The sequence below is a fragment of the Haliotis rubra genome, unplaced genomic scaffold (assembly GCF_003918875.1).
Source record: "Haliotis rubra isolate DU_JTF1 unplaced genomic scaffold, ASM391887v1 Scf721, whole genome shotgun sequence".
Lineage (NCBI taxonomy): Eukaryota > Metazoa > Mollusca > Gastropoda > Lepetellida > Haliotidae > Haliotis > Haliotis rubra.
Genome location: NW_025767437.1, coordinates 204,228 through 333,865, shown reverse-complemented (window position 1 = coordinate 333,865; position 129,638 = coordinate 204,228). Strand labels below are relative to the sequence as shown.

The window sequence follows — 129,638 nt, the reverse complement described above, 5'->3', positions numbered from 1 at the left end:
AAAATGTTCATCATATTAGCAGATTAATGATGAAACCTGTGTCATGTCGACAATATCTTATTCTCATCTATTTTTGAAATCTTTTGCTACGTTTCTACGTTCAAATTTCGGGCTAGTGAATTATTTTGTGGGCTAGTAACTTTCAGGCATAGCTAGCTCGACTGGCTATCAAAATGTGGAAACTATTTCGCACACTGGTGACAGGCATGCGTCACGTAAAACTAGCCACCTAGCTGCACTCGATTTATTATGATCGATTATATTATTAAGGTGACAAGAATTTACTTGTAAAGTTATGTGTGGAGAAAATTTCAAAATCAGAGTGTGTTGAAAACTGCAAGAAGACATCCTGTACGTATTGTGAGCAAAGGTGTTTCACAAAGGGAAAGGACGTGTTCAACCCGGATGTTCTTTCAACAGACCATATGTATTTCTTTTCTTCTTCTCTTTTTGTTGCTGAAATTTAAAGTCCCAAATTCACCCTCCATTGAGAATTGTTATTTTCTAGTTTCTTTAATTTTTGTGAGAAGCGTGCTCAAATGTATGTGTTACTGAATATGGTTCTACGCCGTTTTTATCAATATCTCAGCAAAATAAAGGTAAGGTGAGGTGAAATTGTGTTTAACGTCGTGCTTGAGAATATTTCGCTCATATGACGACGTGCATGCGTGTGTATGTGTATGTGCGGCTGCTTGTACTAGCCCAGACGTAAGCTGGTTTTATAGTGCTAGCTCACTGAGATACCATGCCGCAGTGAAGCATGAATGCCCCACTCAGACACATTATACTGACTCCGAGCCGACCAGTCCTTGTTGTATCCATTAATGCCGAGCGCCAGGCAGGGACCAACAAGTACCATATTTTAACGTCTTTTGGTATGACGCGGTCGGGGATCGAACCCGCGACCTTCCGCTCTCCGGACGGACGCTCTAACCACTACACCACGGAGGCGGTCCAGCAAAATAAAGACGGGGTCACCAAGTATACCGTCACACATTGTACCCACGTCAAACGAAGGACGAACTACTGGCAGTACATTTGTCCACAACTGCACTTGCTCAAATGAGGGTGGGGTTCGTTTCCAGAGGGCGGGTGGGGTAGTGGTTAAAGCGTTCGCTCGTCACGCAGAAGACCCGCGTTCGATTCCCCACATGGGTACAATGTGTGAAGCCCATTCTGGGGTCCCCCGCCGTGATATTGCTGGAATATTGCTTAAAGCAAGCGGCGTAAAACTAATCTAACTCACTCACTCGTTTCCAGAGCATGGCCCTTTAAACATCTGCATACAACTGTATACACGCCTCAGACAAGTAATGGCCCAGTGCCATCGTTTAATGTTCTGACTTTTTGTCCTTAGGATTTCCATGGCAAAAGAGAAGTTTTATTTCTGATTTCAAACATAACGTAATTTATTAGCGAACCTTTGCAATTGATTAGGCTATTTATATAGGACTAGTAGCCCTTGTTTCCACGGAAATTAAATATTATTTTTTTAATAATAATAATGTGGGTATTTATATAGCGCTACATCCAGGTACTAGTACCCGCTCATGGCGCTACAATACTATAGGAGAAAAGAAAATAGTTAAAACTATTTACAGAGAGACAATTGAACATAGAAAGTCTAGTAATAGGCAAGACGAAAAAAGTAGGTTTTTAGAGACGATTTAAATGTGTCCAAAGATTCAGCATTCTTGATGTGAGTGGGCAAGTTGTTCCAGAGACTGGCGGCTGCATGTTGGAATGATTTTTTCCCATAGGATGAGATTCGATCTTTAGGAATGACAAGTAGCTGGTGATTCTGGGATCGTAATGGTCGGGTTGGGATGTACTGACACAGAAGACTGGAGAGGTATTCAGGTATTTGTCCATGTAGAGCTTTGAAAGTGATACATAGAATTTTGAAGTCAATCCGGAATTTGACAGGCAACCAGTGTAGAGACATCAGTGAAGGTGTGATATGATCTTTCTTGGACTTGAGGCAGACGATGCGAGCTGCTGAGTTCTATAATTTGTGAAGTTTCTGAAGTTGAGTTGAACTGATGCCAAAGTGCAGACTGTTGCAATAGTCGAGTCGAGAGAGTATAATGGATCGAACCAAAGAATGAGCACATTCTGTTGTGATGAGATTTCCAATGGAGCTGATGGTTCGCAGATCATAGTGACAGTTCTTATAAACATGGTTGACTTTGCGGTTCCAAAGACAAACTTGCATCAAGATATACTCCAAGATCCTTAGTGACAGGGGAAGGTTGAATGTGAGATGTTGAAATCTTCACATTGCAGATGGAGGTTTTCTGCAGCTGTTTGGAATTTCCAAGGACGAGCAACTCCGTTTTGTCATCATTCAGTTGGTGTTTCCTTGTGTTCATCCAGGTCTGTATATCGGAAACGCAACTGTCTATGATCTGTAGATCAGTGCCTGGAGTCAAATTAAGAGCTATAAAACGCCCCAGCCAATTTGGTCAAAATGCCCCAGATTTTGGTCAAATCGCCCCAGGTTTTAGTCAAATTGCCCCAGGGGGGTAGTCAAAATGCCCCAATGTATTTAAATTGGTTAACTATATGCCACAAATGCATAGTTTTGTCAACTTCCATATTATATTCTATATATAATATTATATAGTGATATTTCTGATAAATTTTCTATTAGTAAACTGATAAGACAACATATTTATTTCCAAAGAAAGGAACCGGATTGGTAAACAAGCATAAGCTTATATGAATACCGCTCTGGGATACAATGGAAGGAAGAATAAACTCGTCATGATGAATGTACAATGTGAATGATATATAAATGTTGCAAAAACGAGAAATAACGCCAATCATTGTTTATATTGGTATATGTCATATAAACAAAATATTTTGGATCAAATCTGCCTGTTAAATTTATAAAAGAGTGCACTGAAATTAAAAGTTCTTTGTTTACTATTGAAGAGCAGCGTTGGTTTCCAAACAAAATTGATTTTAGGTCAAATCCTTTAGTATAAAAATACATAATTTGATGTATATCGTTGTAAAGAGTACATGAAAAGAAATAGTGAGCAGAGTCTTCATAGTTGTGGCCACAAGAGCAAGATGATGTCGGAGATATAAATCTTTCATGTTTGTGCGCATTAAGGTCACTACATTCAAGTTGGAGACGATAATGATTTAGACAAAATCTGCTACCGAAATTTCAGTCAAAATGACTGTAGATATTAGAATCGTTCAAAATTACATTTTTGAATCTCGATAGGTGATGGTCAATTATTGAATATATTTTTATAGCCTGAAATGCTCATACATTCGAGCCTCAACACAGCACTGAATGTCAATTAGTGAACATGTTTTCATAGCCTGTTTTTATCCACACTTTTTGACAAGATTATTTAACAAAAGCTCTAGATTGTTTTGATAAGCATTATACCATACTTGTTGAGAAAACCTATGCATTTATGGCCTCACCTTTTGACAAGATTAATTAACAAAAGCTCTAGATTGTTTTGATAAGTATTATACCATACTTGCTGACAAAAACTATGCATTTATGGCCAATAAACATTTTATACAACCATTTCATAATATTCTTGTAATTCTTTACAAAAGCATTAATAACATGGAAATAATTGGTATTATAGTGTTGTTTATACATGAATATTACTTTTGCTCTTATCAGTTTACTAATAGAAAATCTATCAGAAATATTACTATATAATACTGTACGAAGTATATAATATGGAAGTTGACAAAACTATGCATTTATGGCATATATTTAATCATTTTAAATACACTGGGGCATTTTGACTACCCCTGGGGCGATTTGACCAAAATCTGACCAAACCGTTTTTGGGGGGCGATTTGACCAAAAATCTGGGGCATTTCCTGACCAAATTAGGCTCATGGGATAACTTTGTAGCTGGGGCGTCAGATGACTTTGAACTTTCACAACCTGTGTTCGCTGGTCCAAATATGAGGAGAACTAGCTGAGTGCTAGTCCTTTGACACCAACTTCATATTCCAATGTGTGTAACAGGCACTTGTGGTCAACCGTGTCAAAGGCGGCACTTAGGTCGAGTAGTAGGACTAATGCCGCCATATTGCCACTGTCCAGGATCATTCTGAGATCATTCACTAAACGAAGGAGAATGGTCTCAGTAGAGTGGAATGGACTGTATGCAGACTGGAATGGGTCAAGGATATTGTTGGATGAAATGTGATCCATTAAGTTCTTAGACACTGCTCGCTCTATGACTTTAGACAAGAAACTAAGATTTGAGACCGGCCTATAGCTCTTTAAGAGTGAACTATCCATGGTTTTGTTTTTCACAGATGTAGTAGTAATAGAGTGGAGGTTTTGCATCAGATGCGGCTTAGAGGCTTATTTTTATGAAATAAATTCCCCAGCCCCACTTAAAAAATATCGAGAGGCATCCTTCGATGTGCCGTCAGCTTAGACCCAAAGTTCCGTGCATTGAAGTATCAGCCGGCTCGCCAGTGTGATGGTTAGAGCGTTGGACTCGTAATCCAGGGTTCACGCAAGGTATCCGTAATATTGAGCGACAACTTTGTGGATGGGGTCTACCATAAACTCGTCCAAGTAAGCTACGGAGTAGGTGGAATACGGGCGGTGCGTTCCCTGGTTGTCAGGCTATAATCGACTAACGTATCCATGAGACGCGTTGTAACCGTTCGGTGCCAACGAGACCTAAACTATCGTACAGGCTGGTAAATTTCCCTCGACTTATGACTCGACGCAGGGCGGCGTAAATATCGAGGCCACTGACGTCCACCCCAACCCGTCTGAACAACCGTTTCTCGATCAATCTCCACATGTTGCAATGAGATACACAAGACGAATCTTTAATAAGAAGGGGGCAATACCGTGTTGTGAGGGACGATCATCAATTCCTCTAGGACGAATTCCCTACCCCTTCCGTCTTGCAAGAAATACAAATTCGGTTCGTCGTCTTTGATGTCCACTCGGCCGATTCGGTACGTTTTCATGGACCATACGGGGTCTGTGGCACAATGTTTATCCCCTCCTTCGAGTTCACCGGGCTGGTACAGATACCTCACAACGACCCGGTCTGGTAGTTTTTTCTCTTGGCCGTGACGCGATGGCGCAGCCAATTCGGTCGTCATGGATTTCATTCGAATGGCTTCGACGGGTCTTTTAACGAGGAGTCGAGTGACTTCATTGTTGATCGCCGACACCACTCGCGGTAAGCCGTACCACTTATTTTATCGATCGTTTTTTTCATGGATTGACCATCTCTTGGGCATACTGATGTCCGAACAAACGCTCGGCTAAAGTCCTGTTGAATCTTTCGAAGAAGGTTTGGCTTCGGTGAGCTCCGGCCACACCTCGTCCCACCTGGACTTTATGCTTCGATAACAGCTGCGACACGGCTCCCATGAATTCGCGTCCGGGATCGACTTGCAATACGGCAGGCCAGGTCAAGCGACTGTGTTTGTAGATGCGTTCTAAGGCCTTAGCGACTTGACTTGAATCTTTGGTCGTTAACGGCTCCGCTTCTCGGGATGCATCGGGGAGCCGGCAGGTACACTTGCCAGATGGCTTGTTTTTTAAGCCAAGCTTTGGCGGTATCCTCGGAGACGCGAGCGGCTTTGGCTAGCTTCGGGATGGTGCTCACACCTTTCCAGTAACCCCGAGGGCTGTAGTAAACCTTCTCCATGATGTATACACCCTATCGTTCATTCAATTGTCTCGACGCATCGAGTGGAGTTTCCTTTATTGGGGGTCTCGGAAACTCCCAACGCGTCGAGACCTACTGTTGGTACCCATAGCTATAAGTGTGGATGCCATCGTTCGCAATCCATCGTTTGGTATCCAGGGGCGACAGTGACGTTTTGCTGAGAGTGATGCCGTAGATGTTGTGTTTGTTGCTTCTCAACGCGTTCATGGGTTGTTTGAACGAGCGTTTATCGACAGAGCCTGTTTGAACAGGGTGTGTTTGATGTGTCGTTTCACCGCATATTTCTTCACCCCTTTGGCTTTTTTTATTTTGTCGTGATCGGCTTTCTTAATAGAATACATCTGAGGTTTCAAGCCAATGTACTCGGCGATCAGTGTGCTGACGCATTCGTCCTTCATTTTGCCGAGGACTTTTTTGTTGGCTTGGCTGTGGATTGGATGGTCTTTCGGATAGTTGCTGGTGTCGTACAAATGGATGTGTTTCGGCATGTCCTCGTACACGTCCTCGGTGCGTATAATCAACAACAAGGATCGGTGTCCATGTACAGCAGCTCGCACCGATCGCCGTACTGTGACTTGAGTTATAAAAGTAATAAAAGGCGTACATGAAATGTTTGGATTAGTTGAGAATGCTGATCCCCACGTAAACGGGTCGGTTGAGTTTGATATGGCTTTTGTTCATGTGGAGAGCCGCCAAGTCATTATCGAACAGTTTACTTTGATTGAACGCCGGGCTGGCTATCAATTTCTTCCTAGTTTTTCTTCCTCGTGAGATCGCACGAGTTTGACCGTCACTTGTCTTCTTAAATTTTCCATGGTTTTGCCAAACACCGAATTGTTCATGAGTTTGTCGCTCGTGGCTTGTTTCCGCAGCTCGGTGTTCAACCGAATGTAAGGTTCCATCCAGGAACTTTGATTAAATTTGAGCACCCGATCTATTTTTTTCAGCTTCATGCCAAGCGATAAGTACAGTTAAAGATTCAGATAGTGCACGACATACTTTTTCTTGTTCGTTAAGTTAGGGATGAGTTTTTCCACGTTGGCCAGCTTATTTTTCCCGAGCAACATTAGTTGATAGTCCAACATCAAGTCTCGGTTCACCGTCAACCGTTCGGGAGCCAAAGGATAGCTGTTGTGAGCAGCGTGGAGTTCCGTGGGATAGTCCAAGACCACTTCGAGGAAGTAGCCTTTGTTCGAATCGCGCCGATGCTCATGATATCGATCTCATCGTCCAACCACGCGAACCCGCCCGTAGGTAGAGACTGGCTCATGGCCCAGCCATACAGGTTGTTGGCGTCATGATAGAGGAGATGATTGGCGGGCTTGCTCGAGTCGTAGCCTTTGACGTATTTGTTGTTGACTTTCGCGTAGCGTTTGGACACAATGGAAATCACACCGCGCATGCCTTTCTCGACAAACAGGTGCATGTCGTAATCCATGAGCAATTCCAGTTTGACGCCCGTTTTCTTCAAGAGCGCATCCCATGAGAGACCGGGGCTGGTGTAGTACCAGGCAGGGTCGAGTTGATACTGTTTCAAACACGTCGTTCTGAAGGTCTCGAACACGTCGGCCAGCAGCAGCATGTTTTCAAGTAGAGGTCGTTGTAATCACCTAAATGCAGACAGCCTAGTTTCTCCCACACGTTCTGGGCATGATCGTAATCGTCCTGCGATATAGGGGACTCAGTCAAATGGCTGTAAAAGCGGTCGATGGGGGGTAGGTGGGTCTCGCCGAACTTGGACCAATCGTCCATGTACTAGTACGGTTACACGCCCTTCCGTAACAACAAAGACCGACTTGCCGCGTTGGTGTATCGATCGGTGATGGGGAAGGTATCGTTGGCTTTGACCAAACTGTCGAGTGACGACAGGAGGAACTGAGCACTATCGATAAATCTCAGACTGTTGAAAGAGAAGGAGATGTATTTCTCCATGTTGTTGGGGATGCACTTGATATCGCCATCGATGTTCGAGATGGCCTGCATGATCAAGTGAGCATCGTACCCTCTCAAATTGTGAAACACCACGGGGATGGGTAGGGTTTGGGGATCGATTCTAAGCTGGAGGTTGCACGTGTTGTGGGCGGCACCTCGGTATCGACCGGTGATGTGGCAATGATCTCTCAACGACATCCCCGTTCAGGGGTTGGTCGCACACATGACAATGCTGAGCCTTTTCGTGTGCTGGTTTATCCTCCAGCGTCATATCCATGGGGGGCAGGGTCCGACAAAGCTTCCCTGATGTTTGTTTCTTCGCGTTGTAAGAATGTTAGAAACGTTTCAGCCGCGTCTGGACCTCGGTAGATCACGGGAGTCTCCGTTTCACCGTCGCATTGAATGACCACAAACCCGACCCCGCAGGCTCGGTGTTCTTGCGTTTTGTACGTGAAACTGTGTCGTGTCGTGGAGCGTAAAGTGGTCGACCCATTTGATGAACACTTCGAAGTCAGCGTAAATGACGTAAGGCACATGCATTTGATGTTTGCGATTGATGAACGTTAAGATGTTTTGATTTTCTCGAGGCATGTCGATTGGGACGGCCGTCTCTCCCACGCCTTGGCAATCCGCCCGGTGTGCTTCCAGCAGGTTGGCATGCATGAAGCCGTGCAGACATTGTTCGCAGAAGTGTTTCTTTTCTCTATGTGTTGATTGATCGGACAACAGTCTGCTCAGACTTTCAATATGTGTATAATGATACTTACCCCCTTTTTCGGTCATAAATAAATTGATCCTGCTCACATCATCGGGCATGGAGCTGATTCGGTGTACGTTGGTTGTATTGCCTTTGTGACCGAAGACGGCTAAATGGTTTAGTTTTTCAAATTGGGTCCAGATAGGAACTAAGCCATCCCAGTTAAGCCCGTAGGTCTATTCTTATTAATAGCTACTGGAAATAAGCCAGCTCTCACCAAATATACTGCACAATCATCGTCTTTATTTTTAATGTCATTAATTGCTTTTTTATTTCTGTAGTAAGGTGGCAAGTCTAGGAACGTTCCGCCTCTGAACGGTCATAGTTCGCTATATCCAAATAGATGGTGTTGATACTTCCCACCACCAACCCGGAGCCCCTGTGCGTCCATCGTTCCAATGATTCTTGTATTTTTTGTAGCGAGGTATTGAGGGTCGAAAGGATCGAGTCGGATTGAAGTACGACTTCCTGCTTGCCTCTGAAGTAAGGCTTGATGGACTCGGTACTGCCATCCGTCTGCTGTTTGTTGAGCGACATGTGGATGGTCAACTGGTATTTGATACTCTTTAAATCATCCAACTCTTCTTCGACTTTGTCGGCGATCAGAGGTTTTGATGCTGTTGACGTTGATGTTAGACTGCACGGTCATTTTCCAGCCTCTCAGATACTTATCCTCGGTAGGTCTGTTGGCACGAATCTCAACTCGACCGGCTTGGTGTCTTCCAGCAAGGTGGCAAGTTGGGCTTTCCTCATGCGAGAATAACCCTTCAACCCCATTCTTTAGCTCGGAGTTTGACGTCTCGCACGGTAGGGGGCTTGACATACTTCATGTCGAGCAAGGTGAGCAATAACCAACCAATCCACGTTTTTTGGCCATCGCTTTGAGTTCTCCGACGGTCGTCATGATTGCTATATCAATGTGCGAAAACTTTAAAAAAAAAAAAAATAATTATATTCAAGTGCGAAGTCAAATATCTAATAAGTTGTTCAATGAAGCGCACGTAAAATCTTTTTTAATGTTTATTTTGAGGAGTCGGTTACGTTCGTTGAGATAATCTCTTTTCGTCAAGTAGATGAGATGACCTCGGACCACGTCCGCTCCATGGGCTTTGCAATGACGATAATGACATTTCACGCCAATCCTGCACATTTCGCAAGTGTAGTTGACGAAACCCTTTCTGACGGACATCATGTGGATGCCGCAATAGTTGGTGGTGCATTTCCTGCCGCAGGTTTCGGGTTTTCCGAGAAGCACGTACTGACACTGAAACCTTGCGCATCGTCCCATCTTTATACACATGTAAATATATTTTTATACACATAAATAAATATTTTAGTCTAATTGTTTGGCGATCCATACGGTGGCCACATAAGGCCACCAAAATCAGCTCGATTGAGCAAAATCGAAAATTGAGAGAACCCTTGGCAGTGAAAGCCCTGTGTCAATCCGTGACGATTACCAACAATCTGAGCACGATCGTCGAATAACAAAGGCTGTTGGTGCGCTTTCCCAACCTTGCCGACAACGACATCATCGTTCCGGGAACGGCTCGCCTGTCCTTCCAGATCAGTCCGATGATGATAAGCGAGAAGTCGTGGGGAACCTGGGTCGTGCCATCGTGAAGAAAACGACCATCAAAATCAGCGGAAACGAAATTTTGAGCATCAACGACAGCGACGTGTTCTTCAGCTGCACGTACTTCTGGAGAACCGCGAGCGAACGGGAAAACATGAAGTACCAGGGGATTTGTCCGACCGAGTGTCCGTCGACTCGGTTGCGTGTGGGGTACGGTTTCGACCAAGCCGAACTCACCGCTGATGTCGAAAAAACATGTGGCCATCGCCGAGGCGTTCGGGAACCGATTTTGCATCTTGCTCGACTTCAAGTTGCTGGAGGGTCACATGCCGTTTTACCAAGCTGCGATGGGCGACAAGCTAGAGTACGAATTCACATTTAATGATTACACTCACGTGATCGTGATGGAGAGAGGCGAGGAGGGTCGCTACAACATCGACAATATTTTGCTGGTGTTCGACAAGGTGACGAATCCGGACTTGGCTCGACAGATTCACTGCCAGTATTCGGGCACATTAGCCATCCTGTATGATCGCGTGCTGCGTCACCGGAAGATCGTCGCGAACAAGAGCAACACGCTGTGGAATATCAACCTGAACCTGCCAGCACGATCGATGAAGGGCATGTTGATCCTGCCGGTGGAAGAATTTACGTCGTTTCGAAGGGTCAACGAAAAGTATTGGAACCCCGAGATCACGAAAGTGGAGGTGACCGTCGAGGGCGTGCCCAACCAGCTGTTCAGCCAAGGCATGCACGCTTACCATCAGTGGGACGAGATCCAAAAGTTACCGGCGATCAAGCGACCGCCGGAAATCAACGGGATCGTCAAGGACCTCGGTCTCGCCTACGTGTCGGTAGGAGAGTACCTGACGACCAAGAACTCGCTGTGGCTGGACATGCGATCCACGGAGGGATCCACAGAGGACGATCGACTGCACGGCAGCGGGCGTCGCATCGAGAACGGCAGCGGGGATCACCATCCAAGAAGGCTCAAACCGCCGGTAAATTAAATTTATATTTGTACGTGATCATGGATGCGCAGCTTAATATACAAGATGGAAGATTCGTGCAAGCCATCTCCTTACCGGAATCACCCCCGACATCGCTTGCCCACGTGACCTGACTCGACTGAGACTCACAAAAGTGTTTTCGCTGTTACCCCAACTCGAACTCCAAAAGCTGGATAAGTCCAACGCTCTAACGATCACACTGGCGAGCCAGCTGACAGCTCAGTGCTCGGAACTTTGGGTCTAGGCTGGGGTGGCTATTTTAGAGCGAGTCTTGTCGGTGCGATTCACTAAAGTTTTTATAAGCCTGTTTAAATAGTCAGGGCAGCACACAGCTATACATAACTCTATTGTTATACGCTCCAGGTAACCGGCTGTATAGGTGATAGTGCATTCAAGCTGTATATAGCTGAGCAGGTCACTCTGACTGTGAGAGAAAGAGTAGTAGTAAGATTAGGATGCGGGCCACTGGCACAGGAAATATGGTTCTCGCTATTTTTTTAAGGGGGTCTGGGAGGCTTAATTCCCACAAATAAGCCCCTAAGCCGCATCTGATGCAAAAACCCCAATCTATTACTACTGGGCGGTGGGGTAGCCTAATGGTTAAAGCGTTGGCTCGTCACGCCGAAGACCCGGGTTCGAATCCCCACATGGGTACAATGTGTGAAGCCCATTTCTGGTGTCCCCTCCGTGATGTTGCTGGAATATTTCCAAAAGCGGCGTAAAACCAAACTCAGTCAGTCAGTCTATTACTACTGCTGTAAGTATTTAAATCCGCGAAGATCCGGCTTAGAACTTGTCTTTAGCTACCTATACTTGTAAGAGACGACAAACGAGATCGGGTGGCCAGTCTTGCAGATTTGTTTGATGCATGTCATTGTTTCCAAATTATACGCGTTAAACATTCAAGCTGGGCTCGGAGTTACAAAGAATGTAAGTACATAAGGATTTCGGAAGATATAGATGAAATAATCTATATTTCAAATGGTCATAGTCCATACAGTAAGGGCTGTGGTTGTATATATGGAACTGAGAATAAAAATCTAGGGCACATTGATCCATTGACCCGTGTAATAAGCAAACGCTTTAATTCAGCTTTAGAGTTGGGCGATTGTAAATATGTACATTATTAGGATTAACCCATTGTTGAACACCATGAGGCCTCGAATAGAGATCTTGGGTCATGTCCTGGGCTTTGATCGAAGCTGACTTCTTCTATTCAAAAATGATATAATTTGGTTCCGAAATCAACATACATGAAAAGTTCAAACCGTCCGGCATTCGATGCCTTCTCTCACTATTAAACACCTGAGAATCTTTAACGATGGATATTTTATATCAAAATGAATGCAGAATGAAATCAAATTCCACGAATACTTATGTACAAAGTGGGTATCTTTAAACATGGTGATTTCAAACGCAAATAGCTTATTGTTTTGTACATATTGTGAATTATCATCCAAAACTGTGTTCCACTGGAGATATTCCTTGTGTGAGATCAAACTATATCTCCTAGGAGATATCATTTTGACAGTAGTTTGAAAAGCCTACGTTATTAAGCACAGACAGTGGCACTTAGTGTTCACAAAGCAGGAGTGATTATTTTTAGTTTTGTACTTTTAGTTATGATGTCATAAACTTGATGACGTCACAATGCTATGACATTGCTGCGCTGCAAGTGTAATGGATCGAAGCACCGTGTTCAGAGATGTACATTTTTCATTGAAGAGAAGTGAAGAGTGATTTTTCATAATAAATAAAATCTCATCCTCGTGTCTACTCATATAAATTATATCAACACTCGTTGCTGGAAGTAAAAATATCCTCGTCAAGCCTCGGATATTTGTAACTATGAAATCGTGTTGATATGATTGATATCATTAGACACTTGAGCGAGATTCTCAATTTCGCAAACTGGAGAACACTTCAGAGATTCAACAGGCCTGAGCACAAATACTGGTACAACTGCTCTGTCAAGGGAATTATACCAACCAGCCATGTTATCCAACAAGCTGGCTTTCCTGAATTCAATGTTCTGTGTAAATAGATCGATCGGATTACGTGTAGTGTATGCTGTCACAGAAAAGTACAATAATGGCATGTCTTGAAGCAGCGATCAACACCTGTTTATCTCCGGTACCACCACTGCCCCGAGACTAATATAGGTCTATATCCAGATGAATCACACAAAATGAAAGTTTTAACAAGACAGTCTCATATGCTGCATTCATGCCATGAGGGTGAAGTGGGATAGCCTAGCCACGCCAAAGGCCCGGGTTCGTTTCCCCTACATGGCTACAATGTGTGGAGACCTTTTCTAACTCCAGGATCATGAAAGTGATCTTAGCTCAAATTTCGCCTTAAGTGAGGTGAGGTGAGGTGAGGTGAGGTGAGGTGAGGTGAGGTGAGGTGAAATTGGGTTTAACGTCGTGCTTGAGAATATTTCGCTCACATGACGACGTGCATGCGTGTGTGTGTGTGTGTATGTGCGGCTGCTTGTACTAGCCCAGACGTAAGCTGGTTTTATAGTGCTAGCCCACTAAGATACCATTCCGCAGTGAAGCATGAATACCCCACTCAGACACATTATACTGACTCCGAGCCGACCAGTCCTTGTTGTACCCATTTATGCCGAGCGCCAGGCAGGGACCAACAAGTACCAAATTGTAAGGTCTTTTGGTATGACGCGGTCGGGGATCGAACCCGCGGCCTTCCGCTCTCCGGGCTGACGCTCTAACCACTACACCACGGAGGCAGTCTTCGCCTGCTGAGGGGCAGCTTTAAGAGTGAAGTGAGTGAGATTTGAGTTTTACGCTGCTTTTAGCAATGTTCCAGCAATATCACGGCAGGGGACACCAGAAACGATCTTCACACATTGTTCACATGTGGGGAATCGAACCGGGCCGGGTCTCCGGCGTGACGAGCAAACGCTTTAACCACTTGGCTATCCCACCACCCCTTTAAGAGTTAAGACTAAATATGAGTTAAGTGAATTACCGGTGAATCCCTTCCCCCCCGCCCCCGTTCCCCCGGCCTGACATTGCAAGAATGGTTGCTGAAAGCGGCGTAAACCAGAACGAACCCAGTCTGTAGTGTACTTACTCACATATATAGCATGTAAATTACGCCAATTTTTTGTTTTGATATTTATCTTCAATCAATTATCTTAGCATTTTAATCTCACAATCAAAACACACACACACTAAAACCATCACCACCCAAAAAACCCAAACAAACAAAAAAAAAAAAAACAAAATACAACCCCCAAAACAACAACCAAGAATCGAAACAACATAAAACAAAAACTAAAACTAAATACAAGAAAACAAGAAAAAGAAAGAACTTAAATAGAAAAAAAAAGAAAAGAAAAGAAAGAAAGAAAAAAAGAAACATTACATCTGCACATTCTTTGTCATATTTGTCTTAACTCAAACTTCATTTTCGGTGCTCGCATGTCGTTAAAATACTTGATTGGAGGCAGAAACTTAACTCTTCTAACCAAAGCACTTTTATCGACACCGCAAATATTCGTTGGTTTTGATTCTATAACAACATGGAATTAATCAATACATGGGATCAAACTATCAGCCAGCTTAAGGTCGATTTGACAGTTATTTCGTACTTGTGGGCACCCTTGTTTACACGTTGCTATAACTACAGACACGCACTGACCCGCGCCAACGGGTCAATGGATTTTTAACCAATCAGAACTGACGTATGCTGTCAGCCCGTAAGTGTGTCAATACTTTTCACAACAGATCAATGTGGGGAAAGTGCATAGAGAAGAGAAGATGAGCAACGTTAAGCAAACACACTTTGATCCTATAGGAGTTACTTACGATGAGGATGGAAATCCAAGAGTTAACTACAGGTCTGAGGCTGGAACCTCCTCACACCTTCCTTCCTTTGACGACGAAGAAGACATAACAAATATCTTCGACATCGCCGGCGAGGGTTATGACGTCACGCTGTCCCTGGCACAAGGAAGAATCAGCTGGCGTTCGATGAACCCAAATGGTGGGTAAACATGATTTATATAATATTAGATAACTGACATTTGGTCATATTATATTTTTTTGGAAAGAGTTCCTTCCGTTCCCCGAACCCTAAACCTAACTCTAAAACCTAACACTAAACTTACCACTAAACCTAACTTAAATTTTGGACTTTTAGTCATTTTGTGAGTTTTCTAGTTATTGTTGTGTTAAGTTTTGTTAATAATTTTAGTATATTTATAAATATTATTTGGGATGGGGGCGGGAGGAACTCGAATCTTACCATTTTTTTATTAATGGATTTGTGTGTTGGCCTTCAGTTTGCAGGGCTCGATTTAGTGCTTTGTTACTTGCACTGATGCTAGCCAATATTACAAAGTGCAACGTAGTTATTAGTCTAACTTGCACCAGGTGCAGGTCAATTTTTGAGTGGGAAAACTTCTGAATTAAACATCTCAATAATTCAATAGCATATTCCATTCATTACATATTACCATAAAAGCAGTGCAACTGGAATTTGGCTGGTGCAACTAGGTTTTTATCTCAGGTTGCACCTGTTGCAAGTAGGTTAACATCTATTAAATCGAGCCCTGGTTTGGTATTGTCCAGATCTATGGTAGATCTTGGAATTAATCCATTATTAATAGAAACAGACTTTTGGAACTTAATTCTTACATTGTTTTTATAAAAGATGAACTTTAACAGATGGACATGTATGCATTTGTACTATATATAGATGTAAAATGCACGATGTTATTTTGCTTTTCCTTCCTCGATAAGAATGATAGAATTAGGATTTCATTGTGTTGTGGTTTACAAGTGAACTGGATGAGTGAGTTCGGCTTTAGCGGCTAGTATTCCAGTTATATCATGGCATGGCAGCTTGTATTGTAGAAGACTCTGAAGCAGGGGTTCAATTTTTTTTTAAAAAGCCACTTGCCACAGGGCAAGTGACTTTAAGAAAGTAACTTGTCCTGACTAATTTTCCACTTGCCCTGATTTTAATGACATAATTATGATGATGTAATTATGAAAGAAGAAATCAACATGGTATTTGATGTTAATGTTTACTGGACTATTTATTGAAAAGTGATAAATAGCAAAGAAAGATAACTCTACTTTATTATCATTGCGAAATGTAATAGTTTCTTTGCGGTTTGAAACCATCTAGTAGCCCACGGACAAGTAAGATACCATTATTTGATTGCCCGAAATGAAAACTGACTTGTCCCGGGCATCAGGCGATGGGATTTTTGAACCCCTGTGAAGTGATGCAGGTCTCAGATGTTTACCACTCTTGTGACATCTGGACATGGTGTTGACGAACCTCAATCATAGGTTCCTGGAGAATGCCAGCTGTTTCCACACAGTGTACATTTAAACACCTGCTAATTACCTACATGTTTGCCCTTTGGCGCTCGGTTTCATAACTGTCATATCCTGATCTCAAAATTATTACAATATATACATTTAAATCAATTAAGAAATAATAATAAGTTTGTTGGAGAATGCCAGCTGGAAAGACTTTCGCCCGTATCCCCCTTAAATTTCGTTCTAGTAAAAAATCTCAAAAGTATTACAATATATAAATTTAATTCAATAATAATAAGGTTGATTCTTTCTAGACCTGCCATTAGCTAAATATGAATTAAGCCGTTCCATTATCTGTTAAAAGTTGAATTTTCTGTCTGCTAAATGTCCATCTAACGTTTGGTAATGTTTGTAAAGCAGTGAATTATTAATTTGGTATTGATATTCATACATCTGTGTCAACATTAACATTTATTGATATCACAATATACAAAGGCATCCATCATTATCTCGCATGTTGTATATGTGTTTCATTGATTCTATTTTGATTACCTCATTCAGTCTGAGGGAGACCGCCTCTGTGGTGTAGTGGTTAGAGCGTCCGCCCGGAGAGCGGAAGGTCGCGGGTTCGATCCCCGACCGCTTCATACCAAAAGACGTTAAAATATGGTACTTGTTGGTCCCTGCCTGGCACTCGGCATTAATGGGTACAACAAGGACTCCGGCTCGGAGTCAGTATAATGTATCTGAGTGGGGTATTCATGCTTCACTGCGGCATGGTATCTCAGTGGGCTAGCACTATAAAACCAGCTTAAGTCTGGGCTAGTACAAGCAGCCGCATATACACATACACACGCATGCACGTCGTCATATGAGTGAAATATTCTCAAGTACGACGTAAAACCCAATTTCACCTCACCTCAGTCTGAGGGTAAATGTGTAAATGATATGAAGTAATGATTGTCATCAGTCCGACACCTGTGATGAGATCTTACCTTACCTAGCGGGGTTGAAGCTAAGGGGTTGAAGCTAAGCGGTTCAAATGTTTCCTTGTCATTGCAAAGTTCTGAGTTTGATTCTTGACATGGGTTCATTTGTGTGAAGATTTTTTTGTGTGTCTTCGAGTATGAATGTTTTGAAAAGAGGCCTTATGCCATACTCTCTTATTCATGAACACCATGACCAGTTGAATGAACCACACCCTACCTCACCCCACCACACAGACAGACAGAAAGACAGACACAAAGACCACCAGCATATGGAAACTATCCAATTCTTCTCATTTACAACTGTGAGGTTTGATTTTTTTTTAGATGTAGAAATCAGACATATGGAGGCGCGGTGAGGTAGCCAAGTGGTTAAAACGTTCGCTCTTCACGCCGAAGATCTGGGTTTGATTCCCCACATGGGTACAATGTTTGAAGCCCATTTCTGGTGTCCCCCGCCTTGATATTGCTGGAATATTGATATTGAGTGAGTGAGTTTAGTTTTACGCCTCACTCAGCTATATTCCAGCTATATGGCGGCGGTCTGTAAATAATTGAGTCTGGACCAGACAATCCAGTGATCAACAGCATGAGCATCGATCTGTGCAATTGGGAACCGATGACATGTGTCCACCAAGTCAGGGAGCCTGATCCCGTTAGTCCCGTTAATCGCCTCTTACGACTAGCATGGGTTACTGAAGATCAATTCTAACCCGGATCTTCACGGGGTGAAAAACGAGATTGTTTGTTAGTATGAAACATGTGTTTCCTCACAAGATAGGTAGTGCGGGCAGCGCACGTGCAGGACACAGAGGTAGCATGGGCAGACCAGCATGTGCATTGCACGTGCAAGGCCAAGGTATCGGCTGCATCACATCCCAGTTGTTTTCAACAGTAAATACCAAATATTAAAATTATATGTAAAGTATATCTTCGGTCGGTTCATAAGTTGGATCAAAACTGACTCTGAAGTTTTGTTCTTTCACATCAGCACAGGTCTTCATTATTTCTTGTTGTTGGAGTTCTTTTTTTATCCATTTAAATGTGTTTTATATGTTCAGGAGGCAAGAAGAAATCGAAGGGCCTTTCATCACTGTTCAAAAGCAACAAAACCTCTGCGAAGGACACAGATGGCCTTGACCTTGAAGATGCATATGGTGTGAAAATACGGCGTCGCCGACGGGCGGAGCAGAGTGAAGGAGAGGGTTACTGTCTTGGGTTCGGACTCTTTACTTATGAGATGAAGGAATCAGCTAATGTGTTGAAAGACAAGATTTTGTTCTTCGAACACCCGAGTGAAGATATTTGTATTAGATGGGTGAAACAGATATCTTCCTATCTGTCTGGTAAGTACATTATTTGCATTTTAACATTTACTGATCCTAGGTCCTTGACAAAATGTTACTACAACAGGCACTATGTTTATAACAAGCATGCTTAGGGATCGTTCATAATTTATGGCTGGGAGGGGGTGATGATGATTTTTATGGAGAAGCATGTACAATGTGAATGACCCCCTCCCCTAAAATTTATGTACAAAATAAGTGAACCCCCTGCATGTCATGTACAAAATCAATGACACCCCCCCTCCCCATCCCATAATTTCTAAAGCATAACTTTAAGCATAATTTTATGTACAAAACTGCTGACCCACCTAGTACGTGTGTACAAAATTGATTACCCCCTAGCTCCCATTAAAATCATCATCATCATCATCCCCATCCCCCATCATCACCCCCACCCACACCACACCACACCACACACACACACATACACACACCACACACACACACACACACACACACACACACACACCACACCACACACACCACACCACACCACACCACACACACACCACACCACACCAATACCACACCACACCACACACACAGCCATAAATTATGAACGGTCCCTTATAGTAGAAGTGCCTGTAATAAACTATGGGTATAACCAAAAATAATTATAAACTATTGAGTTTGTTATGTCTGTAGTTTATTGTATAATTGCCATACGTCTATGTTAAGGTAGGATAGTGATCGTATGAATGTTTTAGCACTAAGAGTGAGTGAGTTTAGTTTTCATGGCACTGAGTGAGTGAGTTCTGTAAATTCGAGTCTGGACTCAGCAATATTCCAGCTATAAGGCGGCGGTCTGACCACCCAATCTCATTAGTCGCCTCTTACGACAAGCATGGGTTACCGAAGACCATATTCTAACCCGGACCTTCACGGGTATAGCACTAAGAAGGGTGGTGGGTTAGCCTAATGGTTAAAGTGTCTGCTCATCACGCTGAAGACCCAGGTTCAATTTCCCACATGGGTACAATGTGTGAAGCCCATTTCCGGTGTTCCCTATCGTGATATTGCTGGAATATTGATAAAAGCAGCATAAAACCATACTCACTCACTTTAGTGCTAATATTTCTTTGTGGAAACTGACTAGTGTAAAAAATGGTGGTTGTCAGTTGATTGAAACAGAGTAAGATCAGCAAATTTCTAACTATACACTTTGTCTAGATGTGAAAAATTACCATAGTAGGTGTAACAGGTGTCCAGATTAGTGTTTTAATTGATAGATGGTGACACTTAGTGCAGCCATTATAGTGCAGGTTCATTGTCTTGTCAGAGATTGAGCAAGAGAGAATAAATTTCATTCAAACATTGATGAAACTCGAAATGTTTTTAATGATGGGTACTTGGGCCCCCAAAAAATATATGTCCGTTTCCTATTACATGCTTTGTAAAAATAGGGTAGGTGGGTTGGTTTTATCTTTTTTTTATACTTTTTTATTATTTCTTATTGGCACCAGGTGGGCACCTGAGGTCTTCAAGAGTACCATATCATGTAGTGACAATGCCTTGTGATGAAACATTGAAAGATTTCTATATGAAATCATTATTTATGTTATTTATTTGCAGATTTGGTCAGTGAGGACCCATTATGCCAATTCAATGCAATCCTTTTTAGCCCTACGTACACTGATAACATGAAAATATCATACTCGATTTGGATGAAAATGATGAGTTGAAATGCACTCCAGTCATGATATTGACTTGGTTAAAAAAAGATTTAGGGTCGTGGGGGTTAGGATAGGGTCGGTCGGGTTACCGGAAACGGACATATTTATTTTTTGGCCTGGGCAATTATACGTTCCTTCTGCTTCCAATATCCTCAGAGATGCATAACTCAGTGCTGCTTAGGACAAATTATGCGCAAAGCGCAGACATTATTACCCTGGTTTGTAGTCATATGACTATCTTATGCCACCCATTCACAGTTTTGAACAAACTGACTTGCCTAAGGTGAGAACCACCACTGTGCCATGTGTGCTTCATCAGACAGAAGTCCAGAAACTCTCAGGAGTCAAGCTGCCAAACATGTTCACTCGTCCAAGGGCATTCCATGACCAATGTTGCTTAACTTCAAAACACACCACCATGTATATGGTAGTTAAAATGCGTATAACATGCCGTGCTTATAAGAAACTTAAGTAACTGGTCCCTTTGAGTTCATTATGATCTTATAGTTTACTGTGTATTGAAGCTAAATAGGTCATAAACTGGTTTTCGAGGTTTGCCAGGTTCCCTTAACAAGACAAATATGAAAGAAATGGAAGAAAAATAAGCATACTGTAAGTCTGAGAAGATCATGAATTCCGGTAATACGAAATATGACCATTGGAATTCTTTCCAAAATATTAGAATGACGAAGGCACAAAATTCCATTTCAAACATTTGACGAATCAGCATTTTCTCATTAAGTGTTGGGTTGATCAGCTGCAGATCTAGATATGAAACTTTTATCTATACACATATACATAAAAACAAATTTAATTATCAGTTGATATGTCGATAAAGTGATGCTTTTGAGTCAGTGGATTGAAATTTCCAGTCAGAGATGCGTCAGGCAAAAGTCAGGATAAATCTGTTGTAATGCTTAAAAAACACATCAATTTTGATTAACTCTGGCTTCAGTGATCCTGGTGGTCCTCAGAGGATGGAGATATGCCGTTATGTTTCATTAGAGGTATTGATTGTACCTGCATGTGAGCTTGTCCTTGGAGACCATCCCCATCAACAATGGATGGCCATGTCAATAATTAACGTACGAATGGCAAGACGTTATTGATGTACTGTACAATGTCAGGCGCCGTTGGTCACGTCCAACTAGTCTGCAGCTCTTCATGGACCTGTTAGGTAATCTAACAAGATTTTGGGAGAAAACTGCTCTTTTACCTTGATTGTAACTAGTGGTGTTCCGATTAATTGAAATAATCGAAGATTGGTCGCAGTGACCAAACGACCAAGCAATCGGTCACACTTTCTCAAAATCGAACACAAACGAATTTGGAACTATAGGTTTAGTCTTTGAAACACTTGACGACGGAGCATATCTTTGAAGTTGTCAGGGCCTGAAAATGTGTTTAATTGTTAGAATACTCACTTGACTAACTGAAAAGTCATGACTGAATATTGCTTGAAGACTCCAGGAAGTTTGTCTTCATGGTATATTAGTTATCACATTAAAGTAGCAAGATGGATCATGTTATACTTATCTGCAATAACAACCTGAATAGAAAAATGTGAAAAATAATGCTAACCAATTTTTTTTCTATGATTGATTGGTTGTAATGAAACAATCATCAATTATGAGATTTTAACCAATTCCCAACACTAATTGTAACTTAAATCTGTGACTTATGCACTTAGTGAGTTTAGTTGTTCTTAGTTTTTAGCAATATTAAAGCGATATCATGGCGGGGAACACCAGAAATGGGCTTCACACATTGTACCCATGTGGAAAATCGAACCTGGGTCTTCGGCGTGACGACCAAACGCTTTAACCATTAGGCTACTCTACTGCCCCTAATGGATTAGTGACTGTCCATCTCAGCTGTGTGTTTCCTTACTCATGCATGTGATTTTACAGACAGATTCTCTCACTAAACACAGGCTTTTTCCTCGACTCACAAACACAGGGGTCCCCAATTATTAGTTTTAAGGGTCCTTTCGGGCAAAATGAGGGTCCCGTGAGGTAACAGTGTAGAGAACTGTACGTTTTGGCATAGAATCCAATATGTACCCCAAAATTTCAAATGAAAGATTTGGCCCCCATAATTGTTTTTGATGTTCACCAGTTTCAATGCCAGTTACTCTCAAAAGAAGAACTAATATGTGGAATGAAATTAATCCTTGCTCAACACTGAATACATCATTTGAAATGAAAATAAATATTATTATACAGAGATGTAACATTTAAAACTATCTGAACCTGCTTTTGTAAGTATTTGGCCACGTCAGTCAGAAAGTAACCTTTACTAATATTATTTTGTTGAGTATATTAAGACAGTCTGATAAAAAGCACATATGTAGTATTACATAATTTATGTGTATATGTGTAGACTAACGCTTAGTCCCGGAATATATATTATTTTGATAGTAACAAATAAACCCATTCAAATTGAAAAGGAGCCCCAGTGAGATGGGAGATTCCCGAACCTGGGGAAATCTAGACTTGCTTCATTTAGAGCTTTAACAATGCAGGGAGGGCTGGGCAGTAGGGAAAATAATGTGGTTCAGGGACTGTGAGACAGATTAAATGTATCTGATACTATTACTGTATTAATGCTTATCATGTGTAGTAGGGCCACACCAAACAGCTTGCATGTCATTGCCGTGTGCATGTCACATTAAGAAACTAAAAGGAATGATCTCCTTCACAGTTATTGCCAATAATGTGTGTGTCCAGTTTCTTATGTTGTTTAGACAACCTGGTCAAGAGCACATATGTAGTAATACATATTTTTTATGATGAGTGAGTGAGTGAGTGAGTGTCTTTAGCTCCTCCAAACTTGGAGATTTACAATTGAACAGTAGAGAAGAGTTAGTTAAGTGTTACGACAAATGAGTCTGCTGGAGAGAAAGAATAGTCCCACAGGGGGTAGCAGTTTAAGATCCTCAATATCGAAGGAGTGTCCCCCAAGCAGAGTTCTTGTTTGTTCATCCAGTTCCATGGAGTCCAACATGACATACACGTCTACGCCAAACGTGTCCAAGATGGAGAGCCACAGAGTCTCTCGGTTGTCGCAAACACGCTGGTCAGGGCATTCATGCAACAGATGATGAGGCAGGCACTTATAGTCTGCCGAGCATAGCTGGCAGTTACCTGGTCTAACTGGTGTAGCAATCATATTCACAACACCTTTGAGTGCACGCTGTAGATGAGGGATCTGTCGTCCCAGAGTCCAGAGCTTGGAAGGTTTGTAAGATTGATGCAGATAATGGAACAGGGAGAGTTCTACATCGCTTGAGGTCTTCTGCTCAAGCAGTGTTGTTTCAAGCTCAGTAACTTTGCTTTTCACAGTTGTTTTCCAATTCTGGTTGACGGAAATGTAGTTAAGCTGACGTTATTGATATATTCAATGCAATCATAAAACACCAGAAGCTTGAAGACTTCAGGAATGTAACCAAAGGAAAGGTTTATGGCTATAGAGGAAGAATCTGTGTAGTCTGAAGAGGAGGGACGGATCTTGCTGTGCAGTTTACTGTACAGTTGATTATTCTTCCTAGCAAACTCATCTTTCTGATGGCGATCAAGGAGGAGATGGGTAGGATTCCAATCATGGACAAAACAACATCAGTCCTTGAACGCACTGGCAAGCCTTGAATCAGCTTCAGACAAAATCTGTGTGCTCGCTCCAGCTGGAGGGTGTGTTGCCGGGAGAGATTGTAGAGAGTCTCAGATCCGTAGAGGGCCCGCTGCTGGAGAACAACAGATTTATACACAATAGCAGAGGTTAAAGGATGCATTTCACCATCAAAGGCTCCAATGTTTGTTGTGCTAAAATCGTTGCTTTAAGTTTTCTGCAGATAGCGTTGATTTGCTGTGAGGTGTGTCGGATGTCTTGTTGACCTTGATTCCCAAATGCGTGCTAGCTGCTGTCTTCCTTGACATCCTGAGCACCAAGAGACCGTAATGCTCTGAGTGTTAGAGTATGGCGTCATGTTCTCAATGAAAACAGCGACAGTACTCTTCTTGGCGCCTAAACTTGAATCTCCACTTGCAGCTGTATGCGTAGCAGATATCCATGAGAGCCTGTAAACCATTCCTGGTTACTGATAGTAGTGTAATGTCGTCAGCCTGTGTTGGAGCACAACAGGGTATACCATGTAGTGATAGGCCATATCGAATCTTTGAGCTGGGTGAGCAGATCGTTGATGTAGACTGTGTAGAGCCATGGAGATAAATGCAGCCTCCTTGTCCGCGTGCCTTGTCTGATGAAGAACCAATTGCTGAGGTAGCCTTGATATGAAACACAGCTCTCCATTCCACTATACATTGATGAGATCGTCTGTAGATAAAGAGTCATTTGATGCGAGTTTCTGTAATTTGTAGGAATAGACCTGAATGCCAGACACAATCAAAGGCTTTCTCTGCATCAAGGAAGCAAGCAAACAGTTTACTGTTCTCTTCCTTGCTGTAACAGATACACTCTTTGAAAGGACAGCCGTCATGGTTGAGTCTACACCTTTCTGGAAACCATGTTGTTGTAGGGGTGAGTGAGTGAATGTCTCCACGCGAGTCTACCAAGTATTACTCGTTCAAAGAGTTTGTAGATCGATGAGAGAAAGAGTAATTGCTCTGTAGCTGTTTGGATCAGACCGTTTCTTATTATCTCCCTTGAACAGAGTTATAACTAACCCTCGTTTGAGAAGTCTGGGTACATGTTTCAGTTCGATGAAAAGCGTTGAAGAGTCTGACTAAACGGAAACTAATGTATACAGCCACCATAGAGGATGTGTTCATTGCAGACATGGTCAATGCCAGGGGCCTTTCCTGTTTGAGAGTTGTCATTGCCGTTGATATTTCTCTGTCTCGAGAAATACTTGGGATGTGGATTGGTGTACCGTGGCTTGTAACCAGCGTAGACTCAACATGATTATAGTTGTTTGTGTCAAACCTATTATCCCGGAGAGTGGAGAATAGAGATTTGCAAAGTAATTTCCCCATCCTAGAGCTATGTCCTTTGCATTCTCAGGGTTTTTGTCCATCACCAAAGTCCAATTCTGACATTGTTCCAACCCCGAACATAATTTTTCTTGAATTAATCAGACTCCAGAAGGAGGTTTGATCAGTTTCTGCGGCAGTATCAATCTCCTGTGACATTTTCCTGTGATGTTCCTCAATAAGTTGTCTCTGGGAACATCTGAACAGTCTCTTGAGGTCCTTGTAGTGAACATAGCTGCTGTGTTCCTCTCCTCGGGGTTTGCCATCAGTTACCCACAGCGCACGAGCACGTCTCATCTGGTCGTGTAGTAGCTTCAGTTCTTTGCTCCATTACGGCTTCAGATGTTTTTTGAAGGAATGCGTTGGAATGTGGAGGTTGATAGAAGAGGTCTTGTAAGGAAGTCTCTGAGGTCACGTGATAGCTGTCTTGTGTAACGTTCTCTTATGGCCACCGCATCCAGTTTTTTCCAGTTTAGTCCCATTCTGGAGAAGTCCTTTGGTATGGATTCAGTAGTGATATTAACATTTAATTCAAACACAACAGGACGATGTCTACTCACATTAAGAGGGTGGTCCTCCAATATTTCGCAATGAAACACCGAGCTGTGCAGGGAAGAACCGATTAACACATGATCAATGAGCGAGCCACATGTATCATCATATGAGACATAGGAGTAGTTAGCACCAGTGGTTTTGCTCGAACGAAGTTAACACAAGAAGGTCGTTTTCGTGAGCAAGTTCAAGTGCTTCTTTTCACGCTTCTGCTACGAGAGAATGTCAAACTGGCAATTGAAATCCCCATGAAGATAACAGTTCCTTGTTCATTGTACTGAAGAACTAGATTCCAGAAATTCTCAATATACTCAATGAAACTGTCACACTGTAGTTTCTGCAAGGAAGGTAGACCTGGAACATGTACATGTGATTTCCACGCACAGATATATGTATACCAACAATTCTGTCATCTTGGACATCAATAACACTGACAAATTCGTCCAGAGCGTGGTGCCACCAGAAAGGCTACTCCACCTTTGCCCACCTTCCTGAACAGTGGAAGTTTCAGATCTTTATCGCGCCAGACACCATGAGCAGTATAGTGTTTGCTTACATCATGTAGGGAAACAGATCCTTTTCAAAGAGCCAATGCTCACTTAATCCACATATATGAATATTTCTGTCATGCAAAAGGTTTCTGAGGTATGGTATACTTGGGACTATTCCTGTTGCATTCCAGGTCATCATGTTTAAGGATGTCAGATTCATTGAGCTTCTGTAGATTGGGTCTTAGTATGCAGCGACATAAACACATTCCTGCTGAGCCATGGTCGACACATCACACCATGGGGCCAGAAGTGCTGTACTTCTAGCTTCTTAACATCATCCAGGAATACATTAAGACGAGCTGACACAGTACCCTTCCTTCTGCTGGAGAACAGTCTGATAACTGATACTCGAACACCTCTATCCAACAGATATTCGCGGATCCGCTCTGTCTTCACTGAGTCAGTGATGAAAGTTTTATCTATACACATACATAAAGTCTGATAACTGATACTCGAACACCTCTATCCAACAGATATTCGCGGATCCGCTCTGTCTTCACTGAGTCAGTGATGAAAGTTTTATCTATACACATACATAAAGTCTGATAACTGATACTGGAACACCTCTATCCAACAGATATTCGCGGATCCGCTCTGTCTTCACTGAGTCAGTGATGAAAGTTTTATCTATACACATACATAAAAACAAATTTAATTATCAGTTGATATGTCGATAAATTGATGCTTTTGAGTCAGTGGATTGAAATTTCCAGTCAGAGATGCGTCAGGCGAAAGTCAGGATAAATCTGTTTTAATGCTTAAAAAACACATTAAGTTTTGATTAACTCTGACTTCAGTGATCCTGGTGGTTCTCAGAGGATGGAGATATGCTGTTATGTTTCATTGGAGGTATTGATTGTACCTGCATGTGAGCTTGTCCTTGGAGACCATCCCCATCAACAATGGATGGCCATGTCAATAATTAACGTACGAATGGCAAGACGTCATTGATGTACTGTACAGTGGCAGGCGCCGTTGGTCACGTCCAACTAGTCTGCAGCTCATCATGGACCTGTTTTGTAATCTAACAAGATTTTGGGAGAAAACTGCTCTTTTTACCTTGATTGTAACTTAAATCTGTGACTTATGGACTAAATGAGTTTAGTTGTTCTTAGTTTTTAGCAATATTAAAGCGATATCATGGCGGGGAACACCAGAAAGTGGCTTCACACATTGTACCCATGTGGAAAATCGAACCTGGGTCTTCGGCGTGACGACCAAACGCTTTAACCATTAGGCTACTCTACTGCCCCTAATGGATTAGTGACTGTCTATCTCAGCTGTGTTTCCTTACTCATGCATGTGATTTTACAGACAGATTCTCTCACTAAACACAGGCTTTTTCCTCGACTCACAAACACTGGGGTCCCCAATTATTAGTTTTAAGGGTCCTTTAGGGCAAAATGAGGGTCCTGTGAGGTAACAGTGTAGAGAACTGTACATTTTGGCATAGAATCCAATATGTACATGAAATGAAAGATTTGGCCGGCATAATTGTTTTTGATGTTCACCAGTTTCAATGCCAGTTACTCTCAAAAGAAGAACTAATATGTGGAATGAAATTAATCCTTGCTCAACACTTAATACATCATTTGAAATGAAAATAAATATTATTATACAGAGATGTAACATTTAAAACTATCTGAACCTGCTTTTCTACGTATTTGGTCACGTCTGTCAGAAAGTAACCTTTACTAATATTATTTTGTTGAGTATATTAAGACAGTCTGATCAAAAGCACCAATGTAGTAATACATAATTTATGTGTATATGTGTAGACAAATGCTTAGTCACGGAATATATATGATTTTGATAGTAACAAATAAACCCATTCAAATTAAAAAGGAGCCAGAGTGAGCTGGGAGATTCCTGAACCTGGGGAAATCTAGACTTCATTGCTTCATTTAGGGCTTTACCTTTGCAGGGATGGCGAGGCAGGAGGGAAAATAATGTGGTTCAGGGACTGTGAGACAGACTAAATGTATCTGATACTATTACTGTATTAATGCTTATCATGTGTTAGTAGGACCATACTCAGACAGCTTGCATGTCATTGCCGTGTGGGGTAGCCTAGTGGGTAAAGCGTTGGCTCGTCACGCCGAAGACTCGGGTTCTATTCCCCACATGGGTACAATGTGTGAAGCCCATTTCTGGTGTCCCCCGCCGTGATGTTGCTGGAATATTGCTTAAAGCGGCGTAAAACCAAACTCGCTCGCTCATTGCCGTGTGCATGTCACATTAAGAAACTAAAAGGAATTATCTCCTTCACAGTTACTGTAAACGTACTTATTTTCGCGTGGTGCAATTTTCGCGGAATTGACAGTTTAGACTACATCGCGCGGTCAATTATTCGCGCAATCAGTAATTGCCGGAACTGCCAGCTGTCTCTTTAGCCGCCACTAATAGCAGTGAAAACAAACACAGTGGCTTAACCTGTCAGGCGGCGTTAATTGCTTACTCACAGGAAATCCCTATCTGTGCGATATACTAGTACACAGTAATCCGTTTACTCACGGAAGAGATGAAAACACATCAGTCTTATATTCCGAATTCTGACGATCTGACGGATTAACTTCTACTGTATATAAAGCTCTTTGTGATTTCAAACAAGCCGGGTTGTTGTGAATGAGATGATTGAGTGTTAAGTGACTATTCACTTCATGATGTACTGGTAAAAAAAATCTTAATGAATAAATAAAATACTGCTGTATTATTTCTTTCCGAGTCGTTTCATGGCAATCTGTTTTGTATCAAACCATCTGTCATGTGACCAATTTCCATGGCGGCCACAACACACATCGCTGTTTTCGCTAATTCGGCGATGGGATTTGGCTCATTATTTAATTATGTTTTGGGAAATCCATTACAGCGACAGTTAAGTAAGATTCTTTATGCTACTATCAGTCGTCATTTTAAGATTCCCGTAGATTTCTGTCTTCAAACTTGATGTGTTATGGTAACAACTCAGGGCCGAACGTGGCTGGACTGAATGAATGACAGGTTTATTCGCGGTGTATAAATTTTCGCGCTAAAACCTGCGCGAAATATAATACGTTTACAGTATTGCCAATAATGTGTGTGTCCAGTTTCTTATTTTGTTGAGTATATTGAGACAACCTAGTCAAGAACACATATGTAGTCATACACATTTTTTATGATGGTATTTAGTGCTTATCATGTGTGTATACATTGTTAGTAGCAGCTTGTTTGTGAATGAGATTTCTCTGTTACAGCTATCAAAGGAAGGCCAAAAACAATCAAACTGTTTCTTCAAGAGCATGCTGGACACAAGAATGGACGCTCATTCTATCGACACACAATTTTACCAATGTTCAAAAATGCTGATGTCAGTGTGGATATGACAGGTGGGTTCAGAGTGAGTGAGTGAGTCACTTTGGCTATTATTTCTGCTTCAGTGATCTTCCAATTCCTCTCTCTTGCTTCTGCTTAATAGCGATGTTTTCTACAACAAAACGTGGAGTCTTGAATGAGTGAGTGAGGTAGTGAGTGAGGGTAGTGAATGAGGGTAGTGAGTAAGGGTAGTGAGTGAGGTAGTGAGTGAGTGAGTGAGTGAATGAGTATGGTTCCAGCAATATCATGGTGCCAGACATCAGAATTCTGAAATGGGCCTCACACATTGTACCTGTGTGAGAAATATTCAAACATACTTTCAAATTGTCAATCTTTATGACCATTGCTTAGTCTCCCAAACCCATGGATAATCGCTAAGACAAGCAGGATCGATCTATTGACTGATTACTCGATCATTCACTCCAGCACTTGTTATCCCCTGCAACACGTTTTGCAGGCGGTATTAAAATGGACTCCATCTGTCTGTGCGTCTGTGCATATTTGTCTTTTCAGGTCCAGTTGGGCCCGTGTCCACATTAGGATTAGTTTCGATCAGAAGCGCTAAGATGATCGTAACTCCCATACTTTAACATAGACTTACGACAGTCGTAGCGCTACGATCGCTTTGAGGAACGGGTCCCAGAACTTTAAAACCTTTCAATTCTCTCCTTCCACTTTGCTATATACATTTGACATTAACATAGCTCGTAGACATAATTCCTGAAGAGTATTTTGCCATTGTGGGTGATATTGATGACATTGTCTTCTTGTATCTAAATTCTTTTTGCCAGGGTTCTGATAAAACAGTTCCCTATCGTCCATTTTGTACCCAATGTTTGCCATGCACACACGGGAACCAGATAGGTTTGCCTGCTACCCAGGTAGTAGATTTGGACCCATCGAAGCCAGATGTCAAACCATAATCCTTTTGTGAAATCTTTTAATATTTATGGGATCCTTAGATTTAAACCTATAACCCTGAACCTGACGGACCATGAAACCCTTTCATTTCTTAGCATTGTAGTCAACTGTTCATTAATTCATTATACAGTCCTAAAGTACCCAACAAAAATGGATATTGAATATCTACTCACAAGCTTGATGTGACTTATTCAGTGTGAGTAATTACTGTTCATGGCTGAATAAAATTTTATTGATTGAAAAACTCACTGATAGGTTTTGGCACACTTAAATATGTTGATGGTGGTTGATTCAAAATGTAGAATTCATAACGCATGGGAATTCTCGGTTAATAGTCTGATGGGGAGCTGTTTATAGGATTTTTCTGTTCATTAGTGGTTGCTGTTTAACACATTTTGCCATTATTGTATTGGAAAGTCAATCAATCAGTATTACTATGCTGTGATTTGTTTGTTTTGGGGTAGGCTACAGGTTACACAAAACCAAATGTTTTCCATAGATTTCCATAGTGACATTCTGTTGTCTTAAAAAATAACCAGACTGTCAAATGCCAGTAAATATATATATATATCCACAGTATGGCCTTAAAGCCACGGTAAAAGCACAAAGTTTGGCTTGGTTAACCAATTCCTTTTCCGAGTACAGGACATTGAACACACCAGCCCCAGTTCCGCACCAAATGTCAGCTACCTGAAAATATCTCTGCACATATTTAGCATAAGTCATCATTTAAAAATTGACAGAACTAAATATTGAAAAATATGATATGTTTTAATTACTAGATGGATGTACATTAAAAAAACATCAGCTGATTTACTTGACAAATGCCTAATTTTATGCTGCCCACAGTTTTAAGAATTAAATGAAACAAAATAATTTGTGTTTTTTTGGAAGAAAACATACTTACTGACTATTCTCCTTTATTCAGTGCCCTGCTCCTTTACACGTCACCTGATCAACTTATAGAACAATCAGTAATAATATCTATTTAAGGGTCTTGTGTATATTTCTTGTATATAACTGAAGATATTTTTCTCTTGTTGTTTCAACAAAATTTGTTCACTCTGAAAAACAGATTTAACTCATACAGATATGATAAGCACTAGTGGTGGTCCGATTAATCAAATAATCGAAGGTTGGTCGCAGTGACTAAACGACCAAGCAATCGATTATGTTTTCTCATAATCGAACACAAATAATTCTAGAATCCTTGTTTTCATTAACAGCATTTTTCACTAGGTTGGTTTTGTCTGTTACATTTCATTAGGACTACAAGCTCGTTCCAAGTCATGATTGAATTTATCTTAAAGACTCTAAGTAATTTATCTTCCTCGATACTAGTCATCCTTTAAAGATGTGAAATTTTGCCAAAAAACCCCCAAAGCATGAACACATTTCATAAATGCCGCTAACCAATTATTTTCGATGATTGATCGGTTGTAATGAAGCAATCATCAATTATTAGATTTTAACCAATTCCCAACACTAATAAGCACTGTCAAATCAAATCCCAACCCATACGGGATGATGGGGTAGCCTAGTGGTTAAAGCATCTGACCATCATGCTGAAGATCTGAGTTCGATTCCCCACATGGGTACAATGTGTGAAGCCCATTTCTGGTGTCCCCTGCCGTGATATTGCTGGAATATTGCTAAAAGCGGCATCATAAAAACTCAACTCACTCCCAATCCATACCATTTTTGTCAATTTTGAAAGTACTTAGGGTTAATTGCTTACCTGTTATTTTTGTGTCATTTTGATGTTGAGGAAGAAATGTTGAACAAGAGCTGGGATCTGTCTTAGCTTACATTTCTATTAATATTGTCAAGAGTTTGCTGTGCTGGTGTTTAAGGTGATGGGTAATATCTTTAAATATTTTTCAGAGGTTCAGCATAATGAACTCATCAAGCAAGAAATGATCCATATGAACTTGGAGGACTTTGACTGGTAGGTGGACAGAAGTAATATGCCATTGTGTATAATTCAGCCCCCCCCCCATTTTTAAAAAAAAATATGTCCGTTTCCGGTAACCCGACCGACCCTATCCTAACCCCCCGACCCTAAATCTTTTTTTAACCAAGTCAATATCATGACTGGAGTTTCATTTTTCATTTTCATCCAAATCAAGTATAATATTTTTATGGTTTTCAGTGTACATAGGGCTAAAATGGATTGCATTGAATTGGCATAATGGGTTCTTACTGACAAAACCTGCAAATAAATAACATAAACAATGATTTCATATAGAAATCTTTCAATGTTTCATGACAAGGCATTGTCACTACATGATATGGTACTCTTGAAAACCTTCTCAGGTGCCCACCTGGTGCTACTAAAACAAAAAAATGTAAAAAAATTAGAAAAACCGACCCACCTACCCTATTTTTGAAAAGTATGTAATAGGAAACGGACATATATTTTTGGGGGGCCAACATCAATGTTATGTGGAGGAAGTGGACTGGGTGATTGCATAAGCGCCCGGTCCTAAATTACAGTCAGAGGTATCAACTCAACAGGACTCATTTATTACACACTGACATTAAGTAGGTGGAATATTGCTTAGTGGCCTGTTAACAACCAAAAAGACAATGTAAGAAATAAATAAATAAACTGATAACAACACGGGTTTAGCCTAGCCTTACCATTACCCTCTGCATTTGAGAAGCGGCAACTAATTTGGTGATTGTGTGGCCACAATGGCTACTGAGTTCATATGGACCTTGGTTACTAGATAGACAGCATGAGAAGTCAACTGTGAGCTGTCATCTTGGCATGCTCACACTATCAACCTCTGGTTCTCCTGCTCCATGTCTGAGTCCATTTTGCAGGTCATGTGATCATGATTATGCAGGTGACCAACATTTTACATCCAATCGTTCTCCGTCTTTTTGCACCAACCCAGCATCATAATTTATTTACTTTATTTTTCAGCATTGTTGCATGTGGTGGTGATGGGACAGCGAACAAGGTGGCAGATGCACTTCTCAACCGATGGCAGAAAGACAATGATATTGATGTGAAGCCAGGTTTCTCACCTGCCAGGTGCAACATGCCATTAGGCATTATTCCAATAGGTAAGCAAATTATATAAGGCATATTCATACCAGTGTAGGAAACTTAACAGAAAATTCTACCAGACATCAGGCCTGGTATCCCTGAAAACTTACCAGCCCTTCCCAAAAGTTGCCAGACCAACTTTTGTTTCACATTTCAGCTCAACGATAATCAAAACAAACTATTAAGTATCTTTGCTTTCACATCTATTGAAATGCCCAACAACAGAAACAGTTTCATCACAGTGCTTTGAAACAGGGCGCCGCCATTTTACATTACAGTGCACTCTGTCAAACTGGGACTCTGTCTTTCTCGGATTGCTGTATAAACAGGACTGAACTCACGGTCCCGACATAATCCTTCTTTGTTGTCATAATAAAAAAGTTCTGTATCTCGGACTCTCATTATTTCGGATTTCGGACCAAAGTGTCGGCCCGATAAGGTAGTTACATGTAAAAGCATTGCTATATAATTCGGACTGAGCAGGAAGTCCGCTTGGCCAATAAACCTTGAATAAACATTCCGTTGATTGGTTTGTGAATTTTGTCTTACTTACTTAGCAGGAAGTCCGCTTGGCCAAGACCGCGTGGTCTAGCGGTGAACGCTTATTTACCTTTGATGCGACTAACACCAATTGTAAACTATAATTGAGCCGATCATGTCAACTCAGTGTCAATGTCACTATGCATTAAAGATGCCATCAGACACAGTGTGATATCAAACAGTTGTAAGAAGCGATTTTATTGGATAAAGATTGGTTTCTAATGACGCTTTTTCGCCACAGTCTGCTTTAAGGGTCGTGACTGGTCAAAATCAGACACATGACCTAAGGCAGCCAATCATATTACGGCAATGGATACCGTCCTCGTAAACGAAAACTTTTAGATTTAGACAAAAGTTTTGGGTAAAATAATGCTATTCTGAACATATAAAGTAAGAAATCGCTACCTATACGTAAATTATGGAACTTATTCGACTTATCGTGCTAGGCTATGACCTGTGACAAAAATGCTTCATGTATATATTTTCGCATTAAACATCGTGTCCGAGCGTGAAGATTGAGGCGGCGAGAGCCAAGATGTCACTTGTCAACGAGTTGACTTACATTACATGATCGCACAAAAAGATGGAAATAGTAATTTTATATGTACGTTTGACAACTTTTATGAATGTCGTTCATTTTATTCATTAGTTTATTCAATTTATTTAATGAATTCCTCGAAACATCGTTACTTTGCTCTTTGACAATGTTATTGTGGACCCGCTGCCGAAGCAGGTGTCTGAGAATCGTTGTTTCCAATAACATTGCGAAAAATAGTTTATAAATTTAATTCTGCTGATAATATATGATAAATTAAAATTTAATAAGTGTTTTCAGACATTGTGAAATGTGATAGAATCTGTGTACTTCGGACTACTGTATAATTCGGACTTTTTAGTCGGTCCCAAGCTGGTCCGAATTAGACAGAGTGCACTGTACTCCGCTGTTGATATAATGCCTGTAGGTGAACAGTTGACATGAACCAAAATAGCCGTATGTGAACAGTTGATATGAGCCATAATACCTGTATGTGAACAGTTGATATGAGCCATAATACCCGTATGTGAACAGTTGATATGAGACGTAATACCTGTAGGTGAATAGTTGATATGAGCCATAATACCTGTAGCTGAACAGTTGATACAAATGTCCTTGACCTTAGATGAAATGTGGATGCCAAAAAGTTGATCACTTCGAAATTTTGGAGTATGAGTATAAACAGAGTGATAAAATTGTTGCCTTAATTTCGTCTTTGTGTCAATAAAAATTCAGGAAAGTAGAATGTTTCTGTCATTCATTTGTTGCAAAAATGAAACAAAAACCTAAAATTCGATCATTTTATCATAAACTAAGCCATCACGAGTTATCTCCCGTTATAAACAGGAAAAATCATGGTGAAACATTTTGCATCTCGTTCTGCTGAAAAAATTACAGAAAAACTGTGTACCTGATAATACACAAAAGATCTTAAGGGTACAAAAAATTACACAGTGTTTTGAAAGGGTGTACGGGACTGTAAGAGTGACCCTTGTAAATTCCATATTTCGGCTTCGCCTCAGGAAATACGAAATTTACAAGGGTCTTAGAGTCCCGTACACCCTTTCCAAACATGGTGTAAGTAATACCTGTAGGTGAACAGCTGATATAAGGCATGATATGTTTGAAATTTGAAGTCTTTGAATAACATTCCGATGGTGATGTAATGATGATGATGATTATTGTGTTGACTTTGTATGTTTAATAAAGATGCTGTTTTGTTATATTCCCAGGTCTGACCAATCACATCGCAGGGTCTGTTGTTGGCACCGTGGAACCTATCTCAGCAATACTACACATCATATATGGTCAGTATGTCCAGACTACAGGGCAGTTACCATTCTCTTCCCACAGAGGTTACTCAAGTCATATCTGGGGCGGTGGGGTAGCCTAGTGGTTAAAGCGTTCGCTCGAAGACCCGGCTTCGATTCCCCACATGGGTACAATGTGTGAAGCCCATTTCTGGTGTCCCCCGCAGTGATATTGCTGGAATATTGCTAAAAGTGGCGTAAAACTAAACTCAGTCAGTGAGTCAGTCAAGTCATATCTTCCCGCGTACCTCTGTTATAATGCAGTCATATTTCCTGGTTCTCGTAAAATCCCTTAGTGGCAAAAATCGCTATGTGGATTATCTCTCTTCATTCTATCCAGTCAGAACACATGTTACATCAACTTAGATCCAATCTGGCAATCCTGATCCATGTTTCTTGTGGATATTCCTTCCCAACACTTGCTCGTCTTGATTAATACAAGCAAATGTGGGGCCACAAGTATCCTTGTGGACTTGTGTTGATGTGACACACAAGACATTTAATGGCTGGCTTGTCTGTTTTCAATGAGGGCGATGGAGACGCCATTGATCCGCCATAACATGACTGAGTTCTGTCTAGAAGAAACATTTGCACATTGCTCAGGGGGAGAGGTTCTAATTTTCCTGAAGCATATGGAAATTACTAAGGCTTTGCGAATGGTCACTTTTCGAAAATGTCACTGATTGCACAGTTAAATCTGATTGCAACCAATCACGAATCCTGAGCACTTGCACCAATCAATGAAAGGGCCGTATTAGAACAGAGGTACGTGGGAAGATATGACAAGTAACCTCTGTGGGAAGAGAATGGGCAGTTACAGGCACACAAGGTTTTTGGCGAGTCAGCAAAACTCAGGGCTGGGGGTATATTATGTATATATTTATATGTTAGATATTGTTAATTTATGTTTGGGGCTGTGTGTTGTAATTGAGTTTGAATATGTTTATAATAGAAGGTAATAATTATGATAGTGAGGTTCCCTAATAAGTGTGGAGGAGAAATCGTACTATTGTGTTTTTCGAGTTTTAATAAATCTTTCATCAGCATTTCCATCACATCTGTTGTGTTGATATTAGTCATGTTGGTGGCCAAGCTGAAGTAGTGCGGCATTGTTGTATACGTGCGCAGTGAAGCTCCATGAAATCAGATGCATTTTCAATCCAAATTAATACCGTCTGATTTTATGGATTGACCAATCAAATTCGAGCATTTCACGTAGCCATGGTAGAATTACAGTTTTATGTTATCATGTTTAAAAGTTGTTATTAAAGCTTAATCAAGCATAGTGATTTTGTTGTGTTTTTGCTCTATAAATCAAGCATTAACTCTACTATAGGTAATTTTTTGTTTTAAAATACTTCATGCAATATATTGCAATACATATCGCAATATATGCTTTCGCATCACAATATATCACAATATGAAAATTCTCTGCAATACCCACCCCTAATAATGTTCCGAATGGGCTATGCATAATTATAAACATACCCTACATGCCTGTAACATAAGCCATCATTATCTCAATCTCACTGTCTTTTAATACAATATATTTTGCACTCTTGGCTGAGGGTAAGATATTGTAATTTGAAACCTGATTCTGGGTTAGAACTGGCCTTCAGAAACCCATTCCTGTCTTAAAAAGCGATTATCAGTCAAACTCCTTTCACAAGCATCGATTTCACCAATATGGTAAACATATGTGACCATTGGCTCTTCAATCTTGTGTCTCACATGATGCTGAAATATTGTTCACATGAAACTAAAACAATTGTTCACATGAAACTGAAATATTATCACATGAAATTAGATACTGTTCATATGAAACTGAAATATTGTTCACACAAACTAAAATATTGTTCGACACTGAAACAATTGTTCACATGAAATTGAAATATTGTTACATGAAATTAGACATTGTTCACATGAAACTAAACAATTGTTCACATGAAACTAAACAATTGTTCACATGAAACGGAAATATTGTTACATGAAATTAGACATTGTTCACATGAAACTAAACAATTGTTCACATGAAACTAAACAATTGTTCACATGAAACGGAAATATTGTTCACACGAATTGAAATATTGTCTGCTTGAAACTAAAAAAAGTGTAAAAAAAACCAAATGTGTTTCTGCAATGTTTTGTAATCTGTATATTGCATCATGTTTTCCCAGGTCATAAACAGCATGTAGATGTGTGTTCCGTGTACTCTGAAGACAAGTTTCTCCGATGGGCATTCAACTCACAGTATGGCTTTGCTGGCAATGTGCTGTCTTTCCGCAGCAGATACAGCTCATTAGGTGCTAAGAAGCTAGACGTTGCATTTATCAAAGCTTTAACTAAAGCAAAACTCAGGTAAGATATTCCAGGATTGATTACTTAGTTCTGAGACTTATATTGTGGTTTGTTGTTCAACACTGCACTATGCAATATTCCAGTTCTCTGGCAGCAGTCTGTAAATAATCAAGTCTGGACCAGACAATCCAGCGATCAACAGCATGAGCATCGTTCTGTGCAATTGGGATACAATGACATGTGTCAACCAAGTCAGCAAGTCTGACAACCTGATCCTGTTAGTCGTCTCATAGTTTACTGAAGACCAATTCTAACCTGGATCTTCATGGGTCTCTGACTGACTGAGTTTGGTTTTACGCCGCTTTTAGCAATATTCCAGCAATATCACGGCGGGGGACACCAGAAATGGGCTTCACTCATTGTACCCATGTGGGGGATTCGAACCCGGGTCTTCGGCGTGACGAGCCAACGCTTTAACCATTAGACTACCCCACCGCCCCTCATGGGTCTCTGAGCTTTACAGAGAAGGATTCAATACCATGAAATATGTTGTTGTGGACATTACATGATAGAACGTGAATCAGTTGATCAAATTGTTTTGCTGTGACGAGTCAGGAAATAAGAAGGTCTGTTACCTTTTAATAGTGGGCAGACTTGAGTGATCATGCCAGTATAAGGGGTATTTCATAATAATGTCTTGTTGAAATGATTTTGAACATTATAGAACAGATAATATGTAATATAAGCAAGTTATTAGAAAGGGTAGCAACATTCAAGCAATATCACCAGGCAAGGGGACACCAGAAATGGGGTTCACACATTGTACCCATGTAGGGAATAGAACCCAGGTCACCATTTAACATCATGTAATGTCCACGACAGTGTTGGTATATGAAAAATTGAATTCTGATGTGTGTTAAGTTCCAGGAGCATGACTCAATTTATCAAAATAATTCTTCATTGTCAGAACTCAATTTTGGTCCAAGGGAGATAATGTAATAGTCAAAATGTCTAATGATATATTATTTGTACAGTATTGGACAATTTCTTCAACTGGTATTTTGAAGCTTCTTTTTAAATTTCAAATTGCTAATTTAACTTTTATTATGTTAAGTACTCAGGACCAGCATCAGAAGCCCCGACCCAATTTCCCAAGGCCAAGGGCTTACTTTTTCAAACAAAACCGAGGAGGACTCTGGTTTTGATCCAACTTATGAACCGCCCGAAGATATACTTTATATATTATTTTAATATCTGATATTTACTGTTGAAATCAGCTGGGATGCGACTGGCAGCTGGTACCTTGCCTTGCACGAGCAATGCACATGCTCTGCATGTGTTACCCGTGTCCTGCACGTGCGCTGCCCTCACAGTACCCGTCTTGTGAGGAACACATGGTTCATACTCAGTGTTCGCGAATAGCGTCTGACCCTCTGACAAATCCGGCAGATTCGCCAACGGTCCAATAGAAGTCTACAACCCACCGGCCCCAGTGTCCGACTGTATATTTCACAATGACGTTGACTGAAGTTGTTATATTTTTCCTTATCCTGACTCATGCTCTTTTGCTTGTCTTCTTCTTCTTGCGAACATAGTGGAACACTTGTATTTCCTTATTTGAAGCTCCCTTCAAAATAAAATCACTAATTGGTACTCACCACGAGTTGCTCCCCTTTGTTTCCCCTGGCGGGAAAGGTGTCGCCACCCTCTGGCCATGTGCTTCACTCTCTCCTTCTTCGCCCAGTGAGCAGGATGTGAGAGCGCCTCGTGTCTCCTTACACACCATATCCTTTGATAATCTTTTAGTTTTTACCTCTCATAGGTTACTATAGAGGTATAGCTAGTATCCTTTACTATTTGTATTGATTAATTATCGTATTTCTACTGTTTATTCACGTGTATTCGTGATTGTTCAGCTAGCTTTACGTTGATGAAAATCTGTACGATTTGTAGATTACGTTTTTCTGCCTCCGATCCACATGTAATATGCCCTAGTTGTTCTACGCCGTGTGCGTTTAATTCACGTTGCAGTTACTGCATTATTCTTTTTCAGAAGAAGTCCTCCTTGGGGTACATATAAGCATTAAAATGTCCATTTTAAAAGCCTACGACAGTTGTAACAATATTTCAATAAAATATTTTACCAAACAAAAAACTCGTTATGTGTGGTGAGACCACCCCTACAGGGCCCCGTAGAGGGCCCCCTACAGCCAAGAGCAGGTAACTCTGGCTGTGTACCTCGTACCTCACTTTTCATGCTGTCGTCGGCCGTGTAGGTCGATTGCATGGTCCAAGAAGCTACGAATAAGAGAGCGATGAGTGAGATAGAGTCAAATCCTGTATGTATGGTTCCTTTTTTTCGCTCGGGCGCTAGCTGGAATCTTTGTATGACTTTTTCATTCATGATTTGTGTAACTTTACCGGCGTGTTAGCTGTCTCCAGCCACGTGGCAGGCAAGATGGCGGACCTGGACCGCGGGGTTCCCGTTTGCTTTCCTTCTCCTGGCTTTAGAAAAAGCCTTGTAGTCGGGTTGTGAAAGGGCTGATATTTCATTTTGTAGATTATACTTGCCTAAATTCCTCTTTTTCCAGGCTTTAGGTAAGTTTTGCTTGAGTGTTTTCGTGACGCGTTTACGTGTCGCTCACACATGTTGCTCTTTGTCACCTATGTACGCAATTACGCTTCGCTATTATGGCTTTACGCTAGTATTTAATAGCTTTGCTGTAACAGTTAAAATATCGCCCGGGCGTTGTATTTTGTTCTGTTTTGTTGTGTGCATATTATATTATGTATATCGTACAGTCCTTGCTATTATCATAGCGTGGTTCTGTTTTTTGCAGCCCAAGGGGTGTGTCACCTGTAGCGGCAGTTTGTCGCCTCAGGATCGCCACCTGGTTTGCTTACGTTGTTTAGCGGAGGAAGCCCATGACGAACAAGGTTGTTCTATGTGTCAGGCTTTCTCCCCCCGCACCATCAAGTCCAGACGTGCTGATTACATGTTCTACACGTCCTTACTTCAGGCGGGGGGGGACATTTGGGGTCAGGAGCCGCCTAAAGAAATCCCCCAGTGGTTGACGATTGTGTTTACGCATCCGTCGCCCTGGGGGGTTCGTCGGGTAATTCTATGGCTTCAGCCAAGCAAGGTCGCCGGCTTCCGCCGTTCACGACTAACGCTACAGCGCTTAAATCCGCCTATCGATCCTTTGAAGAGCAATACCGCAATGCGGTTCAATGCCTCAAAGTGACGATCCATTCCGCCTACATCTCGGTGTTGCAGAGGCAACTACTGGATGTGGGTGGGGTGGAGGAAGATTCGTCTCCCTCCACCTTGGCTAAGCAATTAACGGAGGTACAGTCACATCTGGCGCGCGATTCTATCAGGTCGTCGGCTTGCCAAATGATGTCGGCGGTGATGGGCCTCCGTCGCCTGTGACTTTCGTGGCGAGGGTATTAAGCCTGCCACGCATAACAGGCTCTGCTGGCGCTGCCATTCCGGATGGGTTCTACCCTGTTCCCCGGGGCAGCTACAGTAGTCCGGGAGGCCGCGGAGGCTGTCTCAACCTTCAAGGACTCTAAGCCCTTGCTGGAACAGCCTCACACGTCTCGCTCGCGGCCCCCGGTTGTCTCCTCCGCATATCCTTCTGCCGCGGCGAAGGAATCTGTTAAATGGGCTCAGCCCTTGCAGTCGCGGAGGGGTAAGGGCAGAGGCAAGGGCAAGGGCCCCGCGCCCCACCAGCCTTTTCAGAGGAAGGGGAAGTCAGCCCCGGCTTCCCAGCTATAATTCCTCCGGAGCCCTTGTTGGTACCAGACCAAGCAGTCGGAGTACTGCCAAAGTCAGGTATTCAATGTCTCCTGCCACATATCCCTGTGGGTGGTCGACTTTCCCTCTTCCTGTCGGAATGGGAAAAAGTCACGTCCAATCCCTGGGTCCTGTCCACACTCAGGGAAGGCCACATGCCACAGTGGAAGCGAGACCCACCCCCCTTCTCCGGGATCCGTTGCACTCCAGTGCCGGCTGCCCTAGAGAAGGCGGAAGTGCTCCGTGCCGAGGTCCAGTCGTTGCTGGACAAGGCAGCCATAGAGGTGGTTCCTGTGGGACAAGAAATGTTGGGTTTTTACTCAACTTATTTCCTTGTCACCAAAAAGGACGGAGGGTTCAGACCTATTCTAAACCTCAAAGGTCTGAACGACATGTTAGAGGTACCGTCCTTCAAGATGGAAACACTGCGTTCGGTGATTTCGTCTGTGGAGAAGGGAGATTGGCTCACGTCAATCGACCTCAAAGACGCGTACTTCCATGTCCCTATGCACCCCGAGTTCCGGAAATACCTAAGGTTTTCCTTCGACGGGAGGTGCTATCAGTTTCGGGTACTCCCCTTCGGCATTTCCACAGCGCCACGGGTGTTCACCAAACTCATGCTAATTCCAGCTCAGGTAGCCAGGTCACAGGGCAGGTGCTGTCACCCGTACCTAGACGATTGGCTCCTTCGTGCGCTTGCCACTCACTTGAGTCGAGTTGCGACACTTGCTGTGATGAGTATTCTCACCAAGTTGGGCTGGATTATCAACCTCAAGAAATCAGAACTGGTTCCCACCCAGGATCTGGTGTTCTTGGGAGCGAGATTCGAGACAGCGCGAGGGATAGTCTCCCTGTCTCCGGACCGCGTCACCAAAGTCCAGAGAGTTGTGTTACAATTTCTCGAGTTCCCCAGGGCCTCAGCTCGGACTTGGCTCCAGTTGTTAGGCAACATGGCGGCAACGGTGGACATCGTTTGGCGAGCGCGGTTGAGGATGCGACCCATTCAGCAGGCTCTAGCTCGAATGTGGGTCCACACCCAGGGTTACGAGTTGATTCTCCACACTCCAGGGTGGCTAATTCCTCATTTACGGTGGTGGACACTGGCAGGGAATTTATCCAAGGGGCTCCCTTTGGACATCCCATCGCCAGATCTCTCAATTCAGACGGACGCTTCCCTCACAGGGTGGGGGGGCGTGCTGGGCGCCCTGTCGGTCTCAGGCCTGTGGTCACAGAGCGAGGCGCAACTGCACATCAATGTGCTAGAATTGAGAGCAGTCAGGTTGGTGTTCAAACGACTTCGGGAGCAGGTTCAAGGCCGTGTGGTCCGTCTCGAGATGGACAACCAGACGGCAATGACCTACATCCTGAAGCAGGGCGGTACGGTTTCCCCGTCTCTTCTGCAGGAGGCATGGCAGTTTCTGCTCTGGTGCGACCAGTTCGACATACGGGTAATGCCTGTTTATCTCCCAGGGGCGGACAACGTTCGAGCAGATGCACTCTCTCGTCGTATCCTGGCCCCACACGAGTGGATGCTCCATCGGGGGATATTCGGGGCTATCTCCCAGTTGTTCGGGTCGTTCCAGGTGGATCTGTTTGCATCTGGGGGGACGAACCAGATTCCGGTGTTTTGCTCTCGGATACCGGATCCGAGAGCCATCGCCCAAGACGCTTTCCAGCTCGATTGGACGGACAGGGTTCTGTGGGCGTTCCCGCCACTACCCCTGATTCCCAAAGTCCTCTTGCAGCTTGCCACCCAACCAGCTCGACTTCTTGTGCTCCTTGCACCCCTTTGGTCGGCTCAAAGCTGGTTTCCGGTACTACTCAGGTTTCTGGCTCAGCCTCCTGTACTATTACCCTTTCGACCGGACTTACTATCCCAGAACGGAGCGCCGCACCCGAATCCCAGGATTCAGTGGGTGGCCTGGCCTCTGTCCGGAATCGCCTCCACGCCGGAGCGGAATTCCTGCACCAGTTGCAGACACAATTCTGGCTTCGCGGAGGGATTCGACAAACGTTCAGTATGAGGATAGATGGGCCTGTTATGCGCGCTGGTGTGTCGGCAGAGGGATTCTTGATCCCTTTTCTTCAACTGTAATTGAAGTACTGGAGTTCTTGCAGTCTCGGTTAGAAGCCGGTTTAGCCGCGTCTACTATCCGGGGCTACTCCACGGCAATCTCTGCCTTCCATATCCCTGCCGACGGTGCTCTCTTGGGGCAGCACCCTCTCGTACAGCGCTTTTTAGCAGGCGTGGACAGAATCCGTCCGACTGTCCGGCGGATTAGTCCCCCGTGGGACTTGTCAATCGTTCTTGATTGGATGTCCGGTCCTCTCTTTCACGATCTGTCGTCTCTTTCACTCCAGCTGTTAAGTTGGAAGGCTGCCTTTCTTGTGGCGGTAACGTCTGGCAGGCGGGTAGGTGATATCCATGCGATGTCAGCGGATCCTGCTCTGACTGTCTTTCACAAAGACAGAGTCAGTATTCGGTTGCCAGACTCCTACCGTCCTAAGGTCGCAGGCGCCTTTCATATAACGGCGCCTATCGAACTGCCAGCTTTCACTCAGCCTCCATCGTCCGGTACCTCTCTTCGGCGTGCTCACGTCTTAGATGTCCGTAAGACTCTCAAGGCTTATATCAAACGAACGGCTGCTATCAGGAAAGATAAGCAGCTGTTCTGTTGTTATGGCGGTGGCAAGGCTGGTCTTCCGGCGAACAAGCAGACCATATCTAGGTGGCTTGTCTCTGCCATTTGTTCGAGTTACTCTTACAAAGGATTAACCATCCCTCAGGGTTTAAAGGCTCATTCGATTAGGGCAGTGGCGACATCAAAAGCATACGCCGCGGCACTGCCCATTGAGGAGATCTGCTCAGCGGCTATCTGGAGCCGACCGAGTACGTTCATCCGCCACTATCAGCTGGACAAACACTCACGGGAGCGTGCTCGGTTTGGCCAGACAGTTCTCACCAGTGGGCAGTGTCGTGATTCTCTAGCGAATGAGCCTTAGAAATCACGTTTGCTTTTCTCATGGTGTAGGTGTTAATAAATTCCTCAATTTTTTATCGGTGGTGGTATCACATTGGTGGTGGTTTTTACCGTATGTAGCGATTATCACTCGCTACAGTCACTGTGTTCATCCCTGCACCACGCTTCGCTGGTTTGGGTTGCTGAGGGATATATATTGGACTCGCCCATACTTTCCCTCCCATTTTGATGGTTCAAAATAAACTTGCGTCCGCCTTTATAAATTCCACCAATAGCCTATCGGCTGGGCTCCTTTTCCCCGCCTTGCGCCCCGCCTGATTGACATCAGCGGTCAGGTGACTAGGTGAGTGTACTTTCTCTCTCTGTCTTCGGCCCGGCTGTGCCTTCGACTGAACTAGGGGGTATGTTAGGCAGACAGAATACCACTCCCGACTCAACATCGTTGGGAGTCTGTCTTATGCTTATATGTACCCCAAGGAGGACTTCTTCTGAAAAAGAATTTTACAAACCTGGAGAGGTTATGAATTCTTTGAAGAAAAGTCCTCCTTGAGTCTGACTGACTCCACCTCCCTCATTCTGTCTGACCGTTCAGCATGAAAAGTGAGGTACGAGGTACACAGCCAGAGTTACCTGCTCTTGGCTGTAGGGGGCCCTCTACGGGGCCCTGTAGGGGTGGTCTCACCACACATAACGAGTTTTTTGTTTGGTAAAATATTTTATTGAAATATTGTTACAACTGTCGTAGGCTTTTAAAATGGACATTTTAATGCTTATATGTACCCCAAGGAGGACTTTTCTTCAAAGAATTCATAACCTCTCCAGGTTTGTAAAAATTTATCTCATTCTGCATTTAATAAATATCATCTTTGCGTCTTAAGACGTGCTGCAGATAGATCACGCAAACAAGGGCAAAACATGGCAGAGAGTCCAGATATTCCATCCAGTCAGCTGCTAGCGATCGACCCTCTCCCGTCTGGTGTTCTGCTAGAGACCCCTTCGGTAGAGGAACGTGGGACGCAGTCCGTTACCTCGAAGAAACGACCGGCCTCCCCAGACATCCCGTCATTGCAGACCAAGTCTAAGAGGGCCTCATCGTCGTCTCAACGCAGATTGAGGACACCCAGGGCAGCGCAGACTTCCAAAGGGAAATCTACGAAGACAGCAAGAACTTTCTCAGCCGAGATCGTTCCAGCAGCAGAATTGGGCCTCTACGATGATCAGCCGATAATCATCCCGACTTACGGCAGAAGAAGCGACCGGTGTCAGCGACTGTGACTTCTGCAGAGATCACCATGCAGCCTGATGCCTCTACACGGACGTCAGGCGTCATTGATGTGAACCCCATCGCAGAAAAGGCGCCCGACGACTTCGTCTACAGATCATCCCAGAAGACATGATGCGGCAGATTATGAACATCATGGAGGACCACTACAAACTGCGCGCAAGCAGGTCCGAGCCCAGCGAAGGCTCCAACGTGAACAGCACCCCAGAGGCACCCCGTCAGCGTAGCAGCCAAGGCGATGTCACCTTCGCGAAGGAAGTCCCGCACCACCTTGGCGAAGGACCTAGATGTACAGCCTTCGCTGAAGGCCTTCGCGGGCGGGAGAGATCATCACCATCTTCGATTTCATCTCTAGATATGGACTCAGACCATCAGACATCACGGAGGCCTTCGAAAGGTCATATCATCGATCCCCGGACGGACGCAAATGAAGCTTCGCGAAGGCATTATATGATTCCAGATCCTCATCATCCAGAAGAACATCGAGGGACTGCCGAAGAGCTTATGAAGCTATCAACATTCACCTCACAAGTCTCCGAAGATCATCCCATAGACGATCTCCCACTTCGTTCATCACCAGGTCGATCACCCGTCAGATCTCCACATAGAAGCGCGCACAAGTCAACTAGATCGCCACAAACCTCATCAGATATACAGACAGCTACACGCAGTCCCGAAGAGCATCTACAATTTGTTAATGATGATGGTTTTGAGGATGATGGAGGAATCATATTTTCTGATGCAGAGATACGGTATTGGATGGTCAATAACCTAGATCTCACATCACCATCTAAAAGTGGCAATACAGCGCAGACGTATTTGATGAAGGAAGATGATCCAGATGCAATCACTCTACCCCCGATCGACCCGATTGCGGCAGTGCCACAGAATCTAGATGCAGCTTTCCAGAAAGCTACGAAAGTTCAGACACCACATCTGCCCAACTTTCAAGCCAAGAAGTTCTCCACGCATAACATGGACTCCTTCTACAAGGCCCAGGACATCGATGAGAACTATAAGATCATCAGCGATGTAAAGAACAAGATTTACAAGATGGATGATCGCAGGATTGGCTCATATAGAAACCATGGCGAGGCGTATGTTCTTTGGGTTAAATAGATCTAGGGCGATCAATGAGACTCTTATTACTAGATTCCGATTCCCACGACGGAAGATGATAGAATGATTTATTCTGCCTTACTTATGCAAAAGAAAGATCAGCAGTTTTAACGGATCATCTTACATCTGTTTCAGCAGCACTGACCTTAGCTTCGTCGTCAAGGCCTCCTCGCCTCCTGTAATTGGGGAGAACTTTACAGCCCACTTTATACAGCCCGTGATCGACAACATCCATCTTTGACGGAGAAATCGACAAAAAGTCGCCAAGGAAGTCTCTAAGGATTCCAGGGAAGTCCTTATGATTAGATCGATGGACACACTAGCCAGCGTCATTCGTCCAGACTTCACAAAGATACTCAGGCAGATCTAAGTTCATGGGCCTACAAAGAGCAAGAGACAGGAAGATAGCCAGCTCTAGAGGTAAAGATTCTTTTAAGTAAGCCCATATGGCAACTATAGAGGAGGATCAGGAAGAGGCAGGACACCCAGAGGTTCCCGCAATTATAGGCGCTGTAACACAGGTTGAACGACTGGAGTCTTCCACCCCAGCCGTTCCAGTACAGCCAGCTCAAGTGGGTGGGCGCCTCCAACTACACTGGGAAAACTGGGGAATATTGCAAGACCCTTACGTCTCCAACATTCTTCAACACGGTTTCGTATCCCTCTACAGGCCAAGCCTCCGCTGACAATCAAACCCCCAAGTTCGATTTACAAGCCTTAACAACTACCAAAGATAAGAGAGAGGCTGTTTCATCACTCCTATCCAAACAGGCCATAGAAGTAATAGATCAAGCAAACGTCGAACCAGGTTTCTACTCCCCAGTTTTCCTAGTTCCCAAGAAAAACTCCACGGAGAAATACAGACTCATCTACAACATGAGCTTTTTCAACAAGAACTATCTACACAAACCACCGAAGTTTCGCATGATACATTTACCTCAGTTACGCCAGATGATTCGTCCTATGGACTACATGGGCAGCATAGATCTACAGGATGCCTACCTGCACATCCCCATTCATCCCGATTCCAGGAAATACCTACGATTTACTCTAGAAGGGCTACATTACCAGTGGAAAGTACTCCCATTCGGAATATCATCAGCCCCCTGGCTATTCACGAGGATAACGAAACCGATTATCAAATTTCTACATCGTCAAGGGCTACGCAGTGCGTTTTACCTCGACGACGGGATACAAGTAGATCAAGATCCACTGCGTCTCAAACTACAGTTAAATTACATCATAAAGCTACTAACACAACTAGGTTGGTTAGTAAACTTACGCAAGTCGGACCTAGTACCATCGCAAGACCTGCAGTTCCTAGGTATTCGATTCATCACAAATCGCAACCGTATTATGGTACCAGAAGACCGTTGGCTCAAGATACAGCAGACCATTCCACCAGCTCTACTCTCTCCGTTACCACTGCGACAATGGCAGAGCCTACTAGGTCTTCTCACATCAGCCCAAGACATGACTGTCACAGGCAGATTACAGTTACGTCCCCTACAGGTCCTCATCAACGCACATCTCAGCGATGTACAACCATTCAGTCTACGAAACATCTCAGACCGCATCTACTATGGTGGACCAAGAAATCGAATGTCTGCGAAGGGATTTGTTTAGCAGAGCAGGAATACAAAACCCATCTGTATGTAGACGCGTCACTCCAAGGTTGGGGAGCTCATCTCACCAACCACACGATATCAGGATTATGGAATCAGCAAGAATGCAAACTCCATATAAACAGTCTAGAAATGAAAGCTGTAATCAACGCCATTCTACATTGGAGCACATTTCTACAAAATGCGCACCTAATGATCCATACAGACAATTCGACAGTGGCGTTCTACATAAACAAGCAAGGCTCAACGAGATCGATGAACCTTTTGAACCTAAGCTTTCAACTGTTCGATTTAATACAAGATCTAAATCTACATGTCAGAGCAGTGCACATTCCCGGAGCCAGAAATATACTAGCAGACGCTCTCTCTCGGCCTCATCTACCATCACCGACAGAGTGGATGATCAACAGGAAATTTTTGCACAGATAATCAAGCAATTAGGAGCGCCGCTAATAGACCTATTCGCCACGCGATTCAACAATCAGCTACCGACATTACGTGTCACCAGTCCCAGACCCCAAGCTTGGGCAACGGACGCTCTAAGTCTATCATGGAAGGCCTCAATGCGTACGGCGTTTCCGCCGCCAGCAATAATACCTCAAGTATTACAGAAAATCAGACAAACACAGAGCCTACAACTCACTTTGGTCAGCGCCCTACTGGCGGCCAGAACGTGGTTTCCATACTAATTCAAGAAATCGGTCAACCAACACTGGAGCTACCCAAGCGGCGCAAAACCTGTTAATTCATCCTCACACCAAACAAGTGCACGGAAACCCAGCAATGTTCCAACTACACGTATGGACTGTATACAAATGTGTTTAAACAAGAGAGGATATTCGCCAGGGCGGCAAAAGCAGTCACGCTTGCCTTCACGTTACTCAACTCGTGGCAATGCGTACGACAAAAGTGGCACAGTTTCAAAAATTATGCAACAAAGAAAGGGTTTACAGCAAGAGAGGCTTCACAACCTCAAGTGGCAGACTATTTGTGTTACCTACGCCAAAACAAACATTTAAAAGGTTCAACGATATCAACATATCTTGCCGCGCTTAGTTCTGTAATCACCATGAGAACGGGTGTCAAATTGACAAGATCTCCAGAGTTACTGTCCTTACTACGAGCTTTCCGATTGGAGGACCAAAAGCGGAAGTTCCACGCCCCAGCTTGGGATCTGAATGTAGTGTTACAACACCTCACGAGTGAGGTCTATGAACCTTTGGAATCGACAAACTTTGAATTTCTCTCACAGAAAACACTGTTTCTGCTATCGCTAGCCACAGCAACAAGAATGTCTGAAATTCACGCTCTGGATTACGAGAGGATACAGTTTGATGACAATCATAACACAGCGCACCTCGGATTAAGATGGGATTTCATCGCAAAAAATCAACTGCCAGGTCAACCAGACAGATTATTCCACATCCCGGCGCTATCCTCTATTCTCGGATCACAAGATACACAAGACCTATCACTGTGTCCGGTAAGAGCGCTCAAAGTTTATTTACGACGATCCAAAACAAGGAGAAGATTTCTCAAACGCTTATTCATCCCCTTATCGCCTCGAATCAAACAGAAGTGTCACGGACCACAATATCTATTTGGATAAGGACTGTCATTCTCCGTGCCTACAAGGCAGCAGGCTTGGACCCACCAACAGCATCAAATCCACATGAGATCAGGGCACTGGCCTCTACCCTCGCCCTACACGGTAACTGTTCCTTGAACACGATTATGGAAGGATGCTATTGGAAATCTAACATGGTATTTGCTAATCACTACCTGAGAGACATCACTACAGAAGATGTCTCTGGCATTCACCATTTCGGACCACTGGTCCTCGCTCAGCAACTGACAGTCCCTCGTAGGCGTTAAAATATTATCCTCACAAGATTAATATGTATTTTATACATACTCATCTAGCTTATAACTCTACGGAGTTTTAGGGCTATGTATATATGTTCAGCTTAAGTATTCAACCTTAAGCATATACTTTGGTATAGTCAATTTCAGTGCCTCTATCAGAGTCACCTATATATATATATATAATTTATATGTATTGTTCAATATATTCATAATGTAATTCCCCTTTAATGGCTTTATATAACCTATGGTTTTCTTTATACAGGAAACATCCTAAATCTAAGCCTTCATGAAGTTCCCGTAGGGGATATTACAGTATATCTATACAAAATCACTAATTATAAATCCAAAGTATTCTGTTACCCACCTCCGTTCCGTAGGATGCTACAAGCAAAAGAGCATGAGTCAGGATAAGGAAAAATATGTAATTTTTAGAGTAAAATTGATATTTTATACTTATCCTGACTCATGAGGTTAGCCCTCCCATCCTCCCCACATAACACTTTGGATTTCCCTGTAAGTTCAAGTGTTGGGCTCGCTAAATCAGGAGAGAGTGGAGCACATGGCCAGAGGGTGGCGACACCTTTCCCGCCAGGGGAAACAAAGGGGAGCAACTCGTGGTGAGTACCAATTAGTGATTTTATTTTGAAGGGAGCTTCAAATAAGGAGATACAAGTGTTCCACTATGTTCGCAAGAAGAAGAAGACAAGCAAAAGAGCATGAGTCAGGATAAGTATAAAATATCAATTTTACTCTAAAAATTACATATTTGACATGTGACACTTGTTTGCTGTTTATTTTATCTTAATTTTTTTTATGTTTGTAAATAATTTCAATGCCAATTATAAGAAATGTTAAATCTGAAATGTGTGTTTAATTTTATTCCATGGGTCCTGTGAATTTTCAATGGGTCAGACAGACATCTTAAACTTACAGGACCCAATGTCCTGTTACTTTGAAACACCATTCGTGAACACTGCATACTGACATACAATCACATTCTTCTCAGTGATCTTTCATAGCCTAGTGGATTAAACCGCCAGGCTAGTAAGCGAAGGGTTGCAGGTCCGAAACCAGGCGACCGCCTCCGTGGTGTAGTGGTTAGAGCGTCCGCCCGGAGAGCGGAAGGTCGTGGGTTCGATCCCCGACCGCGTCATACCAAAAGACGGTACGCGGCATTAATGGGTACAACAAGGACTGGTCGGCTAGGAGTCAGTATAATGTGTCTGAGTGGGGTATTCATGCTTCACTGCAGCATGGTATCTCAGTGGGCTAGCACTATAAAACCAGCTTCAGTCTGGGCTAGTACAAGCAGCCGCACATCCACATACACACCCATGCACGTCGTCATATGAGCGAAATTTTACGTTCGTATTCAGTAATAGCAAGACAAATATATATCAATCTTCAAAACTTGTACAAGTAATTCAAAGTCAAGGGCTATTCCTCAGAAAATCCCTGGGCAATTCTGTAGAAAATCCCTGGGACACAGGCAATTCTGAAGAAAATCCTTGTGATTTCAAGGAGAATGCCCGTGAAACTGCCTGTTGAAGATTACTTGGAAAAAGGAGATTGTCAGGTCCAGGCCTGATTATATACAGACTGGCCCAACAGATGGAACATTGCTTAGTAAAGCATTGGAGAAAGAGAAAGAAAGAAAAAAACAAGAAAACAGAAGCAGTGGAGAATCTTTTTTCTGCATCTTAGTGAGAGTGTGGAATTGTCTCCAGCTGTGCTAAATCAATATGATGTTTGTTTTCAGATCCTACCATTGTGACGTAGAATATATTCCTGCTACTGCTGTCAACACGCCCTTGCTCAACACACCATGTCGTATAGGGTACGTTCTCTAAAATAGCCGTTATTTCCCATAATTCACAGTCTTGTCAGTGCCGCATAATAATAATAACAATAATAATTATCCTCCATCTCCAGTCAACTCGTCCCTTCTCAACAAACCATGTCGGATAGATTAGGCAGTTCAAAATAAGCATTATTGTCAAATAATTCATTGAATACTACTAAACTTGGTGGCATTTATAGGGCCACAAGGTGGCATTTATACATGACCACTAGGTGGCGTTCATACATAGGGCCATAAGGTGGCATTTATACATGACCACTAGGTGGCGTTCATACATAGGGCCACTAGGTGGCATTTATACATGACCACTAGGTGGCGTTCATACATAGGGCCATAAGGTGGCATTTATACATGACCACTAGGTGGCGTTCATACATAGGGGACCCGTGAAGATCCGGGGTAGAATAGGTCTTCAGCAACCCATGCTTGCCACAAAAGGCGACTATGCTTGTCGTAAGAGGCGACTAACGGGATCGGGTGGTCAGGCTCGCTGACTTGGTTGACACATGTCATCGGTTCCCAATTGGGCAGATCGATGCTCATGCTGTTGATCACTGGATTGTCTGGTCCAGACTTGATTATTTACAGACCGCTGCCATATAGCTGGAATATTGCTGAGTGTGGCGTAATACTAAACTCACTCACTCATACATAGGGCCACTAGGTGACATTGTGGTAATTTTTTTAAATGAATGCTAAAAGAGGATGTGAGTGTGGGTACTGACCAGCTAATGCTCTGATAAGATTAGTGAAGAAAAATACAAATAGGACTTGCTTACTAAAAGGGATAGAACTGGACTTAGAATGCAGTGCGTTTGTTTTTGTTCTTCTATTCATAAGATAAATTATAAGCTTGAATAAGGTTAGGATTTCTGGATGATGTATGTGTCAGTATTCTTGGTGCACATGTACCTCCTACATGTCCAGCCATGATGTATTGTTACGATGTTGATGTGGCAGATGCCGTGTATGTTGGCACGAGGACAGCGTGGACCAAGACAGCGTCACCCAGGACCTGGTTGAGGAGCTGGACCCTCTGGCGAACTCTGGCTCCAGCAACTCACTCATAGGTGACTCCAACATCTACAACACAAACCTGTACACTGCAGAACCTGTACAATGTGGAACCTGTACAACACACAACCTATACAACACATAACCTGTACAACACACAACCTATACAACACATAACCTATACAACACACAACCTATACAATATGGAACCTGTACAACTAACAACCTATACAACACATAACCTGTACAACACACAACCTATACAATATGGAACCTGTACAACTAACAACCTATACAACACATAACCTGTACAACACACAACCTATACAATATGGAACCTGTACAACTAACAACCTATACAACACATAACCAGTACAACGCACAACTTGTACAAACTACAACCTGTACAAACTGTAACTTGTATAAAATGGAACCTGTACCGAAGGGAACCTGTACAACTAACAACCTATACCACATATAACCAGTACAACACACAACTTGAACAAACTACAACCTGTATAAGTTGTAACCTGTATAAAATGGAACCTGTACAGCATGTTACCTGTACAACACAGAACCTGTACACAACACACAACTTGTACAAAATGGAACCTTTACAATGCACAGCCTGTACAAACTGTAACCTGTACTGAAGGGAACATGTACAAAACACAACCTGTACAATGCGTTACCTGTACAATACACAACCTGTGCAGCCCATAACCTGTACACAACACACAACCTGTACAAAATGGAACCTTTGCAATGCACAACCTGTACAATCTGTAACCTGTACTGAAGGGAACATGTACAAAACACAACTTGTACAACGCGTTACCTGTACAATACACAATCTGTGCAGCCCATAACCTGTACACAATGGAACTTGTACAAACTGTAACCTATGCCGAAGGGAACCTGTACAAAACACAACCTGTACAACACGTTACCTGTACAACACACAACCTGTGCAGCCCCATAACCTGTACACAACACACAACCTGTACACAAGGGAACCTTTACAATGCACAACCTGTATAAAATGTAACCAGTACAGAAGGGAACCTGTACAAAACACAATCTGTACACAATGGAACCTTTACAATGCAAAACTTGTATAATGTACAACCTGTACACAATGGAACCTATACAATCACCTTTTGGAATGACCTGAAAGTTCCTCTTGGAACCCTATCTAAAAGGTTCAGTCATTATTTTTAATTTTCTTTTGCCAGAAATTGAACATGACAGTCCTTGGAAGACAGTGAAAGGATCATTTATGAATGTGGCTGTGCTGACTTTACCTGGACGAAGTGAGTTTGCTCCCAACGGCTTGAGTAAGTTCACACATTTGTGTGACGGCAACATGGACTTGGTGCTGGTGAAAGACACAGACAGGAAGGAGTTCCTTAGATTCCTCAGAAGACATGGCAATGCCAAAAATCAAGTGAGTATTTGTTTCAGGACACCACTACTATCGGAATTCCTCCATATATATTATATTTTCTTAAGTTATGTATCTTTCATTAATTTGTGATCATAGAGTAAATCCTACTTGTTATGAAACTTGAGAATATGAATTGGATTCCGTATTATGTCTGGGTGGTCTATTGTCTATTGTCTAGTTAATGCAGGCTTCCCTTTGTGCTCGGAACAGCTCACTGATAATGCTACTGTGGTAACAACCAGCTACGTATAATTGACAGTAAAGAGGACTTCTGTTGAAAATCTGAAAGCTGGTAGTAGTGTGATTACAACCACAATACAGGAGGTGAATTTAAGATCGTATTGTAAGAAATTATTCGATGATAACTATTGTTTGATATCAATGAAATTACTTTTATCAGATTTTATGAATTGCTGTTGCAGTGCCAAAATGTTTCAGGAAAACAGTATCAGATAATATTTAGATAATGAGAAAAGGGATTGGCCATGCTTGTGTCTTTACTTCTTAGAGTGACAATTTGATATAGTTTCCTACACTGTTATCAACCTAAATAACTTTACGTGGAAACATTGCTCTATGCAGTAAACAAGAAGGTGTTGTCCATAAAGTCATCTGCGTCACTACTGACTCACAAACTTCTCGAATGCCTACCAAGCACTCAATCTTATTTCAGTTTGACTTCCCATTCGTCGAAGTACATCGTGTGAAAGAGGTGAGATTCCGTCCCAGGTTACCGACGAGCTGGAAACACAGAGACCACACATTTAGCGAGATCGACTACGAAATGTCCAGGCTTAAAAGTAGAAAAAGCAGCAAGTCAGCAGAGGTACTCAATGACTTTGATCTGGACGACGCCTTCATGAGTCGCAGAGCATCTCGGTCCGACTTCAGAAGGGCAGACAGTGTTAAGGCTTTGAATGGAAGGAGTGATTCAGAAGACTCCGATGAGGACTCTGATGATAGTTCTAATGATCTTGATGGAGACAATGATGATCGACAGAGGCGGAGGAATCCTAAACGGCGACAGAGTGAGGTAAGGAGATAAAAGATTTAGTTCTCAAATTATTAGTATCTAAATGTGAAGTTGGTTGGTTCAATTCCCTGAACCCTTCTTGTTTCCCTGTCTGGCATACTGCGTGTATTTCATGATTTCTAGGCTTGGTGGGGTAGCCTAGTGGTTAAAGTATTCGCTCATCATGCGGACGATCCAGGTTCGACTCCCCATATGAGTACAATGTGTGACCATTTCTGGTGTGTCCCCACTGTGATATTGCTGAACTATTGATAAAAGCAGTGTAAAACTAAATTCACACTAAATGTGATTATGAAGCTCCAAATCTGTGTCTGAGTGCTCTCAGAAAGGACATCATTTTGCATCTTAAGAAAATCCCCTGCTTGGGCTTTGATTTCTTCAAAATGTTAAGCAGGGCTTGATTTAAGAGATGTAAACCTACTTGCACCAGGTGCAACCTAAGATAAAAACCTAGTTACACAAGCCAAATTCCAGTTGCACTGCTTTCATTGCAATATGTATATGCAATTATTGAGATGTTTTATTCAGAAGTTGCCCCACTCAAAAACTGACCTGCACCTGGTGCAAGTTAGACTAATAACTAGGTTGCACTTCGTAATATTGGGTTGCACCAGTGCAAGTAACAAAGCACTAAATCGAGCCCTGTTAAGTACAGTCGAACATCAATGTGTCAACGTTGAAGGGACCTACATAAACAGTTTGACACAGTTGCCAGATATTGACTAAAAAAGGAATACACAAGGACACATCAAACAGTGTTTGACTGTAGTTAGGAAAACTGTGCAGGGACAAAAGGAATAAGGACAAAAATGAACGTCTCAGATGGATTGGCCACGACAGTGTTAAAAGAAATGTGTACCGACTAGAGAATTGTAGAAAAAAGCAAATGTTACAGATGTATTGGCTGTTAAATGGGAGACATTGCTAGGTTTAACTACAACAGGAATACACAAGGGACCAAACTTTTTCTTCAAGTCAGCCTTACGCTAGACACATCTAAGTTTAACTTAACATTGTTTGGTAAGACTTCCGCCCGTATCCCCCCCAAATTTTAATGATGAGGAAAAGTGTCTTTGAGTTGTATTGTTAGAAGTTGGATATGTCTTTAGGTATGTTCGGGGCGGTGGGGTAGCCTAGTGGTTAAAGCGTTCGCTCGTCACGCCGAAGAGCCAGGTTCGATTCCCCACATGGTACAAAGTGTGAAGCCCATTTCTGGTGTCCCTGCCGTGATATTGCTGGAATATTGCTAAAAGCGGCGTAAAACCATATTCACTCACTCACTTAAGGTATGTTCAGATACAATTAGACAAACATGTTAAAACTCATTCTTATCAGATGAGGAATATATATTCAGGTGATATGATTTGACTAGAATGAAATTTAAGGGGGGATACGGGCGGAAGTCTTTCCCATTGTTTAACTGTAGTTAAAAACACTGTGTACAGACATGTGTAAATACTAGAGGAATACGGAAAAAGGCAAGTGTCCCAGATACATTGACTGTTAGTGGGAATAGGTTCTTGATGGATGCAATTATCTTGTGTTTGTCATCCACTGAGTTTGTTTGTTGACAGCCTGTGAACCCCCTGCACCAGAAGCCGCGCTACGTCGGGCCCCAATACAGACAAACCTTCATGGAACAGGAGAGAGCCAAAAGGCAGAAAGCACAAAGGAAAAAGGAAGAAAAGGCCAAGAAAAAGGAGGAATCTCGCCTGAATTCTTTCTGGAATATTGACAATGAGCTGTGCCAACAACGAGAACTTGATTTCAAGTAAGACTCGAGTAGTTTACCATGACCTTGAAAAGTAGGTGACCACAGGACCCCCATTTACTACTGACAAGAGTAATTTCAGGAAATATATGAGGGTCCTGTTAAGTAAAGAAATGGTGTCGTAGTCCATAAGATTCAGTAATTAGATTCAGGAACCTTATTATTTTGCCTTATCCTGATTCATGCTTATTTGCTTTCTCATCCTCTCTTCCGAACGGTTGAGTTGAAACTTGAATTCCCTCAATTCCCTTGAAGCAAACGTACAATCACTCACCCTGAATTACCTCCCTTATTTCCCACCAAAACTGGGCACGTGACCTCAGCATGCTCTGTCCTCACTCTCTCCCGATAAATAATATCTTGTCAAGAATCTGATAGAAAGAATATCGCTGTGCATCTTTCAGGACCCAATGCATATTCATTTATTATCCCACCGGCATATAATGCGGTGGGATATAGTCGTCGTCTCGTCCGTCTGTCCGTCCGTCCGTCCGTCCGCCGTCCGTCCGTCCGTCCGTCCGTCCGTCCGTCCGTAATCATTTTGTTTCCGGACCATAACTCAAAGACCGTTCGATATTTTTTAACCAAAATTGGTAGATATGTCAAAAATAACCTAAGGTGGTGCCTTTTGCTATTTACAGATAATTGTCATTTTTATTTTTCTCGGTTTCCATGGAAACGTTTTGGACTTAGTCTTAAAGAAGGGTGGGCTTCGTTTCCGGAGCATAACTCAAGAACCGTTCAATATTTTTCAACAAAACTTGGTAGATATATCAAACAGATCCTAAAGTGGTGCCTTTGCATTTCACAGATTTTTGGCATTTTTATTTTTCCCGGTTTCCATGGAAACGGTTTGGACTTAGTCCCAAAAGTGAGGGGTGGGCTTCGTTTCCGGAGCATAACTCAAGAACCGTTCAATATTTTTCAACAAAACTTGGTAGATGTATGAAACAGATCCTAAAGTTGTGCCTTTTGCTATTTGCCGATTTTTGGCATTTTTATTTTTCCCGGTTTCCATGGAAACATTTTGAACTTAGTCTCAAAAAGTAAGGATTGCTTTCGTTTTCGGAGCATAACTCAAGAACCATTCAATATTTTTCAACAAAACTTGGTAGATATATCAAACAGATCCTAAAGTGGTGCCTTTTGCTATTTGCAGATTTTTGGCATTTTATTTTTCCGGTTTCCATGGAAACGATTCGACTTAGTCCCAAAAGTGAGGGGTGGGCTTCGTTTCCAGAGCATAACTCAAGAACCGTTCAATATTTTTCAACAAGACTTGGTAGATATATCAAACAGAACCTTAAGTGGTGCCTTTTGCTATTTGCCGATTTTTGGCATTTTTATTTTTCCCGGTTTCCATGGAAACATTTTGGACTTAGTCTCAAAAAAGTAAGGATTGCTTTAGCTTTCGAGCACAACTCAAAACCTTATAATATTTTTCAACAAAACTTGGTAGATATATCAAACAGATCCTAAAGTTGTGCCTTTTGCTATTTGCAGATTTTTGGCATTTTATTTTTCCGGTTTCCATGGAAACGATTCGGACTTAATCCCAAAAGTGAGGGGTGGGCTTGCTTTCGAGCATCAACTCAAAACCTCTCTATATCTTTCAGCAAAACTTGGCAGATATGTGAGGCAGATATTGAAGTGATGCCTTTTAGTATTTGCAGATATTTGTGATTTATTATTTTCTCGGTTTCCATGGAAATGATTCAACTTAGTCTCAAAAAGGAAGGGATGGGTTTTGTTTCCGGAGCACAACGCGAAAACTTCTTAATATCTTTCAGCAAAACTTGGCAGATATGTGAGGCAGATCCAAAAGTGGTGCCTTTTGCTATTTGCAGATTTTTGTCATTTATTTTTTTCATGATTTCCATGGAAACGATTTGCACTTAGTCTAAAATCAAGCTGGACTTTAAGTAACTGTCAGATGATTTGTTCTTTCAAAGATGTGGGGGCCGGGGGGATATGTCATCTTCTGATGACTCTTGTTTTATTTGCCATGTTTATTCTGCCTGGAAGCACATTTCTGAGTCTCGTAAAATCCTGGAATTATGTTCCATAGTATTTTAGAGTTCATGTTGCCTTGAGTAAGTAAGTCGGCAGGATTTAGTGCTACTTTGAACAGTTATTTCATCGCAAGTCCTCTATCTGTTTTTATAATCTTTCGTACGGTGTTAACAACAAGTGTGATCCGCTTTTGTGTGTATGTAAAGTGGTACTTATGAATGTGTTTCTTGTTTCCCTTCAGAGTACATCATGGCCTGATGCAAATATGTGGAGAGGGCGTGTCACCTGACTGTGACAATGTGGAGGTCACTATGACCTGTCTACAGCTTGTCAAATAGGTCATTTCACGGTCTGGGGTCATAGTCATCAAAGGTCAAGGTCACCATGAAGCATAGTCATCAAGGTCATCATCGATCAAGGTCATAAGGATCATCTTTAAACAAGGTCATATTTGTTCAACGTCAAAGGTCATGTTTGATCAAGGTCATCATTGATCAAGGTCATGTTTAAATAAGGTCATGTTTGATCAAGGTCAAAGGTCATTTGATGCTTCAATTCACATAACTTAATCATTATATTTGCATTACTAGTTTAATCTTAGGTATACATAAATGAATTTAGTTAGTTCTGAAAGTCTGTGCATGGATGACCCAACGATGATGCTCATAGGAGATACTGTCACAATAATGCAACTACAGTTTACAATTTTTGTAAAATCTATGATAACTTTACTGATATTGTAAGGTAATAGGATACAATAACTACTACTATTATATTTTGAACAGTTTCAGAGATTTACACTCAAGTTCACAATAAGGTTGTCATATGTAAAAATAACATTGTTCATCATCTACTGAGATTTTAACTCTCATAAACAGGGTGTAACATAAAGCCAAACTATATACATAAGGAATATGATATCAGTATTTGAATGGTGCTGTGACTTTTTGTGTGACATTATAATCACTCATAATCATGTTTTATAAAAAAAACCCAACAATATTGAATACCATATGAACCTGTGAAGATTCAATGCAATGCAAACAATGCTTGTCGTAAGCAGTCATTACGGGATCGGGTGGTCATGCTTGCCGACTTTTTTTGACACATGTTAATGTATCCCGATTGTGTAGGTTGATGCTCATGCTGTTGATCACAGGATTGTTTGGTCCAGACTTGACTATATACAGACGTCATATCAGAGCTCCAGATAAGATTTAGCTCATGTGGGTACTGTACCCACTGTATTTTTTTGGAGTGGGTATTATGAATTTTGAGTGGGTATTTCATTTTCCGTTACCCACTCCTTTCAAATATGTGCGTATTTCAGTCTCTTTACTCACCTAAGTATTACGTCATTGAGTAAGTTTACTAAGCAGGTATGTTCTGCCTTATGTCATACCTAATCAAAACTCATCCTATACTGACAGTACAACTTGATAGCAATCGATGTCATTTTCATTACGCAAGCGATTTTTATAAATATATTCCGTACGCATTTGTTTTAAACTTTTTGCGTATCTAACATTTTCAATGCGTAATTGGTAAGCAACAATTTTTTTCAATGCGTAATTCTATGCGTATTTTACCCGGATACGCAGCTTATCTTGGCCTCTGGTCATATATACTTGATTATATACGGACGTCATATAGCAGGAATATTGCTGAGTGAGATGTTAAGTAATAAACAAACAAACAAAACCATATGAATTATGATGACCATAGGAATCCAGTCAACTTCATGAGCTTCATCTCTTGTACAGACAGTGTCTTGTCCTATATTATCCTCATCAGCTGTCATGGTAACCATTGTCATAGATTACGTTTGAAGCCTTGCATTTTGTTGCTGTAATCAAACATGATTGTTTCTATTAGTTTAGGTTTGTCTTTGTTATGTCAGTTTATGACAGCTGAAATAAGATGTTTTGAAACGTTACTGATCGAGGCCCATGAAGATCCAGGTTAGATTGGCCATCTTCAATTTATGTTTCCTGCTTGGTGTGCATATCCGGACGGTCCATTATAAACTAAAGTGACAGCGCTTGTCGTATGTGTGAAGTGAAGGGAAAATGTAACTGTTACATTTAGAGATAGTTAACCAGTATGGCCTGCAGCGAAATGTCGGCGCAAGAGAGTGACGTGTGAGTGGGGCTTTGTCTACATGTCGCAAACTGCACAGCGCACAGAAGTCAGACTGTTCCATTTCAAAAGGAAAGTTATCGCCCAAAACAGATTGCCCTTTGGTCTTCAGCAGCCAATGCTTGACTCATGAGATCAAGTGGTCAGGTTTACTTACTGATGCATGTCATGTATTCCAGTTGCATAGTTCGATGTTCATAATATCGATCACTGAATTCTCTTGTCCTGATTTGATTATTCATAGACTGCCACGATATGGCTGGAATATTGCTGAATATTGCTAAACAACAAGCAAACAAACTGATACAGGAACTTGAAGTACTTTATACATCCTTTAAGACTAAACTAAAGGCAAGAAATACAAAATACATAATGTAATTCAGATATAGGACCGACTAGTAGAAACACTTGTTCCTGTGAGTGAGAGTGAGTTATTGCTGGAATATTTCTAGAATCAGCGTAAGGCCATACTCACTCACTCACTCACTCATGAGGTGGAAAAATGTTTTTGCAGTTCGGGAATGTTTACTGTTATTTTCTGCAGAACCGTCCTAAATATTGGCCTCAGAGCAGGCTATCTCCCTGTGATTTATATCATTCTTGAAGTTGACTATATACAGTCATACCTCAGAGAAGCAGTCTTACAGCATGGGGGGGCGGTCAGGTAGCCTAGTGGTTAAAGCGTTCGCTCGTCACGCCGAAAACCTTGGTTTGATTCCCCACATGGGCACGATGTGTGAAGCCCATTTGTGCTGCAGTAATGACCTATTCTCAGAAATTAAATAGGACATAGCTAGACCCCATAGAAAACAAAGGCTGTGAAAATTGGTTTGCAGTAACATTTACCATTGTTAGGAATCTGACATGTAGAATATTTTTAAAATGCTCTTCAGCAAATTATTTCCTCTATTACTCAGTTTTTTTTATTGGGATTGAAATATTTTTTACTATTTATTCATACCCATATTCATATGCATTTGGTGTGTCATTGAGTAATTGTACTATCCCTGTCAAAAAATTGAGTGGTTTAACCATATCATTGAAGCATTAACCGAGACCATTACATGTGCAATGTGTTTAATAGATCGTTATTTTAGAACTCAGTAAAACTGATTATAGCTGTTTGATTTTTTTTCATTTTAAATAAAGTAATACATATAGATTGTGATGTACCGGTAGTCTACTCAACAGAAGAGGAGGATTATGTCATGATAACCTATAATAATGTGAAAGATTTGTGTGTTCTTTAATTCTTTTGAGGAGTTTTGGCATTAGAGCATGTTTATGTAAGTGAGAAAAATCTCTTTTTCATGGACTGTTTAATAGTTGATTGTAAGGTTTTTATGGAAATAAATAAAATGAACGAATGAATGAATAAATAAATAAATAAATAAATAAATTAGATAAATAAATAAATAAAAAATAAAAGAATAATAAATAAATAAATAAATAAAATAAGTCATATATGGATTGAATTTTTGTTCCCAGTGCATAGTACTGTCCCTTACTCACGCCAGGATCTGGTAATCAATATTAGAAGTCCCATATGTTATGTTTCCCAGTTCTGAGCCATGATCTGTCAGGAAATCATCATGTCCTTAGTTTCATGTAGGTTATATAGTCTTTAACAGGTTTTGGCCCAAAATTATTCTGACATGCAGTAATATTACATAAATTCTGTTTTAAATGCATTAAATCCAATCCTTCACTTCAATTTATTTCAAAACTTGAATAACTGACATTAAAATGGATGATCTGCAGTGGCCTCTCTGACCTCTCAGTTTAAGATCTAAAGACAACCCATGATTGGTTGTTTCAGTGGAACACCAAGTGAACTTTGACCACCCAATCAAAATAAAGATGGGTTGTTGTTTAAGCCAATCGGTTGTTGGCTTGCTAAAATGATTTGGCTCCAAAGTTGTAGCCACATTAATGAGAGTTTTGGTTTGTTGAATTGAAAACACACAAATATTTAATATTTCATTGATGACACTACATTTTGTATTTCACACCGTGATACTCAGGAAGGAGGGGATGTATTAAATATCCACAGAAATAAAATGCCACCCATAACATGTCGTTTTACACCGTTGTCAAGATAATTTGGTTTACATCTGCTGGTTTGAATATGCAGCTACCAGCGAGTAGAACTTTGGTTGCTTTATTATATAGAGTTCAGAGACAAAATGTTTGATACAAATTTGTTATTTTGATGTGAAGAAGTTTTGATTTTTTTGGTTTGTACAGTATTGTAATGATATGTATATTTATGTGTGTTTTAGTTTTTAATTTTTTTGTTTATTTCTTAGGAATTTACAGTCATGTTTGTTGCTTGTTGTTGGTTTGTTATGTTTTATTGATGTTTGTTGTTGATGCAGACATTTAGGCACATTTGTTAAATGTGTGGCAGATACATGTTAACTGTGTAACAAGGGGATCATGTCAAGCATCACAAAGGGCATACATGCAGTTTGGAACAATAGGTACTTTGGGAAAATGTCTTGCATATGTTAACAGTGTGTAACAATCAGGAGCATGTTGTGCATATGTTAACTGTGTAACAATCAGGAGCATGTTACGCATATTTTAACAGTGTGTAACAATCAGGAACATGTTGTGCATATGTTAACAGTGTGTAACAATCAGGAGCATGTTGTGCATATGTTATTAGGGCATATGTCAACAGTGTGTAATAATCAGGAGCATGTTATACACATGTTAACACTGTGGATCAATAAGGAGCATTCCATGCTTATGTTAACAGTGTGTAACAATAAGGAGCAGGTTATGCACATGTTTTTAGTGCATATGTTAACAGTGTTAACAGTGTGTAACAATAAGGGGCATATCATGCATGTTATACACATGTTAACAGTGTGTTACAATAAGGAGCATTCCATGCACATGTGTGTAATAATAAGGAGCATGTTGTGCATATGCTAACAGTGTGTAACAATAAGGAGCAGGTTATGCACTTGTTATTAGGGCATATGTTAACAATGTGTAACAATAAGGGGCATTTCATGCACATGTTAACAGTATATAATAATCAGGAATGTGTCATACACATGTTAACAACGAGCAACAATAAAGAGAATGGCACGCACATGATAAAAATGTGTAACAATCAGGAGAATGTTATACACATGGTAGCAGAATGTAAAATATGCAGGTTTTCATACATATATACTCATGAAAACAAATAAGGGAACACATGAAAGTACAAGTGTTCCTTTATTCTTTTCCAGACTTTCAGCCACAGTTCAGTACAAAGCTTGTGAAGAAACCTGGAAAAGAATTAAACAATAAAGGAACACTTGTACTTTCAGGTGTTCCCTTAGTTGTTTCCATGAGTATATTAACACTGTTGGATAACCAGCAGCATGCTGAGTGATATTTAGGAAGTTGTAGACATTGATACAGTGGGGTCTTTCAGTTCTGATGAACGTTTCTGTTTACATTCTGAGGCAAGAATGATTTCTTTGTGTCTGTAGATATTGGAGTTTTGCCATAATAGCTTACATAACATTTTAGGTTTTATTGATCAATAACCACCACAATCATGTTTGTAGTGTTGATACTTTGTTGGTAATGTAAGTAATGACTTTACATCTCTGGATATGAGAATTCATGCTATTTGATAATGGTAATGCCTTCAAGGTTTCGGGGAACCAGTGAGGAGAACCAGGCTTCAGTGGCCTGTCAATCAGTTGGTTCACTCATTATTTGATCTGTCATTCATCCATGAGTTGATCTGTCCATGAGTTGATCTGTCCATCAACCAGACACCAGTGGCCTGTCAATCAGTCGGTTCACTCATTATTTGATCTGTCTATCCGTCCATGAGTTGATCTGTCCATGAGTTGATCTGTCCATCAACCAGACACCAGTGGCCTGTCAATCAGTCGGTTCACTCATTATTTGATCTGTCTATCCGTCCATGAGTTGATCTGTCCATGAGTTGATCTGTCCATCAACCAGACACCAGTGGCCTGTCAATCAGTTGGTGCACTCATTATTTGATCTGTCTATCCGTCCATGAGTTGATCTGTCCATGAGTTGATCTGCCCATCAACCAGACACCAGTGGCCTGTCAATCAGTTGGTGCACTCATTATTTGATCTGTCTATCCGTCCATGAGTTGATCTGTCCATGAGTTGATCTGCCCATCAACCAGACACCAGTGGCCTGTCAATCAGTTGGATCACTCATTATTTGATCTGTCTATCCGTCCATGAGTTGATCTGCCCATCAACCAGACACCAGTGGCCTGTCAATCAGTTGGTTCACTCATTATTTGATCTGTCTATCCGTCCATGAGTTGATCTGCCCATCAACCAGACACCAGTGGCCTGTCAATCAGTTGGATCACTCATTATTTGATCTGTCATTCATCCATGAGTTGATCTGTCCATGAGTTGATCTGCCCATCAACCAGACACCAGTGGCCTGTCAATCAGTTGGTGCACTCATTATTTGATCTGTCTATCCGTCCATGAGTTGATCTGTCCATGAGTTGATCTGCCCATCAACCAGACACCAGTGGCCTGTCAATCAGTTGGATCACTCATTATTTGATCTGTCTATCCGTCCATGAGTTGATCTGTCTATGAGTTGATCTGCCTATCAACCAGACACCAGTGGCCTGTCAATCAGTTGGTGCACTCATTATTTGATCTGTCTATCCGTCCATGAGTTGATCTGTCCATGAGTTGATCTGTCCATCAACCAGACACCAGTGGCCTGTCAATCAGTTGGTGCACTCATTATTTGATCTGTCTATCCGTCCATGAGTTCATCTATCCATGAGTTGATCTGTCCATCAAGTGGTCTGTCAATCATTTAGTCTGTTCATCACTTGGTCTGTCCATGAGTTGTTCCATTCATCATTTAGTACTCCCTAGGGTTGATCCATCCATCACATGGTCTGTCCATCAGCTGTTCTATCCATCAGATGGTCTGTCCATCCGTTTACGGTCCGCCAGTCATATGTTTTCAAGAATAAGGGAAAAAAACACACCTAATTCTCCCTGCTCAAATGTTTTTTTAAAAATCCTAAGGTTTTATTGGCCCCAAGTGTAAACTTACAAGAAAATATTTTTTAGATTCTTTTTTACCCCATATACATTTGATAGATTGCCGAAAATAAAATACTTTTAGCATTTAAGAGGAATGTTACTTTGACTGGTGATTTTTGTCCCCTCCTGCCTTTAGGTTTTCTGAGGACAAAAATCTGTAAAATAAGAAATAAAATTGGTTTGGCCTTATCTTAAAAAATTGAGCTGTCATATGTTCAAAGCATGCAAACATAGAAAGGAAAAGCCTGCATATTCCTATTCATAATGTGTTTCTTGATTTTGTAAAGAATGGATTCTTTGGAGCAGAAGGGCCTACTAAATTCAATATTTATTCCACTTGTATCATTTTTACCATCACAAAACACTTGCACGATAACCTCTATTTTTTAGTGCATTTAGCAAAGACCTTTACAATGCTTTTTGATAGTCATTTTGATTATATTTATAGTTAAGGCCAGACCAGTTTTATTTCTTATTTTACAGATTTTTGTCCTCAGAAAACCTAAAGGCAGGAGGGAAAATAAAAACCAAAGTAATATTCCTTCTAAATACTAAAAGTATTCTACTTTTGGTAATTCATGAACTGTATATGGGGCAAAATACAATCTAAAAAAAAATTTCTTGTAAGTTTATATTTTTGGCCAATAAAAACATTAGGATTTTATTTTTGAGTGGGAAAAAATGTTTTAATTTTTTTTTTAATTTTTGAAAAAATATGACAGGCGGATTCATACAACAAGAAATAAAATTGGTCTGGCCTAATGAAGGGGCATTTTTATGAAATGTTTTGTCAATAACAGTTGTTATCTGACCAAATATGAACACATGTTCTGGCCATATCTTCCATCCACACTTGCTAACTATGAATGGGTCAGCATACTTGCAATGTATTACAGGTCTGGTTGCCAGATTTACCATGTTCTTGCGGGAACATCAATGATATTTAAACTTCTTTAAATTTCAAGTACATCATTACCACCACTGTTTTCATTAGTTCAAACCAATTCTTGTCTAAGATAATATTTAATTTATTTGTAGATACTGAAAGACATGTTAACTGAATGGTGTTGGATAAGGGTATTTAGATCTAGTACAGATTTGTATTTCACCTTGGAAGTCTTTCATTTCGCTTTTTTTATAGTTTCTTTTTTCTCTTTGTAAGTCTTCTATTTGTTTAATTTTTGAAGGCTTTAAATGTTACAGTTTGGAAGTTTTTTATTTCTATTTGGAAGGCTTAATTTTATTTTAATTTGGAAGGCTTTCATTTCAATTTGGAATTTATTTATATTTATTCAGTTTGGAAGTCTATTATTTTGACAACCCAAATCATCAACTGATGATTGTAAAGGTTCTGGAAGATGTGCCAGAAAGACATCAGCTTCTTTGAATATAATACCACAATTTACATTTTCCCATAAGAATACAGTGTTTAATAAGAACCTAGCACAGTAACTTGAGCGGAATGCAAGAAATGGTGCAGAGATGCCAACCTCTACAATTTTATCGTGGTCGCTACGAATTTTAGCCTCAAACTACACCAATACAATTGCACTAGAAATTCTAAGATAATTTGAAGAAAATTCATTAAAATTCGGATATATGGACAAACACATATATTTTCGTTGATTAGATACATTTTGGGACTTCACTTACCTTCCATTCATCAAATTTAATGACATATTTGACCTGGAATCATTGCAAGTAACAAACGTAATTTTAGCGAAATTGTCTATCCGAAAATCTGAAGCTGATTCAATACCTTTGCGATTTGACCCACTTATTGTGTACCTACGGAAAATGATGATCCTATCAGAATGGTTTAACCACGTGACCATTCCTTCCGTTCGATTATACGAATCCGGTATGTGAAATTAAGCTTCACTCTTGATTAGTGTCGTATTATCTTTCTAAGAAACCATCGTGATTTTATGTATTTACTTGACTACTAATTTTGTGGTCAAACTACTAATTTTGATCCTTGAAACTACTATATACAACACTTTGGGGTTGGCATCTCTGAATGGCGGCAAATGGTACAAATATGTGATATACTGCATCTTCCAGACGCAAAAGGTGATAACTGACTATAAAAGTTCTGTTGCCTAACTTTCGAACTCAGTTAAATCCCTTACCTTGGAAAGATGGATTAATGTACTGGGTTCCATTGAGAATGTAGCTATTCTTATTATTATAGGAACGGTGTCTTTCTTTAGAATTTATGCATCTATTTCTATTTAATGTATATATATACAAATGTATATTTCTTAAAAGCTTACTGCTGGTATTTTTGGTTTGCTTGAGACAATGTGTAATGGCAAATGAGTTCTTGGTGTTTTAGGCATATAGCAATTTAAGTTGCGGTTTAGATGAAATCAGTCAAATATGCATTGTAAAAGATATTCTAAAACAATTATGGACTGTTTCCATGCCATTAATCAAGACTATTTAGATTCCAGATGAACAGACTTTTTGGTCTGTTCAGCCTACTTTTTTGACAATTTGAAGATGTGAATATTGAGACATTTAATGCTTTCTGTCGTGTTTTATGTTAACTAATGAAGGTATTATATGTATGTGACATGGTTTGCCTCTTCAGGATACGTTAGAATTGATCAGATAGAATCGCAAAGAAGGTTTTTGAAATGTATGGAATTGAGAATCTCTCAGAACTGACAATTTGAAGATATGAGTATTGACACATTTAATGCTTTCTGTCATGTTTTATGTTAACTAATAAAGGGTGTATGACAAGTTTGTAGTTTGCATTTTCAGTATACAATGTTAGAATTGATGTCCTTAAAGGATCTGATAGAAACAGTTGTCATTGCTAAGTAGGTTTTTGAAATGTTTGGAATTCAGAATGAATAATTTGATAAAATGAGAGTTTTACTTGTCAGGAAGGAATGATTTGTTCAGTTTGAAACATAAGAGATATTGCCCTTGTGTTAGAACTCACATTAAAGTGATTAATAGGATAGCACCATGGAGTGGTCAGTGTCGCCGACTCTGTAGATATCATTGTATCCCACTTGTGTATAAGGATGGTCATATCAATCATTGGATTGTCTGGTCCTGATTGGCTCAGATAATTTAATGGCTGTCATTTCGCTGGAATATTGCAGAGCACAACTTTGAAAAACAACAACAACAACAAAATAAATATAAAAAAAGAAAAAAATGTTGATGTCAATTTGGTTATGAGACTGTGTCACATTTTGTTTGACAAGATAACAATTGTATTTCCTGGCCAAACCTCTAGCAGAGCATTTACACCTGGTTTATGGACCACATCTGTTTTCTCTAGTGTATATCTGCCTTTTTTGTTTTGGTCAAATTGTATGTGACAGAACCTTTCACATTCCCATTTCATTAAACATGCTTGTGTACATGAAAAGTGCTGAATAAACTTCATACATTCACGAAATTTGTTGCCTTACCTATTTCAGTTTGAGGGGCGGTGGGGTAGCCTACTTAGCTCATCCATCCCGGTTTCAATTCTCTATATGGGTCAAATGTGTGAAGCCTGTTTCTGGCGTCCCCCGCCATGACATTGCTGGAATATTGCTAAAATTGGCATAAACTAAACTCACTCACTCACTCCTTCTCCATAGGCCATCCGTGTTTCTCAAGATAGAGTTATCAGATACATGCTGTTACCATGGTGTGACTATGTGTCCCAGTGCACCCAGCTGTGAATGGGTACCTCCTCCACTAGGCTGCAAGAGTTTGTATGCTCCCAGGGAGTTGAGATTGACTCAAGATGCCGTTGAGAGTCCAGTGATCAAACAAAGCCCTTTGAGCAGCTGGCCCAGGAGCTGGATATCGCTGTTATATGATGATGATGATGATGGTATTTCTAAATGGAAGGTTATGCTTGTGTCATTAGTGAGTGAGTGATTTAGTTTTACGCCGCACTCAGCAATATTCCAACTACAGTCCGTTTGAATCAGAAACAGACCGATGAATTGCAAATTTTATCATTGTACAAAATTGCCACAGAAATATAAATAGTACACATGTTTATCATTTACTAATACCCAACAACTTTCTGATATTTGAAAATTTTCCGGACTCCACCCAAAAAGTTGTTTAAGAAACTATCATCATTGAAAACGCAAAAGTTGTTATCTGTCGTGGCGGGGTGAAACCGCAGAAACGGAACAGCCAGTCATGGCGGGGGACATCTCAAAATCTATTCCGGGAGACCTGTTGGTTCCCCATCTGTCGTAGTGTCATAGTCACGACTTAAAGGGATGACAAGTGGTGCCACAGTTGCCTGTTGTAAGCCATCCCGAGACCAGTAACCTTGTTCAATGAGGTTAGCTACCTTGTTGACACAGTTTTGCCAAGTTTCAGTCGTGATTTTGTTAAGGGATTCCTTAACCAAAACCTCTACGTCACGTAATCTAAAAGTTGTGTTTGATCTGGCAACATCTCCTTTGACAATACCCCATATCATTTCAATGGGGTTAAGGTCACAGTGATAGGGTGGAAGTCGCAGAATATCGTGACCCTTACTTTTTCTGTAACTGTCAACTTTGTAGAAAGGTTCACCTTTGTGGGTTTTTATGATCTCATATAGCTGAGGCTTCGTTTCCTTTGAAGGCCGTGCGATCTGAAATTTGTCGAGCCATGATATCATATCACCTTTTCGACTGTTCGATGTCGGGGTCCTGCACGCTGTGGTATGGGCATTGTCCATTATGATAAAAGACTTCTCTGGTAGGGCTGGTACCAACTTGTTTTGAACCCAATTGAGGAAAACCGCACCATTCATCTCGGAATGGTAGTCTCTGTTATCTGTGGACTTTGCCCTGAATACCAAGTCGCAGCCTGGGAGAAAGCCTTTGCTGGAGCAACCAGCATGGAGATGATTAGTCTCTCTCCTTTCCCTAGAGGCATCTGTCTACGTGACCCCTTATCACCCCCATCGGGTACCAACTGACTGCTGGCAGTGTGCGAGGCATTGACCCAGGTCTGGTCCAAGTACACTGGCTCGAACCCTTCCTCACGCTTCTTCTTTATAACCCTGAGAAAATTATTTCTCAAGCAAACGATATCAGGGCGTTCACAGAGTACTGACCTATTCTCCCCCGAAATTTTCCTTTAACGATACCCGAAAGAGGGTAAGAGTCGCCAGAGTGTGTACTTTGATACTCTGAGGTTGTGTTCTTGTTTCAAATGCTTTTTTAAAATTTTCAGCGACATGTATTTGTTTTCAGAATAGAGCTTGTTGATAGACTGCCTTACAAGGTTCTTTTGAAAGCTGTCCAAATGTTGTAATTTGTGTGATTTTGACACGACCCCTACCTGCTTCGCAGCACCCTCACAATGTTTGTGTTCCAGAACATTTGTCAGTACCCTTGCTGATACTCCTTAAGCTTTTGCTGCCCGCTTACGGAATTTATTAATGGCATAAAATGGTTTGCCCCTTTCGGCTTCAGCACGGAAAAAATCGTACCCTTTAATCATCAACTGTTTCACGTCAGCATTCAACTTCATTTTTCATCAGGCATTTTTCATCCCGTGCACGAGATAGTGGCTGTTCCGTTTCTGCGGTTTCACCCCGCCGCGACAGGTAACAACTTTTGCGTTTTCAATGATGATAGTTTCTTAAACAACTTTTTGGGTGGAGTCCGGAAAATTTTCAAATATAAGAAAGCTGTTGGGTATTAGTAAATGATAAACGTGTACTATTTATATTTATGTGGCAATTTTGTACAATGATAAAATTTGCAATTCATCGGTCCGTTTCTGACTCAAACAGACTGTATATGGCGGCAGTCTGTAAATAATCGAGTCTGGACCAGACAATCCAGTGATCAACAGCATGAGCATCGATCTGCGGAACCGATGACACGTGTCAACCAAGTCAGCAAGCCTGACCACCCGATCCCGTTAGTCGCCTCTTACGACAAGCATGGGTTACTGAAGATCAATATTCTAACCCGGACCTTCACGGGTCCAGTCAGAGATGAGGAGCTAAAGAACTTCTGACTGCATGACCACTGACATCAATGACAAAACACAAATTCTTTAACAGATTTACTTCATAGTATCAAAATTACATCAGATATCTATACACACATTCATACTAGATCTCACCAACATATACAAAATAACCTCTATCAAAAAGACTTGCTGTAAAATACTGCTCATGAATTTGAAGTTTAGAACATACAAAAAGACAGCAAGCCATTTTGAATAGATTCCTCACAAGGATTGTCACATATCAAAAATTTAAATCCTACTGTTTCATAATGGTACATTCATATCAAAGGGTTTCACCATTATTGGATCAGAGCAGGGCCCTGTTTTACAAAGCTCTCGTAGCGCTACAACTATCGTAAGTCAATGCTACAGTATAGGAGATAGGAATGCTACAAGAGGAAAGTTACGAGATCTTAGGCTTATGAGAGCTTTGTGAAACGGGGCCCAGGTGTTTAAAATCCATTCATAGATGTTCACAATTTTTGTAAAAACCCGACCTTGAAATAGAGTTGGTGCAAAACTAGGATTCTGGCATGCAGATCCTGGTACAAAACAGGGCATAACTGTAAAAGGTATAGAGTATTATAAACGTAAAAATTGTTAATAAAATTCCAGTGGAGACAGTTGTACTGTTGAGATGTTAATAGTGAGTGAGTATGGCTTTATGCCGCCTTTGGAAATATTCCAGCATTATCACAGCTTAGGTGTGACAAGCGAACGCTTTAACCACTAGGCTACGCCATTGCCTCCGAGATGTTAATATAGCAAGCACATGGAACTTAATATTGAGAAATAGGACTAGGAAATCAGAGATTGATAAACTAAATATCATTTGAGCAAAAATATCTAAAAGACGCTGGTGAGTTGTAACACGTTTTTACTTATCAACAAAACAGCATCTTCAACATAATTTAGAAGCAGACCATAACTTCATATACTGTGTGAGAAAATAAAAAAACTTTTCTATCACAAAATTTTATGTATGACATTATCAGTAACACGATTTCCATACACAAAAATTATTACATGTTTTCCTATCAACAATATTTCAGATTATTGATCATTTAATCCAGTCCTGTTGAGAACATCCTTTCAACTAATGAGTAACGGTAGTAACCAGTGTTGCCAGAACATAAATCCCCGATGTGGAGAAACAAAATAAATAACAACTATGTCAAAATACATTTGCATAATGATTTTGACGGCACTGTCCTTGTAACAAATCTTTATCAGGTTTTCTCATCAGATCCTCACACATAATAAGTTTAGTTTTAATTCGTTTTCAGCAATATTCCAGCTTTTAGCAAATGGGTTGCACACATCGTACCCATGTACAGGCATGGTGGGTGAGCTGTCTAAGGCGCCAGGCTGGTGTTCCAGCAAGCATGAGGTGCCGGGACCGATCCCACCTGTGACCGGGTGTAAAAAACCTTGGAGTCAACTTTGTGTGTGGACTCTTTCAGTGTTGTCACAACCCCTAGTGTACAGTACACAACCCTGTGCACTTAAAAGAACCCACGAATCCGTTGGTATATGACCAGATGGTGTCCACATGAATACGCGCAAACACCTAATTGCGGGTACAGCAACGTACAGTAAACTTGGAAAAAGTACTGTGACTATGTGTCCTAGTCCACCCAGCTGTGAATGGGTACCGTGAATGGGTACCGCGTAAAGGGTGGGAAAACCACACTAACTCGGTCCGCCTAGTGGCTGCAAGAGTTGTATGCTCTCCAGGGAGTTGAGATTGATAATATGATGTGCCATTGAGATTGACATCCAATGATCGAGGGAAAAATACTTGAGTATGCACTAGTGCTTGGATATTAGTGCTATATAAATATCCAATAATAAAAAATAGAAATGTGGGGAATCGAGCCCGGGTCTTTGGCGTAATGAACGCTTTAACCACTAGGCTACCCCTCCGCCCCTCACACAAAAAAGCCACAGCTGTATCCAATTGAAAACTCTAGATTTCCATTGTACATTATGAAAGCAAAGCATGAAGTTATAAAAAATATAAGAGAGCTTGAAATAAGCAAAAATTACAGAGAAAACCAACATAACAGCAACATAGAGGTGATGAAGCAGTGATATTACGTCCCATCCTTAGTTACGGATAAGCGAAAGGAATGGGCTCCCATGTTTCTGGTGTGTTTAATATTTTGAGCAGTCTGCTGAAGTAAACTGTGTACAGATGCTGTTGCTGGTGGTCTCACTGTAGCCTGGAGATTTGTCAAGTCCAGACCCTTCAAGAAAAAAAGAAGTAGAACATCTATAACAGGTGCAGTTGTATAATGAGTGAGTGAGTGAGTGAGTATGGTTTTACGCCACTTTTGGCAATATTCCAGCAATATCACGGCGGGGGACACCAGAAATGGGCTTCACAAATTGTACCCATGTGGGGAATCGAACCCGGGTCTTCAGTGTGACGAGCAAACGCTTTAACCACTAGGCTACCCCACCGCTCCTAGTTGTATAATGATGGTCAGGACAGATATCAAGGTGAAGTGAATGAGTGAGTATGGTTTCATGCTGTTTTTTGCAATATTCCAGCAATATCACTGTGAGCTTTTTTTATGCCGCTGAATATTCCAGCAATATCACTGCGGGGTGACGCCAGAAATGGGCTTCACACATTGTACCCATGTGGGGATTCAAACCCAGGTCTATGGTGTGACGAGCGAACGCTTTAACCACTAGGCTACTCCACCGCCCCGATTCCAATACACACATTTATAACAGGTATAGTTTTATGGTGATGGTCATGTCAGGAATCGGCAGCCAGATGAGAAGGGTTTCACCACATTCTAGATTACTAAACTCATTACTGAACCTGCATGCAATTTTGCATCTACTAGATGGACTTACGTTAATATACTAAACAGCAAAAGAAACGCAAGATTTTTGTCACTTTACTATGAACGTTCCATCAACATGAACGCTTACTTTTATGAGATTTCATTTTTTCGAAACTTGCGTTTCTTTTGCTGTTCAGTACATTAAAGTGTTAGCCCACTCAAATACCACACAATATCTTGACATTGATACGCCACTCAGACACACTATACATACACTGAGATATTCCTTGTTTCATCCCCAAGTGATAGGCAAGGGAACAACAAGTACCATCACAAAGTATGACTCAGTCGGTGAAAGAACCACTGATGTTCCTGTGCAGACACTATCTGCGACACCACCGAGGTGGTCAGTAACAGCTAAGTATTACACTACCCAAAAACATTAAGTGTCACCTGATCCCATCATGTGACACAGTGAGTGAGTGAGTTTAGTTTTATGCTGCACTCAGCAATATTCCAGCTATATGGCGGTGGTCTGTACCAGACAATCCAGTGATCAACAGCATGAGCATCGATCTGCGCAATTGGGAACCGTCAATCAAGTCAGCGAGCCTGACCACCCGATCCCGTTAGTCACCTCTTACGACAAGCATAGTCGCCTTTTGTGGCAAGCAAGGGTTGCTGAAGACCTATTCTACCCCGGATCTTCACGGGTTTCATGTGACACAGAAATTCTATGGCTGGTGATATGATATATCACTATCAGTAGTTGTAACACCAACCCTATGTACCTAGTCTCGGGATTACCCCATTTCTGATAACGTCATCTACACGTCATCAGCAATATGAGGATGATGATGTCATGAATGTATGAGTTCGCCATCTTGTAATAAGATATGAAGGCTGTCTTCAACTGCCATGTTATGTCTTAGTGTAAGGAAACCCCAACACCGAGTACATTACACGTGAGGTGAGGTGAAATTGGGTTTAACGTCGTGCTGGAGAATATTTCGCTCATATGACGACGTGCATGCGTGTGTATGTGTATGTGCGGCTGCTTGTACTAGCCCAGACTTAAGCTGGTTTTATAGTGCTAGCCCACTGAGATACCAAGCCGCAGTGAAGCATGAATACCTCACTCAGACACATTATACTGACTCCGAGCCGACCAATCCTTGTTGTACCCAATAATGCAGAGCGCCAGGCAGGGACCAACAAGTACCATATTTTTACGTCTTTTTGGTATGACGCGGTCGGGGATCGAACCCGCGACCTTCCGCTCTCTGGGCGGACGCTCTAACCACTACACCACAGAGGCGGTCCAGTACATTACACGTACCGACAATGAGGTTGTGAAGATTGCAGTAGTTGGTGCCGTAGTCAAGGACAGCGTACCAGGTCTCTGAACTGCTCAAACCCTGGGAAAAAACAGATTGATAATATGAATAATTCTGATGTTAGGATACAATACCTACCATTCACATTTAGTGTCATCTAAACATTAAATTCCTTGATTTGCTGGTTTCGGATTGAAGTTGAGCCATCTTCTACAGAGACTGATGCCAGCTATTTTTCATGCGCTACCTTTACATTATCTCAAATGTTGGTTTGTCAACATTATAAGAAGTAAGATTTGGTTGGTTTGTTGTTTAACGCTGCATTCAGCAATAGTCCAGTTATATGGCGTCAGTCTGTAAATAATCAATAATCTACGCAACTGGGATACAACATGTGTCAACCAGTGACCCTGACCAACCGATCCCATTAGTTGCCTCTTACGACAAACATGGGTTACTGAAGACTATTTCTAACCCGGACCTTCATGGATCTAAGGAACATGTCAGAAAATCAAAGATTAGAGCGGGTGAGTTTAGTTTTACGCCACACTCCATATTCCAGCTATATGGCGGCGGCTGTAAATAATCGAGTCTGGACCAGACAATCCAGTGATCAACAGCATGAGCATGTATCTACACAAATGGGAATTCAGCGAATCTGACAGCCCGATCCCCTTAGTTGCCTCTTACGACAAGCATTTTTGGGGTGGGGGGTGGGGCTGCTCTTTGTCAAATCCTTTCCGACAAGTTTTAGAAGATAAGATGTGTATATGGTTTTCGCATCTTCATTCAACGATTCAGCCCAATACATAATTAACTTGAAGAAGGAGCTAAGGTCATCTTAACCAGCTTTGAAGTCGATACTTACGGTGATATTACACTTGCTGGTGTCCTGTGTGAAGGTGAAGGTCAAGTCATCAACATAATGTTTCTTAGGTGTTTCATGGGTGGCTTTCACCTGTGTTGTGTTCCTGGACACCAGCTGAAAGTCGATGAACATGAAAACAATAATGGCTAGAACTTTCTGTAAAAAATCCCTTTGAAAACAAGCATTTCCTGAGTAAATTGGAATGGTTTTATGCCTCTGTTAGCAATATTTCAGCAGTATATCACATATGTGGACACTAGAAACAGGCTTCACACACACACTTCGGCAAGAGCCATGACTTCTAGATGTTTTGTATTTACCTTGTACAGGCATTTTTCTCCTCCATTAGCGCATCCATCAGGACCTGTCCATTGTCCTATTTGACCCACAAGCTTGTCCAGTACATTCGTGCACTTGAGTGAAGATGTCCTGAAATAATTACACAGATATATACAGTGGAGTAACAATGGGGTAATGGTTTGATGATTCATAGATCGATTTTCTCAGGATGGCATCACTATAGTGAGTGAGTGAGTGGTTTTACACTACTTTTAGCAATATTCCAGCAATATCACGGTGGGGGGACACCAGAAATAGGCTTCACACATTGTACCCATGTGAGGAATCAAACCCAGGTCTTCAGTGTTACAGACGAACTCTTTAACCATTAAGCTACCCCACCTTTCCGGCACCATTAGACAAATGGCACTTTTAAACTGACTGACTGACTGAGTTTAGTTTTACGCCGCTTTTAGCAATATTCCAGCAATATCACGGCGGGGGACACCAGAAATGGGCTTAACACATTGTGCCCATGTGGGGAATCGAACCCGGGTCTTCGGCGTGACGAGCCAACGCTTTAACCACTAGGCTACCCCACCGCCCCCGGCACTTTTAAAATATATGGACATTATACATAGAACAAATTCATAAGTGAGGAGAAATTATGTTTAACGCTACTGCAGTTACACAGTCCTGTAAATGTGTGTATGTGTGTGTATGTGCGTGCCAGTTTGGTGCTTATCATACTCATAATATAGTTGGGATTACACTTTCTCAGTAAAGTACGGATTCTTGTACTGTTGGGTTGAGTCCCATATGGGATTCGAACTTACACTCAGTGTAATTCACCTAATCGCCAGCACATCATCAGTGAAGAATAGTCCTAGAATCTGTACTGTGAAAGTGTAATTGTAAATGTAACATTTTGAATTTGACCACTTTATCAATGCCATTGTGTATCAATTCATAAGATCATACACAGCATGTTCAGTTGAGTCTGAACCAGATAATCCAGTGACTCAAAATCTGGTCATCAACCGAGTGACCTAATCTGACCACACATTACAGTTAGTCGCCTCTTGTGACGACCATATCTAAAACGACTCAAGTGAGTGAGTGAGTTAAGTTTTACGCCGCACTCAGCAATATTCAAGCTATATTCTGTCAATAATCGAGTCTGGGCCACACAATCCAGGGATCAACAGCATGAACATCAATCTGCACAATAAAACGACTCAAACTTATCCTTCCAAGCCAGGAGAATTTGCATGTTGCTTAATGCCACACTCAGGAATATTCCTGCTATTTGAAGGTGGTCTGTAATTAATCAAGTCTGGATCAGACAATCCAGTGAATAACAGCATGAGCATCAATCTAGGGATATGATGACACATGTGTCAACAAAGTCAGCGAGCCTAACCACCCGATCCTGGTAGTCGCTTCTTTCATCAAGCATGGGTTGGTGAAAAACAACGCTTTAACCACTAGGCTACCCCACCGCCCCGGCACTTTTAAAATATATGGACATTATACATAGAACAAATTCATAAGTGAGGAGAAATTATGTTTAACGCTACTGCAGTTACACAGTCCTGTAAATGTGTGTATGTGTGTGTATGTGCGTGCCAGTTTGGTGCTTATCATACTCATAATATAGTTGGGATTACACTTTCTCAGTAAAGTACGGATTCTTGTACTGTTGGGTTGAGTCCCATATGGGATTCGAACTTACACTCAGTGTAATTCACCTAATCGCCAGCACATCATCAGTGAAGAATAGTCCTAGAATCTGTACTGTGAAAGTGTAATTGTAAATGTAACATTTTGAATTTGACCACTTTATCAATGCCATTGTGTATCAATTCATAAGATCATACACAGCATGTTCAGTTGAGTCTGAACCAGATAATCCAGTGACTCAAAATCTGGTCATCAACCGAGTGACCTAATCTGACCACACATTACAGTTAGTCGCCTCTTGTGACGACCATATCTAAAACGACTCAAGTGAGTGAGTGAGTTAAGTTTTACGCCGCACTCAGCAATATTCAAGCTATATTCTGTCAATAATCGAGTCTGGGCCACACAATCCAGGGATCAACAGCATGAACATCAATCTGCACAATAAAACGACTCAAACTTATCCTTCCAAGCCAGGAGAATTTGCATGTTGCTTAATGCCACACTCAGGAATATTCCTGCTATTTGAAGGTGGTCTGTAATTAATCAAGTCTGGATCAGACAATCCAGTGAATAACAGCATGAGCATCAATCTAGGGATATGATGACACATGTGTCAACAAAGTCAGCGAGCCTAACCACCCGATCCTGGTAGTCGCTTCTTTCATCAAGCATGGGTTGGTGAAAAACAATTCTAACCCAGATCTTCACGGATGCAGTCCGAGTGGTGTTGACATTGCACATTGTGTTGACATGTCATTCTAATATTATAAGTCTCTCATGGTTCAGAGGTGAGTTGAAAGTGGGTTGAACGTCGTGCTTGAGAATATTTCGCTCATATGACGACATGCATGCGTGTGTATGTGTATGTGCGGCTGCTTGTACTAGCCAAGACTTAAGCTGGTTTTATAGTGCTAGCCCTCTGAGATACTATGCCGCAGTTAAGCATGAATACCCCACTCAGACACATTATACTGACTCCGAGCCGACCAGTCCTTGTTGTACCCATTAATGCCGAGTGCCAGGCAGGGACCAACAAGTACCATATTTTAATGTCTTTTGGCATGACACGGTCGGGGATCAAACAAGCGACCTTCCACTCTCTGGGCGGATGCTCTAACCACTACGTACACCACAGAGTTGACAGAGGCGGTCCCTCATGGTTCAGACAAAGGGCATTCACTGATATAGGCTCAGGTCTCCTGTTGGAAACCCATCCTAATGCCTACATAGTAAAATATTTCTATTCAAGAAAATTTCTCAACCTGTGTAAATATAAACCAACTGATTTATTTATCCATGAAATGTAAACAAAAATCTGTAATGGTTTTATGTGGAGAATAATTAAAGTGATGACGCAAATTAATATAGATGGAGCTTTTCTTTTTCGTAATAACTGGGTGGTGGTGTAGCCTACTGGTACAAAGAGCCTGCTCATCATGTTGAAGTTCTGAGTTCAAGTCTCCTCATGGGACATCGTGGAGCTGCCCTTCTGATCGCTCCACCACAATATCAGAAACATTTTTAAAAAGCAGCATAAAACAATACTCACTCTTCTGTATTACATATGGGAAGGGTTTATTTTAACTCCATTAAATTGTTTTGCAATATTTAAATGTAATATCAGATTATCAGTGTAATAACAAAATGCCAAACATGACAGGTATTTCAGCTGTATTCTTTTACATGTGTTTCGTTCAATATACAGGAAGGAGTTACTTCCCTTTAAAACAGTTCCATTTCCGATAACATTTATAGCTTGTCTTACACAACAAACGCCAACAAAAGACTGTTGTAAAATTGGGAGGAATTTGTGGTATATTACTAGTTAGCATTAACCCTTCACCCGTGACGTCTGGGGCAAAGAATTCTCGTGACGTACACAAAGCATGCATGCATGTATTCACAACATAACTTCGTATCTCCGAAATCCGGATTAACGAACTCACCAGTTAGCTTTGCAGGAAGCATGCAACGGCATCCCCTCAGTAACACCCACAAGGCAAATCGCCACTAGCAGCATAAACGACTTCATTTTCTCGTCCCGGAGTCAGATAATATTGAATATCGCCGTGTCACTCGTTTATGTAAGAGACTATGTATATGTCACGTGTTCGCACGAGACTTGGGGTCACTCACGTGACTCTCACCTTTACACCTTATTGTTGTCAGGGGCGTACACATGAATGAAATGGAGTGTAGGCACAACTGGACGTTCGAATGAACTTAGCACAAAATGAGTGAGTTTAGTTTTAGGTTAAAGGGAGACTACTCTCGAAAAAAATATATCCATAACATACCACATGTAAAAAGAATTGCTAAAAACATTAAGTGTAGGCACATGCTTAAAGTGCATAATGGCAGGTACGCTACTGTATACATTTTGAACAACTAGTGTACATCAAATGTTACATCTGGGATTACACTTTCTGAGTAAAGTACAGATTGTAGTACTTTTGTTGGGTTTAGTCTCGTCCGAGATTCGAACCCACACTCTGTCAGACACCTAACCGCCAGCACCCAAAGTAGGCCATCTAACCCACTCAGCCACGGCGGGCTTCCACCTGAAATGGAAGTTGGGCAACTGTTCACATTATATATATGACGTTAGTTGGCCGATAATGCTCCTATTCTCGCGGTACTTCTCGGCTGAAAAAAATAACTCAAACAATTCTTATCGTATGAATGCTTGTTGTTTTTAAATGAAGGGCCTTTTCCTCTAACATCTGCATCTATCAGCTGCTAGATCCATCAGGTGAATTACGTAGAGGGTAATGTCCGAGTAACTCTCCATTCCTTAAAAATAATGGAGCCGAGGCCCCGGAATGGAGAGTAACTAGGATATTACCCTACTTAAATTACATTCAAAGTATTGGGAATATTTCTGTTATCAAAATTAAATGTCAAAATGACAAAATGAAGGTTTTATTTTGAAACTGGTACACATCGCTCCATTCCTGAAAAGTAATGGAGCGAACAGACAATAGAATGACGTCACAAATGTAATTTAACACTCGTGAGCCCGGTGATAAACAATGCCATATATCCGCCTTTCGCGAAATGAGGCTTCTCCAATTCTCGCGGTATAACGAGGAAGTCACGTTATGGAGTGTATGGAAGAGCAATCCTGCCGGAAAGGGCGGGAAAAAGTCATGATATATCCAAGTTGGAATCATCCTCGATACTAACCAATATTCGTGACATTGCAAAATTTTGATCACTCGCAGACTTGGGTCACTCCCAAGTTACCGGTCGGTGATGTAAACAACCGCTAACGGATGACAAAGATGACAAGCTGATCATCCATACAGTTTTGTCATCTCTATACCACCATCTGGTAGAATGCCACTGAAACAAACCGTTAAGTGTCGGGCCGTGGAGATCTCGGCAGAAAACCTGTTTACCGCGAGAATAGGAAATCCGAAAATAGGAGACGGAACTATATATGTTCCAAAACTCCCCAATGTGTTCACAAAGGGTTCATGTGGACGATGGGCGGTGGGGTAGCCTAGTGGTTAAAGCGTTCGCTCGAAGACCCAGGTTCGATACCCTACATGGGTACCATGTGTGAAGCCCATTTCTGGTGTTCCCCGCCGTGATTATGGTTTCCCCCGCCGTGATAGTGTTTGGATGGACGACATTCTATTGTCGTGGCAATTACATTCATGGCAGAAATTGTTTGAAGGGACATTTGTCATTTCACATCCATATTTCTCATGGATAGTAGATTTCACATTGTCTGTTCAGGTAACCAGTATCTCTCACGGAGGCGTGTTCCTAACAGAGGATGGAATACTATGCCAATGGTAGAGATTCCAAATGGGCACCATTATAAAATTAAAGGCCATAACATGCCAAAATAGTCATTAATATTTTTTGACCATTTGAACAAACAATGGGTCTATGTTAATTACTCCACCTTTAAAACAGACACCTATACCATCACATGAACAGGCAATGTCTCATAGAAAGTGGTAAAAATACAATTCTTGTAATGTTTTAGGAGTGAGTGAGTGAGTGAGTTATAATTTATCGTCACATTGGCAATATTTCAGCCATATCATGACAAGAACATTTAATTGTTTTACATAGTAATTTATGGTAAATTATAAAAACCTTTCATCGAAGGGCAGTAAAACCGACCAGAATAACAAAAATCAAGAAATAAAACTAGCATATATCTCTAAAATAGGATTTCAGATTAGGACAATACAATATAAAAAATGCTGAGGATCGCCAACAACTGAAGGTAGACTACCTGTGTAATGTTTTAAGGGGAGTGCAAATAGAGATTTGAAGCGACACTATCGACGGTAAAAGGAGATGAGGCTCATTATGTGTGTATATATAGAGATGTTGGGCTTTGTAAATACATGCTCATTTTTTTGTGTATAACATTTTGCAATCAACAGACATCATAACATGTCATGTGTTCAAGTATCACACCTGCCTGTCTGTGTGATTACATAATGTGACAGAGACCGAACTCGGGCCATAAATCAATGCATAAAACGTTTTGAAGATTAAAACCTGTCGACTATGGACAGTAAAAACACTAGAGTATCACAGATATGAACATAAAACTAGCATGTAAAACTAAAACAGTGTAATTAAATAAGACAATACAATATAAAACACGGGCTATAGATCGCCAGCATCTGAAGGTAGATCACCATACTAAGAACCATGGGGACTTACATTACTTTTGCTACCTGCATGGCGCTTAGCTGGATTTACACCATCCCTTCAGCCGCTGGCGATTGTAGGAAGTAAATTGAAATAATGCATTTCATTCGGACTAGCGAAGCAGGTGACTTGAACGAGCCATGTAGCTTGAGGCAAACATATCAGTTTTCTGTGCGTCTATCTTGTGTGGCCAATACGATATCGTCGTATGATGACCTCTTCAAATCTGGACCGACAACCCAAGTAGGTATATCCAATATACGGCATATCTATATCACAGTTAGAAATTCTGTCAACGCTAAATAATGACATTGCTTTTAAGTATCGAACTGAGAAAGTGACTCGGTAAGAAGAACGTGTGGTGAAATAGACAAATGAAATTATATAAACAGTTTATTTACTGTCATAACATATAAAAAGCCCGCGCCTGTGAGATATCAACAAAACATTAGGAAAACAGCTCACACCAAAGCCTTCACCGAGTATTCACCGGACAGCCCGCTTCCAAGTTGCGCGAACCTATTTCACTGCGCACGTGCTATGAGCGCAGCCCAGCTGTTGAAATCAGTTTTCCCCATGAGTGAATCGTTTGAACTCCGATTTCGCGCGGTTTTTTTCATCGCGTTATTTGGTAAACCATGGTTTTCGGACGTGAGGAATTGCAGAGGACGTTTGGAAACACTCGTCAGCTATGTTATTTAGTTCATCTGAAAAACATTTTATGGCATCAGGAATGTCATTAAAAAGTTCGGGGTTTAGTTTGTCAGCACAAAGAATTTCATATAAAGGCCAGTTGGCCTTTTTAAAATTCCATCTTGATGATGGAGGAACATCAGTTGGATGTACGTGATTGAGGTCGTCATGGACTAACCATTCAAATTCACTTAATAGGCTTGAGTCAGTAATTGACAAATCAAGAGCGGAATATGTTCCCGTGCCAGGATGAAGATACGTACTAGTATTTGAACCGTCATTATAAATGCATAAATCGTTGTTTGAAATAAAATCCTCCAGTAATTAACCTGGTATTTGTATTAGTGCCACCCCAGAGCGGGTTGTGGCCATTTAAATCACCCATGATTATACGAGGTTTAGGTAGTTGATCATAAAGAGCTTGCATATCGGTTAGTTGAACAGTTGATGACGGCGGAAGGTATAAAGAGCAAAAAGTGAATGCAACGTGCAACGTAAGTAGCACTCCAACGGCTTCGAGATTGGTTGTGAGTGTAACTGGGCTATGGATAACATTTTGCCTCACCAGGATTGATGATCCACAAATAGCTCTGTCACCCGAGGGAGAAAAACAGTGATATGCATTGAATTGACGTAAGTCAAAATTATCAGTATGTTTCAGATATGTTTCTTGTATGGAGAGAGCTGACGGTTTAAAATCTTGGATTAATAATTGTAAATCATTTAAAGTATTCCGAAGTCCTCTACAATTCCATTGTATTATAGGTGAGGACATTATTTCTTCGGAGGATAAACAGGAGATCTTCCCCTCACCTTCCTTGATGGCGACAAGCTATGTGTCCTACCATGGCTTTGGTCGGACACATCCATGCCATCAAGGGATCCAAACTTATTAAAAAGTTGGATATGGTTATTCGCCCCCTTTGGTGTTCTTCCACTTTGATTCGTTTTGGATGTTTCACTGTTTTGTTTTGATTTGGCTTTTGCAGTTGGTTTGGCAGTTGGTTCAGGGTTAGTAAGTTTCTGAGATGTATCTATCTCAGGTGATGTCTTTGATTGAGAAATACTTTTCGATGAGGCTGTGGTTTGTGAACTGCAGGTCACTTGTGAAGGTCTTGACTGGGCTTCAGCAGATAGCAAGGTTGGTGCAGAAGTCCTTGCCCATGTATAGTCTGTCTGACAACCTACAGAATGACAAGCAATATGTTTTGGCTTTGAGGCCTGAATAGATGCAGAAACTGCATTAGAATATGTTTGACCTGATTGTTCTTGTGAAAGAACGATTTTCTTTGCCTCTGAAAATGTTATATTATTCTGATGCTTTAATTTCGAAATTTTGGATTGAAGCTTCCAAGTAGGACACTCCTTGGAAGAAGATGGGTGATTGCCTGAACAGTTGACACAAGTAGGAGGATTGTTACAAAGATCACTGTCGTCACACTTTCCAGCACATTTGTGACATGCAGCCGGGTTATTGCAAGACTTTGACCCGCGACCATACTTTTGGCAGGTATAGCACCTCAAAGGATTTGGGATAAAGGTATCGACCTTTAGGTGACAGTATCCCGCTTTCAGTGATGTTGGATGTACCGGAAAACAAAGTGTGAACAAGTAAGTATTTGTATTGAAAGTCTCGTTATTCCTCCTTGCAGTGAAGCGTTTCACATGTGTAACGCCTTGCGATTGTAATTCGGACACAATTTCAAACTCATTTATGTCGGAAAGGCATCGTCCATTATCACGAACGATGCCTTTACTACAATTCAATGTCTTGTGAGGGGACACCTCCACAGGAACATTTGCTAATGATCTCGATGAAAGCAGAATCTGAGATTGTATGAGCTTTCGACATTCGATGAGCAGTAAACCAGATCTTAGTTTTTTGATTTCCTTGACATCACCTGCCAAACCTTCGATTCCTTTCGCTACAGCAAAAGGATTAAGCTTTAGAGCTCCACCATCTGGTGCTGACATAACAAGAAAACGAGGCCATTTGTCAGGGTTTGTGATAACTGCAGGAGCCTCATCCTCAGAAGAAAACGAATCTTCAGATTCGTGAGAGCGTTTTTTGAGTGAATATATATGATTCACCCTCCTAGCTCCCCACCCACCATGGAGTGTCAACAAGGACGATGCCTCATGTCCGTGGATCTCCAACAGACGACACCAAGGATACTAGGAGGGTATACTCAAGCAGAGAATATCTTGAAAAGATACATCCTACCAGACTGGCCCATGAGCCACCGCCTTCTGAGCATTAGGACTTGAAGCTAAAGACAAAAATAGAAAATGCATATTTCAAAATTCAATTTGTATATTTCACAATTCAAGAGAAATATTATTTGGCCAAGACCACTGACAAGATATGTTCGAAGTTTTAACAATTTGTGTAACGAAATACTGCTCAGGGCTCGGCATGACCAGCCGATTGGTAGAACCGGGCCCATTCTACCACCCGTCTGGGTGAAGTTAGGGCCGAAGTGGTGTGTTGGGCATAGGAACACTGTTCCTGGAACCAGTGCCCTCAACTACCAGACTCCCTTCCTCCACCGACACAGGGGCGCAACCCACGGCCAACAGGTTGGTGGACCAAATATACCCCCGGGTCCACAACGGGGGGTCGAAGAGCGCTTAGCGTTACCCAGCACCCACCACGAGGAGGTGGCTCTTCACGGGTGCCTGGCCATAATAAAGTCGAACAAACACTGGAATTCGACTTTCTTTGGAAATTAGAAGGAATCAGAGATGGTATTACAATTTACCGCACCTGTTATTACAATTTGCCGCAGTTTATTACAATTACCGCGCTCGTTATTACAATTTGCCGCAGTTTGTTACAATTTTCGGTTAATGCCGCTGTTTTCAAAGTCCGAGTTTTGATTTTTATAAAGCTGGAATTAGACTTTCTTTGGAAATTAGAAGGAATGATGGATGCCGATGTTTTCAAAGTCCGGGTTGTGATTTTTATAAAGCTTAGTCTCACTTGTTAACATCATGAATGTTTCCTTGCATAATAGGCAATGAAATGTATTTTATTACAATTTACCTCAGGGGTTATTACAATTTACCGCAGTTTATTACATTTTACCGCATTATTACAAATTACGTCGTAACAGGCCCACCTGACATCCTGTATCGGTGACATATACTGTCATTATTGATTAAAATAGGCATATACCTCATACATCACAGCACATAAGTAGGGAAGCAATTAGATACAATAAAAATAAACGTTAATCTATATCAGGTTCTCATAGAGAAGTGTTTGAGTGGCATTTGGAAGTAATACACTTAAAGATTGGAAAAATAATATTATGGATGGTATCTTCTGTAATTTGAGGAACATGACATTTAAGAGTATACCCTTACTCCTTCATCAGGTGTTTGAAAGTCATGAGACAGATAACTATGAGTGGGTGAGTGAGTGAGTGAGTGGGTGGGGTGGTGGTTGAATGAGTGAGTACGATTTTATTCCCTTTCAGCAGTATCATGGCGAGGGACACCAGAAAAGGGCTACCCCACCTCGCCCTTCTGGAATGAGGAGAACTAAGACATGGTTATGGTTAAGCATACAGCACATTGCAAAACATGTATATAATGATGCCACCTTGATTTTAAAAACCCCAAATCAGTAAATAAAAGTCACGGGTTATATCACATACTCTAAACATTTAAGTACCTTAACTTAGTGTAACTCAATGTAAAACTGAAAGCCGTGTATAAGATGCATGGTTGGGCACGCTGTTATATTGATTTGTCTTATGAGAGAAACAGACAGGAAATGTTAACTGCCCATATCATGTGATGGATGCTGAGTGAGTGAGTTATTATTTATCGTCACATCGGCAATATTTCAGCCATATCGTGACGAGAACAATTAATTGTTATACATAGTAATTAATGGTAAATTGTAAAAGCCTGTCAACGAAGGACAGTAAAATAACTAGATTATCACAGATTCGAATTTAAAACTAGTAATTAAATCGAAAACAGTTTAACTATAGATGACAATACAATATAAAACCAGGCTATAGATTGCCAACAACTGAAGGTAGATCACCATACTAGGGACCATGGGGACTTACAGTACATTTGTTCCTGCATGGACCCTAGCTGGATTTACTAAATCCCTTCAGCTATTGGCAATTTTAGATAATCTAGCCATAAATTAAAATAACATATATGCTACGATTAAAAATAGTGTTAGGTTTCAATTTACTTTGAATATTTTGGGAATTACGTACCGACGGATGCTGAAATCTGTACTAAAGTATAGTGAGTGATTTACGCCGCACTCAACAATATCCAAGCTATATGGCGGCGGTCTGTAAATAATCGAGTCTGGACCAGACAATCCAGTGATCAACAGCATGAGCATCGATCTGCGCAATTGGGAACCGATGACATGTGTCAACATTACATGTAACTCACTTTGTTCTATACATTTGCAACATATAGACATATTGGTTACACCTACTTGTGTTGTCAGTCCAGATTTGAAGAGGTCATCATGCGACGATGTTGCATTGGCCATGCTAGATACACTCATGAGTATTTGCTCAAAGGTGAAGATCCTCCGTTTTGTATCCCTTGTGATGAGAGAATCACAGTCAAGCATGTCCTGCTTGATTGCATTGATTTTTCCATCACAAGGGATAAATATTTTAATGTCAACCAAGTCAGCGAGCCAGTTGCAGAAGATCAATATGCTAACCCGGACCTTCACGGGTCGTGGTAAAGTATAGCTGACAATGGAGAATAATATTAAAATCTAATAGCTATGTTTACCAATGAATAAGGAATAACTACTACAGACTGTAACTGTTCCCTAGCTTACCTAATTCGTCGTATTAGATTACATTCAAGTAGACATTTCCCAGAAGGTTGTGAAGCCTAACGTGTCTTGATTAATATTATGGTTTATTCATTATTGACGATTCGCCGATCAGTTATATGTAATCATGAGTAATCAGAGTATATTCACTACCCCATTTGGAATTTGAAATTACTTCCAGTGGCTTCAGGTCTTTTGGTCTTTAACTAATTTATGTGCGATAGAGTGAGTCAGTGAGTTTAGTTTACATCGCACTCAACAACATTCTAGCTATATGGCGGCGGTCTGTAAATAATCGAGTGATCAACAGCATGAGCATCGACATACGCAACTGGGATTCGATGACATGTGTCAAACAAGTCAGCATTCTGACCACCCAATCCCGTTATTTGCCTCTTACGAGAAGCATGGGTTACTGAAGATCAATTCTAACCCGGACCTTCACGGGTATGTGTGGTAGAATGGTCAAGTTTCGGGACTTAGGGACCGTCTCCGGAGGGCAATAATTTTACACTACTTCAACCCCCTGAGAAGGGACTACCACTAACAATCTCAGTTGTAATTTAAACTACCAATTATAAACATACATCTATCAAAATTTATCAATCAATTCAATTTCTTTTAAAAACTTTCAAAGTATGTCGTATTGGCCAGTTGCAAGATCATTATATTATTCAACTATTTTAATTAAAAATGGATGATTACAAGATAAGCTTTTGTTAGCCTAAAGGCACGAAAGAGAGTCAGAAGATTATATATTGGTTATATTTAAGGTGTTTTTAAATATATTTAAGAGCCGTTATCCGGAATCCATCCTTGGACACATCTGTAAATAAGGATTTATATATGAGTGAGTGAGTGAAAGTCACATCGACAATAATGCAGCCATATCGTGACTACAACTACTTCAAAATTAATAATACATACATATAATATATAAAACCCTGTCAACGAAGGACAGTAAAATAACTAAATTATCACAAAATGAGTTTAAACTAGCTAGCACATATCGTTAAATGTGAGTGAGTGAGTTTAGTTTTACGCCGCACTCAGCAATATTCCAGCTATATGGCGTCGCGTTAAAGAACCACTAAACTTTGTTTTTTTGTTACTCTTTTAACCATTACATATGAAAGATTTGTGGTTAGTCTTATGCGGAACACCAAATTTATTCTTTAAAAACTTGTGGTTATTTAATACCGAGCGATTAAAAGTTGCCAAAAAGTCGCCTGCTTCCCTCTCGCCCGCCAACGAAACCACAGACAGGTTACGTAACTCTGTCGCCAGAGCACTGCAGTGACGTCATATGAGGAACGATTTTCAGTTAGTTGTATAGAAAATGTGTAGCACGCTCATCATTTTGATGATTTCTCGACATCAACGACGACATGCTGAATCGTTGCTTTGTCGTCAATTGCTCCTAGGGGTCGGGCGATGGTGTCCCCATGCACAGATTTCCACAGGACCCCGCAGTTCGTGCTAAATGGGTTATGTTTGTGAGTGCGAAGCGAGAGTTGTGGAAGCCTGAAACGATATCTTACTTGTGTTCAGATCGCTTCACGGAAGTTAAAGAATCAAAACTACTTACTAGTTGTAGTAAAATATGCATATGATTGATGACCATAAAGATTTTCTATGACACAACTTGTAACATAACGATTTCTTCCTAGGAAGTGAGGTTGTGGTCGAAGTAACAATAATATTGTAAGTAGTATTATATTGACACCCACCTCGCTGCCACGAGAGAAATTGTTATGTTTTACGCTTTGTCATGCAAAATCCTATTGGCCATCAATAAAATACATATTTTACTACCAGTAGAAAGTAGTTTTGATTTTGTAACTCGGTGGAAACAAACCTAAATACCATTTATCCTCAGACTGGCGGATGTTCCCGACAGGGCGCCGCCATTTTTAGAAATAAAAAAAATCTGTTAGAATTAAGGAGATTATAGTTTGTTTTCATCAAGTTAGAAAATCAAAACTACTTTCTACTCGTAGTTAAATATGTATTGGAATCATAACCAAACGGATTTTGCATGACACAACTTATAACATAACGATTTCTTCCACGGAAGCGAGGTGGGGGTCGAAGTCACAATACTACGCGATAAATTTCTTGCTACATTCCCATGGTTAATGTCCACTCACCAGTATGTAGATACTAGTCAATGTGCGTCTTTATATTTGGTCTTATAATCCTAATTAGTTTATTATCATACTTGTATGCATTTTGAAACTAAAAAAAGCAGACGATCTGCTGATACTTATAGTGAATTTATAACAGAACTGTAATATCTAGACATTTTATAGTTTGCCAATGTGAATCATAATTCGCACACACACCCTAGTGCATGTTGTCTGTCTCATTACACTTCACGGCGAAAACTATGATTCTGTTGAATGCTACGACAAATGAATAAAAACAAAATGCAAATATTAAAATTAAAACAGATTAAAGTTATAGGAACAATATCAGGCCATTACCTTGTTCGAGGAATGTATCCATCAATATCCACAAAACTGTTCCAAATGATGTGTCTTTTAACAGTTTAATATACGAAAAAGTGATAAATCTTTTCAGGTATTGATGTATAGTCTCATTGGTCACCCAAGATAGCACACCTGGCAACTAATTGCATAATGTCCGCCTTTCTTTAAAACAGTAATTTAGTTAGCCAATAATGGGCAATCAATCAATGTATTGCCGGTTAATCCTTTGAAAGAAGGACGTTGTTTTTACGCAGACACCGACACGACAGAGTGTATTCAGTATAGATTAGTAAATCTACATACATAAACACTACCTTTTGACAATTCCGCTGTGTAAGATAAAAGTAATTAATCAATCAGCGTGTTATCGGTTAATCCTTTGATCGATGTTTATAATGTTGAATATTTACTCCAGACACAAGAAATGCCAAATGGGAACCTTTGTCGGGTAATCTAAGTGTGTTACCACTAATTATACCTGTTATAAATTCATTAACTGACCATCAAGTGAATGATGACAAATAACATGTGTAGGTTTATACCACCTAACACGGGTTACAACAAGGGAGTATTAATTGCTGTATTGCATGTGAAAACTTATGGGCCGACACTGTTTTGAGAATACAAACAGATTTTTACATGACATGATTAAATATCGAGGTAAAAAAACACAGAAATGGGATCAATTTGGATCAGTCATTATACAAATAGGGCCTAACGACACCAATCGATTTTGACAGAATCGTCTATGAAAACAAGTTGTAACTCGGAAACTAGGCAAAGCATGAGACAAAATTAAATGACAGTAGATTGTGAGAACATATAGCTTTCATTTTCCACAACAATTGTCACGATTTCAGGTTTATACAAGCCTGTAAACAAGATAATTTAACCCCTAAAATGTAGATGAATTCTGCACAGGCCCTCCTAGCTATTCCTCATATGACGTCACAGAGTCGCGCCGCTCTGATTGGTTGAAATTTCGTTCGCGGGTGAGAATTGTGCACTGTTGTCAAAAAGGTCGATTTAAGTCAATTAAAGGTCGAAATGAGTAGTTTTAATGACGGGGTTTCATTTATAATGATGCGAGTTAGTGATTTATGTATTTTTACCCCCTAGGGTTTATGTGACCTTTAAAAGTTTAAAACTATTTTTGGGCAATACAATGAAAAATGGGCTATTGATCGCCAACAACTGAAGGTAGAGGACCATACTAGGGACCATGGGGACTTTGCTACCTGCATGGACCCTAGTTGGATTTACACCCCTTCAGCCGCTGGCGATTGTAGGAAAAGTTTAGCCAAAGTTTAAAATAACAAATATACTACGTTTAAAAATCTGGTAAGTTTGAATTTAACTTGGAATGTTTATGGACATACGTACCCTCTCAGGAGGACAATAATTTTACGATACTTAACCTACTTTGAGGATACAGCCAACAACATATTATTCAAATTTTATGTAATAAGTCTATTTCCTTTAAAAACTCAATGATTAAATGATAATTTACAGTATGAAAAAGATCATTAATTGTTTTGACATTAAAATATTTATCCCTTGTGATGGAAATATCAATGCAGTCAAACAGGACATGCTTGATCGTGATTCTCTCATCACAATGGATACAAAAAGGACGATATGTATTCCTGAGTGTATCTAGTATGGCCACTGCTACATCGTCGCATGATGACCTCCTCAAATCTGGACGGACAACCCTAGTAGCTGTAACCAATATAGGGTTGTAAAGCATGTATTTTATTAATACCTACTTGAGTGTCCCACTTGTTCTGCATCAGATCACGAATGTACGACCTAATGGTTGCTCTGTAATCGGAGTATGGAATGAGAAGTGGTGCCACAGATTTGTTGAGTGCTGTCTTGGCAGCAAAATCGGCCACTGTGTTACCAGAGATTCCAACATGGCTTGGTATCCAACAGGGGACGATGTCGTATTGGCCAGTAGCAAGATCATTATGTAATTCAATTATTTCTATTAAAAGTGGATGTTTGCAAGAGATATGGTTTATAGCCTGAAGGCACGAAAGAGAGTCTGAAAAAATGATAACTTGTTAATATATAGGGTGTTTTTTCAAATATATTTAAGAGCTCTTAATATGGCGTTTGCTTCGGTGAAAATAGAACTATCGCCTGGTAATGTGGAAGAGATTGGGGATTGAAGACACAGTCACATGCAGGGTTAGATTCATTAGAATATAGTTTAGTAATATATTGTTTAGTAATATAATTTTATACGGCGTTGTGTAAGAGATGGCTTATCTGCCTCGACGTAGAGACTGTCAACAGGAGAAGTTCTATAAGATCGAAGGAGGGTTGTTTGATCCCCTCCCCACTATGAATTAGAAACAACCTTTAAGTGAGTGAGTTTAGTTTTACGCCGCACTCAACAATATCCAAGCTATATGGCGGCGGTCTGTAAATAATCGAGTCTTGACCAGACAATCCAGTGATCAACAGCATGAGCATCGATCTGCGCAATTGGGAACCGATGACATGTGTCAACCAAGTCAGCGAAACTGACCACCCGATCCCGTTAGTCGCCTCTTACGACAAGCATAGTCGCCTTTTATGGCAAGCACAAGTGATTTTCCTGAAACCACATTGAATATCTGTTATAAGGTTATTGGTTTTAAGATACCAAGTTCATCTATTGTTTATTATTCGTTCCATGGTTTTACAGACACAACTCGTTAAAGAGATTGGTCTGTCATGAGACGGACCAGTATGATCGCGGCCAGGTTTTGGTATAGGGACTACACTGGCATTACTCCAGGAAGTTGGGAAATTCCCTGATGTCTATATGGTATAAAACAATATTTAGAAGTGTTTCCAAACATGATTCGGGAAAATGCTTCAGGGGCTGATAGTGTATGTTATCAGCCCCTGTTGCTGTATCATCAGCTTGCTCAAGGGCAGTATGGAGCTCATGTAACGAAAATAATTAGTTATAGTCTTCACCATTGTCTGAGGTAAAATTGATTCTTTTCTTCTCCTGTTGTTTCTGGTATTTCTGAAACTCTAATTTGATGAAGACGAATACTTGGCAAGAGTTTCACCAAGCTTATTGGCAATGTCAGCCTTATCTGCCAATACATTGTCAACATCCTTCAGATGGTGGACAGTAAACTTTGAACCTTTACCATTTGTATCATGTTCAACACCTTTGACATCGGTGTGCGGGAATTTATCTTGGAAACATAACTTCGCCAAGACTGACGTTTATTCTGTTTAAATGCGCGTCGAGCCTTGGCATGTACAATTTTTACTTTATCTAAATTATGGACTGTAGGATGTCGCCGACAATACCTTTTGGCTTTCTTTCTACACTTTATTGCCTGTTTACACTCATTATAGAACCATGGAATACGAACATGAGGAATTGCAGAGGACTTTGATATAGTTTGGTCAGCAATGAATATCTGTAAACAACTATATCGGATCTTTGCTGTTCACAAAAACTACATGTTATAAATGTTCAACACACAGAGTCTCATATAATGACCAATCAGCTCTGGCGAAGTTCCTTCTTGATAAAGGTGGATCATCACCAGGATTGATTGTTTTGAGAATGGTGGGGAAGTTATCACTCCCACACAGGTCATCATGGACCATCCATTCAAATTGAAGATGGAGTCTTGACAGATCTAGGGAAGAATATGTTCCCGTACCTGGATGTAAATAGGTGGATGAATCATTGTTAAGTATACATAGGTTATTATCAGAAATGAATTCCTCAAGGGTTTTACCCCTATTATTAGTGTGGGCACTTACCCAAATTGTGACCATTAAGATCGCCCATGATGAGAGATGGCTTCGGAAGTTGATCATAGAGATCTTGAAGATAGGGCTTTTGAATATTAGAAGAAGCAGGGATATAAAAGCTGCACAGCGTTAATGAAATGTGCAGAGCGGACAAACGGCTGGTGGAACAGCACCGGCTGTTTCCTGACATGTTGGGATCATCTCACCTGACTGTGCGGAGTTGCACTTGAAGTGCGTGCCGGCGCTGTTCTACCAGCCGCTTGTCACCCCTCGCTGTGAAGCGTGAACATAGCACAATATTACATGGTGGTTGCTTAAACAACTTTTTCCGCGATCGATCATAAAGCGTCAGATTTCAGATGCTGTTGCGTACAGAAGTTTTAGGACCATGTGTTTTATTTATGTTTTGTGCACTTATCCCTATTTCGAGTTATTTAATCATTCATCGTTCTCATTTGAACCCAAACGGACTATAGGTGAAGTTAGGGCCGAAGCGGTGTGATGGGCGCAGGAACGATGTTCCTGAAACCAGTGCCCTCAACCACCAGAATCCCTTCCTCCACTGACACAGGTGTGCAACCCACGGCAAACAAGTTTCCCAATTCGGTCGCCTCTTACAAGCAGCAATGGGGTGCTGTGGGCCAATTCGACCCCAGGTACACACGGGGGTGAGGAGCTGTTAGCATTACCCAGCACCCACCACGAGGAGGTTGCTTTTCAATGGTGCCTATAACCATTTGAGAGCAATTAATAAAAGAAAGGTTGTTACATGCTTTACCCATGAAGAACCTGAGTTAGGAAATCGTCTTCAGCAACCCATGCTTGTCGTGAAAGGCGAATAACGGGATCGGGTGGTCAGGCTCGCTGACTTGGTTGATACATGTCATCGTATTCCAATTGCGCAGATCGATGTACATGATGTCAATCACTGGATTGTCTGGTCCAGACTCGTTTATTTACCGACCGCTGTCATGTAGCTGGAATATTGCGTTAAACAACCAACAGCCAACCAATCATATTTACCAACTTTGGCAAGTTATGAAATTTTCCTTTTCATAGTTGTACTGGATGTTTACTGATTAGAAGCCTACTACATATACACGTATATGTAATATGTGTGTATCTTGTCTGGGTCTTATCTTTGATCCTGAAACTACCACATCTCTTTGGAATGATACAATATTCACCAAATGTATTGTTAGCTACGTATTGATATAGAACATTAAAACATTTGCTGACATTGTGTTTTTCTTCGGCAGTTTCATTTTCCATGAAACCATTAGCTTCTAAATTGCCACTAGGGGATTAAGGAATCAATTATATATACACGCACAGCGGTAACATGAGGAAATACATCAAACTGTGTTAACACGTGCATAATGCATTGAGTGAGTTCACTAATACATCCCCATCTCTTGGCAATTTCTCGAGATAGTATCTCATAAAAGCGCCCCATAGTGGATCTAGAACTCGTGCTTGCTGGTCGGAAAATTTGCTGGAACCGATAGACTTAACGTCTCCTACGGTAAACTGCCATTTTTATGTCTGATAAAACATAATGAGGGTTTCAATGTTCATTGTTATTCTCACCTACTTACCGTTAAGGTTCATTTCATCTGTTTGTTTCCAGGTACAACTATTATATTCATTGACGCTAGTTGGACACTGATGCAGTTAGAAATATTGCTTGGGAAGAAACAAACATCTGTTGCAAAACAAAAGTAGAACCTTACTCATTTCGTAGTATTTACACATGCCAGAAGGACACTTTCAGTTTTGGTCTGAATGTAGTAAGAGAGCAGTTTTATGTCAGCATTTCTGTATTCGTAACTCTAATATTGCGTCATGTCGAAAGTGTCTTCTGAAAAGAGGGTTTCTGAAAGGTAGTTTGAAAACATATAATATTCATGCCAAATATTTGGAATATAGGCGAGGGTTCAAGAAAATGCTTAAAACGTATACTACATGCTCTTTAAGTAGACAAATATTGTCTGTGGCGAAAACATACACAGTTGCAAGATGTGTTTGATTGTACTTTTCAGTTCAGAAAGTAATTGTGTAAGCTGTAAATATTCAGTCTCTATACAAACCCCCACCAATATCGATAACCTCAAGCTGATATGTTGAGCCCTCACTGAACGTGACAAAAAGTTGCTGATTATTATAGGTAATCTCAAGACATTAATGTATTTGAATCAGTATTAATTTTGTTTGCATGCACAAACAGTGCTATGTTATCGTAACAGAACATGATAACCACACTTTGTTTCAATGTGAATTACATGGCACATCTATCTCCATATAATCCATCAAAATATTAATGTTTTTCTTGTAAAACACATGGCAATACGAAGAGATTATCACCCTCCCTTTTCAATACCTTGCCCCGTATCATACCGAGACGCACATTTCTGGGCGTTAGGCCGAGGTCAGATATAGGTCGAGGGATGATACGGGGCAAGGTATGAAAAAGGGTGCATCATGATATTTTTATCACTTAATACTAACCAAGCAAGAAAACTATCATTTTTAAAAACTTTTTATACTCTAAAAAAGTATTTCACTCAAACACTCCAAAAACGCCTTTCCCTTGTGGACCCGGGGTAGAATGTCTCCACAGCACCCAATTGCTGGTCGTAAGACCGAATTGGGCAACCTGTTTTCCGTGGGTTGCGCCCCAGTGTTGGTGGAGGACGGGAGTCTGGTGGTTGAGGGCAGTAGGAACCTGGAACCGTGTTCCTATTGGCCACACACCACTTTGGCCCTTACTTCACCTAGAATGATTATAGAATTGGCCCGATTCTATCAAACGGCTGGTCACGCCAAGTCCTGTGCATGGTGAGTATTGTTGTACATTTTTATTATTGGGTTTTGGTCGTTTCAATTTTCAATGCGTAAATTATTGATATATTAAATTGCCTAGAGCCCTATGCCAAAAGGCGGTAGCTCATGGGCCATGTGATGATAATGACCTCCAAATGATGTACGTTTCCAATTTCTTGTCACGGCCCGAACCAGTCTGACATTGGGTTTGTAGAAAATGCAGCCATTTGTGTCGTCTTCTTTGGGGTATAGCACCCCTGTATCCCTGGTGTCAGCATGTTGGATATCCGGTGCATATTGACACCGTCCTTGTTGACACTCCATGGTGGATGGGGAGCAGGGGTGCTGAACCATATTCTTTCCATCTTAACAACACAACTATCTGGTTCATCAAGAAATGAAAAAAGAGACGAATCGACAATGTTGATGAATCTTTGAGAACTGTTTCCTCAAATGCTGATTCCTGGGCTCGTTTCCTGGTGATAGTGGCTGAAATATTGCCGATGTGACGTTAAATAATAACTCACTCACTCCTGGTGATGGAGGCTACTGATTTATTACCGATAAAACTAATCCCTTTCGCTATTTCCAAGGCTGTTTCTGGAATTTGTGGGGATGTTAAAAACGTCACCCGTCTCTGTAGTGGTTTAGTTCTGGTGGAATGTGCATGGACAATCTGCTATCGATTAAAACATTTGCCAATGTTGAGGTTGCCGTGTCTGTGCACAGAACTTATTTTAAATTCCTGTGTTGGAACCATTCCCGACAGAGCTCGTTGTCTGTCTGACATGTCCGAGGAGGATATGGCTGCAAAACTTCATGATCAGGGTGTGACAGCAGTCAAACGTTTCACGTTCAAGAAAGAAGGAAGAAGGTAACGTTTGCTCGTGCCTCATTGCCTCAGTCTATTAAAGCAGGATATTTTAATATTGGAGTGGACGTGTATGTCCCCAGTCTACTCCGGTGTTATAAATGCCCCAAATTTGGTCATTGGTCAAACTCTTGTCGTGGCTCTGTGATTTGTCATCGACGTGGCGAGAGCCACGACAAAACCGACTGTGACAAGAGTTTTAAATGCGCTACCTGCCACATTGTGCCTCATCTAAATCATGCCCTGTGTGGCAAAAGGAGTTAACAATAATGCGTCTAAAATGTGAGAAAACATCTCTAACCTTGAGTCCAACAAGAAGACAAAGTCATCAATATCCCCAACAAGAGCAAAATACTCTCCATGAATGTGTCTATGAGTTATGAATATGTCAAATGTCTTGGCGTGTATAAAGCTAAGTGGAATGAGAGTACTGAAAGGTTTCAAAGTTCTGCTGCAGAAGGAGCACTATCAATAAATTCAGTTGAAGCCAAAATTGTTGCCATGGAAACGAAATTCAACATGCCTTAAAAAAAGAAATGTCGCTAGACCAAGTCCAAGAAATATGTGCACTTCGAGGTGTGCTGTCGGCAGCCGAGACCAAAAAGCATTTCGGTATTGGATCAAAAAGACTCTACGACATATGGCGAGATCCGACTGAGGAAACCACAACCATGCCGCCGTCGCAGCCAGTCGAGGAAGAAGTACCAGAAGTATCGTTGCCGGTCGTTGAACCATTGCCACTCGAGATAGATCGGTAGTACGTTGCAAACCATCCAGGACTTCTACAACCGCCTGGTGAAGATCGAGACTCGTGCCAGTCAAACTACGAATATGTTGGTTGACGTCTTGTCTAGGCTGGACATCGACGATGACTACGATGAAGAACTCCAGGAGGAACAAGAAGAGACCCATTTCGATATCCAGAAGGTGGGGTAGATGATTGAATTGACCCAAAGATGGGTCTACATTTCGCTAGTTGCCGTTTTTTCTGGAAGGTCGTCCACAAGACCTGGAAGCACAGTACACCGGACCACGAGAAGAGGGAAACGCCCAAACCAGTTTCCATGGTCCACCCCTTTGTGCACACCTTCCACATGCAGTAGAAAAAAGTATCGAATGTACATCTTTTTCGAAGAGCATCGTGTGTGTATTCTCGATAGAAGCTATTCCCGCTCGGTCTCTGGGAGCAGCAACTCGACTTCTCGATTGTCTTTCCTGTTCGATATGGGCGAGTGGCGACCGAAACAGTCAACCCACCAACCGTAGGCGTTCTATTTTGCCTTTGTCTCGAATCGTCTCTCGTATCTTGTAGCCATAGACCGGAATCGTTTCTCCATTTTGCGAATCCAGTAGCAACAACAGTCAGTTCTTCCCTTCATATTTCGCTACAGAGAACTTTTTGCAGATGTAGTTCCCTTCCGGAATTTCTTCGGCTTTCAGGTGTTCGTTGCATGGAGGGGCTGCTACTTCCATATCCTTGGACCCACCGTAGTTGGGCAAGGGGGTAGTATGCCGTTCCCCTCCTCCTGGTGGCTCTGCTTGTCCCGATAGCTGTCGGAAGATACAAGACTCTTTCTCGATGCATGGACAATTGGCTGACAACTCGTCGAGGAGGTGTTGGTAGCGCAGGCACCAGGAGAGGCAGTCGTCGTCGTACAGATTCTCTATGTTCGAGAGACAGTAGGAGATCAGGATTTCTTCCCGAACCTTGAGTGGGAGTCGATCCTCCTGGGGTGTGTATTCTATTGCTTTGTTTTTCCACAGAACGCATTTCTTGCTGTTGACGCAGTGGTCGATGGCACCACACTTGCACGTAGAGTTGTCTCGCTCGAAGAGAGTGGGGAGTTGGGTTCTGGGCAGCTGACCAGAACGATGCTAAATTTGCCCGCCGCGGGTCGAAATTGGTTGGGCAGGTAGAGGTAGACGAAATCCACTGTTTTGCCATCTTCTACGAATTGGCGAAAGCACAGGAAATACAGTTCCAGAAACTGCCGGGGATCTGGTATCGCTTGTAGAAGGTGTGTCCCGATTTCTCCAGGATTTGTTTCTCTGGGTCGGAAAGCAACATGTGGGGACACTTCTCCAGCAGTCTCTCGAAGACCATGTCGGAAGTTGTCGTCGTCTGTGGTTCTATGCCACCTCGAATTCGAGTGTATCGGGCTTGCAATATGTGCTATGACAAATGACCCGATCGGATCTTGGCATAGGCTTCAGGCTATAGCTTGGTTTCTGGCATTGTTGTGTGTTCTATACCTATGTACCTGTGTATCTCTAATTCGAGTGCACCTTCGCCGGTGTAGAAACAACACGAGAGTGGTCCAAAACCCCATCAACATACTGTTGTTGTTTTTCTGCGCTGGATTTTTGTTTACCGTCTAGCTGTCTTGGGGTTGGAAGGACTACTGGGATCGCGAAGAAAAAACCCAATGCAAACAAAGAGTGTCTATATATACTCAAATGCAGAGTGCACGATTTCCATTATATCGCTAGATTTGCCTCAGTTGCTAACGGCTGAAGGGATGGTGTAAATCCAGCTAGGGCCCATGAAGGAAACAAATGAACTGTAAGTCCCAATGGTTCCTACTATGGTGATCTTCACGCCGAAGACCCGGGTTCGATTCCCCACATGGGCACAATGTGTTAAGCCCATTTCTGGTGTCCCCCGCCATGATATTGCTGGAATATTGCTAAAAGCGGCGTCAAACTAAACTCAGTCAGTACTATGGTGATCTACCTTTAGTTGTTGGCAATATAAAGCCCATTTGTATGTTGTCCTAAATATACTAGCCACATAAAGGAACTGTGCACACAGAAAATTCCTTCAGAATTGGAATACAACACAGAAAAGACGACATGATTTAGACACTTTATAAGATGAAGTATCGGGCCTCAACTACATGTCAAAAGTACATGAACAATATCCGTAACGATGACGTCAGAAGTTCAAAATTGAGTCGGGGGTCACACGTCGAAGTCACAAAGTCAATAACGGGTATGTCCATCATGGGCGTGAAGCACAGCAGTGCATCGACGACGCATAGAGGCTACCAAATTTTCCAAATGAAGGCCTGGGGAATTGTTTTGGACGTGGTCACTGCCGTCTGGAACCTGTGTCTGATATGAGTCACCCGAATCCATCAGTTACAGCAATTTCTGAATTTCACATGTGGTGTGCAGCTGCACAGGCTGCACGTGTAGTAACACATTGCAAGTCCATAGGCCACCATCAATGACGTCACGTCGCCTGGCACCTGCATGAGCGTTTGAGTGTCTCCAATACTTGCTATGTACACACCTTAATTTATGCTTAAAGACGCTGTCTGCCTATCTTTATATTTTCTGTGTGCACAGTTTCTTTATGTGGCCAGTATAGTATATAATTTTAAGTGACATGCTAGGTGTAAATCTGTAACTGTGATATACTAGTTGTTTTACTGTCCTTTGTTGACAGATTTTATAGAATAAAATTATAAAGTAGTGTTTTCGTCATGATATGGCAGTTGAAAACCATATCTCTCCCCTTAGCTTTGCTGTTCACCTGTAGGTAAAACCTGGCCTCCTGGACATTGCTTTCAGATGGGCGTCACTGCTTAATGCTTACATTCTCTATATATACCTATAAGGCATCTTGGGTTACATGTTTCAAAATGAAAGGAAAAATTTTTAGTTAGCATCATAATGAAATGTATAATACTATACATAAAAAGCGTGCCAGATACAGGTTCTATACTTATCGTTGATTTGCAAAATTTGTCCCGAGTCTCCTCCGATAGCAGCCAGGTGTTGATCATCTTCACATCATATTTCGTATTTCTTCTTGTCTTTTCTTTTTTCATACTTTCAACATACTTCATTGTTTCATCCGAACGAATTTCCTCCCGCTCCACTACTTCATCTAGTTCCATCAATCTATTGGAAAGCGACTCTCCTGTTCGATCACTTGACATTTTCATCAAAGATTGACGCAACTGTGTCTAATGTCATTGTATTGTGTTACGTTCCATGACGTCTGAACTGAACTTTATTCACCCAGGCTGCAAACTGCAGCATAAGAGGTACAAAATTAATATTCACATTTTTACAACATAAAGCGTATATACAAATGGTATGATAGGTTCAATGTACATAGAGCTAGTTACATATTAAGTTACTGAAATTATTTCTTAAATAAAGTCATAATTATTTTACCAAAAATTGAAAGTTTTCTTAAAGTTCCTAGTTTCTTGGTGTTAAATAGGATATTCATTTTATACATATTTGGTCTAATATAATAATACTTCTGGATATATTTTTCTCTTTCTAATTCTAATTTGGGACATATAAATACATAATGAAATTCGTCACCAATATCATTTAAGTTACACATATTACACTTTCTATCGTTTACTGGGATTCGTCGCCATCTACCTGTCTCGATTGGAAGAAAATGATTGGAAGTTCGACATTTTAATAAGTTATTGTAATGCAGGAAATTTAGGTATGGTTTAAAATTGAGAGATGGATTTTTGAAAATGCTATAAGTGGTTGCTTTGGAGCAGGTTTCAATTGTTGACATCCATGTTTGCTGATAAATATCTTTTAATTTACTTTTGATAACAGTTTTAAGCCAAAATATACTTTTAAAAGTTTGGGATTTCCAGATAAAACTCAGTCCAAGATTGTGGAAAATTATCTCAAGATAGATTATCCATGTATGTTCACAATTGCCAAATATATAACCGTTGAATATTAATTGATATATTTAGAGGCATAATTTTGATGATTTTCCGGTTAAAAGTTTAGCCCCAAAACATACCATTCTGCTCTTGATAACATTTACAAGTGGGAATCTACCAAACTCGCCATATAACATAGAGTTAGGTGTACTTTTCCTGAGTGATACTAAATATTTGAGAAAGCGTAGATGAACATTTTCAAAGCAAGAAGTATTTTCAAAACCCCAGATCTCACATCCATATAAAAGAATCGGGTGACCATACAATCAGTTTCAAATGACAGTCAGTGGAAAGTTTAAATTTTCTGCCTTGGCTTAATACAAAGAACATTGCTTTTGTTGCCTTGTCCACCAGTATACGTTTGGTTTTAGTAAAGTTACTATTCTTTTGTAGTGTAATGCCAAGATAGGGATAATAATCTACATTTTCCAGGATAGTATCTCCAATATTGAAACTTCTTTTATATTCTTTTGGGGATCCATCGAAAATAAGAATTTTGGATTTGGATGTGTTAATCTTAAGTTTCCATTTTTCACAATAATTATGAAAAGAATCTAATATATTTTGCAAATCATAAGGGTTTGAGGACATAAGGACGGTATCATCAGCATATAGCAAAGCAAAAAGTGTAATGAGCGTATCTAAGCAGTTGTGGAAATCACCGGGTTTAAGTTGTAAACCACAACATGAATCTGAAGCTAAAGCATCTTCAAGATCATTAAGAAATAATGAAAACAAACTGGAAACAAATTCTCTCCTTGGCGGACACCTTGCTTACAAAAAAAGAAATTAGAATAACTACCGCCGCTACAAACACACATGATTTTATACTTTGATACATGTTAAAAATGACCTTAAAGCATTTCCCAGATATGTTATTTTGTAAAAGTTTTCTTCCAGAGCCCTGATCTCCAAACGGTATCAAATGCTTTTTGGGAAATCGATAAATGCGCAATATAATTTCTTTTTGCAACATTTTAATAGTTCCGAAAGGTGAAATACTAGTAAACTGAAAATATGGTCTGTTGGCGAATATCTTTTTCTGAAACCAGCCTGAGCTTCAGAAAGAATCTGGTTTGATTCGATGAATATATTTAATCGGCTGTTTAAAATAGATGTGAAAAGTTTTCCAAAACAGCTTAGTAGTGTCATTAGTTTATAATTTTCAGGGTTTTTAGGATCGCCTTTATTTTTATAAATTGGTTTGATGATACCAGTTAGCCACTTATCTGGGAAGATACCAGTGTTAAGTACAATGTTAAAAAGTTTAACATAAATATCTAAGAATATAATTGACGGCACAATAATGACGGGTCAGATATCAGTTATCCTCCCCTATCGCAGCAGGGAAAATATGGGTTATTTTGCCGGGTCCAGATATGGACCCAACGATCTCGCCAATATCGGGATAGCATAAAATGCATATATAGGGAAATTATTTACTGTATTAAGTGATAATGGAACATATGGGCAGGTGTAAAATGAACGCCCAGTCCAAGTTATATCTGGTCCTGTCATTTTATGTCCTGATATGTCACTGTCTTGGTCTGTCCTGTCCTGAGCTCCTGTTTTAATGTCCTTTCTTGGCTTGATTTGGGTCGGACCTATCATGGCTATTTAATGCACTGCTTTGTCCTTGTAGTACCTTGTCTCCTCATACCATAAACCTGGCTAGGCAAGTTAAATATAGGCAGTATATATAGTATACTGAGTCAAAAAAGAAACTTCACATTCTTTCTTCAGGGCACTATAAAAGAACAAGAGATGGTAAGATGGTGAAATTGTTATTATTTCATTGCTGAGATCTGTGTGATGTACTCGATACACTGAGAGTGCCATAATCAGTTCCATTAGGCTACACCGCCGTTCATAAACATGGGTATACAGAATGTCAAGTCACAAGAATAAAAATGCGAAATTTCTCAGTTCAATATCGTGTATGGCCGCCCCGCGCATTCACCACTGCCAAACACCGTCTCCTCATCGACTGCCTGATGCTTGTGAACACGTGGTTGGGGATTCTGCGCCATTGCTCTTGCAAGGCAGCGCCAAGATCCTGCAAATTCTGAGGTTGGTTCGTAAGACCACGAAGCCTTCTCCCAAGTGCATCCCAAACGTGCTCTATTGGATTAAGGTCAGGGGACCTCGATAGCCAATCCATGACGTTGATTCTAGCGTTTTGAAGGAAATTTCGTGTCAACATCGCGGTATGCGGCCGAGCATTATCATGCTGGAACTGTAGACCTGGGCCATGAGCCGCCATGAAAGGAACGAGTTCAGGGGTGAGCACCAGGTCGCGGTAAGCAGCAGCTGTGAGGTTTCCACGGATGACCAGAAGTCGAAAGATAGGGATCCCATTTCGGATACATAGATGTATCATCAGAGAAAAATTATTCATTATTTTTCAAATTACATTTTGTGAAGTTTCTTTTTTGACTCAGTATATTTAGAATGGCTCAGTTTTGAATTTGAAAGATCATAATTTTCTTTGTCACAGTTGCTTTCAGTGAAAGATAGCTCGAGCTCAGTTTGATTTTACTTGAAATATTTATATTAGTAGATATATGTTTCGTTTGAATGGCATCTAGAAGTTGCTGGTATAGAGATGACAAAACTTTATCAACTTCTTTATTTTCACAATAGCGCCGTTGCAGTATAGCCTCTTATACCGTTTTCAAGCATATAGGGGAATGATGGGATACACCAGTTTATATACAAGATACATGTTCATATGATGAGATAACAATAGCAAAGGTGGGATAACAAAGCATCAAAGAAATTTACATGATGAGCTACGATAATATGATGATGAGCTAAAATAACATAAATGAGAAGAGTGGGATTACCACGACAATTAATGAATGTAAGTTAATCAGGCAGACGCCAAGGAGGTGGGGTATTAATTAGAGGGAAACCTGTGGTGAGGAATGTGAGATGGGCAGGTAAATGAGAAGCCAGAGTGGGTTGTGTGGATTAATTATTTGTGGATTAGGTGGTTGTAAGCTGGTAGGATGAAATAGCCATGGTCCCTATTAATAGAGGAATTATAACGGCGTATTTGTAATGCCTCGGCCACTTTGCGCTGAGTGTAATCATGTTTGTTGTTTGTAAGTGTTTTGACAGTGTCCCAGTTGATGTTGTGTTGAGGAAATATGGTGATGTCTTCCAAAATGGCTGATTTGGTGTCTGCATTGTTTGTGGATGTCGTATATTCTTTGAATGGTCTGGATGTCTCTCCAATGTAGTTGATGCCGCAGTCGCAACTGATGTTGTAGACCACACCTTTAGGCTGTTGTTGTGTTGTAGCAAGCCTGACTCCGCTCCCATTGGCATCTCACTACCCTACATCCGCAAAACATCACACCACCATCAGTCGCCTACTTTAGCAGCAAGCAGGCATAGACGCTCACTTCTCCACGGCCACACCTCTCAAAACTATCCTCAAGCCAAACGTTAGGAAACACACTACAAAACAGTAGTACCTTGTCTCCTCAAGCCTTAAAACTGGTTACGCAAGTTAAACATTGGCAACATAGATAATATATGGTTCAGTTTTCAATTTTGAAAGAACATATGTTTCTTTGTCCCAGTGGTTTCCAGTGAAATACACATGCACAGCTGAAAAATGTTTTATCAAAATATTCTTAAATCCAATTTTTCACGACTGATGTCAGAAGAAAATGTTTTTGCATCAACAAGAACACAAAGTCATCAATATCCCCAACAACGGCAAAATACTCTTTATGAATATGTCTACTGGTAATGATTATGCCAAATGTTTTGGAGTGTATATAGCAAAGTGGAAGGTGTGTATTGAAAGGTTTTTAAGATCTACTCCAGAAAGAAGCATTACCACCAAATTCAGTTGAAGCCTAATTTGTTGTCATGGAAATGCAACAAGATGACATCCTCATAGTCACAGCCTACGGAAAAACACAAACATAAATTTGCATCTGGGTCTAACCATCAAATGGCACATCTATGGATCATGTTTGATATATGTACCAAGTTTGATGAAGCTAGCATGTATAGTTTAGGAGATCTGCTCCGGACAAGATGACATCATCATAGCCACAGCCTTACTCACGTTTCCATGGAAACCGCAAAAAATAAAATTCCTATCTTGGTCTAAACCCCGAAAGGCACATTTATGGATCATGCTTGACATATGTACCAAGTTTGATGAAGCTAGCATGTATAGTTTGGAGGATCTGCTCAGGACAAGATTACATCCTCATAGCCTAAGTCATGTTTCCATGGAAACAGCAAAACATAAAATCCATATTTGGGTCTAACCATCACATGTCACATTTATGGATCGTGCTTGATATGTGTACCAAGTTTGATGAAGCTAGCACGTATAGTTTAGGAGATCTGCCCTGGACAAGATGACATCCTCATCTACGGATCATGCTTGACATGTGTACCAAGTTTGGTTAAGCTATCACGAATAGTGTAGGAGATATGCTTCGGACAATGTGTGACGGACGCACGGACGGAAGTCGTTTCTATGTCCCCCGCAACTTCCCTGTTGCGGGGATAACAAATCATTTTAATGGCTTTGCTACAAGATATAATTGAAAGAGTAATATTGGTAGATATGTTCTGAACATGAATTCATCAATCAATATCAGGAAAGTGGTTCTCCTTGCATATACGCTGAAGAATTCATGTTAATCATAAAGAATGTTAAGAATTGTTAACAGCTTTAAACTCTAATAGATAATGCCAAGAAAAGAGACTTACTTCTCTCAACCATCCACAAAAAAAATCTGGGAGTAAAATGCAAATGCGCGGTAAATTTTATGTAAGCAGATAAAACCCAAACAATGACATGAGGTGCCAACAAAAACTATAAGAATCTACACCTCTATCACGTTGACACCAGGTATCCTGCCCCACCAGTTTCAATCTTCACAAACATGTGGGAAACCAATTATCATAAATCATGTACGACTTTAAAACTGAAAATTCACCGTCAAAATATGTCACACAGGAAAAACAAGACACGTATCATACATAAACAAAATAAAGAAAAAACACCTCACAGAACAAATTTATAAACTCGGAGGCATTGAGTAAGTTTTCGAAAACCCAAACTGTGTGATTGCATTGTCTTCAGGTAAATACGCATTAAATGGCTAGGCAAGTTAAACATAGACAGTAAAGATAATATATGGTTCAGTTTTTAATTTTGACAGAACCTATGTTTCTTTGTCCCAGTTGTTTCCAGTGAAATATAGCTGGAATATGTTTTATCAAAATATTTTGAAATCCAATTTTTCACGACTGATGTCAGCAGAAAATGTTATTGCAGCAAAAATCGTCTTAATAGTTTTACTCTACAGGATATCATTTAAAATATTTATATTAGGGAGATATATTCTGAACATTAATTGATCACTCAATATCAGGAAAGTGGTTCTTCTTGCATTTACTGAGAACTGGCCCATCATTGAGTAGAATTCATGCCATACATATAGAATATAAAGAATTTTTAACAGCTACATGCTCTGACAAACAAAGCCATAAATAGAGACTTACCTTTCTCTAAACATCCACAAAATGAACTAGTACTGGGGGTAAAAGGCAACAGATTTATGTAAGTAGATAACTGACACAATCATTGGCACAAGATGTTAACAAAACCTATACGCATCTACTCCACTAGCACGATGACTCCAGGTGTTCATGAAAAAGAGACTATAAAACTGAATATTCACTGTCAAAACATGAATTCCAAATGTTTAACGACCGCCTCCGTGGTGTAGTGGTTAGAGCGTCCGCCCAGAGAGCGGAAGGTCGCGGGTTCGATCCCCGACCACGTCATACCAAAAGACGTTAAAATATGGTACTTGTTGGTCCCTGCCTGGCGCTCGGCATTAATGGGTACAACAAGGACTGGTCGGCTCGGAGTCAGTATAATGTGTCTGAGTGGGGTATCCATGCTTCACTGCGGCATGGTATCTCAGTGGGCTCGCACTTTAAAACCAGCTTCAGTCTGGGCTAGTACAAGCAGCCGCACATACACATGCACACGCATGCACGTCGTCATATGAGCGAAATATTCTAAAGCACGACGTTAAACCAAATTTCACCTCACCTCAGCTCACCAAATGTTTAACATTTTCAGTCAGATCATACATAAACAAAACTTAATGAAGCAAATCAGAGACCATATAATATTGTATGGTCTCTGAGCAAATATATCAACACCGGGGCGTAGAAATTGAGCTAGATGCAACAATAGTTCGTAAACCCAAACTGTGTGATTACATTATGATAAGGTAAAACCTGCTTAAGATTTATCTTGCACAGTATTTACAAACGTCCATGATTTCTGCTGAATTGTCTTTGAAACAATCACTTTCCTGCTCATTTTCTCATTCATGCTTCCTTTCAGTCTGCAGTAAAGAACAACAATGTCCACTATCCTTGTGGCTGCTGCCTGTCTGTGTGCCCTCTGTCTGACACTGCAGGCGAGTCATGACAACTGTGATCGTCCTACGGTCCATGAAGTTGTCCCTGGTAAAGAGCATGGGCACATCCGGTCTGTTGGTGCTCCTTCTATGTACGACTGCGCGGCTGAATGCCAGCTGTTGCCGCAGTGCCTGTTCTTCACCTTTGACCCCGAGAAACGCGCATGTCAGCTCTTGAGGAAAACAGATCCCAGCTTCACTGTCGGCAGTGGCATCTTCTTTAGCAACATTCAAGAATGGAAAACGGTTTGTATGAAGGCTTAATCCAAGTTAACATAAGGCTACGTTGGTGCTGTTGTCTATGTCGCAGCACCCTGTGTCGACTGCCAGTACCAACGCTATCCTTGGGATCTACTGTTCCTGGTATCAGTTAAAATTTCGAAGTTTTTTGGGGTTCGTGTTCTGTGAGCCATACCCGTAATCGTAGTTTTATCAAAGTTGTTCCTGGACATTCCCTGCATAATTGCAAACCTCTATAAAACACTTTTTAAAATCACTCACACAGCTGAAGAGGTAAAAAAACATATTTGTTTGTGTAAACGAAATATGTAACCGACAAAATACGTGTGTGTGGTTAAAGTGTTCTCTAGTCACGCCGTTTTCCCACGTGGGTGCAATGTGTGAAGCATATTTTGGTATCTCCTGCTGTAATATTGCTAAAACGCGGCGTAAAACGTACTCAGTTACTAAACCAGTTAAGTTTGGAACAGTCTCTCAGATACAATATGCTGGCTTAGGGCCGTCAGCGTCCTTTTTTTTGCCTTTATTGCCGAGTTAGTGAGTGAGTGAGTTAAGATTTTAACTGACTGACTGACTGAGTTTGGTTTTACGCCGCGTTTAGCAATATTCCAGCAACATCACGGCGGGGGACACCAGAAATGGGCTTCACACATTATACCCATGTGGGAATTGGAACCCGGGCCTTCGGCGTGACGCTTTAACTACTAGGCCTCCCCACCGCCCAGAGTTAAGATTTTAAGTCACATCGGCAATATCGTGACTATTAACAAGTTATAATGTCATAATAAATCAATGTAAAAACCTGTCGGCGAAGGACAGTAAAATAACTAGAATATCACAGATATAATTGTAAAACTGGTATGAAAATCTACAATATCTTAACTATGAAAGACAATACAATATAAAAAAAGTTGCTACAGATCGCCAACAACTGAAGGTAAATCACCATACTAGGGACCATGGGGACTTACAGTACCTTTGCTACCTGCATGAACCCTAGCTGGATTTTAATGCTGAACCCCAAAGTGGAAACATCAAATATCATTGTTTGACATAACATAGTGAGGGGATCGAACTGGTACTCTTCAACTGTCTGTCCAAACCCGCTATTCATTAGACAACAAAGGATGTCTGATATAATATCTTCCGATATGTATAGGAACGTTCAGCCGAAATTTACAATAACAAAAATACGTTAAACATATTTACTTTGAAAGTTTTGGGACTTACGTACCCTCTCAGGAGGCAAATAATTTTACGATCCGACATTTCTGTGTAGATGTATGTGTAAATCATTTGTACGAACATGTTATCCCTTAAAAAGTGTTTTTAAAATGCTTTTATATTTAGCCACTGACTGGAGCATGTCGTAACGCTTCCTGTAGCCCCAATGCGCAGTGCACGGTTGGACGGAATGGACATTCACTGTGTTCAAGCTATATTGGTAAGTATAACATAGACAACGAAACAGTGAGTCGTAACGGTTTTTGTTTGTTTGTTGTTCAACGCCCCACTCAACAACATTGCAGCTATATGTGAGCGGACAGTAAATAAACGAGTCTGGACCAGACTATCCAGGGATCAAGAGAATGAGCATGGATCTACGCATTTGTCATGAAGGCATGTGTCAACCAAGTCAGAGAGCCTTACCACCGGAGTCCGTTAGTCCCCTTTTACTACAAAGCATGGGTTGATGAAGGCCAATTCTAAAGCTGATATTGGTAGCCACATACCAGCGTTACGTGGGAGGGACCCAAGAAGTGATGCTGGGGCCCGTTTCACAAACTTTCCTCGTAGCTTTCCTATACCTCCTATACTGTAACTCTGATTTACGATAGTCGTAACGCTACGAGAGCTTTGTGAAACTGGGCCCAGGTCTCCAACGTTTGCATTTTTTTCTGAAAGCAACGAAACGGAAATGATTGGAACATCATCGTGAAGACACAAACTCACTATTACAGGGTTCTGGATTTCCAAAAGGAAGCAATACTTTATTACGGATATGGTAGAGACAATTTAGACATGGTTGTAATTATTCTTTATCATCATTTCGGTATTCTCTATGACGATCGTGTGACATTGAACGTAAAATTGTAATGGGATATTCACCAATACATTATTATTCTGCATATCAAACTCCTGCAGCCGATGGACACTGACATTACGAATTTCGTACATGTTTTCATTAAAATTGTGTTGTATAAATCAACCGGACAAAACACCACATACAATGTGGGCTTTATATCATGAATCATCAAAAGTTCTTTTACATTAAATAATAGGAATATATCAACTTTGGCATTGTTTTTCAAATAACTGGCATGAACTGTACACGAGATGACGACTGTCACGTTACTATGACGTCATGCTTCCTTGGACGGTGTCTGTGTCACCCTGGGTACAGCCACAACATTACAAGTAACTCCTGTGACAGAGGTGAGCTTTTGAGGGAGAGTGAGTTGCGAATATGAAAAGAATATATATCATTTGTATTTGGGGTGTTTTCCAATATATTTAAGAGTAGTTAATATATAGCGTTAGCTTCTGCTGTAAAAATAGAGCTGTTGTATGGTAATTGGATCCAATGACAGTGGCACAAGCCACTGCCCGGGGTGAAGATGGTGAAACGGAAATAATTGAAGTGAGTGAGTTAAAGTTTTCAGTCACAGCGGCAGTGTTTTAGTCCTGTTGTGACTAAACATAGTTATATATTCATGATAAATACACACATTTTATAAACCTGTCGACGAAGGACAATAAAACCATCTAGTATATCACAGTAACAAGAATTAAGGCTAGCATCTATCTCTAAAGCAGGATTTCAAATTTGGACAATACAAGATAAAAACGAGTATCACCAACAACTGAAGGTAGATCACCATACTAGGGACCATGGGGACCTACAGTATGTGAGTGAGTGAGTTATTATTTAACGTTACATCGGCAATATTGCAGCCATATCGTGACGAAAACATATTTGACATTGAAATGGAATATATGTAAAATATAAAAGCCTGTCGACAAAGGACAGTAAAACAACTAGAATATCACGATTAAAATTAAAACCAGCGTGGAAAGTTAAAACTAATAGCACTGAAGGTAGATCACCATACCAGGGACCATGGGGACTTACAGTACCTTTGCTACCTGCATGAACCCTAGTTGGATTTACACCATCCCTTCAGCTGCTGGCGATTGTAGGATAATTTAGCCGAAATTTAAAAGAACAAAAATCTTACGTTTAAAAATCCTGGTAGTTTAAATTGACTTGAAACTTTGGGGACATACGTACCCTACGTACAGTATGTTTGCTACCTGCATGGAGCCTAGCTGGATTTACACCATTCCTTCAGCCACTGGCAATTGTACTGATATTTAGCCATTATAAAACAGCACATATCCTAGGCTTGGTAGAGCTAAATTGACGTTGAAAGTTTTGGGACATACTACCCTCTCCGGAGGACAATAATTTCACAGTACTTTAACCCCCTTCGAGGATACAGCTGTTTTGCAGCCCTGTCGCGACTAAACAAAGTTATAAATTCATGATAAATATACAAATTTAAGACAGTAAAACCAACTAGTACATCACAGTAACAAGAATAAAGACTAGAGACTAGAATTAGAGATTCCAATATGGCTGGGTAACCAACAGGACGATGTTTTATTGGACAGCTGCAAGGTTTTTTATATAATTCAAGAATTTTAATTAAAAGTGGATGTTTACAGAATATATGTTTAATAGCCTGAAGGCACGAAGAGGAATATGAAAAGAATATATATCATTTGTATTTGGGGTGTTTTCCAATATATTTAAGAGTAGTTAATATATAGCGTTAGCTTCTGCTGTAAAAATAGAGCTGTTGTATGGTAATTGGATCCAATGACAGTGACACAAGCCACTGCCCGGGGTGAAGATGGTGAAACGGAAATAATTGAACCCCCATTCAGGCGCCTTTTAGGAACCCTGCCCCTGCCAGTCCTGGTTTTATCCCCTGTATACGGAACACTAGCCAGGGCAACAACAAGTAGTATAAATTAACATCTTTTCGTATGATCCGTCCTGCGATCGAAACATTGACCTTCCTTATTCTGGACAGATGCTCTGTTCAATCAAGTATTTATCAACTTAATCTCTATGAAAAAACCCAACTTGTGTATGTGTATAGTTATTGTTTGTAAAGGGAAGTAGGGTGAGTGTGTTTCGGCTGAATAGGTTTAACAGGTACCATCTATTTGTAGAGCTGGTTATCAATAGGAAAAATTGCTGAAAAATGGCATTAAGCCAAGCTCTACCCTTCTGGTTTCAGACTGCAAGAGTTATGGAGACACCATGACGCCATACAAGGAATTGTCGATATCAGGCCATAATAGAAAGGTCCTTTATCTAGATGGAGAAATGGAAGATGCGATGATGAAATGCATGTCGGCATGTGTGGAGGAAACATCATTCGTTTGCAAAACTGTAGATTTCAGAGCTTTACATCCGAAATGTCATCTCTCCAGTGAGGGTTACCTCGACGTCGCAGTTGAAAAGAGAGAACGAGATCAATTCAACTGGTGGTTTGCTGTGAGGAAATGTGAATAAGTATGAGATTCGTCACAAGGAATTAGAACCAAGCAAAGTAAAGTTACATCCTGACTTGTTTTGCAAGAATGTTTGAATAAGTCCTGATATTTTGCCTGAAGACCTTTAAATTATACATTTTGCATCCTCCATATTGATACGAATTTGCCAAATCTATCCAAGATTCGTAAAAGTCTGTCTCTCTCTTTAAACAGTAGATCATGACGTCAACCCCGACATCACAGAATACTGAAGAAATAATCTATCCAGTTAATGGATCAATGTTTTCCACCTATGCGCCGGTGATGTTTCGTCCATAGTCGAAGTAGTTGTAAGAACCTTTCTGGATGATCTTCAAACACTACTATTATAACAAAACAGGATGTGTCTGATGTATTTTGCATCGATTAGTGTTTCGACTTGGACTGAAAGTTATGATTTTAGTGGCTTCTGAGCACAACCACATTGTACTTGCGCCACTGCCAAGTTTCACTGATAATGTAAATGTACACTCTCCAGGAAAGTGCATACTGATCTAGCACTACGGCAATCGATCGTCAATCTGTCATCACCATATTGTGGATTCTCTATGCTTTTTCCGATGTGGATGATATCAAGCTAGTACTCTTTCAAGGACGGGATCTTCTAGGCTCTCCACGCGTTTCGTTGTGAACATATCTTTATGTATGGCTTTTGGCGCTAAGTCCTTTATCTGCAAGTACTTGATTAATGGATATTTCGCATTTCGCTTGTGTGTGTATTTTCCAAAGGTCACAGTTCTCTTCTCATGTTACTTATGTGTAACAGCAAAATATTTTGCTGGATTTATGAGAGTTTTGGGGGAGGTTGGGTAGCCTAGTGGTTAAAGCGTTCGCTCGTCACGCCGAAGACCCTGGTTCGATTCCCCACATGGGTACAATGCATGAAGCCCATTTCCGGTGTCCCCCGCCGTGATATTGCTTGAATATTGCTAATAGCGGCGTAAAAAGAAACTCACTCACTCATGACAGTTTTGTGGAGATCACTTTGCGACATTCTGTATATCCACAATTTATCCACCGGCCTGCAATCTGTAATGAAATATGTATGCAAATAAAGTGGGGCCGTATATTACAATTTTTTGAACAGGTTATCAATGGGCGCATGTGAATAACAAGACAAAAAACAAGATGGATGCCGATAATGGGAAATACCCCAGATGGTATCCTTACAGTGAAACGCTTTTCTGATTTCCCCATGAGTTGATGTTCAGAAGACTGATCGATTTGGATCCCATTTCTTTGCTTTTTAGCCAGCTATGTTATCATGTCCTGTAATTATGCTATGTCTATAGAAATAAACAAAATATTTGTATGCTACTTTGATTGATTCCTCACTGTTATCTAACTCGGTGAAAAAAGTTGTGATGTGTGCTGTGAGCTGACCTTTGAGTGTCGACACCTGTGTGAAACAATCTAGTGACAGAGACATTTCTCAAAATAGGTAACTGTCACAGTATAAATATACTCAACAAAACTGGAAACTTTATACTCACATTATTGGTAAGAGAGGGTTATTTGTTAGGGGTTAACTCGTTTTAGGTTTTGTTGTGCAATACACACAGGAAGCATGTGGATGCTGCTCGAACATGATCTTGGCGACCGACGTGACAAATTTGGTCCAAAAGTGTGAAAAACAGTCATGCACAGAGAGTCACTTGAGCACTTTAGCGATCACAATGTCATTGTAATGCAAACATACAGACGTTTTCTGAACAGGAAAACGGATCAAAAGTGCAGGTCTAATTAAAACACCCGAATATGCCGCGACTCAGAAATGAGGGTTCAATGGGTAGGATTAATGCTGGCCAAACTGTTGCAGTAGTTCATGAGACCTAGGCACAGATTTCTGAAACGATTTTAGCTGCGATCAATCTAACAAATTTACGTTCTTAGGATATCTTAAGTTTAAGATGACATACATTTTCAAACCTGTCGTAAACCAGCCACAGTCGTATCTCAGACAAGGACACATTTGTGTTCTAAATTTAAAAAGCGGGATATCTGTGACAAAACAGTGAGGAGCAGTTGTGTGCCATATTTAGATGTGTTCTATATTTATACAGAGATGTGGAAACCTCTACAAGGTACTACAACCCTATTGACCTTTCCACTATATTCTGATCCAGAGAGTTGGAGAATCTTCTGGATTCTTTTTCTTGCCTATCATGGCAAGTCTAGAACAACCTTATCGTGGTGAGTGCTCGATAGCGCTTATTGTTCTTCATTCATATCGACCCAAGGTAGAATGTGTCCACAGCAGCCCATTGCTGGTCGTAAAATGCGACTAAATTGAGCTACCTGTTTGCTGTTGGTTGCGCCCCGGTGTCAGTGGAGGACCGGGTCCTGGTGGTTGAGGGCACTGGTTTCAGCAACAGAGTTCTTTTGAATAATACACCACTTTGACCCTTACTTCAGATAGACGGGTGGAAGAATGGGAAGGTTCTATCAATCTGCTCGACATGCCGATGTATTGCTCAATTACTGCTTGGCTTGATTTGTGGAATTAGATGCTTGATTGACATTTTAGAAGATGCTATTTGAAGAACATAGAGACATTTTTCTGGGTTACATCTTCTTTTTATTCTTGAGTGAGTGAGTGAGTTATTATTTAACGTCACATCGGCAATATTTCAGCCATATCGTGATGAGAACATTTGACATTGAAATAGAATATATGTAGATATTATAGAAACCTGCCCACGAAGGACAGTAAAACAACTAGAATATCACAATTTGAATTAAAACTAGCTTAGAAAGTTAAAACTAATAGCACCATTTGTACATTACAATATTAAAAAATGGCTAGAGATCGCCAACAACTGAAGGTAGATCACCATACTAGGGACCATGGGGACTTACCGTACCTTTGCTACCTGCATGGACCCTAGTTGGATTCACACCATCCCTTCAACCGCTGGCGATTGTAAGCAAATTAAGCCACAAATTAAAATGACAAGAATACTACGATTAAAAAAGTGGAAGATTAGAATTTTACTTCAAATGTTTTGGGACTTACATACCCTCTCAGGAGGACAATAAATTTACAGTACTTTAACCCCCTTGAGGCACAGCCACTAACAACCTGAGCTACTAATTCAAACTTCCAATGGTAAAATATTTATCTATTTACAAATCGTTTAACAAATCTAATTCTTTTAAAAATGCAATAATGAAATGAAAGGTGACATTAGTAAAACGATCCTTCATAGTTCGTGATGTGAAATAGATATCCCTTGTGATGGAATATTCAAAACAGTCAAGCAAGACATGCTTGACCGTGATTCTTTCATCACAAGGGATACAAAACGGAGGATCCTCGCCCTTCAATAGGTACTCATGAGTATGTCTTGTGTGAGTAGTATATACAATGATAGTCCGATATTTCATAAATAAAGCTTTTGTCAGGCCCTTAGATCTCGCCACCATTGTATATACTACTTTTGAATGCCCAGTTAACTTCCCGGTCACTATGACCGCGAACTAGCACTTTCCTGATCATGTGGCACTATTGTGCCCGTCCTATGTCATGTTGACCTAAATGAAACAGTTTAATGTGAATCGCCTATGATCTCTTTGGTGTTCGTAATAAAGGCTTGCTGGGCTTTTCGTACCCCTTGTTCTATGTACTATTTTTTCTCGTCTTCACTGATAGCAGACTTACGAGACTTGGACCGGATTTCCTGTTTCATCTTATGGTACTTGTCGAGTTTAGAGAGGATTGAACGAATTTCCTCCTCTGAGATCTAACTGTCAGTGAGTGCTGTGGGAATATGCTCACTTACCGTGTTCAGCTTTGCTTCAGCCAGAACCCTGATCTCGTCATGTTTCAATGCCTTTACGATGCAGTCTGCGGGATGCAAACATAAACACCAACCCTGCCACCCCTACCACCCCAGCTGTTATTTCAATGCCTATCACTATAGGTGCGGCCACGATGGTGGCTAACAACCCGACACCTGCCGCCCCTAGTCCCATGCTGGTTGTCGTAAGGACAGTATCAGCCCCGTCCACGATATTGAAAGCTCTATGGTACTTCTTACATAGTGCTTTCCGCGTATCGCGGTCTTGTTCTAGTTGGCGTTTTACATCACATAACTGTCTCAAGCGGAATCCGTCTACGGTTTCCAGTGTCTTCGCGACTTCCTCTACGACTGGGTATAGACCCATCCTGTGTGCATATAATATATTCTAAAAAAGATCTTTAAATCGTACGACATTTCATTTTTGCACAGTGTATTTGAGGCTTATAAGGTTTAGATCATCGTACAGTGAAATAGGTGAGAGGCTAATAGGTAACTCTGCCTCCACATGAACATCATCGGAGTCTCTGAAGGTGCTTACTGAGGGGACTATAGAACTCGTTGAAAAATCCGGTCGTATGATGATACGGCAACGTTGGAGCCCGCTTGTGACGCCCCAGCGTATTGTCACCCCGGGTAAATGTTGCCGTTCTGTATTATCAAGAACCGATCCGAGGTAGACTTCTATGGTGAGTGTGGAGCCTGGTTTCACAGTCATAACATCCAATTGGGAATCGGGGACGTCAAACCTTAACTCGTCCTCCCGACCTGAAACAAGTAACAGGTTACTCGTGTGATCCCATGGTAGCTGAGTACTTATTCTATACTTCGGAATGAAAACCCCAAGCAAGATACCCTTGTTCCTAATTTCGGAAACCTCCCTATCTTTGTTTAATGAGATATAAGGTGCGGTGAGGGTCATGTTGATCAACCATTTGGGCTCTATAAAGTCGGCTGCCAGACGCCGCCGCCAGTACACACCATTGTGTAAGGTCAGGACGTACGAGGTGTCGTCCACGCCAGGCCAATCGAACCCCCTTGTGTCTCCTAGACCCACGAGTGTGATTTTGGGTAGATGATCGTCCATTGCCGCCCGCCTATACACGTTGTCTTTCAAGTGTAGGACATACAAGACGTCTTCCTCACCAGGCTGATGGAATCCCTCCCTGTCTCCTAGATCATTAAGCGTGACGTTGGGCCGATGATTGGCCATTGCTATAATACTATTACGAGATAGTTTCCAATTGTTTTTCTGATAACTTCTCAGGGGTGAAGTGCACCCCATGAAGTGTATGTTGTCGGGTAAGAAGATCTTGGTGAGTGATATCGTGTCTTCCATGGTCACGGTGACCCCCTGCAGACTGGTGTGGGAGTCGACACCCACCCGCACGGAAAACAGTGCAAACGTCATACTGGTGTTGTTTCCTCCACCAGAGTTTGAGCCCCTTTACGGCTTCGACTTTGCGCTGTGGTTCACCTAGGTAGACTTGGAGGACCAACGTGGACCACGCCTTCGAATTCAGACACCAACTGCAATGTCACGTTTTGCATCCCGGGCTTGCTAGACAGCATGTCGGCTGCCATACTGGAGAGTGGGTTGATGATTACACTACGTCTCTGCGTCGGGACGTAAGCCACGAGTAGGGTTCCGTTATTCACGACTTTGTTTAGGTAGTTGTGTTCTCCGTGAACGAGTAGGGGGAGCCGAGACTAATTTTGAGAAACCAGTCGACTTTAGTGGGTAACAACACCCACTTGTCATCATCGGTGAAGACGAGCGTATATGGTTTGTTTCGGGCAATGGTCGCGCTCTCAACATCTTCTATGTCGAACAGTTTGCCTCCGAACGATGGGTATACCATCCATCTATCATCACCGGTGCGTTGTCGAATCCGCGTGTGTCCCCGAGGTCGGAGATCCCCGCATTGATGAATTTTTTCAACCTCATTCCGGGACCTTGTGCGCTAGTCATTTTATGTGCAGCGTTATGCTGAGATATCCTATATTCACAGGATTATGCCTTATATCAAACACCGATTTTATCAAATCAGGGATGGTGCCCCGAGTTAACCTCTTGTACTGCCGCGGTGAAAACGACTCGGTTTTGCCGTCGTTGTACCTCTCTGTTTTCACCGGTACTGCTATCAGTATCGTGGAAGGGTGAGCACCTTGAATGTTGTCCGTTGTGCTCAACTGACTGAGATGAATGCACAGCTCTTGGTACGGTACTAGGTCGGGTAACTTCGTGCCTGTGGCGGTAGTTGTGGGTTTTATCTCGTCCAGCGACATCCCGAGTGTCCTCGCCAATGGTCGGCAGAGCCTCAAGGGGTTTATTCCGTTGTTGGTTAACACCACTGTGCCGTTTGAGTCGTTCATCTTGAGTTTGGCCCCCAAGGGCTCGAAGATCTCATCGCTTAGCGATGACACGCTGTAGTAGCCGTCAGTTATGTGGTTGCGGGCGCCACTGACGAACAGCTTGTTGTTGCTGGCGTTGATGTTAGTCCTTCGCGGCAGGTAGGTGATATCGCAGAGTGCAGCTTCGAGTTGACCTGACGTGTTATCGATCTCGTGCATAAGCTGAATGGACTCACCACTCGTTATTCCTGGAAGTGTTACGTACATGTTAGAGTATATATACCCATTATATAATACTTTAAAAATGTACAAATGAGGAGTGTTTTACCATCCAGGGGTGTTTTACCCTAAACTGGACATAGATTTCCCACACATGAAGATCGTGGTCGCTGCTGGGTTATATTTCGGAGCCCAGTTCATAGATGTGTTCGACCGGTATAGGTTTTCGGTGACTAACGCCAAGGTAGTCCATGCCTGGTTCAACACCCCGATGCAGTTCTGGCAGAATCAACTCAACTTCGCCATCTGGTGCGCTACAACAGGGTGCGGCTTGACATTGACCGACACTAGGCAGGGACCACTGAGTCAGTCTGTGTTCACGTTTCACGTGTACTACCAGGTCAGGCGTATTCTCAAAGAGATCAGCGCTCCGCTCCCACAGGACAAAGCATGGGACGCAGTAAACAACCCGTACGATAGACGGGCCTGCGATATAATTTGCAATGAATTCAAGCTAGAGCCGGAGACAGATTGGCGTTTGCCGGGACCGAACCATGGGTTGGGTATCCCATTCGTTCACAACATGCCCCTCGTGGAAGCCAGCGAAAAGATGAAAGAATGGGGGTACAAGTCGGATCATATCACAACAAACGAGTGGGATGACCGTTACATGGCTTTCGACAACAGCAAGGATTACCGAGTCTGGAAGTTTGAGCAGAGGGCCGCAGATGACTGGAAAAAGTTCATGCTGGACACGTCGAGAGGGTTCACTCGTGCCGGCACCGAACGCTTGAACGACTCCATTCGAACGTACATATGGGCGCTGTTGGGTGTGCAGACGCAAACGCGTTCCAACATCCTCGGTAAGGGGACTGCTTACGATGCTCAGAAACAGTTCGTTGCTAACGTCGAGGATGCCATATCCTCCCCGGTTGATCTACCAAGTCCTATCCGACGCCACCAAGACGTGTTGGAATACGCCCAGTCTAAAGTCGACTACGTGTTCCACGTGGGACTGTACATGACCCCGAGCGACATGCGACTGAGAATCAACAAACTGGTGGGCTACAACAACAAAATCGTCGTAGCCACGGCCGACCAGAAGCCGGGTATCAACCCCGATGTCAACATCCCCCACGTACCACCCCCCACGGGTGAAACGGGGATAGTGGCGCCACCCCCAGAGCCTAGGGTTCAACCCACACCACCACAGCCCCAACCCCCACACGCGCAGGCATCCAATCAGCAAACCAGCGCTGGTTGTTGGTGGGATCGCGGTTTGGCTCATTTGGTTAAAAATTCCTTAGCCGCTACGTACACCAGCCCGGCCACGGCAACGATGGCTGCCCACAGGTTTTGACTGAGCCACGTGACTGTCTTCGACAGTGTGCTAAGTAACCACGAGACGATGCTACCCAGGATGCCGGGCAGGGCTTCGGCGGCCTTAGCAGCGAGTTAAGCCAGGGCCTCCCCAAATATTGTCAGAGTCTTGCGAACACATTGCTGAGTTTTGCAGGAAATAGTTAAATCCACCTCTGGTGGTACAAATTGTCATGACAAAAGTTGAGTGGGGCTATCTTTTCAAGATCTATTTTCGCAGCAGGAATGTCAGATTATTTTTTTATTCCAAGGGATGGAGATATTTTTGCTTCACTGATTTCTTTTAATGTTGTTTTCATTTTTTTAAATATGCCTTTGCAAGCTCAACCATAAATGACGGAGCCGTAATTAAGGGTGCTCTGTACAGTTGAAGGAGGGTTTTCTGATTCTCTCCTCATTTGGCAGTAGCTTGTGCCACTGTCATTTGATCCAGAACAATATCTTCTCGACTACCAGATAATAGCTCTATTTTTACAGCAGAAGCAAACGCATTACTAACAGCTCTTAAATATATCAATAGACACCCAAACTATAAACAATACATAATCTTTTCTGACTCTCTTTCCTACCTGCAGGCTATAAAAATCTCTCCTGCAAACATCCACTTTTATTAGAAATTATTGAACTGGCCAGCGTCCTAAGTTGGTTACCCAGCCATTTCTGGGAACACAATGGCCGATCTTGCTGCCAAAGCAGCACTCAACAATTCTGTGACACCACTTCTTATCCCGTACTCTGATTACAAAGCTAACATTAGAACCTACATCCGTGATCTGATGCAGAAAAAGTGGGACACCCAGGTAGGTATCAATAAATTACATGAAATAAAACCCTATATCGGTTACACTCAATTGGGATGTCAGTCCAGATTTGAAGAGGTCATCATACGACGATGTCGTATTGGCCACACAAGATATACTCATGCATACCTATTGAAAGGTGAGGATCCTTCGTTTTGTATCTCTTGTGATGAGAGAACCACGGTCAAGCACGTCCTGCTTGACTGTGTTGAATTCTCCATCATCAGCGAAAAATATTTCAATATCAGTAAAGGACCTTTTTAATCAAGTTAATGATCATTTAATCATTGATTATTCAAAAGAGATAGATTTGTTAAATGAATTTTGATATATACTGAGTCAAAAAAGAAACTTCACAAAATGTAATTTGAAAAATAATGAATAATTTTTTTCTGATGATACATCTATAGATCCGAAATGGGATCCCTATCTTTCGACTCTAGAAAAACGTGTGCAAAACCCACTCAAACCCATCCATTCCTCGTGCAAATGACGTTAGTGCCAAATCAGGTTTTGCACGTGCAGTCGATCAGGTGATCTTCGCATCGAAGTTTTCTTCATATGCACGTGTTTGCATTGGCCTCAAGAATTGAAAAAAACACTTTTAAACCACAGTTCTAACGGTACTTGAAATGCCACGACTGTCAAATGTGCAACGTGAACGAGCCGTTGGCATGTTGCAAGCGGGAAGATCAGTTATTGACGTCGCAAGAGCAATGGGATGCAGCCGTCGTACAGTGTATGACTTGCGAGGTCGTCTATAACAAACTGGCACCACTTCTGATCGCCCAAGGTCAGGTCGTCCACGTGTGACGTCACGAGCAGAAGACCGTCAAATCGTCCTACGTCACCTACGTGGCAGATTTCCGCCGGCTACACGAACCAGGGCTGAGATGTTTAGAGGTCGACTGTCCTAACAGACCATTCAAAATCGGTTGAGAGCTGCCAATCTCCATTCTCGACGTCCATATCGTGGGCCAATATTGACGCCGTTTCATCAACGTCAACGTCTGCTGTGGGCCCAACGTCACCTCTGATGGACCCAGAGAGACTGGAATGCAGGTTTACCCTCAGATTCGCGGACGGCAGGCATAGAGTCTGGAGACGACGTCGTGAACAGTATGCCCAATGTTGTGTACAGGAAGTCGACAGATTCGGGGGCGGAAGTTGCATGGTGTGGGGTGCTTTCTGTGGGAACAACCGTTCCCGACTTCTGGTCATCCGTGGAAACCTCACAGCTGCTGCTTACCGCGACCAGGTGCTCACCCCTGAACTCGTTCCTTTCATGGCGGCTCATGGCCCAGGTCTACAGTTCCAGCATGATAATGCTCGGCCGCATACCGCGATGTTGACACGAAATTTCCTTCAAAACGCTGGAATCAACGTCATGGACTGGCCATCGAGGTCCCCTGACCTTAATCCAATAGAGCACGTTTGGGATGCACTTGGGAGAAGGCTTCGTGGTCTTAGGAACCAACCTCAGAATTTGCAGGAACTTGGCGCTGCCTTGCAAGAGCAATGGCGCAGAATCCCCAACCACGTGTTCACAAGCATCAGGCAGTCGATGAGGAGACGGTGTTTGGCAGTGGTGAATGAAGCGGGGCGGCCATACACGATATTGAACTGAGAAATTTCGCATTTTAATTCTTGTGACTTGACATTCTGTATACCCATGTTTTGAACGGCGGTGTAGCCTAATGGAACTGATTATGGCACTGTCAGTGTATCGAGTACATCACACAGATCTCAGCAATGAAATAAGAACAATTTAACCATCTTACCATCTCTTGTTCTTTTATAGTGCCCTGAAGAAAGAATGTGAAGTTTCTTTTTTGACTCAGTATATGTTTTGTAAATAGATAAAGTTTTATAATTGGTAGTTCTGATTATCAGCTTGGATTGTTAGTGGCTGTATCCTCAAAGGGGGTTAAAGTATCGTAAATGTTTTGTCCTGCTGAGAGGGTACGTAAGTCCCAAAACTTTCAAAGTCAATTCAAACTTACCAGGAATTTTAAACATAGTATTCTTGCTATTTTAATTTTGGCTAACATTTCTTACAATCGCCAACAGCTGAAGGGATGGTGTAAATCCAACTAGGGTCCATGCAGGTAGGAAAGGTACTGTAAGTCCCAAAGTCCCTAGTATGGTGATCTACCTTCAGTTGTTTGCGATCTATAGCCTGTTTTTAGATTGTATTGTCCAAATAGTGCTATCAGTTTTAACTTTCCACGCTAGGTGTAATTCTAATTGTGATATTCTAGTTGTTTTACTGTCCTTCTTCGACAGGTTTTTATAATATACATGTATTCCATTTCACTGTCAAATATGTTCTCGTCACGATATGGCTGAAATATTGCCGATGTGACGTTAAATATTAACTCACTCACTCTCCTCATTTGGAATTTGAAACAACTTTTGATAATTTACGTGCCTTCAGGTATTTGGTATTTAAATACTTTATGTGTCGTAAAGTGGTCAAGTGATGATACAGAAACATACAAACACACTTGGCCTTTGGTAGGAGCTCCATCTAATGCTAATTCTGGGTCCTTATGTGGCTCATAGCTTCTGCGGTAATGAATGCAGTTGGTCGTGACTTCTGAACCTTTGATCTTCAGTAACCCATGCTTGTCGTAAGAGCTAGGCGACTGACTGGATCGGGTGGTCGGGCTCGCTGGCTTGGTTGACACATGTCATCGGTTCCCAATGACGCAGATCGATGTTCATGCTGCTGATCACAGGATTGTCTGGTCCAAACTCGATTATTTACAGACCGCCGCCATATAGCTGGAATATTGCTGGGTGCCGCGTAAAACTCACTCATTCATTTTGACCATTTTCATCCATAATAACTATTTGAGAGCAATTCATAAAAGACTGGTTGTTAAAAAATTAAACGATTAAAACAAGCAATGTATTCAAAGTGAATTATAGTCTCATAAGGTATGCAACGAAGAAATTCAATTAACATTCTTAAGTTATTTTCATTTTTCTTGAAATATGTGTTCCCCCCTATTGCTGAGTGAGGGCGACAGGGCATATCCTATCAAAATGTAACTTCGCTCATATAGTTTACATAGAAACAATGATCCGGTTTGGGACAGTCATCGTGGACAACCACAGCGAAAAGTCCAGAATCACGAACAAGGGGAGATAGTCATACCATTCTGAGGTGAGGTGAGGTGAAATTGGGTTTAACGTCGTGCTTGAGAATATTTCGCTCATATGACGACAAGCATGCGTGTGTATGTGGATGTGCGGCTGCTTGTACTAGCCCAGACTTAAGCTGGTTTTATAGTGATTGCTCACTGAGATACCATGTCGCAGTGAAGCATGAATACCCCACTCAGACACAGTATACTGAGCCGACCAGTCCTTGTTGTACCCATTAATGCCGAGCGCCAGGCAGGGACCAACAAGTACCATATTTAAACGTCGTTTGGTATGACGCGGTCGGGGATCGAACCCGCGACCTTCCGCACTCCGGGCGGACGCTCTAACCACTACACCACGGAGACGGTCCATACCATTCTGAAACCATAAGAGATAAAAATGCACAAAAAGTGTTTTCACATCGCGTCCGAAGTAGTTCAATTTTTTACGTGTACCAAGTGTTAGCGTGTGTTTTTCAGGTGAACACTTGGCTTGCCTTTGCATGTGTTTGGTACAGGGTGAGTGAGTGAGTTATAATTTAAGTTACATCGGCAATATTTCAGCCATATTGTGACTTAAAAAGTGGCACAGGGTAATATGCAGTCACTTTTCGCGAACCCCAGTATCATCATCGTTTGACAGTGGTTCATATTGTGCATCTTTAGTGAGTGAGTGAGTTAATATTTATTGTCACATCGGCAATATTTCAACCATATCGTGACGAGAACAGTTTATAATTATATTACAGATCAATAAAGTTAGAAATTCAAAAACCTGTTGACGAAGAACAGTAAAACTACTAGTGTATCACAGATATCCATTTAAAACTAGTAATTAAATCTAAAATATTGGAACTATAAATGACAATACAATATAAAAACAGGCTATAGATTGCCAACGACTGAAGGTAGATCACCATACTAGGGACCATGGGGACTTACAGTACATTTGCCTCCTGCTTGCATCTTTAGTCGTAATAGTGGCATCAACTGTGCTACTTGGACATATTTCTAATAGAAAGGCGTCTGTTGCTCATATTTACAGCAATGCGACAAACTCTGTCTGGTTATCAAATTATCCTGTATTAGTTTCACTGGATTTTTCCGTTATATTTTCCCATGTCAGATTAGGAGCCAACTATAATATGTATTACATCTTAGTCATCGGGCTGTTATTTGTTTATTGAAGACGTTGTTAACTACGTATTGATACGTTTCGTTTTTCCATTAGCCCATTATCCGTTGAATTGTCACTAGACAGAGGAAGGAATTGTATATACAACGATGAGTGAGTGAGTGAGTTAATATTTAACGTCACATCGGCAATATTTCAGCCAT

General features: G+C 41.3%; 2 protein-coding genes across 2 annotated transcripts; one reads left to right on the top strand and one right to left on the bottom strand.

The window, feature by feature from the left end:
* Window positions 1-14,725: 14,725 nt before the first annotated feature.
* On the top strand, window positions 14,726-61,401 carry LOC124259452 (ceramide kinase-like protein). Its single transcript, XM_046693590.1, has 13 exons — window positions 14,726-14,988; window positions 18,325-18,609; window positions 29,607-29,738; window positions 32,530-32,593; window positions 33,578-33,720; window positions 36,011-36,085; window positions 38,266-38,446; window positions 52,818-52,895; window positions 53,880-53,989; window positions 55,169-55,380; window positions 56,054-56,413; window positions 57,988-58,184; window positions 60,439-61,401. The coding sequence occupies exons 1-13, from the start codon at window positions 14,763-14,765 to the stop codon at window positions 60,533-60,535; spliced, it is 2,160 nt and encodes a 719-aa protein (XP_046549546.1). The 5' UTR covers window positions 14,726-14,762; the 3' UTR covers window positions 60,536-61,401.
* Window positions 61,402-75,554: 14,153 nt separating this feature from the next.
* On the bottom strand, window positions 75,555-82,596 carry LOC124259459. The gene is made up of 5 exons (XM_046693595.1): window positions 82,323-82,596; window positions 78,732-78,840; window positions 78,412-78,525; window positions 77,546-77,624; window positions 75,555-75,654 (listed from the first exon to the last, which is right to left on the bottom strand). Exons 1-5 carry the CDS (start codon window positions 82,406-82,408, stop codon window positions 75,563-75,565), a joined length of 480 nt encoding a protein of 159 aa, XP_046549551.1. The 5' UTR covers window positions 82,409-82,596; the 3' UTR covers window positions 75,555-75,562.
* Between the last annotated feature and the right edge of the window lie 47,042 nt (window positions 82,597-129,638).

What these genes read in the sequence shown, in the direction of transcription:
- LOC124259452 (XM_046693590.1), top strand. Translation starts at nt 14,763, where the DNA reads ATGAGCAACGTTAAGCAAACACACTTTGATCCTATAGGAGTTACTTAC. An exon ending in ATTAGGCATTATTCCAATAG is followed by an intron (nt 33,721 to 36,010) that starts GTAAGCAAATTA and finishes TTATATTCCCAG; the next exon opens with GTCTGACCAATCACATCGCA. An exon ending in AACACACCATGTCGTATAGG is followed by an intron (nt 52,896 to 53,879) that starts GTACGTTCTCTA and finishes TTGATGTGGCAG; the next exon opens with ATGCCGTGTATGTTGGCACG.
- LOC124259459 (XM_046693595.1), bottom strand. Translation starts at nt 82,408, where the DNA reads ATGAAGTCGTTTATGCTGCTAGTGGCGATTTGCCTTGTGGGTGTTACT. An exon ending in GCTTCCTGCAAAGCTAACTG is followed by an intron (nt 78,841 to 82,322) that starts GTGAGTTCGTTA and finishes TAATTATTTCAG; the next exon opens with GACATCTTCACTCAAGTGCA. An exon ending in TCTTCACAACCTCATTGTCG is followed by an intron (nt 75,655 to 77,545) that starts GTACGTGTAATG and finishes TTTTTCTTGAAG; the next exon opens with GGTCTGGACTTGACAAATCT.